Genomic DNA, 144179 nt, shown 5'->3' on the forward strand with positions numbered 1-144179 from the left:
TAACATCTGTCCTATACCTACCCCCCCCCCCTTAATTTAAAGCTATGCCCCCTTGTAATAGCTGACTCAATACGTGGAAAAAGATTCTCACTGTCGACCCTATCTAAACCCCTAATCATCTTGTACACCTCTATCAAGTCACCCCTAAACCTTCTCTTCTCCAATGAAAACAGCCCCAAGTGCCTCAGCCTTTCCTCAAACGATCTTCCTACCATACCAGGCAACATCCTGGTAAATCTCCTCTGCACCCGTTCCAGTGCCTCCACATCCTTCCTATAGTATGGCGACCAAAACTGCACACAATACTCCAGATGCGGCCGCACCAGAGTCTTATACAACTGCAACATGACCTCAGTACTCCGGAACTCAATTCCTCTACCAATAAAAGCCAGTACGCCATATGCCTTCTTCACCGCACTATTTACCTGGGTGGCAACTTTCAAAGATTTGTGTACATGGACACCAAGATCCCTCTGCTCATCCACACTACCAAGTATCCGACCGTTAGCCCAGTACCCCATCTTTTTATTATTCTTACCAAAGTGAATCACCTCACACTTAGCTACATTGAACTCCATTTGCCACCTTTCTGCCCAATTCTGCAGCTTATCAATATCCCGCTGTAACCTGCCACATCCTTCCTCACTGTCTATAACTCCTCCGACTTTCGTATCATCCGCAAACTTGCTCACCCAACCTTCTAACCCCTCCTCCAGGTCATTTATAAAAATGACAAACAGCAATGGTCCCAAAACAGATCCTTGCGGAACACCGCTAGTGACGGCACTCCAAGATGAACCTTTGCCATCAACTACTACCCTCTGTCTTCTTCCAGCCAGCCAACTCCTAATCCAAACCTCCAACTCACCCTCAATGCCATTCCTCCGTATTTTTTGCAGTAGTCTACCATGGGGAACCTTATCAAACCCCTTACTAAAATCCATATACACCACATCTACTGCTTTCCCCTCGTCCACCTCCTTAGTCACCTTCTCAAAGAATTCAATAAGGTTTGTGAGGCACGACCTGCCCTTCACAAAACCATGCTGACTATCCTTGATCACATTATTCCTATCCAGATGTTCATAAATCCTATCCCTTACAATTCTCTCTAAGATTTTGCCCACAACAGAAGTGAGACTCACCGGCCTATAGTTACTAGGGTTATCCCTACTCCCCTTCTTTAACAAGGGAACCACATTTGCTAGCCTCCAATCTTCTGGCACTACTCCTGTAGACAACGAGGACATAAAAATCAAGGCCAATGGCTCTGCAATCTCCTCCCTTGCTTCCCAGAGAATCCTAGGATAAATGCCATCAGGCCCAGGGGACTTATCTATTTTCACCCTTTCCAGGATTTCCAACACCTCTTCTCTACATACCTCAAAGCCATCCATTCTACTTAATTGTGACTCAGTACTCACATTGACAACAATGTCCTGTTCCTGATTGAATACTGACGAAAAGTATTCATTCAGTGTCTCCCCAATCTCTTCAGCCTCCACACGCAACTTCCCACTACTATCCTTGACTGGACCTATTCCTACCCTAGTCATTCTTTTATTCCTCACATACCTATAGAAAGCCTTAGGGTTTTCCCTAATCCTACCAACTAAGGACCTTTTATATCCTCTCCTTGCTGCTCTTAGCTCTCTCTTCAGGTCCTTCCTGGCTACCTTAGAACTCTCAATCGCCCCAATTGAACCTTCACGCCTCATCTTTACATCGGCCGCCCTCTTCCATTTAACAAGGGATTCCAATTCCTTATTAAACCACGGCTCCCTCACACGACCCTTTCCTCCCTGCCTGACGGGTACATACTTATCAAGGACACTCAATAGTTGCTCCTTGAACAAGCTCCACATATCAATTACACCCTTGCCTTGAAGCTTACTTTTCCAGGGCACACATCCTAAGTCATGCCTCACAGCATCATAATTTCCCTGTCCCCAGCTATAACTCTTGCCCTGTAGTGCACACTTATCCCTCTCCATCACTAGAGTAAAAGTCACCGAATTGTGGTCACTGTCCCCAAAGTGCTCACCTACCTCTAATTCTAACACCTGGCCTGGTTCATTGCCCAGAACCAAATCCAGTATGGCCTCACCTCTTGTTGGCCTATCTACATATTGTGTCAGGAAACCCTCCTGCACACATTGGACAAACACTGACTCATCTAACGAACTTGAGCTATAGCTTTCACTCTTCTCTTGAATCATCCTCGCAATCCTTTCTTCTACGTTTCTAGGACTATTAGGAGGCCTGTAAAAAACTCCTAACAGGGTGAGCTCACCTTTCCTATTCCTAACCTCAACCCAAACTACCTCAGATGGCGAGTCTTCATCCATCGTCCTTTCCACAGCTGTAATACTATCTTTGACAAACAATGCCAAACCACCCCCTCTTTTACCCCCACCTCTGACCCTACTAAAACATTTAAACCCTGGAACCTGCAACAGCCAATCCCATCCCTGTTCTACCCATGTCTCTGTAATAGCCACAACATCGAAATCCCAGGTACCAACCCAGGCTGCATGTTCACCTACCTTATTTCGTATACTTCTTGCATTGAAGTATACACACTTCAAACCACTTTCCTGTTTACAGGCACCCTCCTTTGAAATTGATACCATGTCCCTAACCTCCCTACACTCTAGGTCCTGCACCCTAAAGCTACAGTCTGGGTTCCCATGCCCCTGCAGAGTTAGTTTAAACCCTCCCAAGAGCACGAGCAAACCTCCCACCAAGGATACTGGTGCCCCTCAGGTTCAGGTGCAGACCATCCTGTTTATAGAGGTCGCACCTTCCCCAGAAAGAACCCCAGTTATCCAAATACCGGAATCCCTCCCTCCTGCACCTTCCCTGTAGCCACGCATTTAACTGTTCTCTCTCCCAATTCCTCGACTCTCTATCATGTGGCACGGGTAACAAACCAGAGACAACAACTCTGTTCGCTCTAACTCTGAGCTTCCAACCTCGCTCCCTGAAAGCCTGTCTAACAACCTCAGCGCTCCTCCTACCTATGTCATTGGTGCCAATGTGGACCACGACTTCGGGCTGCTCCCCCTCCCCCTTAAGGACCCGGAAATCACGATCAGAGACATCACGTACCCTTGCACCTGGGAGGCAACATACCAAACGTGAGTCTCTCTCGTTCCCACAAAACCGCCTATCTGTGCCCCGAACTATCGAGTCCCCAATTACTATTGCTCTGCTCTTCTCCACCCTTCCCTTCTGAGTAACGGGGACAGGCTCCGTGCCAGAGGCCTGAGCCCCGTTACTTACCCCCGGTAAGTCGTCCCCCCCACAAGTATCCAAAACGGTATACTTGTTCTTGAGGGGAACGGCCGCAGGGGGTCCCTGCACTGGCTGCTTCCTCCCAGTCCCCCTCACTGTCACCCATCTATCTGCCATCTTTGGAGTTACTACTTCCCTAAAGCTCCGATCTATGACTCCCTCTGCCTCCCGAATGATCCTAAGTTCATCCAACTACAGCTCCAGTTCCCTAACGCGGTCTTGGAGGAGCTGGAGATGGGTGCACTTCCTGCAAGTGTAATCAGCAGGGACGTCCATGGCATCCCTCACCTCAAACATGTTGCAAGAGGAACATTGCACTGCCTTCACTGCCATCCCTCTGAAAGTAATCTTTTATAAAAAAAAAAACAAACTGGGTCTAAAGAATAAAACAAGCAAAATGCAGCACTTACCTACTTACCACAACGGGTCTTTTATTTAGGTTAGAGGAGGAGGGCGGGTGGGAGACACTACCTCTGTAGTGCCTCGGGTTCTTCTCCTGCGCGCTTTTATAGGAAAGAAAACCTACCCGGCTGCCCCTCCGGTCTTCGTCACTTCCCCCTGCTGCTCCTGCTCTTTCTGTAAAGAGAGAAAAAAAACACCGCTGCCCGCTACCGGTAAGTAATTTTAAAACAAACTGTTTTACCTTAGCTGCTGCTCGCACTCAAAGTGATACCACTGCAAGGCTCAAGCACGACCACACTTGCATACCTAATTTCCATAGCATATGTTGTAAAGTATTTACGTGACAGATTTAGTTTTGATATATAACACACTAATGTTTGCTTCATCTTGCTATTTGTAAGATCCACCCAAACTTATTCTGTGGGAAGTGAGGGAAAGGGTCTGTGGCGTTATTAGCGATAGACTTGGACAAGACTTTCCGGGAGACTCACCTCAACGCTGAGATGATCTGAAGAATTGGTCAGCAATACAGGTCAAGATCAATATTCTTTCCTCCCACTTTGCCAGGATAAGTGTCACCATATTCTTCTGCTCCCTCGCACTCGCTGTATATCTGTTTTAACACATACCTCCGACAAGGCTCACACTCTATCTTCAAATAAGGCTCAAGCACGACGACACTCACTGTTGACTTCAGCACCTTTCTTCCCCCACTTTTTCGGTCACTGAAGCAATAGCGCCCCACACTAATACCACTGCATGGATACAACACTCTGGTCAGACTCCCTCCGGACATCTCACCCTTTCCCTCTTCCCCTATACCAGCATTGACAGCAGGGACACCCACCCCCACCCTCACTTCGTCCCTTCTCTCTCCCATTCCAGGAGAAACATCCTGGAATATGACATAAAGGACCAAGCCGTGTTTTAGAGTGCCCGATATCCGTTCCCTCACCCTCTACCCCGAGATGTGGGGAGGATCCTGGAAAGAGCCAGAGAGGACCAGGACACCTTGTGTGGAGATTCTGAAACATCGACGTCCCACCAACCAAGTAAGCAGGAATGTTCAGTAAAGAGCAATTCTCAATTTAAACTCGCTGGCATTTCCAATCTCATCTCTCTCACTTTTCAGGCTTAGTTAAAAGCATTAATGAAAGACTAAAAATAAAAATAATGTTTATTCTCTTCAGTAAAAATGTTAAAAAGAAATAAATAAACGATATAAGTTCATTCCGAAATATCTAAAACATGACTTTCATTCAAAATTATGGGCAATCCCTAGTAAATACTCGACATCATTCGTCTCACTAAATCTTCTTACGAGTGTTTGTATTCTAGCATCTGCTTCTTTAATTTCAACGGAATATCGTTCCCTGCTATCAAATGCTCAAAGCAAATGTCCCTTCCTCTCTGAACTTTTCGTAAACTGTCAATATATTTCCAAATAACTAATTGTTCCACATCAAGTTCGCATTGTCATCTCCTGTGGGCAGCTTCTGCATTCTTGTTTATTTTGTCCTCATTGTTTAAAGTTCTTTCAAATAAATTCCTCATTCCAAATGGTAAAAGCAGTGAACGCCAACCATTTCCTCGCGTAATCTTCTACCTGCATTGTTATCCTCGAACCAGTCCAGCAGCGGTTGCAATTATTCTGGAAGCGCATCAGACAAATGTTGAATAGCTGCATGAATTTTTTCAATCGGAATAAATGCAAGACCAATTATCATTTTAGCTCTGAAGTCAATGTTGTACTTACTCAAGTGTCTTTTTAAATATTTTTACTGAAGGGAAAAAAACATTATTTTTATTTTTATTGCTTTGATTAATGTTGTTATCGAAGCCTGAAAAGGAATAAATATGAGCTACGCTGAAATAGTTCTGCCCTAAATGTGTCTGCGGCAAAATGAGCTGCACCAAACAGGCCGCACCAAACACAATGAAATACTCAGTAAATTACAAAGCACAGGGGGACGACATATAACCATCCCAGGCTGTTATGCAGAAGCAGGGATGTCCTGGGTAGCTGACAGGAAATGCAGAGTAGAGATCATTTCTCATTTTGTGTTTGGAAAGCTGCAACGAGTGGAGTTCTTCAGGGACCTGTATGAGGTCATCAACAAGTTGCAATCTATTCTAATGAACAGGATGAAGGAGATGGAGCTCAGTTTGATCATGCACCAGGATAGTCATTCAATAAGATGTCAAATGGAGACAGAGCGTCTGCAATGGGATACAGACAGGGGACGGCAGAGCGTCTGCAATGGAATAATACAGGGGGGAGCGCAGAGCATTTGCAATGGGATACAGACAGTGGAGTGAATACTGTCTGCAGTGGGATACATACAGGGGAGAGCAGAGCGTCTGCAATGGTACAAACGGGGATGGCAGGGCATCTGCAATGGGATACAGACAGGGGGAGGACCTAGCGTCTGCAATGGGATAGGGACAGGAGGAGGGCAGAGTGTCTGCAATGGGATACAGACAGGGGAGGGCAGAGCGCCTGCAATGAGATACAGACAGGGAGAGGGCATAGGTTCTGCAATGGGATAGGGACAGGAGGAGGGCAGAGCGTCTTGAATGGGATACATACAGGGGGAGGGCAGAGCGTCTGCAATGAGATATAGACAGGGGGAGAACGGAGCGTCTGCAATGGGATACAGACAGGGGGCGGACAGAAGGTCTTCAATGGGACGCAGACTGGGAGAGGACAGATCATCTGCAATGGGATACAGACGAAGGATAGTAGAGCGTCTGCAATAGGATATGGACGCGGAAGGGCAGAGCATCTGCAATGGGATACAGAGAGTGGAGGGAAAACTGTCTGCAGTGGGATACAGATAGGGGAGGGCAAAGCGTCTGCAATGGGATACAGACAGGGGAGGGCAAGGCGAGGGCAATGCGTCTACAATGGGATACAGACAGGGGAAGGGCAGAGCCTGTGAAAGGGAGATAGACTGGGGAAGGGACGCACGCCTGCAATGGGATACAGGCAAGCGGAGGGAAGAGTGTCTGCAATGGGATACTGATGGGTGAGGGCCGAGCGTCTGCAGTGGGATTCAGATGGGGAGGGCAGAACGTCTGCAATAGGATACAGACAAGGGAGGGGAGAGCATCTACAATGGGATATAAACGGCTGAGGGACGTGCGTCTGCAATTGAATACAGACAGGGGAGGCGTAGCGTCTGCAGAGGGATACAGACGGGGAGGGCAGAGCATCTGCAATGGGATCCAGACAGAGGAAGAGCAGAGTGTCTGCAATGGGATATTGCGAGGGGAAGGCAAAGCATCTGCAATTGGATACAAACGGGGGGGCGGGGCAGAGCGTCTGCAGTGGGATACAGACGGGCAGGGCAGAGCGTCTGCAATGGGATACAGACAAGGGAGGGGAGAGCATCTACAATGTGATACAGACGGCTGAAGACAGTGCGTCTGTAATGGAGTACAGACGGGGGGAGGGCACAGCGTCTGCAATGGGATACGGACAGGAGGAGGGCAGAGCGTCTGCAATGGGATACAGACAGGGGGAGGGCAGAGCGTCTGCAATGTGATACAGACAGCGGAGGGCAGAGCCAGGGCAGTGCATCTACAATGGGTGACAGACAGGGGAGGGCAGAGCGTCTGCAATGTGATACAGATTGGGGAGGGCAGAGCGTCTGCAATGGGATACAGACAGAGGATGGCTGTGAGCAAAGCTTCAGCAGATAAAAAAGCAGGACGATATATATGGGATGGAAATTTTCTGTTTTGGGGAAAAGACGAAACAGTAAAATTTTATTTAAATGCAAGGAGAATGCAGAACTCAGTGTTACAGAGGGATTTGTGTGTCTTAGTACATGAATCACATCAAATTAACCTGAATATGTATCAAGTGATTTGGAAGGTAAATGTGATTCTGTTTCGTGCAAGGGATGTTGGGTATGATCTTAGCGATGTTTTCTGCATCAGTACAGGGCATTGCTGAGATTACATCTGTTGTATTATGTGTAGTTATAACTGTCTAAACTGAAAATAAAAAAAAAAACAAAATTGGTTTCGAAACGTTTCAAAGATGTTTCTCTTTACTCATTCTTGGGATGAAGGCATTACGTTATGAAAAATTAACAGTTCGGCCTGAGAATGAGGGATGTTTTATTGACCATATAAGATCTTGAGAAGAGTGGAGTTGGTGAATACCGGATGGATATTTCCTCTTGTGTGGGAGAATAAAACTGGGGAAATACTTTAAGAATAAGTCAGTTTCAAATGAAAGGTCAATGGACAGAAACATTGAACTGCGAATTCTCTTCCTACTTGCTGACAGACAGGCGGAGCTTTTCCAGCAATTACTGTATATGTTTAAGAATATTCATTTTAACACAGATATTGTGACGACATGGAACGCTTATTTTTACATTATGCAAGCACATATTAACACATCTTCAAAACAAGTATGACCATTTATTATTAATAAATTGATTCTACAATAACGCACTGACCTGGAGTCGAGAATGCGATGGAGTCATACAGTTCAGACAATGTTCAAGAAGAGCTCACAGAGTCCAGTGTGGGACTGATAACGTTACTGATTTAACTTACAGATGGAAAGTGTAGCCTATCTGTGAAGGAACAGTCTATTACTCCCTTTCTGTTACCCTATTGCTCATCACAGAAATGAGTGGGAGTGAAAAAAGCCCAGTCGTCTTTCCCACTAATGGAAGATTCCTGATGAGGATTCATTGGAATCTCCCCATTGCCTGAAGCAAAACAATTCAGCCAAATTCATATGTTCCATGAAGAAATCCCATTGCCAGAAGGCTATGCAAGCAGAATAACTACAGAAGTAATTATCTGACTCGATAGTGAGGGGAACAGACAGGAGATTCTGTGGTTGCAAATGGGAATCCGGAATGGTGTGTAGCCTTCCACATGCCAGGGTCCTGGATGTTTGAGAGCGGCGGCAGAACGTTCTCACCAGTGGTGGGGGTGGGTGTGGGGGGCGCGGCAGGAAGCAGCCAGAAGTCATTTTGCACATTGGTACAAAGAACAGAGTGACACAGGTAGAAATCATGATGACATTCGACATAGTGATTGTAGAGAGTTAGGGAAAAGGATAAAATAAAGGACCAAGACAGTGGTAATATTCAGTTTACTTCCACTGCTCCGTGCTAGTGAGGGTAAGAACAGGAGATTGTGGCAAATGAAGGGGTGGCTAAAGAATTGGTGCAGGGGGCAGAGATTTTTGGATCACTGGGATGTTTTGTGGGGCAAGGTGCCGTGTTCAGGAAGGACGGTTGTACCTGAACTGGAATGGGACCAATATCCTAGCAGGCAGATTTGCAACTGCTGCAAGGGGGTTTAAACTAGATAGGCTGGGGTTGGGGAGGGGTGGGATGCTCAACAGCAGGGAGGCAGGTGCGAGGCTAGAAGGAGATGCAGTAATTAGAAACAGTAAAATGAAGAGACAAGTCAGGCTAGACAACGACAGGGAGCAAAGAATGCCTGTTGGATTAAATTGCAACTATTTCAATGCAAGATGGCTGACAGGTAAGGTCGATGAACTCAGAGCATGGATCGGTGCGCGGGACTGGGATATTATAGCCATTACTGAAACATGGCTAAGGGAGGAACAGCACTGGAGCTTAATGCACCAGCGTAGAGGTGCTTTATGCGGGACAGAGATGGTGGAAAGAGGGGAACAGGAATTTCATTTTTGATTAAGGCGAATATCATAGCAGTAATCAGAGATAAACTAACTGATGGATCATCCTGTGAGGATTTGTCTGGGGAGCTAAGAAAGAAGAAGGGAATGGCGATAGTAGTTGGATTGTACTAGATGCCCCGAAATAATAAATGAGGAATTAGGGGAACAAAAATATGTAGACAGACTGGGGAGACTTGCAGGGCCAATAGGATTGCATTAGTAGGAGATTTTAATTTTCCTAACATGTCATAGAATTAAGGACGGAGATGGGGTGCATTTATTAAGTGTTTTCAGAATAGCTTCCTCAAACAGTAAGTAGAGGGTGCAACTCGGGACGGGATGAAACTTGACCTACTCTAAGATCTGGAGCAGGACAGGTGACTGAGGTGACAGTGAGAGAGCACTCTCGGACCAGTGACTATAGCTCTGTTAATTTTTAAATAGTTATGGAGAAGGGCAAAACTGCTCCACATGTTCAAGTTCAAACTTGGGGCAAGGTGAATTTTGTTGGAATTAGACAGGAGCTTGGAGGAGTTGGTTGGAGGCGTTTGTTTGGAGGCGAAGGGACCTCCTGCAAGTGGGAGGCCTTTAAATGTGGCATGTCTACAGTTCAAGGTCTATATGTTCCTGTGAGGGTAAAATGCAAGGTTGGTAGGAAGAGGGAACCTCCGATGTCAGGAGATATTGAAGCTTTGACCAGCAAAAAGGAGGTGTGACTCAGGTCCAGGCAGCTGGAATCGAGGAAATACCTGGAGGTATACAGGGGATACAGTACTTCACTAAAGGAGGAAATCAGGAGGGCGAGAGGGGTGCACAAGATTGTTTTGGCTGAGAAGATTAGGGTGAATTCAAAGAGTTTATTTAAGTATATTAAAGTAAAAAGAATAACTAAATAAGAATATGACCCCTCAAAGTCCAAAGTGGACATGCATGCCGAGAACCGTAGGAGATTTGCGAGATTCTCAATGAATATTTCTCGTCTGCCTTTACCGTGGAGAAAAACATGAAGATCAGGGAGGTTAACAAAGGTAGTAGCGTTATCTTGGGGTGAGTCAATATCACAGGAGGAGACGTGTTGGATGCATTAGAATGTATAAAGGTGAATAAATCTCCTGGTCCTAAACAGGTGCATCCAAGAACACTGCAAGAGACTACAGAAGAAACTACGGGGACCCTGGCTGATATTTTTGCATTATCGTTAGCTACTGTTTAAGTTCCAGAATATTAGAGATTAGCAAATGTTGTGCCATTATTCAAGAAGGGAATCAAAGAAAAATCTGGAATCTATAGACTAGGAAACCTAACATCTGTGGTCGGTAGGTTACTTGAGAAGTCTCTGAGGGATGTGATACACATGCATTTGGAAAGATAAGGTTTGTTTAGAAATTTATTTTTTGACAAGATTCAGTATGGAAACAGGCTATTTGGCTCAACAAGACCACACCTGTATTTACCCCTGACGAATGCACATAACACTATGGGTAAATTAGCATGGCCAATTCACCTGACCTATACATGTTTGAATTGTGGAAATAAAATGGTGCACCCAGAGGACACCCACACAAACACAGTGAGAATGTGCAAACTCCACACAGAGAGCCACCCGAAGCTGGAAACAAATCCGGATCCATGGCACTATGAGACAGCAGTACTAGCCACTGAACCACCATGCCACCCTTGCTTTTTTCAACACAGTTCAATGACACAGGGACAAAATCTATTCTGCCCTTCACCCATGATGCACGTTCCAATATCCATTGAAAATGTCATCTTTTTTTTATTAGTTTGTTATTATTCATATAGGACAAACAGGAAGACAGCTAACAATCCGCATCCATGAACATCAACTAGCCACGAAACGACATGACCAGCTATCCTTAGTAGCCACACACGCAGACAACAAGCAACATGAATTCGACTGGGACAACACTACTATCATAGGGCAAGCAAGACAGAGAACAGCCAGGGAATTCCTAGAGGCATGGCATTCATCCACAAACTCCATCAACAAACACATCGACCTGGACCCAATATACCAACCACTACAGCGGACAGCTGAAACTGACAACCGGAAGTGGCAGGGACAGACCACTATAAACACCGGAGGAAACATCAAAGAAGCGCTTCACAGGAGGCTCCCAAGCACTGATGATGTCGCCTAGCCAGGGGACGAAACGTTTGCAACAAAAACTTCCAGCTTGGCGAACAGAACCACAACAACGAGCACCCGAGCTACAAATCTTCACCCAAACTTTGAATTATTATTAATCGTTGTTTTTAGACTGTAAAGATTGCATGGCTTTGTGAGTGGGAGATCATGCCTCTCAAATTTGTTTGAATTCATTGACGAAATGACTAGGAATGTTGATAAGGGGAGGGCGGTAGATGTAGCCTGTATAGTTTTCATAAAGGCCTTTGACAAGGTTACCATTGATAGGCTGGTCTGGAAGGTTAGAATCGCATAGAATCCAGAGGGAGCTGGCAAATTGGACACACAATTGCCTTCATGGTCGTAAGCAATGGGTACTAGTGGAAGGATGCTCTCGGACTGGAGGCCTGTGACACCTGATGTGCCTCAGGGGTCGCTGCTGGGCCCATTGCTGTTTGTTATCTGTAAGAATGAAATTCTGGCGAATGTACAAGGCATGATTAGGAAACTTGAAGATGACACTAAAATAGGTGGTATCACGGACAGTGAGGAAGTATATCAGAAATTGCAGCAGGGCTTCGATCAAACTGGAGAAGTGGGACGAGGAATATTTTGGCAACGTTAGATCAAGGTAGGAAATTCATGGTGATTGGTAGGACTTTAAGGAGTGTAGTTGAGCAGAGGGACCATGGAGTTTAGGTCCACCGTTCTCTGAAAGTGGGGTCATATTTAGACATGGTAGTGAAGAAGATTTTTGCCACACTAGCAAGCATCGGTCAGGAAATGGAGGCAAGCAGTTGGGAAGTTATGTTGAAGTTATTCAGGAATATAGTGAGGCTGCACTTGTAGTGTTGTGTTCAGTTTTAGTCACATTGCGATCGGAAGGATATTTTTAATTTGGAATGTGTGCAGAGCGAATTTACAAAAATATTGCCAGAACTCAACAGTATGAATTATAGGGAGAGGTTGGACAAGGGAGGACTTTTTTCTTTAGAGAATAGAAGACTGAGAGGGATCTTATAGAAGTTTACATGGATAGGGAAAATGGATCCAGTTTTTGTTTCCTAGAGTTCGGGAATCGAGGAGGAGAGGGCATTAGTTTAAGGTGAGAGGGGAAAGAATAAAAGGGAAACTGGTGGAAACTGCTTGACACAGAGAGTAGTACACAAAGGGAATGAGCTGCCAACGGAAGTGGTTGAAGCATTTGTATTAACGATATTTAATGGGCATTTGGGCAAGTACATGGACAGGAAAGGACGAGAATGCTATGGGCCAAGTGCTGGGAAATGAGGTTAGTGTGGTTGGATATTTGGGTCAGCATGGACGAGTTTGGGCCAAAGGGCCTCTCTGCCTCACTCCATGCTGTAGGACTTGATGACTACAAATAGAACAGCATTTGGGTCAAACTCTCATTTTTCATTTGGTCATGAATTCGAATTATATTTGGACAATGTTCTTTCAAGTTAACTTTGCAGATATTTTGCTTTTCAGTTTGTTATCGACAATACGTGTGTGTGTCTCTGTGTGTGTGTGTGTGTGTGTTTGTGTGTGTGTGCATGTGTGTGTGTGTGTGTGTGCATTTCTTTGTATTTTTCAAAGGGAAATATCAATGTACGTATTTGCAATATCTTCTCGTCATTCCACTTTCCATCATAGTTTGAGCAACTTTGTTTTGTCATAAACGTGTTGGTTTAGTAGATAAAGAAACGTGCCTGACTTGTTCCTAATACTGACCCTGACACACCCAGAGAACTATATCATTTCGCCACATCACCAACCTAGTTGTATTTTTTTTGTGGCCACTGGAAGTTGGGGCTCGAAAAGGGAGCAATAAGCCATAAAAACACAGGGAATTATCGACTCAATCAGCCAACGTCAGTGTCGAGGATTTCGTTGGATGGGATTCTGAGGGATTGGATTTACAAATATCTAGAAAGACAAGGAGTGATTAGGGGTAGTCAATGTGGATTTGTGTGGTGGAAATCATGTCTAATTAATGCGATTGAGTATTAGGAAGAGGTGGCAAAGAAGATTGAAGAAGACACTGTGGTGTACATTGTTTACACAAACTTGAGCAAGGCATTTAATAAGGGTTCCCCATCGTAGACAGATTACTAAAATTAGGTTATATGTAATCTAGGAAAAGCTAACCAATTGGATACAGAATTGGATTGAAGGTAATCGAATGTTTTCCAGACTGAAAACCTGTGACCAGCGGTGTGCTGAAATAATCAGTACTGAGCTCACTGCTTTTCATCATGGCTATAAACAACTTTGATGTGAATATCGGATGCATGGTTAGTAAGTTTAGAGATAACATCACCAAATTGGTGCAGTGGACAGTGAAGAAGATTATCTCAGAATATAAAGGGATCCTTGACCATCAATAAACCAAGGACTGGCAGATGGAGTTTAATTATATATTTGTGAGGTTTTGCATTTTGGTAAGTTAAAGCGGGGTAGTGCCCTGGGGAATGTTGCTGAACAAAGAGAACTACGGGCGAAGATTCATAGTTCCTTGAAAGTGGAGGTTAGGTCGGTAGAGTGCTGAGGAACGTGGTTGGCATGCTTGCCTTAATCGGTCAGAACATTGAGTACAGGAGTTGGGATAGCGTGTTGCGCTTGTACAGGACGTATGTGAGGCCACTTTAAGAATACTGCATACATGTCAGTTGACTCTGCTAAAGGATGGATGTTGTTAAGCTTGAAAGGCTTCATAAAAGGTTTACGAGATTTTCTGGAACCTGAGGGTTTGAGCTACAGGGAGGTGATGCACAGGATGGGGCTTTTTTCCCTGGCCTGTCAGAGGCTGAATGGTGACATGATAGAGGTTTAGAAAAGTCCTGAGTGGCATGGATAGTCTGAATGGGCAAGATCTTTTTCCCAGAACTAGATGGCATAGGGTAAAGGTGACAGGGCAAAGACTTGGAAGGGACCTGAGGTGAAACTTTTTTATACAGAGGCTGGTGGGTGTACTGTCAGAGGAAGTGGTGAAAGTGGGTACAATTACACGTTTAAACTATATCTGGTACATCTGGTATCTGTAAAAGGTACATAAGTAGGAATGGGTCAGAGGGATGTGGCAAGTGGGCCGAGATCTGATTAAGATGCTTGATTGGCGTGGACAATTTGGACAAAAGGATCTGTTTCCACTCTATATGACTCTCTTATTCTCACAGCGATATGAGGAAAAATTCTAAAATGGCCATTCGAATGGGAATTCTCTTCGCCAAGTTTGTGGTGCTTCTCTGATTACAAGTATTCACAGCTGTGTCAGTTAAAGATTTGACAGAGAACTGAGTCACGGATAATGGGACACAGAGAGGAAGATGAGGCTGAGACCACAATCTGATCAGCCACAATCTTAATGCCTGGTAGAGAAGGCTCAAATTCTGTAATGACCCACTCCTGCTCCTCAGCCCCATGTTTCTGTGTTCCATTCAAACCCTCTATCCTGCGAGACAGGAGCAGTTGGAGTCCACTTACTGTTATAGCATGGTGCACAGAAACAGAGGAGACGATTTCGTCCCTCAAAACTGTCCCACACGGTTTGGGACATTTGGAAAATGTAATTGGAAGTCCCAGGTTGGGTATGAAAGAGGTCGCTCATCTCTTTTTACAGAGCTCCCCCTCTCTGTAACTTGTGCTTCATTTGTTGATCATGTTTGAGACCCAGATTCACTGTGAATATCAAATCTCATCCAGCAATGGCTCATAAAATCCGCTGGTCTCCCTGATTGCAACATTCCATAAAAGACCTTCCAGGAAAATAACACCTACTAACTTTCCAGTAACAGAATGGGAGAACATCAGGAACAGGGGCAGGTCATTCCCATCCCAAGCCTGCCTTGCCCTTCACTAAGATCAAGGCTGACCTGCTCCAAGTCTCACATCCTCCTCAATGTCCAAGTCTTCTTGTGCACTTCCATAGAACACAGAACAAAGAACAGGACTGATTTGGAGATGTTGGTGTTGGCCTGGGGTGTACAAAGTTAAAAACCACACAGTACCAGGTTATAGTCCAACAAGTTTAATTGGAAGCACACTAGCTTTCGGAGCGTCGGTCCTTTATCAGGTGGTAGTGAAGGGCTTAATCCTAACACAGAATTTATAGCAGAAATTTGCAGTGAGATGTAACTGAAATTATACAATGAAAAATTGATTGTCTGTTAAGCCTTTCATCTGTTAGAATACCATGATAGTTTCACTTCTTTCATATGTAAATCACAAAACCTTTTTTTTTTTAAATTGCATTCCCAGGTTAGCTGTTTACAATTGTGATAGCCAGACAATATGTTGAAGGTATTGGCCCCCATGTTCTCTGTCTATGCCATGCTGTTTAGCTTGATTCTAATCTAAAAAGCGAGATAACCGATTTTTACATGAATTAATGCAGTTTTTGAGCTCAGAGTTCTGCATGAATGCATGCAGTTAGGACCTTCAGCCCTCGACGTTGTGCCGTTCATCCTACTCTAAGATCACTTTCTATGCCTCTCATCATCTTGTACACCTCCAGTGAGAAAAGCCCTCGCTCCCTCATGGTTTCTCCATAAGACCTGCCCTCCAGTCCAGGCAGCATCCTGGTAAATCTCCTCTTTACCCTCTCTGAAGCTTCCTTGTCCTTCCTATAATGAGGGTCCAGAACCGAACACACTATTCCCTGTCCGGTCTGAGCAGGGCTCTATCGAGCTGCAGCATAACCTCGCAGCTCTTAAACTCAAACCCCTGCAACTGATAACCAACACACCATACGCCTTCTTAACAACCCGATCAACTTGGGTAGCAACTTTGAGGGATTTGTGGACACGGCCCCCAAGATCCCTCTGTTCCTCCACACTGCCAAGAATCCTGCCTTTAACCATGTATTCAGCATTCACATTCGAGCTTGCAAGGTGAATCACTTCAGTTTAAACTCCATCTGCCACTTCTCAGCCCAGCTCTGCGTCCTGTCAATGTCCCGTTGCAACCTACAATAGCCCTCCAGATTCTGTACCACTCCAACCACCTTTGTATCATCGGCAGACTTACTAGCCCACTCTTCAACACCCATATCCAAGTCATTTATAAAAGTAACAAAGAGCAGAGGTTCCAGGACTGATCCCTGCGGGACACCACTGGTCCTTCTCAGTGATCTAGCTTCCATAACTCTCTGCGTAAGAGAATTCCTGACAATTACTACCCTCTGTTTGAGGAAAGCCTTTTGTGCTTCTGCACCAAGACTTATTGATATGAACAAAAGAGGGAACACAGGGGTTCAGGTAAGAGAAACTGACCCTGAACTCAAGGCAGTATTTGACTGAGGATAACATCTAGGAGCCTGAACAAAATCACACTTTATGAGAATTACTTGTGACCGGTCCAGTGTTTGGAGTCATTCATGACACAAGGGAAGATGATTATTATCGGTGGGCATCAATCATTTCAGCCGTGGGTCACATCTGCAGGAGATCTTCAGCGTAGCTTCCTCAGCCCAGGCATCTCCAGTTTGTCATCATAGAATCTCTACAATGCGGAAGAATGCTATTCAGCCCATTGAGTCCTAACTGAAGAGATTGGATTCCCTACAGTGTGGAAACAGGCCCTTCGGCCCAACCAGTCCACACCGACTCTCCGAAGAGTAACCCATACAGACAAATTTCTCTCTGACTAATTCACCTAACATAATGGACACTTTAGCATGGCCAATTCACCTGACCTGCACATCACTCATGGCAACAATAAACCATCAGGATTTCTTATTTCATTGATAACCTTTGGTAAAGAAACCTAACATTTTTGCCCTGTCTGAACTAAGTATCACCTCAGATCCACAACAATGTGGTTGGCTCCATATTGCCTTGACAAATGGCCGCATGGTCAAGGGCAGTTAGGATGGACAACAAATGCTGCCCTTGCCAGTGATGCTGGCATCCCGCGAAACAACAACATTAAAGGTGAAATAACCAAGGAAATGTGGATGCTGGCGATCTGAAATAAAATTCTCTACTGTCTGAAAGAATGTTAGAGAATCTCAGCAGGTGTGGCAGTCTGTCGGAAGAAACACAAATAGCGTTTCGAATTCAGTGAGCCTATCAAAACTGAATGCAACTGAGAAATAATATTATATCAGGGATGGTTGGAAGGGTGAGCAGAAGGAAACCGGAGCACCCGGAGGAAACTCATGCAGACAAGTATCTAGTTGCCACGTTCCTTATAAAAGGTTCCAATTTTTTTTTTTCACAGCTGACATCAAGCTATTTAGTTTTCTGTTTTCCCTCTCCATCGTGTTTTTAATATTTAAGTTTACAATAGTTGTTTTCCAGTCTGCAGCGTCCTTTCCATAATCTAACTTGCTTTGAAGAATAATCAGTAATTCTTTCATTAGCTCTGTTCCCATCTCAATCACTCTGGGATGTAGCTCATCAGATGCAGAAACTTATGAAACTTCAACTCAATTAGATTTTCAATAACATAAGCTTCATTAATTCTGATTTACAGCAGTTTCCCATTTTTACCAGTCACTCTGTTCCCTAATATTTCTGGAAATTATTTTCTGTACCTTCCTCTGTGGAGATGGAACCAATGCATTCATCTCAGCAGACAGATGATTTCAGTCAGCTCGTGAATACAGTGGAGGATTGCACTTCAGAGATGGTGGATATATTACCCACTGCTGCCTGCAAAGTCCCAGAATTAATACAGTTTAATTCATCGTGAGTGTCAGCACAATCCTGTCCCCGGTGTGAGACTGCAGATTATAATGAAGGAGGGGATACAGCTCAGTGACCACCTCAATTTTGAGACAAGCTGGTTTTACACTTTACACCTGAATGGGTGCAGCTTAGACAAATATTCCTGGAAATCCCAGAGAGTATAGTACAGTGCCCTGCTCCTCCCTGTTTACACAGCTTCCCTTCTTTGGATTCTCAGCTCCATTTGTTTCCCATGGTACTAGACACACTGTAAATGCAGTATTCAGAGTGGGGCCCCAGATCCTCGGGGCTCCCTGAATGAACTCAGTAGCTGACATCGCAATCCTGAGAACACCATCCACAGAGCCTCCACTGACTTTCTGGATGACAGCAGCAAGTCATTTTCCCCACACCCATAGTGCATCCATTCAGTGTTGAAAATGCCTTGGTCTCCTCAGTTTCTCTTCCTGGCTGAGAAAGCTGTTACATCTCCATAAAGTCACACAGTAACAGTTTCTCTCTCCAAGAAGCAGTTGACAATGTAACATTATGTTTCTCTATATCTCAGCGACTACAACTATTGCTGATGGAGTTGATCACCACACTCAGAGACGAGAAATAGAAGAACATGACTCACAGTAAGCAGTGACATCCCATAATAAATAATTTATTCAGGAATATGTGAAAAGGGGAAATGTTAGAATAAATTCCCATTCCATTTTCCTTCTAGTCCATCAACAGCAATCCTTTTTCTTGCTTTTATTTTCTCTCCCTCTCTCTCTTTCTCTCTCTCTTGCTGCACATGATCCACTCACCACAAACCTCCCGCTCTCCCTTCCAACCGTCCCTGATATAATAATATTATTTCCCAGTTGCATTCAGTTTTGATAGGTTCACTGAACTCGAAACGTTCAGTCCCGACAGACTGCCATACCTGCTGAGATTCTCCAACATTCTTTCAGACGGTGGATCATTTTATTCGGATATCCAGCATCCACATTTCCTTGGTTATTTCACCTTAAATGTTGTTGTTTCCCTGGACGCCAGCATCACTGGCAAGGGCAGCATTTGTTGTCCATCCTAACTGCCCTTGACCATGCGGCCATTTGTCAAGGAAATATGGAGCCAACCACATTGTTGTGGGTCGGACGGGACTCTTCGTCCAAATAGGGCAAAAATGTTAGGTTTCTTTACCAAAGGTTATCTATAAAATAATAAAATAAATCCTGATGGTTTATGGTTGCTTTGAGTGTAATTAGGGTTCATTCTAATTTTTGTCACTGAAATTTAAATTTAGCCATCGACATTGGTAAGATTTCAAACAATTCTTTTAGAGTCATAACCTGTGCCTCTGAGTTACACGGTCAGTGACGTTATTACTCTTGATACAGAGTTCCTATTGTGAAGTAACGAGAGAGAAAGTTTGTGGTCAAACTATTTGTAACTGGAAGAGAAGTCAGATGAGAACTGGAGCCACATAATTTCTCGTTAATTAAGGGGTAGATGATGGCGAAGTCAGCAACAGAACTCAGGCAGAGTTGGAAACTGGCCATATTATGTCGGTGGGTGTCGGTATGTTTGATGACAGATAGAATACGGAGACATAAAACAGCTCACGGTAAAAAGGAGACTCAAGGTTCCGAACAGTCTTTTTCCTTCTCAGATGTTTACAAGTAAGTAGGTTTGGAAATACATGAAAAGGAAGTGATGTTTGTGACTGAAAGTTTATGTATTTGTTAAATGTAATTAACCAGAATAACAATAACATTCAGCATCATTTATAGAATTGACAGAGATAAGCTTACCAGGAACACCAACAATAGCGAGAATGGGATAGTACCCAGCTTGAATAATCATCATTCCGGCTCGTATCCGCCATTCTAACCATGCCCAATCCCGAGAAATCCAGTAAAGACCCCAAGATAAACTCCTGTCCATTGTTGTAACATTCCAGTCTAATGTTCTCAGATTCTGATCCATTGCTGGAATATTCCAGTCTAATGTTCTCAGATTCTGATCCATTGTTGGAACATTCTAACGTTCTCATATTCAGGTCTCTTTCTCTTTCTCTTTAGCTGCTGATCCCAGTTTTGGTGATGATGATGCTGCCTCTGATACATGGCATAACAAGTTGAAAGAAGCCCCTGATAATGGAAGAGGGAAACCCTCCAGTGACCCAGTTAGATCTACGGAGACTGGTATTAATCACAGTCACTGAACAAAAAGTTCCAATTAACCCCTTTCACGGGAACTCTGACATATCACAATAATACTTGGTGTGGGTGGGATTTTGACATTACTGATTATTGGGCTAATGGCATATCTCCATCTGTAAATGTAGAGGTGAAGGAGAGAGATAATGCTTTTCTTCAGAAGTTCGAAGATTCTACTGTGTTTTGGCAGGGGAGAAATTGCTGAGCTCCCTAGGCCATTTGTGTCTGATCACCAGGCCTGCTGCATCTTTTCCTTTTATTTATTTATGTTTAACTTTGACATTTATCTGTCGAGCATTAAAAGGCTGAGGTGGGTTGAGGCATTTTTCAGAGACACTTACAGTGCCATAGACGGTGTAGATACAGTCATTTCCTTGTGGTACTTGAAGCTGCGGACTGATCCTGTGGAGTAATGGTCAAACTCTCACAGAACCAGGATTCATAGTTTTTCCTTTTGCCAGTTATTGCTCGGGTTTCAGCAAGGTTGGAAGGCAGGAAAACTATCGCAGGTGCTACACACTCTCTCTGTGATTTCTCTCGGTACTGTCTTTTGATGTTCTTTCCTCCTGGATTGGAGAACTGCATGTCAGACAATCTGTTTCCTGAATTTGTTTATTGACATTTGTGTGCTTATTGTATGATACCATATTGAAATAGTTATTGTATAGTAGTTAAATAAACTATTGTTCTGCTAGGTTTTCCAACAGAATTACGTTATTGCAAGTTCCTCTTCCTTTTGTTGTCTTTTGTGTTTGAATAAATTGTGTTTTGCTTAATGTCGAATATTTTGACCAAGTAAATTCGATCTGAAACACAACTCCTCCTATTTACCAGCGGAATGGACTGAGATGGAAGAGTGATAATTATGTCAGGAATTATATCGGATACTCAGTCCACCTCACAGACCTAGCCCAGACACATATACGCCCAGATGAGATACCTGCTCAGCATGAAGCACTGCGTAGACCAGACTAGTGTACTGCTCAGCAATCCGTTTAGGATAGAACACAGTTTAAAGCTCACCAGTGCACTACTTATCTGTCCAACAGTGCACTATTTCAAGGAATGATGGATGAACAGGATATTGGTCTAAGTTAAGATGATGGAGAGGTTTGAATGAGGATTTGTCCTGCAGATTTGTAAATGGGAGTAGAGTCAGCAGAGTCTTCGCCTCATTGGGCTGAACCTAACAATAATTTGTCTCAGTGCCATTTTCATTGAGTGTGACAGAGGTAATGTCTGCACGAGGCAGAGCTAGTTTCCTAGTGCTATCTTATCGAACTCATCTCATTAACTACCCACCCCACTCCATGGTGTCACACTCATTCAATGCCAGCCCTATTCTCTCACCTATCATGGATAGAGGTTCTCGCCATCGTCCGTATGCCCATGGATATTCCGTGATCCCTGGCACTGCTGCCATCTTGAAAAGGCCAATGGATATACGGTTGAGCTTTCTTAGCTTGGAGCTGCCCTGCACAGTTTACCCGAGCATGGCAGATAAGGGGAAATTACGCCACATCTTGTCGACAGGGGCATGGAGATCCTGGTGAATGAGCTAGTACAGAGCAGAAGCATTCTCTTCCCAGAAGGGCCGCACCACCAGTCCCACCGAGCAAGGTCTGAGCTCACCATCCAGCTTACTGCAGTATCTGCGGTCTGAAGAAATTTCCAGCAATATAGGACAAGCATCAATAACCTTCCATGCTATCTGTCAGGATAATGGTCGCTGTATTCTCTCTGCTCCCTCACGCTCACCGTATATCTGTAATAGTATCTACCTACCAAATTAGGCTCCATCACTCTCACTGCTGCATGCAGCGCACCTTCTCTCACTGTCACCTGTGCAATACCCCCACATGGTGATGAAATGTTCTCAGGAGTGCTGTTTCCAGAATTCTCTGGATGATGTCATTTGTACAATGTTCCAGATAATTTTCAAAATAATTCCCAACTTTAGCAAAGTGTTCATATCCCAGTATGTTCGGCATCAGAGGAAGGAGCAGAGTTTTACTTTGTTTAAATCACTCAGGATGAAAGTGCATCAAGAGGCCATTAATCCTCTCAAATATGCTCCATTGTTCAGACAAAGGGAGCACCGAAACACTTGAAGACTCATTATGTTCTTGAAGATAGGTGCCATATTTGTGGGTCTCCAGTTTCGCTAGAACACTCCTGTCATCCAGAGAGTTATCGAATATTTCACACAGTGCCACCAAAACACTCTGTAACCACTTCTATTAAGACCAGCTATGAATTGCTGATGACCTGTTTACCCTTGGTCTTTTCTGTTTGAGGAAATCTTTGTTCGTTTTGTTAGAGACAGTGCAAGAACTTTCATCCGACTACAATTTTGTTTGTATTATTGTACGATTTTGCGCCTTCCCCTGTGAGGAACAATGTAAAATACTGTATTAAATTCTTTGCCTGTTCCCTGAAACCAAATCCCCAGTCAGATCCTCCAGGTGTCTCACATATACACTCCTGCCTTTCTTCCAAGGGTCACACACACATCATAAAAGTTTTTTATTCGATAGGAGAAAACTCTTGCGGTTAGTTATTTTTTTATATTTCTTGCCGGTTTTGGAATATTTTTCTTTGTATTTTGTTTTATACAATCTGCTTCTGGTTCCAAAAATAAACTTCCCAAATGTGGCCGACGCTAGTGTTCGCCAATCTGAATTCTTCAGTTTGTGAGTGATTAGTATCCTTCACAGCCTTTGTGCATCATGGGTGGTTCATCTTCACATCTTCACATCAGCTTCTTGTTGACTAGAGACCATCATTGCTGAGCGTTATTAAGCAGTATATGCTTAAATGTCTCCCCGACACATCTACTGACCTTCACCTGAGTCTAGTTTCACATTCTGTTTTAGACCAAATATAAGACATAAATCGGCAATTGAAATACCTGTCTCTTTTCAACCATTTGGGGGAACCTCCGTATGTGGATGCGCACATAATCAGCTGAGAGTGACTCCATACTCCCAGTTTCTCTGGACCTGTGATTTCTGTTTCATGATGCCACATTCCAGTGGGAAGCTTCCTACGTGACCACCTTTTCTCTCAAACAAGAAATCCTCTAACTCTGATGGACTGACCTTTCAGCTGTGACTGTCTCATCTCCCTCACTTCTGCCCTCACTCTGTCCCCTCCTTCCCAGAACAATGATATATCTCCCCTTGCCCTCACTTCTCACTGCACTAGAATCCACATTCACAGAATCATCCTCCGCCAATCCCACCACCTCCATCAGGACAACACCATCAAACACATCTTCCCCTCCAGTTCACTGTCAGTATTTCACAGGGACCATTCCCTCTGTGACAACCTCCACCACCCGAACACTTCCACACTGACCCCCATGGCCCATTCCCATGTAATTACAGAAGCTACAACACTTGCCCATTGACCTCATCCTTCTTCACAGTCCAAGTCCCCAATCACAACTTCCAAGTGAAGCAGCATTTCACTTGTACTCTTTCAATCCAGTCTCCTGTCTTTGCTGCTCACAATGCAGACTCGTTCACATTAGCAGACCAATCAGAAACTGCTTTGAGGAACATCTCCACTCTGTCTGTATGAATGACCCCAACCTTCTGATTGTTCGCCATTACAATAATCTACCTTGCTCTGAAGCTAATGAGAATTATTTGAAGAGGTAACAAGCCGTTTAGATAAAGGAGAGCCAATGGGAGTTAACTATGTGGACTTTCAGAAGGCATCTGATAATGTACCACACAGGAGGCTGCAGAGTTAGACAAAGGCCAGTGGTGTAATTGGCCAGGTATTAACATAGATAAAAAGTTGGCTGTCTGGCAGGAGGCACAGTGGAGATAAAATGGTCCTTCTCAACGTAGCAGCCGGTGACTAGTAGTGTTCCACAAGGGTCAGTGTTAGGTCCACAACATTTCACTTTAGAGGTTAATGATGTGGATGGCAGAACTGAGGGCATTCTGGCTACATTTGCAGATGATGCAAAGATAGTGGAGGACCGTGTATTATTCAGGAGGCAGGGAGCCTGCAGAAATATTTCGAAAGTTCAGGTGAGTGTGAAAAGGAGTGGCAGATGAAATACAATGTGGGAGAGTGTGAGGTCATGCATTTTGTTATGAAGAATGCAGGCATGGGATATTTGCTAAATGGGAAGAAAATTCAGAAATCTGAAGTGTAAAGGGACTTGTGATTCCAAGTCCAGGATTCGCTTAAGAGAAACTTGCAGGTTGAGTCAGTAGTTAAGAAGGCTAATATGAAGTTCTCATCCATCTCAAGAGTACTATAGTATAAAGGTAAGGATTCTGACGCTTTCTACGTCTCTGGCCAGACAACATCGCCAGCATTTTGTATTTTATACCTTAGGAAGGATGTATTAAACTTGGTGCTTTTCGAGAGAAGGTTCACCAGAAATGAAAAGCTTAACACATGAGGAACCTTTGCGGACTCTAGTTTATATTCGATGGAGAATAGAAGGATGGGGGGAGGGATCTGATTGAAACTCACAGAATACTGAATGGCATGGACAGAGAGGACATTGGGATGACGTTTGCATTGGTACGAGAGACAAGGACCTGAGGGCACAAGCTTAGAGCAGAGGGAAGACCCTTTCATACGGAGACAAGATGAAACTTCTTTAAGCAGAGAGTGGTGAAATTGCAATTCCTTACCACCGAAGGCTGTGGAAACCAGATCGTTTAAAATAGAGACGGATAAGTTCTTAATTGACAATGGGATCAAAGGTTACGGAGAGATAGCAGGGAAATGGGGTTGAAAATCTGTCAGTCATAATTGAATGGTGGAGCAGACTCGATGGACCGAATGTTTTCTTTTCTGCTCCTATAGTCTTGTGGCCTTATACAATTTCAGTCCTGGAAGGTGCGCTGTCTCAGTGGTTTGCAGTGCTGCTTCACAGCAACAAGGACATGAGTTCCATTACAGCCTCGGGTGACTGCCTGTGAGGGGATTGCACATTGTCTGCGTGGATTTCCTCTGGGTGCACCGGTTTCCCCCACAGTTCGAAGATGTGCAGGTTAGGCGAATTGGCCATGCTAAATTGCCCATACTGTTCACGAATGTGAGGTTAGGTGCAATAGTCATGGGCCAATGTATAATAATAGGGTAGAGAATGGTCCGCATGGACACGTTGGGCCGAAGGGCCTGTTTCCACACTGTAGGGATGTTAAGAAAGTACAGACTGCTGCAAATTTCCAATGAAGTTCAACCCAAGCTCGAGTAACACCTCACTTTACACTTTTGTACGTTCCAGCTTGTAGGGGTTAATATTCAATTCCATAAATTCACAGCTTGACCCCATTATGGCTGTTCGTCATTTATCATAAACTCTCCCTCCTGGCTCTCTACGATTGTGTCTTGCTTATCTCGCACTCAACAGAAAAAAAAATCCATGTCTAATATTTGCACATTAATTTGCACCCATTTTACATCTGTGTCTCTTTCACCACAATTTAAAGCCCGTTTGTCTTTTGCACTGGGCCTCCAAACACTCTTTCCCACCTCTACCAAGGTGGTAAAACACTCACTTTCCAACCATTTCTGAAGCAATTTTACACTGGACTTGAAAGTTTAACATTGTTTCGTTGTCTCTGCAGACGTTGCCAGAGCAACTGAGTTCGTTCAAAAGCGAAAGGTGGCAGAACTTATTTTCAATATAGCAAACACCATTGGATACGGGAAATACGAAACAAAAACAAAAATTGTTGCAGACACCAAGAGCTTTGAAGAACAGTCACAGGACCCGAAAGATTATCTCTGCTTTCACTTCACAGATGCTGCCAGACCTGTTTTGTGTTCTTGAACAAGTTTCAAACACGTGTGTCAAAAGTACTCAAACACCCGGTCCAACATGCAGTTCCATGCAGTGGGAAGTGAACAATAACGCAAAGTACACAAATTCATTTGTTTTAAAACTACATAAGGCTGAGTTCTGAATCATGGTGAGGGAGAGAAACACATTCACTTTCAACAGATGATGGCACTACTGGAAGGGAAATGATACAGATTCAGATGAAAATGTTAAATGCGTTTGAGGAACGCAAAATTGGAGGCATGACATCATGAAGGGACCCTAACAGGACGAGAATTTTAAAAAAGCGTTCCCACATCAGGAATCAAGATTGGTCATGGAGTAAAGGGGTGATGGGTGAATGGGTCCCGGTGTGAACCGAGGACTGGCAGCAGAATTGTATTGCAGATATTGCAGCTCAGACTGGGAATTCCTGTGATGCTGCAAACCATAGCAGCAGCAGTAGCAGCAGCAGAAGCAACAGAACCAGAATTATATTCTAACACAATCTGTAACATTTTTCCCGGGATAATCCCTCAGTCTAACATTACCATGAAGCTGATCTATGGTACAGTGATGCGTGTGGGAGAACATGCCAGGGTCAGAAACCTATGTACCTGAACCTGATGACAATGCATTAAAGCTACTGCACTTACTGCTTACATTAACAAACAACAGAAATAATATCTGATAGAGAGGGTGCAATGATCCCAAGACTATGACCACTTCTTTTCAAACCAACTAAGAATTGTTGCTGATCTGTCTACCTTTGTTCTTATCTGATTGTTAGAAACCTTGTTCCTTCTGTTCGAGACGGTTCATGAACTTCCCTCCTATTACAGTTGTGTTTGTATCATTGATATACTTACAGTGCCTTTCCCTGTGAGGTATGATGTAAAATACTGGTGTAAATTATCTGCCTGTTTCCTATAGCCAGTTCCTCAGTCACACTCTCCAAATGGACTCAGTATGCGTTCCTGACATCATTTCTACCTAAGGTCACACAGTCATCTTGAACATTGTTTATGTACACCGAAAAGTTTGTGATGCTTGTTTTTATATTTCTTGCTAATTTGCTTACATCATATCTTTTCCTCCCATACCTCACTTTCTCGATTCATACGGTCATATCACGCACAACCAGACCCTTTGGTACAACCTGACCATGCTGGCCAGCTTTTCCAAAGTAAACTAGTCCCATCTGATTGCATTTTGTCCATGTGTCTCTAAACGTTTCCTATTCCGATGTTTGTACAAACAACTTTTAAATGTTGTAGCTGTACTTGGATTTACCATTCTTCCTCTGACAGCTCTTTCCATACACACATCCCCTCTGATGAATACGTGTGAAAACGTAGCCGCTTCGTCCCATTTTAATCTTCCGCCTTTCACCTTAAAGCAATATCCTATATGTTTGGACTCCCCTATCCTGTGCAAAACACCTTGGCTATTCACCCTGTCCATGCCTCTCATTATTTTATAAACTTCTATAATGCCACCCCTCAACCTCCTACACTCCATCTGATAATAAATTCAAGAACAAGCATTTAAAGATAAGCACTGCAAAGTTGAAACAATATTCAAAATGACAGGTAAACAACACTCAGAGCAAAACTTCATAGTGTGATTTGTTTTTCTCCATGTTACAATACTAAGGCAGCATGAAACTCTTGCTAGTATCAATAGGAAGTCAAACACCTGAATTTATTTGTCGAAAGGGGGTGATGACCTCTCCAGTGAAAACGTATCTCTGATCAGATCTATGTAAGAAAGGGAATTCTTAGACCACACGGACAGCGTGCGTTTGCCTTTAGCAGGGTGAGATGAAGTCTGAGTATACCTTTTGAAATTTGGATCACAGTGTGAATTCAGTGCAAAGGGGGAGAGGTGTTTTCAATAAGGTTTACTCCAAGAAGGAAACTTTCCAGAATGAGATGTGAGTGGGAGGTGTAAAGCAGCATGAATGGTGAGGCCGAGCCACACTGACACCAGAGGCAAAATGGCAGCACAAAACACAGCTTGATGCCAGTGCAGGGAAAGTAGACTCAGTCAAAGGGCTTCAAGTGAAGTGGGGAGGCATCATAATGTAAGAGAATGTACTCAGTAATTTGAGAGAGAGAACCTGGAATCAGGAAGGGGAGAGGAGCTGCGAAGAGGATGGAGCAGCAATGGGATTTCTGGGGATAATTCAGTATTCTAGCCAACCTTTATCAACCATGGGTACTTCATCTTCTTATGGAGTCCTTCTTTTTGAAAGAAACAATAATTGCTGAGCATTATGGGATATCTGCTTGACTGTCTGCCTACATATAAGCACGGACCTTCCCCTCAGTCTATATCCACATCTCACTTCAAACCAGATGTGAGACAGAAATCCTCAATTTAAATATATGGTTCTTTTAAATAATTCAGGGGGATGTTCTGCATGTAGATAAACACATGATCAGCGTAAGCTTGTGCATTCTCCCAGTTTCTCCATCTCTGTTGTTTCTGTTTGACGATGCCACATTCCAATGAGCTTCCTCTGATGTGACCTCATTTTCCTTCAAACCAGAAATCCCCTAACTACGGTGGACAGAGCCTTCATGTGACTGCCATATCTCCCACGCTTCTGCCCTCACTCCATTCCCTCCTTGCCAGAACAATGATAGACCTCCCCTTGTCGTCGTTTCCTACTGCATTAGAATCCATATTCACTGACTCATCTTCCGCCACTTCCACCACCTCCAGCAGGACAGCAACATCAAACACATATTCCACTCGCGTCCACTGTCAGCATTTCACAGAGACCATTCCCTCTGTGATACCGTCCATCAACCCAAACACTTCCCCACTTCCCTATGACACCTTCCCATGCAATTACAGAAGCTACAACACTAGCCCATTCACCTCTTCCCTCCTCACTGTCCAAGGTCCCAATCACACCTCCCAAGTGAAGTAGTATTTTATTTTTACTCTTTCAATCCGGTCTCCTGTCATGATGCAGTCTCCTTTACATTGGGGAGACCAAACAGAGACTGCTTTGACGAACACTTTCACTCTGTCTGTAGGAATAACCCTGACCCTCTCATTGCTTCCCATTACAATAATCTGCCTTGTTCCCATCCTAGCATTTCGGTCCTGAGCTGCTGCAATGTTCCAATAAAGCAATACTCAAGCTCGAGTAACATCTCACATTACACTTTGATGTGTTACAGCCTGTAGTTGTTAATATACAATTCCAAATTTACAGGCTGACCCCATTATGGCTGTTCTCCAATTTTCATGCATTCTGCTTCCTGGCCTAACAATGATCTTGGCCTCCCATTGATCTCGTCTGTATCTTGTTTATTCTGCACTCAATAGAGGCAACCCATTTCTCCCATGTACTCTTTAATTTACACCAATTTTACATCTGTTCCTCTTTCACCACAATTAAAAGCCCATTCCTCTGTGCCATTGCACTTCCACATGCTCTGTTTCCCATCATCCCTCGTCCACTTTTGCCAAGGCAATAAGGAGCCCTTTTCAGTTCTGAACAAGGGCCACGCTGGACTTGAAACGCTATCTTTGTTTCGCTGTCTCCACAGCTGCCAGACCTGCTGAGTTTCTCCAGAAATTTCTGGTTTTGAAAATGTTAAAAGATGTGTGTCAAAGCTGCTCAAATGTCCTGACCCACATGGAGTGCCATATACTTGGAAGTGAAAAATAACACAAGGTGCACAAATACCTTGGTTCTGAAACTACATAAGACTGGAATCATTGACGCTTCAGAGTTCTTAATGAAAGCCTTGGAAAGAAACAGAGGGAAGCACATTCAATTTAAACACCCGAAAGTGGTACGACCGGAAGGGAAAACATTCAGATGAATGTTAGAATTAGAATCGTTGCAGTGTGGAAACAGGCCCTTCAGCCCAACAAGTCCACACCAATCCTCTGAAGAGTAAACTAACCAGACCCATTCTCCTATTTTATATTTACCCCTGGCTAATGAACCTAACCAAAATATCCCTGAACATTACAATTCACCTAAACTGCACATTTTTACTTTGTGGGAGGGAACCAAAGCACCCAGAAGAAACCCACAGGGAGAATGTGCAAGTTCCACATAGAGAGTCGCCAGAGGAAGGACTCGAACTTGGGTCCTTAGCACTGTGAGACAGCAGCACTAACCACTGAGCCATGGTGCTGCTTCAGGGAATATGTTTAGGAGTTTTGAAAAAAAATTACAAGAGGTGTGACACCATGGACAGACACTCAGAGGAATGAGAATATTAAAATGGAAGTGTTACTACATCAGAAACCAGAGTAGGTCAGGGGGTGATGGGTTAATGGGTCTCGGTGTGAACTGGGGACAGACAGAAGAAATGCATTGCAGAAATCGCAGCTGAAAACTGGGAATTCATGTGGTACTGTAGATCACAGCTGGACAGAAGGAGCATTGTATTGAATCACAATCTGTAACTGTTTGCCCAGTTTAGTCCCTCAGTTTATCATCCCCGTTTTTAAATAGATATTTTTATGAGAAACTTAACAGTTTTACAAGATTACAAAAATAAACAAAACTCTTAAGTACAAACATTGATATACAATGATATCTTAAATAAATAATAACCAAAATTCAACAAAAGAAAAATACCGAGAAAAAAAACTACTAATCTAACCTACAACTAACCCGAGTGTATAATTAAGTCTCTTACATTATTCAAATAAGAAAAAGGAAAAAAAAAGGATAACACAGAAATTGGGTCGCGAGATATATGCTCGGAATGTGTTAACATCAAATGTTACAAAACCTATATTCGTGCGGGATTCCTCTCCCAAGGGGCCCCGGACCAGCCAGGTTATTAATCTCAATTAAATAAAAGTCCTTGATAGGATAGCCGAAATGTCTGTATTTGTGTAAAACAAGAATGGCTGCCATATTTTATGAAATAATTCGGTCTTTCGGTGCACCATGTTTGTAAGGATGTCAAGGGCAATACGTTCCATAATTAATCTGTGCCAATATGAAATGTCCAGGGGGCCCTCAGCCACCCGGTTTACCAAAATATTTTTCCTTGCACAGAAAGAGAGAATAGAAAATAATCTCTTCCCGTGCATATCCAGGGAGGGTAAGTTTGAAAAGCCCAAAAGGAGAGATACAGGGTCCAGATTAATTTCCGTTCCTAAACTTTCTCTCAGGGTACTTGCTATTTTAGTCCAGTATCTACGGATCTTATGACAGCTCCATAGGCAATATACAAGAGTGCCCACCTCTATTTTACATTTGAGACACATTGGAGATGCTCCTGCCTTAAATTTTGCCAATCAATCCGGTGCTATATGGGCCCTATGAAGTATCTTCAGCTGGGTAGCCTGAGTTCTGTTGCAGATGGTGATTCATCTGGCGTTTTCCGAAATGTCATTCCATATTTCTATAGAGATCTCTAGTCCCAAATCCTGATCCGATGTCTTAAGCAGATTGTCCATATCTCCCGATACTTCATCATGTAGTAAATGATGAATAGTACTGACGGAAGATACCCCCATGTTTCGTAGGACACTCCATTCTCGATCTGAATTATAAAGACTATCTAATAACATAGTATTCTTCTGTATATAATCTCGAATTTTGAAGTATCAAAAGAGGTCTCCATTCGGTAATCCTAAATTCTGACACAGCTGTTCAAAAGACATCAGGACCCCATCCTTAAATAAGTCCCCTAGACATGAGATAACCCTACATCTCCAGAGTTTAAAAGTGGCATCTGTAAACCCCGGTTGAATTCCCCATGCTCCCACGATCGGAGCATCGGGGGATGTCTTATCTGAGTTGCCCTCATTTTGCCGGATTATATTCCAAGCTTTAATTGTGTTTAGTATTATAGGGTTTTTACAGTGATCTGTAATGATTTTCGTCTTGTCTGAAAATAAAAGGTTAATAAGTGGGCATTTTACTTGAGAAGCCTCGATGTCCAGCCATATTGATTGCGGGTCAGACAAGACCCAATCAGCTATGTAGCTTAATAGGGAACTTAACTGATATTTCCTAAAATCTGGGAAGACCAATCCTCCCCTTGCCTGTAGAAGCTATAGCTTCTTGAGCTTAATGAGGGGCCGTCTATGATTCCGGCAGCATCACCGGAAGCATTTTCAAAGGGTATAGGAGACCGGGCAGGACATTCATTTTAATTAGTGCTAATCTACCTAGCCAAGAAATTGGAAGGTCTCCCCGTCGCTGGAGGTCCCGCCTTATCCTTTCCAGTAAATGCACAAAGTTAGCCTTGTATAACTGGGGTAATAAAAATGCCTAAATATAAGAAACCCTCCAGGGACCAACGAAAGGGAAAGTGGGATCAGTCCACTAAGTGGGGTATCTTAGCTAGGCCTCCCATTGGTTTCACCTCCGATTTTGAGAAATTAATTTTATAGCCTGAGAATGCGCTAAATGTATTAATAACTTGGATTTGGCGAGGTACGGACATCAGAGGGTTACTGAGGAATAGAAGAACATCATCTGCATAAAGGGTAATTTTATGTTTACCTGTAGCAATCCTCGGGGCCGTTATATTAGGACCATCCCGTATAGATTCTGCTAGTGGTTCAATTATTAGCATAAATAACAATGGCAAGAGAGGACATCCCTGACGGCAGCCCCTATCCACACTTAAGCTATCCGAATCTAATCCATTGGGAACCACAACTGCTTTGGGATCACTATACAATGTTGAGACCCATTTGGTAAACACCTGTCCAACGCCAAACCTTTCCAATGTGTAAACCAAATAGGACCATTCAACCCTATCGAATGCCTTTTCCGCGTCTAATGAGACTACTACTCCTGGTATCTTTCCCTGATATCAGGCTTGAATCATATTCAAAACCCTTCTAATATTATTGGATGATCTACGGCCCTTAATAAACCATGTCTGATCCTCCTTTATGATATGTGGCAGTACCCTTTCTAGTCTCAATGCTAACGTCTTAGAAAGGATTTTAAAATCTACATTTAGCAAAGATATTGGTCTGCATGACGTACAATCTTGTGGATCCTTTCCTTTTTCAAGGATAAGAGAGTATTTGCCTCTTTCAACGAAGGTGGGAGACAGCCCTGACTATATGCACAGTTATACATTTCCAAAAGTGGACCCGCCAATATTCCTGTAAATTCTTTATAGAATTCAGCTTGAAAACCATCTGGGTCAGGTTCCTTACCGCTCTGAAGTTGCCTGATTGCGTCAAGTATTTCTTGGACTGTTAGGGGAGCATTTAAGACCGACACCTGTTCCGGAGTTAGGCCCGGAAAGGTCAAATTTTTAAAAAATGATTGCATCCTCCTAGTCCTGTCTTCACAATCCTGCGATTTGTATAAATCAGAATAAAATTTTCTAAAGATTGCATTAATCCTTTTATGATCATGAGTCAAAATACCCGTACTTTGCTTGATAGATGTAATAGTTTCAGGGGCCATTTTTTTTCTTTGCAAGAAATGCTAAGTATCTACCCGGTTTGTCGCCAAATTCATATAACCTTTGTTTTGCAAATAATATTTCTCTCTTAGCCATTTGGGTAAGCGTGGTGTTTAGAGCAGTCCTAAAGGCCGGAATCCTTTGCAATTTGATAATAGAAGGTCTATCAGCGTATGCTGTTTCAACTGCTTTTAAGCGAGTTTCGAGCAGATGCTGTTGTTCTCCCTTTAATTTTTTCTGTGTCGCTGAGTAGGAGATGATCAAAACTCATGCGTAAGCTTTGATGGTCTCCCACATCATTAATGGGTTGCTAGTCGCACCTAAGTTAATTTCTAAAAAAGTTTTAAATTCTTGAGAGAAGTACTTTACAAATTTACTATCTTTCATCAGGAAGGGGTCCATACGCCAATGCGGAGGGGATGTCCCGTTGTTCCTCGCCGTGATTTCCATATATACAGCAGCGTGGTCGGAAATTGCAATACTACCTATTTTACAGGATGATATGGAATTTTAAAAAAAAACGAGGGGACAAAAAACATATCAATTCTGGGATGACATTTATGTGAGTTGGAGTAAAAAGAAAAATCTCCGCCCTGTGGATGAAGACATCTCCATACATCTTCTAATCCTAATTCTTTGTTCAGATCCACCAATTCTCCAAATCTGGGAGATATTCCTGCAGAACTCTTGGGAATCCTATCTATTTCCGGATCCATTATACAATTAAAGTCTCCCCCTATAATTGTATGACGGGCACCAAGAGCCATCAATTTTGAAAAGGCTTCCTTTATAAATTTAATGGGGTATGCCGGGGGGCAGTACAAATTTAAAATCCCATATTCCTCTCCATTTATAAGGGCTTTAATCAAAATATATCGTCCAGATTCGTATTTTATCTGCTTTAGGATATTGAAAGGGAAATTCTTCCGACCAAGAATAACAGCTCCCCTGCTTTTTGAGCTAAAAGAAGAAAAAAAGGCCTGATCAAATCCACCCTGTTCTTTATCCAACAGGTGTGTCTCCTGTAGGAGAGCTATATCAACTCTTTCTTTCTTAGGATTTGATAATATTTTCTTCCTTTTGACTGGGGAATTACTTCGCTTGACATTCCAGGTGCACCACTTAACCAACTGATCAACCATAATCATCCGGGCAAATCCGAGACCCCTCGGGAGGGGAAACCCTATCCAGAACATCCCGAGCATAGAGAATACAAAGTTCACAGGAATAAAAGCTCTCTGCTACACTCACAACAATATAATAAAAACTATTTCTAAATAATAAAAAAAACGTATTTAAATGAAGATTTTCCCCCTTGTTCCCAGGGGGTGTCACTTCATCTCCAAAGGTCCATCGTATCCTCTCCCAATCAAGGCCCACCCTTGACCCAGGCGCTCCTCAATAGGATGAGGAGAATTCAGATATAACACAAAGCTAGAGTTAACAGTGAGTACTCTACCCCCTCCCCCCCACACACACAGACCAACACCTGAATATATTTGTTAATGTTAATAACATGTATAAACATATATAACTATAAAATTACAACCTCAACAAATAATAATTAAATAGAATAATACAAAATAACAAGGGAAAACAACCCCGCTCCTAGAGACAGAGGTAAAATAGAATAAGGTAAACATCTCCCCCCACCAACATTAACTAAACATATACACACACACATGCATACCCACATACATACATAGAATAATTAAAAAAAACATCCCGGGGGAGAAAAAATCGTTAAATAGAGAACAAATAAATAAATCCCTCTCCCCACCCCAAGATAATATTAAACAATAATGTAAGAAATAAGAAAAAAAATGGGTGGGATATAAACCGGAGTGGGGGAAAGGCAAACCAACATCCATTATCTCTTACAATTTATCTAAGAGAGTCCAAGAATTCCTTAGCCTTTTCTGGCGATCTGAAGTTATACACGGATCCTTCATGTTTAAAGCGTAGCGTAGCTGGGTAGTGTAAGGAGTACTGAATAGTTAAGTCTCTTAAACAGTTCTTCGCCTCATCGAATGCTTTCCACTTTCGGACCAGAGCTCAGGAAACGTCCTGGAATAACATGATCTTGGATCCTTTATAGATCATGGCTTGGGAATGTTTTCCAAGATTTCTAGAAGCTTCTAGGAGTATCTGCCTCTGCCTATAGCTCTGCGGCCGGAACAGGACCGGGCGTGGGCGCTGGTTCGAGCTGGGCTCACATATTGCGACCCGGTAGGCCCATTCTACCCTTACCTGGCCTGATCCAGCTTCCAGATTTAAAAGCTGTGGCAGCCACTGCTCCAGAAACGCTATAAGCTGGCCTTCCTCTTCCCGTTCGGAAAGACCCAGCAAACGAATATTTCTTCAATGTGATTCTCTAAGGTCCGGACTCGCTGTTCGAGAGTGCGGACCTGTTCCACGGCCGATTGCGCTGTATTTTCGGAGGTCGCGGCCTTTAGCTCCGCCCCTCCGACTCGGCGCTCGATTTCTTTAATGTCTAGCTCGTGCTTTTTCAGTGCGGCCGAGAGTGAGACCCATCGACTTCGGGATTCTTCAATGAAAGCGTCGATCTTCGCATCGAGTTTAGAGATGATTTCCACAAGGCTTGTCACCGTAGGTAAGTTCCCCCGGGGCGGCTGTGGACGCCTCTGCTGCAGCTGGAGAGGGTAGGGGAGGGGGTCCTGCTTGCTGAGAGCTGCGGGCTCCCTTCCCTTTGGTCATTTTTACTGAAGATTAGATTGTTTAAATTTAATATTAAGCAACTAATTAAATTAAACAGTTAATTTAAATGATTTGGTGAGTGTGGTGGGGGTGGGTGACCCACTTTACCCAAGTCTTGGGAGGAGCACTTTCGACTCAGACTTGCTGGGTCGCCGCCATCTTGGATCCCCGTGTTGTATTAATTCTGAAGTTCTCTGACCCACAGTAACAAGTTTTGGTGCCTGGAGAGACAAGCTGGTCCAGTGAAGGACACAGTGGACAATTAACCATTATCTCTTCCTATTTTCTGACATGCAGCGACATAGAAATATCTGTTCAAACAAACAGATTTCTCATATTAAAATCAGCACACTTCAGACAGCCAGGCCACTGTGTTCAGTGCCCTCTTTTTTTTGGTTGGTCTTAGCTGTCCTGGAATCAGTCTCCAATTCCCCCTCAGTCACTGGACCTGTGGACCTACTGCTGTGGTTCCATACACCCCTCCCCCACCGCCGCCACACGATAGTTTAAACCCTCGTTAAGGACACTAGCAAACCTGCCTGCCAGGAGATTGCTGCCTGTTCAAGTCCATCCCGTCCATCTTGTGTATATCCTACCAACCCGGGAATCCCAATGATCCACATATCGGAGATTGTTATCAGTTCATGTTCATCCCTTCCTTCTTGTGTGTATCCTACTGACCCGTGAATCCCAATAATCCACATGTATCGTACATTGCTGCCAGTTCAGGTTTATTCTGTCCTTTTTGTGTAATTCCTACCGCCTCGGGAATCCCAATGTTCCACATATCGGAAGTGCTGCCTCCCCGACCAGCATTTTAATCGTGCATTTAACTGTGCTACCTTACGATTCCTAACTTCACTCGCAAATGACATATTCTAATGTCTCCAAAATTCAAATATCCTTTCAGCACAACTCCAGCAAGGCCTTTTCTTTAAACTAGATAGACTTGATAATAAAAACTTAAGTGTGACGTCAGGAAAGTGAAACCACTGAATCAGTCCAATGACCACCGGATCTGATATCTATCCCCGCCACCAAACCTGTTTGACAAGGCATACATATGGACCATCTATTTGCAGATGGACGAGGATAAACAGAAGATTAGAAAATGTCAGAGCAGATGGATGTAATTCAGGCTGTTTACTCAGCTTTGCTATACAACTGGATTCTAGTTATTCTATTCTTTTCATTGGCAGAATGGTTACCCAGCATCCCCAGCGGGTCAGAAAGTTCCCAGTATCGTTGCGTCCATAGTCCTGTGAAGGGAGTATCCAGTGCCAGGCAATGGTGTAGGGGGAGTCCCAGGGGTGGCACAAGGAAAAGTTGCATGTCGTGATGATGGACTGAGGGAACTGAGAGAGATGGAATGGGCATCCTGGGACACTGCACTCAGACAAGTGGTCGGGCAAGATTCCTAAATACCAGAGGAACCCGCGAACCACGGCTGATTTTACAAAAACCTGTCACATTTGCTGCATTTCTCCATCGAACAAAAGCAAAAATACTGTAGATGGTAGAAATCTGAAGTAAACACAGAGACGTACTGTGGAGAGAGAAAAGAGTTAATGTTCCCAATCCAGACACAGGAAGAATGTACAAAGTCCACACAGACAGGGCCCAGAGATTGGAAATGAACCCAAGTCCCTCGCACTGTGAGGCAGCATTGCTGTGTCACCATGCTGCCCAATGATCGATAATTTGGGATAGTATAGTTAAAAAACATAGATACTGCTCTCCGTGATCGGGATTAAGAGTCCTGAAGGTTGTGTTGCCTACATGGTGCTTGGGTTTGGGATATATCATTTGGGTTGCAGAACTTGGAGCGGGAGGGGAATGATCTAGTGGTCAGGGTCCGTGTAGGTACCAATGGCTGGACAAACAAATGACAATGAGAAGAACGACGGGTAATACAGGACTGAACTATTATATCGGAATGCATTCAGTATATGGAATAAGGTAAATGAGCTTGTGACTCATCCATAGTGGGCATTATTTGACATCGCTGCAAGAGGATCAGGATTGGGAGCTGAATATTCAAGGATATTCATCCTGTCGAAAAGATAGGCAGTTGGGCAGAGAGATAGAGTTGTCTCAGTATTAGGAATGGAATTGAATCAATAATCAATAATGAGAAATGAAATAAGTTAGAATCTGTGTCGGTAGAATTGAGGAATCAAAAAGGTGAAAAAATGCAGTTGGTGTTATATACAGGGAGCTGGGGTGTAAGATACACCAGGATCTAGAAAGAACTGTAGGAAAGGCAAAGTTACAGTGGTCATGTGGGATTTTACTTTTCAGATGGACTGGGAATTCAGATTGATAGTGGTTGGCAAGAAAGGGAATTTGTGGAATGTTTACGAGATGGCTTTTTGGAGCAGCTTGTGCAGGCAGACTAGATGAGGGGAGCTTAACCTGACTGTGATCATAATATGATTGAATTTACTCTGCAATTTCAGATGGAGAAGTTCGAATCAGAAGTAATGGTATTACAGCTGAATAAAGGCAATTAGACAGACAAGAGTGAGGAGCTGTGTAGAATTGACTGGGAGACGGGCCCAGCAGGAAAGTCAGTACAACGGCAATGGCAAGAGATTTTTGGAGTAATTCAGGATACAGCAGAGATTTGTCCTAAGGAAAAAGAGGCTTGTATAGGGAGGACGGGAGAACCATAGCTGACTAGGGAAGTCAGGTATAGCATAAAAGCAAAAGAGAAATGATATAATGGGACAAAGCGCAATGAGAAACCTGAGGATTGGAAAGATTACAAAGACAAAACAGAGGGCAAACAAAATAAAATAAGGAGGGAAATTATTAAATATGGGGGTAAGCTAGCCAGTAATGTAAAGGAAGACTATAACAGTTTCTTTCGATATGAAAAGTGCAAAAGAGCGGCAAAAGTGAACATTGGACTGCTGGGAAAGGATACTGGAGAGATAGCAGTGGGGAACGAGAAAATGGCCAAGGAACTGAATAATTACTTTGCATCAACTTTCATGGTGGAAGACACAAGTAATACCTTAAACATTCAAGAGACTGAGGGGCCAGAGCTGAGTATGATGACCCCCACCATGGAGAACATGTTAGAAAAAAAATGTAATGGACCGAAGATGTTAAATAACCTTGATCAGATGGACTACATCTCAGTATTATACGGGAGATAGTTGAAGAGGGAGTGGAGGCAATCGTGGAGATCTTTCAGCAATCACTAGAGTACAGAACGATCCTAGAGCACTGGAAACCCACTAACGTGACACCCCTTTTTAACAAGGGAATAAGGAAAAAGACAAAAAATAAACCCATCATGAATAGTTTAACCTCTGTCGTGGGTAAGATCCTGAATCCATTGTGAAAGATGAGATTTCTGAATACGTGAAAGTGTTTGGTAAAATAGGGCAAAGTCGGCATGATTTAATCAAGGGAAGTTAATGCCTGACAAATCTATTGGAGTTCTTTGAAGAGGAAATGAGCAGGCTCGAACAAGCACAGCCAATGGATGTTATCCACCTGGAATTCAAGAAGGCCTTTTGACAAGGTTTCACACAGGAGATTACTGAGCCGGGGTGTTAGAGGCAAGGTGGTGGCATGGATAGAAGTTTGTCTGTCTGGCAGAAAGCAGAGAGTGGGGATAAAAGAGTACTTCTCAGGATGGCAGCCGGGGACAAGTGGTGATCCAGAATGGTCGGTGAGTGAATCATAGCTTTTTACTTGTTACATTAACAATCGAGATGAGGGAATTGAGGGCACTCTGGCTAGGTTTGCAGACGATACAAAGACAGGCAGATGGGCAGGTCGTATTGACGCAGCGGAGAGGCTGAACAAGGATTTGGACAGGTAAAGAGATAGTCAGATGCATTCCAAGTTGGAAAGTGTGAGGTCATGAACTTTGACACGAAGAATATAGGCATTGTCTATTTTCTAAATGGCGAGAAAATTCAGAAATCTGAAGTGCAAAGGGACTTGGGAGTTCTAGTGCAGCATTCTCTCAAGGTCAGCTTGCAGGTTGAGGCAGTAGTTAGGAGGGCAATTGCAATTATGATTGGGAGCATTTACTACGAGAAGAATTGAATATAAGAACTGACTGTATACGGCTCTGGTCAAACCACATTTGGACTATTGTGCTCATTTTTGAGCTCCATACCTCAGGAAGGATATACTGGTCCTGGAGCGTGTTCAGAATATTTTCACGAGAATGGTCATAGGAATGAAAAGCTTATTGCATGAGGAATATTTGAGTACTCTTGGTCTATACTTGATAAAGTTTGAAAGGATGAGAGGGAATGTATTTGTAATAGACAGAATACTGAACGACCTGGAGAGAGTGGATGTTGATAATATGTTTCCTTTGGATTAGAATCTGAGGTCACAGCCCTAGATGAAAGGGAACACTTTTTAGAACAGTGATAAGAGAAAGTTATTTAACCATAGAATGGTGAATTGCCACAGAAGGCTGTGGGGGAAGGTCATTGAGTATATTTGAGACGGAGATAGATAGTTTTTGATTATCCAGGGGATGAAGGGTTATGGGGAGAAGGTCGGAGAATGGGTTTGAGAAATCTATCAAAGATGACTGAATGACGGAGCAGACCCCATGGACTAACTGTCCTAATTTATGCTCCAATGTCTTATAGGCTTTTGGTCTAAATCTTAAGGAAGTACCTTGCATCTCCGAGAAGAGAGATTCATGTTCTTCATGAAGGTAAGAAGCTGTTGGGAATGGTTAACTGTTTTAGAATGAAGGTGTTGTGTCTGCTGTCAGGCTGGTGGATAATATGACATTCAGTGCAGGATCACACACCAACTGCACTGTATTAATGTGGGGAGAGTTTATTCAAAACTTGGAACTCTCCGTCTCTCTCAATAGGGAGTAGGGGTTGGGGTGGGTGGGCGTAACGTCTGCCCAGGCACTTAAACTATCCCAAATCATGCATCCTGAGTGAAATAGCAGTCATGAAATTTATCACCTTCCCATTGTCTGTTTCGAATATAAGGAGTGATTGTCCATCCCTCTCAGGGTTCAATGCACAGGAAACAATTCATTTACAATGCACTGCCACTGATGTAGAATTTAAAAACATCCTTATATCTGTAGGTCAGCATCACTAAAGCCAGGACGAGAGGTGCCCATGGAGATGGACATCACTCAGTCTTGGAAGAGACTCAATCAGAAAGAATACATCTAAAACAGTGAATGGCTATCTACCTGAATGGAAATGAGCCGGAAGAATATGGGATTCAGGCAGAGGAAAGGAGCTACCTTTCCTTTTGTTCTGCCTTCACGGGATGTGTGCAGCCATGGTCAGGCCAGCATGTTATGCCGATCTTGAACTGAGTGGCTATTTCAGCTGTTCCACAGGACAATAAATAGTAAAACAAATTGCCGTGGTTTGCAGTTAACCAGAGACTTGACCAGAGAAGGATGACAGACTGCCTTCTCTAATGGGCTTAAGGCAAGCCGATATTAACAGATTTTCATTCTGTGGTTCTAGAATACGAGCCAATGGCGTGACCACCATACACTGTCTGCCCATCTTTCAGATTTTGTGCAGAGAACAAGTTAAACATCTCAAGTGCAATTATTTTGTAATGGACACGTGGTTAGAAGGGACTTGAAACAGATGTATCTGGAATTAACAGAGGAACAAACGATGGTTTATTCAGGAATTGAAATGAGGATGAGGATGAGACTGGGATGTCGAAATGGTGGTACCGGACAGGTTTGGTATGTGGGGAGGATATGGAGATGTACACTTTGCAGGAGAAAACGAATCAAAGAGGTAGAGAACAGTGTGTTTTACCCTCGCGTGTTGGTGAATAATTTGTAAATAATAGTTTGCTAGTTATAATTTCTAAGGAATGAAAATTTGATTGGAGCTGAAAACGTCGGCTTGCATCTTTACACAATCTGCATATCATGACCATCGAATCAGTTCAGACCATTTCACTAAACAGACAGAGTGACTTACCAGGAACACCAACTATAGCAAGGATAGGATAGTAACCAGCTTGAATAACCATCAGTACATCTTCAATCCGCGATGCCAATGAAATCCAAGGCTGGGAAAGCCAGTAAAGACCAGAGGATAAACTCCTATCCATTGTTGGAACATTGCAGTCTAATGTTCCCAGATTCTGATCAAGTGTTGGAATATTCCAGCCTAATGTTCCCAGTTTCTGATCCATTGTTGGAATATTCCAGTCTAATGTTCCCAGATTTCCATTTCTCGTGCCCTTCTCTCTGAAGCTGCTGATCCCTCTTATTGCTGTTGGACATGCTCCCGCTCGCTATGGGATAAAACACTGAAAGCATTCCCTTATTGATAGCAGAGAGAAACTCTCTAGGGACGCATACGATCCATGGAGACTGACATAATTACAAACGCTGAACAAATAGCTCCAGTTACCCCCTTTGAATTCAAACCTACTTTATGAACATTCAAAATAACGTTGAACATTTATGCATTCTGGGTTTGATATGCGAGTGTGACTGAAGGAAGGGATGTTGAAGATGGCAGATTAATTGTGTGTAATCATTCAGTCAGCCTTGGATATGGAAGTAATGCCAAAAGTTTAACGGAACATAAACATGCTTCTCTGTCCATAAATACGGAAATGAATCCTGTAACTACTGACCAGTCATTGCAGTATCTGTAAAACATTGAGAAAACATCTATCATCCATGATATGATAGCAAAATATGCCAAAAAACTTGGGCTTCAACAAACAAACGGCATGGTAACGTTAACAGAGAATTGCACATGACAAACACAGTTCAGTTGTTATTGCAGGTTCAGAGAGGGCAACTGTGGGTCATGGTGTTGATGTTATCGATAGTAGTCATGATTTGGAGATTCCAGTGTTGGACTGGCGTGTACAAAGTTAAATATCACACAACACCAGGTTATAGTCCAACAGGTTTAATTGGAAGCTCACTAGCTTTCGGAGCGACGCCCCTTCATCAGGTGTTGTGTGATTTTTAACGATGTTATCGATGTTAAGGAACTGTCATGAAGTGTCATTGAATGGTCTTCAATTACATTGTGATTCTGATATTGGGGAAAAGTCACAAGACGGAGAAGACTGGAGGACATGGCTGATTAGGCTGGTTGGAGGGACAGTGATGTTCCCCAGTTATCAGAATTGGAATGTTACTCTTTGTAACTCCGATGAAGAACAGATTCAAGAACACATGTACAATGAGGAATTAGCAGACACAATATTAATGAAATGCGTTTATGCAATATCAAATACAGAAACAAAATGATTTTCTGCACCCACCAACATATGCAAAATACAAAGAGATAAGGTTGTTAAAATACACTCCTGATATTGAGCTATATAAATTGAAATGTGAATTACATAACTTGGAAAGTGGTATGCAAACTTTATTAATCATTATTTGACCCACAGCTAAGATCGTGATTTCACCTCTGTCAGTGAATCCTCTCACCGAGATTCTCTGGCCTAGTCTCTCATACAACATCGGTGTGGACAGGGAGGGGGTGTGGGGAAGTCATGGAGGTGGGGTGGTGGTTATCGTTTCCTGCTGCTCTTAGCACAGTCTATTTAAAAACAACTTGCCTTCTCCATGGAACCAATCTATTGACCTAATGGGTTCTGTTTAGCTGTCAGTAACCCAGCTCTGTGATATTGTGGGAAATAAATAATTTGGGATGACAGCCAGTATCAGCACAGTGCTCACAGTGTATGGTGTCCAGGCAAAGGGCTTGCCGTCCCGAGGAATTTCTAAATAAAGCTTCTAACTTCTGTCTCTCCATAGTTATCTACCGTAATGCAGTCTTCTGATCTATCTAACTTCACTCTCATCTAACACCTCTTCCTCTTGCACTCAGTCAGTCGCTCCCCCTTCGATCCTCTCTCAGGTTATTTCCCTTCACTTGCTTTCTCTCTGTTTATTTCTCTCTCACACAATCTCTCTTCAAACAATCTCTCTCTCTCCGATTGTGCAGTTGGAGAGCTTGTGACTCCACGATGGGCTGTATGGCCTCCATCCATGCCATAATAATTGAGGTTCTCTGACCCACAATAAATACTTCCTGGACAGACCTGCTGGCCCGGTGAAAGGTACAGTGCACAACTATCCGTTATCTTTTCCTGCTCTTCTCTGGTGTACAGCTGCCTTGAAATGTCTGTTCAAACAAAACAGACTGAATGAAATCCGAGTAGTTGAGAAGGCGTTCATGAGTGTGTATTTCAATCAGGATTTTGTGAAGAATGAGATTCCAGAATAACGTAAGCAATGAATGAAAAGCAGGGTAACACAAGAAATGGCAGTTGAGTACAACATGTGGTTCCAAGTAGGTCTCATTGTATTACCACAAAAGCGCAGCAGGTCAGGCAGGCATCCAAGGAACAGGAGAATCGACGTTTCGGGCATAAACCCTTCTTCAGGAATCGTCGATTCTCCTGTTCCTTGGATGCTGCCTGACCTGCTGCGCTTTTCCAGCAACACATTTTCAGCTCTGATCTCCAGCATCTGCAGTCCTCACTTTCTCCTCATTGTATTACCAATAGATTATCAATCCAGAAAATTCAGCTCCTGTTCTGTGGATCCAGGTTGATTCCCGCCACTGCAGATGGTGGAAATTCAATTCAATAATGTAAAAATATCCCTGCAATTAAGAATCTACTGATTGAAATCATTGTCGATTGTCAGACAAATCCATCTGGTTCACCAATATCCTGCAATGAAGGAATCTTCCATCCTCACCTGGTCTGGTTGACATGCAACTCTAGACCTAAAGCAATGTCATTGACTCCCAATCGCTCTCTGAAACGGTCTAATGAGTCATTCAGTTATACCAATCGCAACAAAGTTTGTAACAAATGAAACCGGATGGACCACCTGGCATCGAAATGGGCATCGGAAAAGTCAACATTAGAAACATCACTGTAGAACCTGCAAAGTCTTCCTTACTAACATCTGAGGTCTGGTGCCAACATTGGAACAACTGCCTTAAGCAACAGCCTGACATAGCCATACTCACGGAATCATACCTTACGGAAATAACATAAATTAAACATGGAAAAAAGGAGTCTCTTACTGATTTCCACGCAACGTCGTTCCTCAGCTGAATCAGTCCTCCACCATGTTAAACAACACTTGGAGAAAGCATTAACTGTGGCAAAGGGACAAAGTGTATTCTGGGTGGGGGATTTCAAAGCCGACTGTCAAGAGTGGTTTGGCAGCAGTACTACTGATCATGCTGGTCGGCTCCTCAGGACATAGCTACTAGATTGGGTCTGCAGAAGGTGATGAGGGAATGAACGTGAGGGTAAAAAAACACCTGACATCATCCTTACCAATCTACCAACAGATGTATCTGTCCATGACAGGATCGGTAAAAGTGACCACCACTCTCTCCTTGTGGAGACAAAGCCTATTCTCTCCATAAAGTCTATTGTCAGGCTGTTGTGTGACACTATCACCATGCTAAATGGCACAGGCTTTTAGGAGATCCAGCGACTCAAGATTGAGCGTCCATAAGATACTGTGGACCATCAATAGCAGCAGAACTATACTCCAGCACAATCTGTAATATCACGGCCCAGCATGTCAACCAATAACATCAAACCTCCTGGATCAATGGAGAATGCAGGAGGGCATGCTCGGAGCAGAACTGGAATATATAAAGATAAAATGTTCATCTGCTGAACCTTCCAAACAGAAATACTTGCGTGCCAGATAGCATAAACAGCAAGGGACAGACAGAGATTAGCGATCACAGAACCAATGCATCAGAATTAATCCGTTCCTAAATGGTGGCGGACGATTAAACAACTCACCAGAGTAGGAGGCTCCACAAATATCCCCAACCTCAGTGATTGAAGAGCCCAGCACATCAGTGCAAAATATAAGGCTGAATCTTTCGTTGCAAACTTCAGTCAGAAGTTTGGAGTGGATGATCCATTCCGGCCTCCTCCCGTTGTCCACATCATTACAGATACCAGTCTTCAGCAAATTCGATTAACTGATATCGAGAAACGGTTGTAGGCACTGGATATTGCAAAGGCTATGGGCCCTGATATCATGCCGGCAATAGCCCTGAAGACTTGTACTCCAGAACATCCCGCTCCCCTAGCCAACCTGTTCCAGTATGTTTACAAACCGACAATGGGGAAAAACTGCTCAGTGACGCCTAGTTTGGGTTTTGCCAGGGTCACTCAGCTCCTGACCTCGTCACAGCCTTGGTTCACACATAGAAAAAGGAACTGAATTCCAGCCCTTGACATCAAGGCTGCATTCTGCCAGATGTGACACCAGTGACCCCAAGCACAAACGGTATCGCGGGCCAACACTCCATTATTGGAGTCATACCTGACAGAGAGGAAGATGGTCATTGTTGCTGGAGGTCAGTCATCTCAGATCCAGAACATCTCTGCAGTAGTCCATTAGGATAATGCCATAGGTCCAAACATCTTCAGCTGCTTCATCAATGACCTTCCTTCCATCATAAGGTCAGAAGTGGGGATATTCGATGATGACTGCACAATGTTCAGCACCATTCACAAATGCTCAGATACGGAAGCAGTCCATGCCCAAAGAATCAATATCTGGACAATATCCAGGCTTGGGCTGGCAAGAGGCAAATAACATTTGCGCCACATAAATTTAGACAATGACTGTCATCAATAAGAAACAATATAACCACTTTGTATTCAGCAGCATCATCATCACTAAACACCCCCACTATCAATATCCTGGGCGTAGCATTGACCAGAAACTCAACTGGACTCGCCAAATGAATATAACAGCAGATCAGAGACTAGGAATACTGCACGAGAAACTCACCTCCTGACTACCCAAACCCTGTCCATCATCTACAAGGCACAAGTCAGGAATGAGATGGAATATCCTCACTTGCCTGAATGAGTGCACCCCCAACAACAGTAAAGAAGCTTGACACAATCCAGGGCAAAACAGCCCATTTGATTTTCACCACATCCACAAGCATTCACTCCCTTCACCATGGTCACTCAGGAGCAGCAGTGTGCACTATCTACAAGACACAATGGAGAAATTCCCCAAAGATCCTCAGACAGCCTCTTCCAATCTCACAAACACTTCCATCTGGAATGACAAGGGCAGTAGACTTTTGGGAACCTCACCACCTTTACATTCCCCTCCAAACCAGTCAACATCCTGATTTGGAAATATATCGCCTTTCCTTCACTGTTGCTGCGTGAAAACCCTGGAATTCCCTCTTTAATCAATAGTGGGTCACCGCACAGCAGGTATTTTGCAGCAGTTCGAGAAGGCAGCTCAGCACCAACTTCTCAAGGGCAACTGGGGACGGGCAAGAAATGCTGGGCACATCCAGCGATGCCCACATCCAATAAAATCTTTTTTTTTAAATTAGTTCCAAGTTCAGCTTCTCGATGGGACAGGTTGTCTGATTTGAACATGAACAGGAAAGCAGTGTTTCTAATATTAAATATTTTAGTCTTTTCTGTTATTAGATGTGTGTTCAGTATTCGATGGCATATTGTTGCTGAGTGCTGTGATAAATTGCACCTGCTTTGTTTAAATCAACAATACTGGCATAACAGGATCAATCCTTCGAAAGTACCAGACAGAAAATGACACTCATCGTAGAGAGGATGTACTCCCGCCAGATGAGACTCACTGATAGCAGCTCGTATTCAAAATATTGATGGAATACTGGTTGACACTGACTCTTCCCACCGTTCATATCACACGGGTTACCATTGTCCAGAACGTGAAGTCAAATCAACATCCAAATACAAGGGTTACAAGAGCAGGTCAGAGACTTACAAGTCTGCACTGAATAATAGATCCTGTGACCTAAACGGCATGATATATAGCAATAGATCTAGGCCATTCAGCCCATTCCTTCACTCTGATACTGTGCCATTTTGTCATTGTCTGTAAGAAAAGTGGAAATATCTTCTACATACTGACTGTATTAACTTTGCAGTAATCCATTAGTTTCAATCAGACCCCCCAAACCCCCACAATGCTTCTAAATTCCATGGAGTACACACTGCCGCTCATATAACAAGCCGCCATACCCAGGATGGATCACCTCCAACACCAGCAGATCTTTCTCCAGAAATAGTATCCAAAACAGCTCACAATTAGCCAAATGCCGTCTGTCCATAGCCCATTACATTCTCAGCAGTTTGTCTCCCGTCTTGCATTCTTGCTCTCTTGAAATGAATGCGAACATTACTTTTGCTTTCCTAACTGCCAACTGAACATGCACGATAACCATAGAGAGGACGAGTTGCTTCAAAATACTTTTGTGCTTCAGATTTAATGGATCCTATTAGAACATAGTGTCTCCTCTATTCCGCCTACCAAAGTGCATATTCTCACACGTCCCCATATTGTGTTCCATCAGCCATGTGTTTTCCCACAGTCCTAAACTGTTCAAGCCTTTCTGCAGCTTCCCCAATTCCTCAATATCCTCTGCAAACTTAGCAAAACTGCCCTTAAGTCCTTTGTTCAGTTTGTTCATATGTAATACACTTCCTGGCTTCCTTCGGACCGTCCACCATCTACAAGGCACAACAGTCAAGGTGTTTGACTCCATTCAGGTTGAAGCAGTGGCTTGACTTGAATTATACCTATAAAGTCTTCACTCCCTGCACCATTGACTCTCAGTAGAAGCACACCATACTCTCCTTTTGTTGTGAGTTTACTTCATTATGGCGCACAATCCCAGTCTATTGATGTCACTCCGTCTCAACATTAACTGAGTGGTGCTCACACCAACCATGTCACTGTGTATTGATAACGATGGAGGAAGGGAGGTCGGCGAGGGGATGTCTATGATGAATAACTGTGTGACTGCCAGTGTGAAACCCGTCCCGACAGCCTCGGATGTACCTGTGCCCGCTGGCACCGCTGCAGGCATGATCAGCCTTCCTCCAGGTCAAATCAAGGAAAGCGACGGGCCTGGACAGTGTTCCCGGCTGAGCTCTCAGATCCTGTGAGGACCAACTAGCAGAGGTATTCATATACAATTTCAGCCTTGCCCTCCCACAAGCTGAAGTCCCAACCTGCTTCAAGAAGACCAACATCAACCTTGTAAGTGAGAAAGCTCATGTTTTAATGACTTAATGATTACTGCCCAGTGGCTCTAACCTCAATAAACATGGAGTGATTTGAAAGGCTGGTTATGGCGCATATGAACTCCAATCTCCCAACCTGACTTGATCCCTTATAATATGCCGACTGATGTAACGGGTCCACAACAGATGCAGTATCCCGAGCACTGCACTCATCCCTGGGACATCTGGATAACAAAGATACCTACACCAGACGCCTGCTCATTGACGACAGCTCCACCTTAAACATCATTGTCCCCTCCAGACCGATCTCAAAATTCCGTGACCTTAGTCGTGACTCCACCCTCTGCAACTCGGTCTCCCGAATTAGTGAAGGTAGGTATCTGCACCTCCGTCACAATAACACTCAACACTGGAGCTCCTAGAGGATGTGTCCTCAGCCCCCTACTGTACTTCCTGTACACACACGGCTATGTCCCTCAGCCCCCTACTGTACTTCCTGTACTCACACAGCTGTACCCTCAGCCCCCTACTGTACTCCCTGTACACATACAGCTGTCCCCGCAGCCCCCTACTGTACTCCCTGTACACACATGACTGTGTCCTCAGCCCCCTACTGTACTCCCTGCACACATGGCTGTGTCCTCTGCTCCCTACTGTACTCCCTGTACACATATGGCTGTGTTTGCAGTCCCCTACTTTACTCCCTGTACACATACGGCTGTGCCCTCAGCCCCCTACTGTAATCCCTGTACACCAATGGCTGTGCCCTCATCCCCCTACTGTATTCCGTGTTCATCCATGGCTGTATCCTCACCCCCGACTGTACTCCCTGTGTACCAAGAGATGTGCCCTCAGCTCCCAACTGTACTCCCTGTACACACACAGCTGTGTCCCTCAGCTCCCTATTGTACTCCCTGTACATCCACGGCTGTGTCCAATGCCCGGTACTGTACTCCCTCTACACCACGGCTTTGTCTCAGCCCCCTGCTGTAATGCCTGTATACCAAAGGCTGTGTCCTCATCTCCCTACTGTACTCGCTGTACACACATGACTGTGTCTTCAGCCCCATACAGTACTCCCTGTACACACATGACTGTGTCCTCAGCCCCATACTGTACTCCCTGTACACACATGGTTGTGTTCTCTGCTCCCTACTGTACTCCCAGTACACATATGGCTGTGTCTGCAGTCCCCTACTGTACTCCCTGTACACACACGGCTGTACCCTGAGCCCCCTGCTGTAATCCCTGTACACCGATGGCTGTACCCTCATCCCCCTACTGTATTCCGTGTTCACCCATGGCTCTATCCTCACACCCGACTGTACTCCCTGTATACCAAGAGATGTGTCCTCAGCCTCCAACTGCACCCCCTGTACACACTGGGCTGTGTTCTCAGCCCCCTACTGTACTCCCTGTATATCCACGCCTGCGTCCAATGCCCGCTACTGTACTCCCTCTACACCACGGCTGTGTCCTCAGCCTCCTACTGTACTCCCTGCACATACACGGCTGTGCCCTAAGCCCTTACTGTACTCCCTGTACATCCATGGCTGTGTCCAATGTCCGCTACTGTACTCCCTCTACACCACGACTGTGTTCTCAGTCCCCTCCCTGTACACCGATGGTTGTGCCCTTATCTCCTACTGTATTCCCTGTTCACCCATGGCTGTACCCTCACCCCCGACTGTACTCCCTGTATACCAAGAGATGTGCCCTCAGCCCCCAACTGTATTCCCTGTACACACGCGGCTGTGTCCCTCAGCTCCCTACTCTACTACCTGCACACACACGGCTGTGTCCTCAGCCCCCTACTGTACTCCCTGTACATCCATGGCTGTGTCCAGTGCCCGCTACTGTACTCCCTCTACACCACGGCTGTGTCCTTAGTCCCCTACTGTACTCCCTGTACATCCACGGCCGTGCCCAATGCCTGCTACTGTATTCCCTCTACACCACGGCTGTGTCATCAGCCTCGTACTGTACTCCCTGTACACACATGACTGTGTCCTCTGCCCCCTACTGTAATCCCTGTACACACACGGCTTTGTCATCAGCCCCCTGCTGTACTCCCTGTACACACGCGGCTTTGTCATCAGCCCCCTGCTGTACTCCCTGTACACACACGACATTGTCATCAGCCTCCTACTGTACTCCCTGGACACACACGGCATTGTCATCTGCCACCTACTGTCCTCCGGTGCACTCGGCTGTGTCGTCAGCCACCTTCTGTACTCCGGTGCACCCGGCTGTGTCATCAGCCACCTAATGTACTCCTGTACACACCCGGCTGTGTCCTCAGCCACCTACTGTGCTCCCTTTACACACACGGCTGTGTCCCTCAGCCCCCTATTGTACTCCCTGTACACACCCGGCTGTGTCCTCAGCCACCTACTATACTCCGGTACACACACGGCTGTGTCCTCAGCCACTTACTGTACTCCCTGTACACACACGGCATTGTCATCAGCCCCCTACTGTATTCCCTGTACAAACAGAGCTGTGTTCCTCTGCCACTTACTGTACTCCAGTACACCCGGCTGTGTCGTCAGCCGCCTAATATACTCCTGTACACACCCGGCTGTGTCCTCAGCCACATTCTGTACTGCTGTACACACACGGCTGTGTCACTCAGCCCCCTATTGTACTCCCTGTACACACCTGGCTGTGTCCTCAGCCACCTACTATACTCCGATACACACACAGCTGTGTCCCTCAGCCCCCTACTGTACTCCCTGTACACACATGGCTGTGTCCTCAGCCACCTACTATACTCCGATACACACACAGCTGTGTCCCTCAGCCCCCTACTGTACTCCCTGTACACACACGGCTGTGTCCTCAGCCACCTACTGTACTCCGGTACACACGTGGCTCTGTTGCCAAATTCCAAACAATGCCAACTGCAAATTTGCTGATGACATCACCAAAGCAGGAGTGATATCAAACAACAATGAGTCTGAACACAGAAAGGAGTCAGTGGGTTTGGTGGCATGGTGAAATGATAATAACCTCCCTCGCAAATTCGGCAAAAGTAAAGAACTGGTCATTGAGCTGAGAATGAAAGGAGGGGAACAAGCCCCTATCTACATCAACGGTCGAGACAGTGCAGAGCGTCAAGTCCATCAGAGTGATGATAACTGGCAACCTACCCTGGACTTCTCACATAGGTGTGACAGACAAGATGGTTCAAAAACGTCTCTCCTTCCTCACTTGGCTCAGGATATTTTTCATGCGCTACTTCTACAGATGCACTATTGTGAACATACTGTCCGGGTGCGTAATGGCCTGGTACGGCAACGCTCTGCCCAGGACCATCAGAAACTACAGAAGATTGTGTTCACAGCCCAGACTATGACGGGCTCCAATCTCCCAACCAGTGACTCTATTTATACGGCTCGTTGCCGCAGAAAGGCTGCCAACATCTATCCAAAATTACTGAGTGAAAAGAGAGAGGAAATATCTGGGGCCTTAACAGATATCTTTGTCACATCCTTTAAGGTCCCAGAGGATTGGAAAGTTTCTAATCCCCTTGTTTAAGAAGGGTAGCGTGAATAATCCAATTAATAATAGACCGGAGAGCCTGAAGTCTGGAGTAGGGACGCTGTGAGAGAAGATACTGAGGGATAGGACCTATTGTCATTTGGATGAAAATGGTCTTATCAGTGATAGGCAACATGGTCAGTGCAGGGAAGGTCATGTCTTACCAACTTAATAGAATTATTTGAGGAAGTGACAAAGTTGAATGATGAGGGAGGGGCTGTAGATGTCATGTACATGGACTTCAGGGAGACGTTTGATAAGATTTCCCATGGTCGGGTTATTGAGAAAGTGAAGTCACATGGTGACCAGGATGTGCTAGTCACATGGATAAAGAATTGGCTTGTTAACAGGGGACAGAGCGTAGTAGGGGAAGGGAGTTTCTCAAAATGGAGAACTGTGATCAGTGGTGCTCCATTTAAGATGTTTCGGGAAAGATACACGAATGGGCCGGGAGCATAGCGATACAGACCTTTAGAAAATAGGAGACAGGTTCAGATAGAGGATTTGGATCTGTGCAGGCTTGGACCGCCGAATCGCCTGTTCCTGTACTGGAATGTTCGTCGTTCTAACATTGCCAAAGACCCATCATATGCCTATAAAGATCTCCCACAACCTCTTCCATCAGGCTAAATAAAAAAGACGCTTGAACACACAGAGCAGCAAGCTCATGAACAGCTTCTTCCTAGCTGTTATTAGATTGATGAATGGACTCCCTAATCTCAGATAATGCTGATTTTGTTCATATTGATCTCGCCCAGCGCAAGCCCTGTGCAGCGTAACCTATATGCCTCTTAGACATGTTTTACAGCCATCGTTCAGTATATCCATTCTTACCATGATCTTCCTGGACATCTTGGCACAGGACAAAAAAAATCCTCACCTCTCTACCCCCATCTCCCTCCAGTGCTCACGCCCAGGTCTCTCCGGTCCTCACCCCAGCTCCTCCCTTTATCCCCAGCTCCCATTGACCCTATCCCCAGCTCCCTGTGACCTTTGTCTCTATCGGTTTCTCTCACACTGTCTGTTGCCCTGTAATTTGCTTTTCCCTGTCTTCTGTTTCTTTCCCTGAACCTATTACCTTCCCTTCTCCCTGCGCATGTGACTGTTTTTTTTCCTTGTTTTGTTTCCTTTCTCTCTTTGACTGACTGTCCATCTGTTTCCCTCGCTGTGTTCTCTCTCTCCTTCCCTTTGATTCTATCTCTTTCTCCTTCGTTGTGATGGTGATGGCTTCTCTATTCGTTTGAATGAGGTGATGGCTCATTGGTTCGATGTTGGCAATACAATACACTCAACAAGGTTTTGGTATAGAGGATATAATTTAAAATTATCAGTTACATTTCAATTGTTGTCAAAACAGCAACCAGAACGTGGGTATCCATGTAACAGCCAATTGTTACATCTAACTATTTTGAAACCGCCCGTCTCCAAGTGCTCTGCATGCTGGCAACTCAAAGCATTCTATTCGGGTGCACAATGACCTCACATTGTAACTGTTCTGCCGAGGACCATAATAAACTACAGACGGTTGTGTACATAGCCCAGCCCATCACGGAAGACCACCTTCCGTCATTTATACTTGTCATTGTCGCAGGAAGGCTGGCAACATCAAAGATCTCTCCCAAACCAGTAATGATCTCCTACAACCTCTTCCAACAGGGAGGAGACGCAGAGGCTTGAAAACATGGGCCAGCATGCTCAGGAACACTCCTTCCCTACCATTATTAGACTGAGAAATTGACATCTCTCACTTTTCAAATAATATTAATCTTGCTAATGTTGATCTTACTTTGCCCACCTCCTGTGAGGCTGTAAGCTTACATGCCTCACTCTGTCCAAAGACACTGTGATCTCTGTTTTCTTGCTTAGGGTCATGTGCCTGCACTACAATAAAAACAAACCTTTCCATTGTACATTTGACTAAAATAAATGAAATCAAATCAGATCAAACACGTGGACTGCAGTGGCTCAAGGTCTTCTCAAGGGCAACTGGGAAAGTGAATAATGCTGCCCCAGTCAGAGATACCCATATCTAATTAATGAATATAAGAAGATGGTCACACTTAGGAAGGACAGACAGAGGAATAAAATCGCTTTAAACTTGATCTTAGATATATACAGGTTTCCTTCACTATTTGTAAGTAGAGTGTTCCTACGAAACTGTTCGCAAGCTGATATGGTGTAGAGTGCAGTAGCACTAATTTATATGGGAATATTTTCGGCTTTCTTCGTAAAAGTGAAAATCCTGTTCGGATTTCATTTGGTTAGCAAAACAATGTGCTAATGTAAGTCATTCGAAAAGGGAAGTGGCGAAAATTGAACTCATACCTGTATTTATTAGGGCATGATATTCACGAAGATGGGAACGGTGAAAAATAAATGAGATGAATCTCACATTTTATTTCCAGCCCAGCTGATCATCATTCTTTATGTTTGCTCTTTTTCTACTATATCTCTCTTTCTCTATTGATTCCTCCTCCCCTTCAAAGCAGACTTCCCTGTCAATGGTATTAATCACACTCCTTTCCAGCTGCTTTCAGTTCAGGAAAGTTCCCCAGAAGTTTCTGTTCATTTCTTTGCATTTCTTTCTGTAATTTCAGATTTTCAGCATCTTCCTTTACTTGATTTCACCTTCAATTTTTTTAATTCGTGGGATGTTGGCATCTCTGCCAAGGGCATCATTTGGTGACCATCACTAATCGCCCTGACTCTGAGGCCATTCCACAAGCCAATATAAAGTTAAAAACATTGTCATGGGTCTCAAGTCACAATTAACCCAGACCGGGTAATAACGTTAGATTTCTTTATCGAAGGTGATCAGTGAAAGAAGAAGGTTTTCAGACAAAATGTAGCTTTTATGTTTGTTTTTCGTGAAATTCACTTTTATTCCAATTCTTATCATTTTTATTTAAGTTCTGTCATCAGCTGTGGTGGACTTGAAACAAATCACTTGAAACAATCTCTTTCCTTTAATAAGCGTTGCTCCTGAATTACATCCAGCGACATTCCTACATTCATACATTGTCCTAATCATGAAGTAACGTCCGCGACAAGAACAATTTTGTGATTGAAATATTTGTATTTGGAAAAGTGGTCAGAAGAGAGCTTGAAACATTAAGTCTGAATTTTACCAACGTGCAGCCAATGGTTTATTCAGCAACAGCACTGACACAGAGATGGAGATTGGGGATATTAGGAGCTGGGAGTGCACAGGTTTAGTGACAGAGAGAACAGGAGATATAAATAAGTTCAGGGCAAAAAGGGATCTCGAGGTTGTGCACAGTTTTGTTCGCAGATGTTTGTGAGGGAGTGATCTGCAATTCATGGGTAATGATTGGAGACTGCAATTGAAACTGAAGACAATAATTTCTTTCTCTGATAAATATAGATATCAGAAATTGCAACGGAGTTCAAACTTGTTTATGGGATTAATGAATGGACAGAGGTAGAGAACACCAACAATAGCGAGAATAGGTGAGTAGCACACCCTCCACCCCGCCCAGAATAACCATCAGCACTGCTGATATCCGATATGGTAGAAATCCCCAAGAGGGGAAAATCTTGAAAAGACTCAAGGAAAACCTCCTCTCCGTTGTTGTAATGTTCCAGTCCATTATTCTCAGATTCAGAACTATGCAGCTGTTGATCTCTGTTACTGTTGGAGCTTATGCATCTGTTACTACAGTGGGATAGCGCACTGAATGAAGTCTTTTACTAATAGGAGAGAGAAACCCTCCAGTGACACAGTTGCATTGCATGGAGATTGACATCAATCACAGTCAGAGCAAACAGTCCCAACTTTCAATCCAGCACATTCAGTTCACAATATATCTGGACTGGACGACATGTTGACATTGCTGGCTATTGGTCACATTTCTCATCACCAATTGCTCTAGTAAAGTCAGTTGTGAGGGAGAATAAGAATATTTTCTTTTCGTAGGCTACTTGATTCTGCTCTGTTGTCCGTTTACTATGCTGTAACCATCTCTCCAAAAATCCCTCCCCCCCCAAAAAAAAAGAATCACAACCACGATGTTGTTACTGTGCTGATCTCTCCTCCATGGGAACAAACGCTAGCGAACAGACTGTCATTAGGCACAGTCGCTCTGAACATTGACAGGAAATGTGGACTTTTCTGAATGTTCCTCTCACTGCTCTAATAAGGTAACTTTGGAACTTGCATGGGGAATATGCTTCAGTAATTTATTTCTATAAATTGACAGACTCCTAAATGCAGTTTTATCTGTTTTAAACCGTATTTTTTATGCATTTTGGTTTCAGTCCAACACTAAAAGTGATAATTACAATGAACGTATTCATTTAGACTTATGAATTAATGAGTCAGGTTCGAATGAACATGCTATTGGCTGGGAGATAGGGCGGAATGGGAGCAGTGGCTGTGCAAACTGCATGGGGAATACAATGATGCTGTGGTTCTGTTCGCCGAGCTGGAAGTTTTTGTTGCAAAAGTTTCGTCCCCTGTCTAGGTGACATACTCAGTGCTTGGGAGCCTCCTGTGAAGCGCTTATGTGGTGTTTCCTCAGGCATTTATAGTGGCCTGTCCCTGCCGCTTCCGGTTGTCAGTTTCAACTGTGCGCTGTAGTGGCCGGTATACTGGGTCCAGGTCGATGTGTTTGTTGATGGAGTTTGTGGATGAGTGCCATGCTTCTAGGAATTCTCTGGCTGTTCTTTGTTTGGCTTGCCCTATTATGGTAGTGTTGTCCCAGTCGAATTCATGTTGCTTGTCGTCTGCGTGTGTGGCTACTAGGGATAGCTGGTCTAGGTCATGTCCTAGAAGCATGGCACTCATCCACAAACTCCATCAACAAACACATCGACCTGGACCCAATAGACCGGCCACTACAGCGGACAGGGGACGAAACGTTTGCAAAAAAAACTTCCAGCTCGGCGAACAGAACCACAACAACGAGCACCCGAGCTACAAATCTTCGCACAAACTTTGAACACTACTGGAACAGGGAATGGTCTACGTACACCATGAAGGAAAAGGTATAACTTAGGCCCACGTATGGGAGGAGCAGGCTGAAGCAATGGGTCTGTGTGGGCCGATCTGTTTGTGGATTTTCAGGAGGAGATAAAAGCGAACTCTGCTATCAGAGGACCATCATCTTCGGGACTGTTAGGTGGGGGTGAGTGGGTGCGGGGAGGGGGGCGGTGGGGGAGTGAGTGGGAATATACAGATGAAATGTGGTCAGATTCAGTAAATAATATAGCCTGATGTGCCATGGGGGTAGGGTTATGGATCAGCAGGTGATACGTGGAGGTATCTGAGAGCTGGCACTCAGCCTCTGAAATGTAGAGGTGAGTCCACCAGACGACAGCAGCACCACCATTATCAGCACAGGCTGAATAACATAGTCAGTGTTGGATCGAAGCATACAGCGTACAGTCTGTTCAGATGGTGATAGGTTGGATAGGGTGAGGGGGATACAGAGCATTTAAGACAACCGAACTCCCATGGAGCGTTCTCCATGAACATATTGAGTTCAAGTAAACGCCAGAGGAATGGATACAGGGGGAGGGAGAGTGTTGGAGCTGGGCGAAGGGTCTATGAGATGGGGAGTGGACTCTTGCCCAAAGAAATGGACACAGAGGAGAAGATGTTGGAAGAGGATTTCAACATGATTTCGTTTCTGAAATTCATTAAAGTGGGGCACAGAGGGATAAAGCTGAGAACTTTGCTGAGTACAGAACATTCAGCATTAGAGTGTGGATGGTTAGGAGGGATGGTGAATACACGACAGGCTTGGGGGAGGGGATGGACTCAGATTGCATGACATGGGTTGGGTGGCAGGTTCCAGAGGCTCACAGGCATCTCTAAGTTATTCCATCTTGTGGGCCTCGTATATCTGGCGAGCATGGCAAATGAGATGGAGAATGAAGTAGAATTGGGGAATGGTGCAGCCTTGAGCCAATGTGATGTGATGCTGTTGAACAGAGAAAATGTTGATCTCAGTGTCAACGACACTGCACGACAAGTCCTCAGAAAGTAAGTGATTGAAAATAATCGGAATCGTTACCTTACTGTAATGCTCTGATTTCATTGGGGTGACACTCAACCAGCAAGGTCTTACTTTTCTGAGACGTCAGATCAAACTGTGAAAACAGAAAGCATCTTGATGCTATTAATAAGACAAATCCATCCATGGTTTTGGAAGGCACTAGCAAGGGCATAGTTTATTTGTCATTCCCAATAGCTCTGAGTAAGGTGTCATTGTTCATTGAGGAAATTACCAGCACAGAAGTTCCTCTGATTTCCATTAACCACAGTTTGCTGAGGGTGAATGATGCTACATGAGTCAAATGCTACTTTGATGGCAAGGGACGTTACTCTGATCTCACCTCAACTGACATTGGAAAATCAGTTAAAATACTAAAGAGAAAAAAGGATAGAACACGGCTTATTGAACAATGCGGTCACTGTCCTCGCAACGTTTCAGGATAAACAGATGCATGGCCTTCTGATTCTGAGGAGAGGTGTTTCCTATTTGGGATGAGGCTGTTTGGTTAAGCGCTGTGACAGAGAGACAGAAAAAAACGTTCCACTCTGTATGGGGCAAAAAAACCCACCCAATTCACGGCGCATTGGACAATTGCAGACACGCAATATTAGATATTGGGCATTTATCATCTCAATCTCATCATTCACTGATGACCAATAGCAGCACAGAAGCCAGGAGTTCCCATCACCCCAGTTGGAAAGCAAAAATGGGTAAGGGATGGCCAGTAGAAGTGGGAGTAACTAGGGAATTGGTGTAACTTACAGTGGGAGTGGCAGAAGAAGGGTGCGAAGAGATATCATCAGTGGAAGAGTATGTGACAGCAGAAGGTGTAGTGCAAGGGAAGTAGGAGTGTAAAGAAAGAGTAGGAAGGGGAGGAAGAATGGCTGATAAAGTTTTAGTGACTGGGTAAAGCTTGTTTTTGGAAAAGTGAGGTTGGTGAAAACCACCACTGTTCAGGAAAATTGGGAACTGATTCCATTGAAAATTAAGATTTAATGCACTTCTTTTTCTATCACTTGATTCTTTATCAGATTGTATATTCACTCTGCAGTTTTGTATCTCCATCAAATGCAGGTGACGTGTTTTTTTTCTCCCCTGGTGTTGTGTCCTAACATTTTTGATTTTTTTTTTAACAGGATGCATTTGCTTCCAATTCAATGAAGGCATGAGAATATGATTTGATCTCCTGCAGTTAGTCCATAACATAAAATTTAATTGAATATTTATCATCATCACATTAACTGATTCAAGCAATGAATCTGTGTCTATCCTGCCGATGAAAGATTTCTTCAGTTCTGACTATTGTTACAAAGAACAGTACCACACAAAAGCCTAATGCTCCAGTGCAAGGTGCCACACCCTAGTTCATCCTAAATTAGTTACTAGCTTTATGAATAAGACATGCTGAGGGACAGAGTGTAAAAAGTGAATTTAACTTTGTGTCGAAAATGGAATTTGCAGCTCCCTCATAATAGGTGTTAACTACATCAGTCTGTAAATTCCCCAAAATTAGGACAACAATAGACTGGAATTCTTAATTATTCCTTTTTGAATAACATCTGAAGAACAGGAAGGAAATCAAGGTTTGTTTGTGATATTCATAACTGATGATGGTGAGAATGTGGAAAATGGATGGCAGTGGAATGATAACTAAAGTTGGGGATGACACAAAGATTTGCTGGGTACTTCACAGTGAGGAAGAAAGAGTTAGGCTACAGGACGATATAAACAGATGATTTCTGTGTCCAGATTAATGGCCGATGAAGTTTAACACTGATAAGTGTGAGATAATGCACATCTGAATTAACAAGTCAAGTGAGTACTCAAACTTTGGAGGGCGAGGGCTAAACCTGCTCCTTTTCTCTTTGCAACAGGGAAAGTTGAGGAGGGAACATGGTACAGGTATACAAGAGCATAAGGGGTATGGAGAGGATGAACAGACAGCAGCTGTTTCCTTTACTCGAAGGGTCAAAAACAAAGGGACACGTACTTAAAGTGAAAGACAGGGGATTCAGAGAGGATTTGTGGAGTCTGTATTGAACTGAGAGGGTGGCACAAACATTGAATACAAAGTTCCTATGTGTGGAAACAGGCCCTTCAGCCCAACAAATCCACACTGACCCTCCAAAGAGTAACCCACCCAAACACGTTCCTCCTAAATTTACCCCTGACTAATGCACCTAACCTACACATCCCTAAACACTTTGGGCAATTTAGCATGACCAATTCACTTAACCTGAACATCTTTGGATTGCGGGAGGAAACGGGAGTACCGAGAGGAAACACACGCGTTCACGGGGAGAATATTCAAAATCCATACAGGCAGCTACCCGAGGCTGGAATCAAACCTGAGTACCCAGCGCTCAAAGGCAGGAATGCTAAGCAATGAGACGCCGTTCTGCCGCTGGGGACATGTACCTGGAATGCATTACCTAGGCGTAGATTGAGCAGGTAATCTCACAAACTTTTTAAAAAGCCTTTGGATAAGCACTTGGTGGTGCAGGCTCGCACTTTCATTCAATTATTCTATGTGGTGGCAGTCACGAACACTCAGATATATTCTGAAGCAATAGCTCATGGCAGTTCCCAGTTTGTTCCATTGACTGGACTCAGTAAGTGAGCATCCAGTGAAGCGCTAGTGTTATCTCCCACTTTCTATTTAAATTTTTCATTTTCCTTGAGTTGATAATGTAATTTCCTGTGTCGATTATGCCATTGCCGGCCCTTTTTCTCAGAGGATGGTAGATGGAGTCAAAATTGATGTGTTTGTCGATGTAGTTCCGGTTGGAATGCCATGTTTCTAGGAATTCTTGTGCTTGTCTCTGTTTGGCCTGTCCTAGAATGGATATGCAGACCTAGTCAAAGTGGCGTACTTCCTCACCAGTACTTAAGAAATTAGGAGAAAGTGAGGATTACACATGCTGGGGATCAGAGCATAAAAATGTGTTGCTGGAAAAGCGCTTTTCTCGCGTAAGAAATTAGTGTTGGGAGGTGTTTGATGCGTTCATTAGCCAAGGGATTGAGTTTAAGAGCTACGAGGTTATGCTGAAACTCTATGGAGCCCTGGTGAGACCACACTTAGAATATTGTGATCAGTTCTGGTTGCCTCGTTATAGGAAAGATGTGGAAACTTTGGTGAGGGTGCTGAGGAGATTTATCAAGATACTGTCTGGACTGGAGGGCATGTCATACAAAGAAAATTTGAGGGAGCTAAGGTGTTTTCCTCATTGGAACGAAGAAGAATGGAAAGTGACTTGACAGGGATGTTCAAGATGATGAGAGGCACAGATAGAGTGGATAGCCAGAGACTTTCTCCCAGCATGGAAATGGCTCTAGAGGGGGTATGATTTTAAGTTAATTGGAGGAAGGTTTAGGGGAGATGTCAGAGGTAGGTTCTTTACACAGAGAATGGTGGGTATGTGCAATGAACAGCCATCTTGTAGTAAAGTCAGCTATATTAGGGATATTTAATTGGATAGGCACATAAATGATACTATAATGTAAGGTATGCAGGTTAGTCTGATCTTAGAGTAGGATAAAAGGTCGACAGAACATCAAGGGCCGAAGGGTCTGCACTGTGCTGCACTGTTCTATGTTTCCACTTTCACCCAGCTTGTGGATTCTCATCTAATTGTTGAATGTGTGAGGGAATGATGTTTGTGAGATCAGGAAGCTTTGGAGGGGTGCAAGGCCAAAACCTCAAGTTATGGTGTGCATTGTTACAGTCACCTGAAAGCCAGTATAATATGTGTGGTTACCTAAACCAGACAGAATCCGCCAAGTTCAGTTATTAATGTGATTGTTGGATTGCCGTTTGCTGCTGGTTACTTCACATACATTCTACTGTGTGACCCATGTATTTATCTCGGACCATTCACAGAGATGTACAATTTAATTTTGATACTGGAGAATGTGAAGGTGACATTTACTGGATATGGCTTTAGAGGTTTCTTTGTGAGATACGAAGCACTGCAATAGATTGTCAACTTGTTAACGTCTTCACCCATGTCTGATCCGGGGTGCAGATGTATGGAGTCTGGGAGGCAGGTCAGATTTCATCACCATAGGTAACTTGTATGGTGAGGGTCCGGCTCTCCATGTCAACAAGTCTTTGCTCTGGTCCAGGCTCTGACTGAAGATGAATTTTAACACTTGGTTGCTGGTCAGCCATTAGTATTTAACCTGGAAAACATTAGTACCTACACTGAGACCAGTGATAGTCTATTGGCAGTTTCTCCCACTGCCCAAAGTGGATTAGAAATTATTTGTATTGAAATAATGTTTGACTGACTACCCTGAACCAGGTTAGAAGCTCAATGCACAGATTTTGGAACAGTCCATTGAGTCTCTCTGTATCACAGGCAGCTGTGAGGTCCAATAACACTGTAAATAATTTCAGATCTATTTGAAGCAATTTCCAGCGTAGCTCATTGCAGGGTATTGAGTTTAATGACCAGAACAATAATCGGATGTTTGCTATATTTCATGAATTGGGCAAAATAAGACATGAATGATAATCATTCAACTGAACTATAATCTCTTAAATCAATTATGTAGATTCTATACTTTTGGAACTAAAATATCAACTCCTGTCAAGAGTTTGTAACGCAGAAATAAAGCATGTACATTTTATTTTATCGAAAAAAGAACGTAACTCTTGTCGTTATCAGAATTAGATATTCAATGTCAGGATTCAAAGCAATGCTTTGCCACTCCAATATTTTTAAAGTGGTTGGCTTCTGAATGATTACATGTTCAGAGTGAGCAAACGATTGAATATACAAATAGAATTAGCGTTCTTATACATTTATATATAAACAATCAGTTTAATTTCTCACTGAAATGTACAATATTCAACTATTAGCCAACAATTTAAAAATGGCAATAATTCAAAATGGACTGTGGATATTAAACTAAATAAATTATTTGTGTTATCAAATTTTAGTGAATAATAATTTGAAAGCTTCCAAATTTTAGAATGAATAATGTTTAATATGAAATGTGGAGAGTGAAAAAAAAAAGCATCGAACATAATATCGTGTCAGGAAAAAGTCAGACCTTTCCAAAGAGTTTTGTGGCAAAGCAATGATATATTTGTTTTAGTAATTAGAATACAACACGTAAAATATTCATGTTCTGAGTAATAAGTAGACTTCATAGTGAAGCTGACCTTGCAATACTTGCATTTTAAATACTTATGCTGCACCATATAATCAGTTATTTGCGAGCATTTACACAGTTAAATAATTGGATACTGACTTTTATTATTACTGACTTCTCAAAGCCCTCTGCTTCTTTCTTTCCAGCCGTACCGACCAGTACCCTTCCACTGACACCCTCCTTCGACTGACTGAACTGATCCTCACCCTGAACAACCTCTCTTTCCAATCCTCCCACTTCCTCCAAACGAAAGGAGTAGCCATGGGCACTCGCATGGGCCCCAACTATGCCTGCCTCTTCGTAGGATATGTGGAACAATCCATCTTCCGCAACTACACTGGCCCCAGCCCCCACCTTTTCCTCCGATACATCGATGACTGTATCGGCGCCGCCTCGTGCTCCCACGAGGAGGTTGAACAGTTCATCCACTTCACCAACACCTTCCACCCCGACCTCAAATTCACCTGGACAGTCTCAGATTCCTCCCTCCCCTTCCTCGACCTTTCTATTTCTATCTCAGGCGACCGAATCAACACGGACATCTACTACAAACCGACCGACTCCCACAGCTACCTGGACTACACCTCCTCCCATCCTGCCCCCTATAAAAACGCCATCCCATTCTCCCAATTCCTTCGACTCCGCCGCATTTGCTCCCAGGAGGACCAGTTCCAAAAACGCACAACCCAGATGGCCTCCTTCTTCAAGGACCGCAATTTCCCCCCCGAGGTGGTCGACGATGCCCTCCACCGCATCTCTTCCATTTCCCGCTCCTCCGCCCTTGAACCCCGCCCCTCCAACCGCCACCAGGACAGAAGCCCACTGGTCCTCACCTACCACCCCACCAATCTCCATGTACAGCGCATCATCCGCCGTCATTTCCGCTACCTCCAAACGTACCCCACCACCAAGGATATATTTCCCTCCCTCCCCTATCAGCATTCCGTAAAGACCACTCCCTCCGTGACTCCCTCGTCAGATCCACACCCCCCACCAACCCAACCTCCACTCCCGGCACCTTCCCCTGCAACCGCAGGAGGTGCAAGACTTGCGCCCACACCTCCCCCCTCACCTCCCTCCAAGGCCCCAAAGGAAACTTCCGTATCCGCCACAGATTCACCAGCACTTTCACACATATCATCTATTGCATCCTCTGCACCCGATGTGGCCTCCTCTATATTGGGGAGACAGGCCGGCTACTTGCGGAGCATTTCAGAGAACACCTCTGGGACACCCGGACCAACCAACCCAACCACCCTGTAGCTCAACATTTCAATTCCCCCTCCCACTCCACCATGGATATGCAGGTCTTTGGACTCCTCTATCGTCAGACCACAACAAAACGACGGTTGGAGGAAGAACGCCTCATCTTCCGCCTAGGAACCCTCCAATCACAAGGGATGAACTCGGATTTCACCAGTTTCCTCATTTCCCCTCCCCCCACCCTGTCTCAGTCAAATCCATCAAATTCAGCACCGCCTTTCTAACCTGCAATCTTCTTACCGACCTCTCTGCCCCCACCCCAGTCTGACCTATCACCCTCACATTGACCTCTTTCCACCTATCACATTTCCGACGCCCCTCCCCCAAGTCCCTCCTCTACCTTTTATCTTAGCCTGCTGGACAAACTTTCCTCATTCCTGAAGAAGGGCTTATGCCCGAAACGTCGATTCTCCTGTTCCCTGGATGCTGCCTGACCTGCTGCGCTTTTCCAGCAACACATTTTCAGCTCTGATCTCCAGCATCTGCAGACCTCACTTTCTCCTACTGACTTTTATTCACAGCTGGCACATGATAGAGTACAAAACTTTAAAGTACAGGAGGAGGCCATTGGTTATTATGTATGAATCAGGTCCAAAAATGTCCCCCCATTTGCCAGTCCTCTCTCTGTTGCCCATTGAGTTCATAATTTCCAAATATATATCCAGCTCTCTGAATCTTCATCCAGCCAGTCAACTTTCCCAGCCAGTCAATTCCAATTCGTAACAACTCTCTAAATAAAGTCTTTTACCTTATTTCACTCTTTTGCTGATAACCTTGAAATTAGAATTCCTTGAGGCTGTAATGCCAACTAATAGAGTATTCTTTTTATACTCTGCAACGTTTTTCATACTTCTGAGCACCGCAATTAATTCACATCTTTGTCTGTTCTGCTCCAGGAATAATAAACCTTGCAAGAACTGCAACAAACACTACAACGAAAAACAATCAGAAAACTCGTCACCAGGATATATGAACATCAACTAGCTACAAAACCATGTATTTTAGGGCAGCCGCACGCTCCTCTTGTGGGATGTGTTAGCTCAGGTAGATTTCCACCGGCCCTGATGGCTACACGTGTGGGCACTACACCCAGTCTCAGCTCCTGGGAGACTGTGTTAGGGAGCTACGCTGGGCAGTGCGGTGGCTCTTTGGTTAGTACTGCTGCCTCAGAGCACCAGGGACTCGGGTTCAAATCGTGCCTTGGGCAACTGCCTGTGTGGAGTTTGCACATTCTCCCCCTGATGGGATGGGTTTCCTCCCACAGTCCAAAGATGTGCATGTTAGGCGATTTGGTCATGCTAAATTGCCCTGAGTGTTGGGTGTAGGGGAGTGGGTCTGGGTGGGCTGCTCTTCGGTGGGTCGTTGTGGACTTGTTGGCCATAAGGGCCTGTTTACACACTGTAGGTAATCGAATTTAGGATGCACTCAAGGTCATCTGACAACTTCATAGATAAGTGCTTTAGTGCGGTGGGCACACCCAAGACCCGGCCCTAGTTCTGTTTCTTTCATGACTGTAATATTCCAGTCCAACGTTTATCGCTCTGAGTTCATTAGCCTTACCTGTCAGCCCTGTTGCATTTAAATAAACACGATTTAATCCAACAGGCGTTCCTTGTTCCTGTCATGTTCCAGGCGAGAGTAGTTGGGTGACCACCAGGAATGGCAAAGGGAGTAGGCAGGGAGTGCAGGAATCCCCTGTGGCCATTCCTCACGAAAACAAGTAGACTGTTTTGGAGTGTTGGGGGCTATGACCGTTCAGGGGAAAGCAGCAGTAGCCAGGTTGGTGGTACTACCACTGGCTCTGGGGCACAGCGGGAAAGGGTAAAGGTAAGCAGGACGGTAAAGATAGGAGGGTCGATTGTTAGAGGGACAGATCGGAGATTCCGTGGTCACAAACGGGAATCCAGGATGTTGGGTTACCTCCCAGGTGCTAGGGTCCAGGATTCTCCAAGTGGCTGCAGAGAATTCACAAGTGGGAGGGTAAGCAGCCAGAAATCATTATGCACGTTGGCACAAATGATACCCGTAGAAATAGGGATGAGGTCCTGCAGCGTGATTACAAGAGCTCGGAGAAACATTTAACAAAAAACCTTGACATCTCCTGATGACGGAGATTACCGTCCGAGACATGCACTGGAGGAGATACCGATACCTTGGCGGCCAGTTTTGCTAGTGTTACAAGGGTGGGTTTAAACTAGATTGGCAGGGGTGGTGTCCTCAAGAGGAGGGAGGCAGGTGCGAGGCTGGAAGGTGATACAGTAATCAGAAATAGTAAGGTTAGGCTGGAAAACGACAGAGAGAAAATACTGCCTTTTGGATTAAATTACATCAATTTCAATGCAAGAAGGCCTACAGGTAAGGCCGATGAACTCAGGGCTTGAATAGGTAGGTGGGACTGGTATATTATAGCCATTACACAAACATGGCTAAGTGATGGATAGGACTGACAGCTTAATGTGCCAGGGTATAGATGCTTTAGGCGAGACAGAGATGGTGGAAGGAGGGGAGGGGTATTGCATTTATGATGAAGGCGAGTACCACAGCAGTAATCAGAGATAAAATAAATGCTGGATCACCCAGTGAGGCTTTGTGGGTGGAGTTAAGAAATAGGAAGGCGTTGGTGAGGTGATTGGGGATGTAATAAAGGCCCCCAAATAGTCAACAGGAATGAGAGTAACAAATATTCAGGGAGAGAGGGGAGATCTGCAGGAGCAATAAGGTTATCATAATAGGGGATTTTCCATTTCCTAATACAGACTGGAACGGCCAGAGCGTTAAGGAATTTGATTAGATAGACTCTGTTAAATGCGTCAGGAAAGCTTCCTCAAGCAGCATATAGAGTGTCCTACTGAGGAAGGGGCAAAACTCGAAATTTTCTTAGGAAATAGGGCTGAGTTAATAGTGGGGGAACACTTTGGGACCAGTAACCATAGTTCGATTAATTTTCAAATAGTTATGGACAGGGACGAAACTGGTGCACAGGTTCATGTTCGAACTTGAGGCGTGGCTCAGGTACAGGCAGCTCGGATCAAGGGAATCCCTGGTGGTATATAAGAGATACTGGAGTTTACTGAAGAAGGAAATCAGTGCGGCGAAAAGTGAGTAACAAAGAGCCTTGGCTGAGAAGATTAGGATGAATCCAAAAAGGTACTTTAAATATATTAAAAGAAAAAGTAATAACTAGAGAGAAAATAGGACCCCTCGAAGATCAATGTGGACAAGTATGTGTGCAACTATAAGAGATGGGTGATGTCCTCAACGAATATTTCTACTCTATGTTTTCCGTGGAGAAAGTCACGTTGACTTGAGAACTTGAGGAAATTAGTGTTAATATCTTAGGGACGATTCATATCATAGTAGAGGAGATTTTGGACGTACCAGTATGTTTGAAAGTGGATAAATCTCATGGTCCTTACCCAATATGTCCAAGAATACCTCAACGGGCTCCAGAAGAATTTGCGGGGACTCTGGCTTTTAATGTTGATCATCATTAACCACAGGTGACGTCCCAGAAGGCTGGAGGATAGCAAATGGTGTGCCCCTATTCAAGAAGAACTGAACAAAAAAAAAGCTTTGGAACTACAGACCAGTAGGTTTAACATCCGTGGTCGGTAAGTTACTTGAGAAGGTTTTGAGGGATAAGATGTACATGTATTTAGAAAGACAGGATTTGATTAGGAATGATACGTGTGACTTTGTGCGAAGAGGTTGATGACTGACAATTTTCTTAAAGTTATTGGATGATGTGACCAGGAAGATTGACTTGGGTGGGGCAGTGGACGTCGAAACATGTGGTGTTGGAAAAGCACAGCAGGTCAGGCTGCATTCGAGGGGCAGGAGAATCTGTGTTTCGGACATAGGCCCTTCACCAGGAACGTCCAAAACATCGATTCTCCTGTTCCTCTGATGCTGCCTGACCTGCCGTGTTTTACCAGTACCACAGTTTTCGACACTGATCTCCAGCATCTGCAGTGCTCACTTTCTCCAAGAGTAGTAGGTTTAGTCAATATGGATTTCAGTTACACCAGAGCAGAATGAGGTTTTTCAGCCCCTGGATCCTGATATACAATTACAGGAGGAGGCCAATAAGCCCCTCGGGCCTATAAAACTGTAACCAGATCATGCAGCACCAGTATCCAGTTACACAGCAACAGGATCAGTCTATTCAGCTACTTGAAGTCAGTGACACAGGAAATGGAAGAGGTCACAAAGTGACTGGACTATGGGGCATACTGGAATGAAACCAGGTTACATAACCCCTCAGACCTGCCCTTCCATTCAGTAAGTCATGGCTGATCTGCACTCGGCCACAATTTCACTTTTATGCCCAATTCTTTGTAGCCCTCGACTCTCTAACGGGTCAAAATCCTTTGACAGCCACTCGCACCCCCAACATTTCAGTGATTTGGCCTCCCCTAACTCTCTGGACCCAACCGTCATTACCCTCTGAGAGAAGGAAACACTCCCCACTCATATACCTTGGCCTATTGACATGGATAAAAAATATGAACACAGCGTCAGAGTGATTGGCCCTGATATCATGGCAATAATTGATTGAGCAAGATGTCAAGGAGACTGAACAAAATTGAACTTGATGGGAATCAGTTGCAAACTCCACACTGGTTGGATCATCCAGAACACAATGGGGCTGGTGGACATCAATCCTCCCAGTCCCTGGACATCTCTGTGGGCAATCCTCAGGATAACTTCTTCGGCAAAAACATCTTCAGCTGCTTCATCAATGTATTTCCTTCTGTCATACAATCAGGGGTTGGGATGTTCTGTGAAGATTATACAATGTTCAAAACAATGAGTCACCTCCTAAGGTAGTAAAGTATCAAATCTGGAAAACATTTAATGTAAAGGTAACATGAATCAAAAGCACTGCGGGACACTAAACATTCTCACGATTAAACGAAAGAGGAACCCCTTCAGCATCTCTAGCTGGTTTCACAGTAATATAAGAAAGCCATTCAGCCCATCTGATCTGTTGGATAACAAGAAGTGCAATGCGTTCACTCACTCCTGCCTGTTACACAAGTAGACAATTTAAAATAAAAGCAGGAGTTGGAATCCAAAATACACACGCAGGAAGCTGGAAGAACAGAATAAGCAAGGCAGCATCAAGACTTTGATAAGTGTACACCTTGGATATAACCCTTCGTCAGGACTGTGGATGGGAGTAAGAAGGTCTATAGATAAAAGGGTGGGTGAGGAAGGAGAAGGCAGAATGCCGAGATGGGGATAAGTGAGCACAGATAAAAGGTATCAGCGGGTTGGTGATGGGAGTGCTGAATCCAGTTGGTAGCAGATAAAAGGTTGCTCACAGGAATGGAAGGCAGGGGAGGGCTTGGGAAGGGAGTGGGGGGTATTGGAAGGGAGGTTATTTGAAATTGGAGAATTCAATGTTGAGTCGCCAGGGTGTCGGTTGCACCTGTGACAGATGAGATCTTGTTCCTCCAAATTATGGTTTGGTTCATTGTGGTGATGAAGGAGGCCAAGGATGGCCATGTTGGTAAGGGATTGGGAAAGAGAATTGAAATAGGAACTGACTGAGAGGTCTTCCATTCCAACTAACGACCCTACCTTTCAGCTTCCAACCGAATTCATCCCTCCCATCGCCCAACTAGGTTGTACCCACCACTTGTGTCCACATATCCATTTCTCGCCATCTCCCTGATCTTCCCACCCCAACCACTCCCTTCCCTCTTTATCTGCAGCTCCTCCTCCTCCCCCCCCCCCCACCCCACCCCAGTTATGAATAACGGTTATAACTGAAATGTTGACATTCCCAGCTCATGATGCTGCCTGGCTTGCTGTTTTCTTCCAGCCTTCTGTTTGTCTCTTATAACTCAGGAAGATAGAGTCTAGTCAACACAACGTGCTGATAGGCAGGAACGACGGGTTGCCCACTGAAGTCCTTGAACCTCTGCCCTCGGGCCAGGAGGTAGACATTCAGTCCCTGGAGACACTGACACATGAAGAGAAGAGGCCATTCAGCCCCTCCAAACTTTTAGACTGAAATAATGGATGTCATTGTTGCTGCAACACGAAAAACCTATGAGGCATAGACTGCAAAGACAGACTGTTCCATGTCGTTCCGCCTGGTTCCATTGCTAATGGTACACACGTGTTATTTTAACATGGTTTGCTGACCATGAGGAGGGAAAGTGAATGGTTTGTGTCAAGTACCAAGGAGGCATCTTCCATCTCCGAGATGTTATGGACTAGGCTAGACTACTCAAAACATTTTTAAGCAGGAAGCCCAGAGCATACCTTTGCAATTTGTTTCGGTAAGTGTATAATGAAAATTACCTGGAGTAATTTAGTTGGGGTGACTACTAGATTTTAAAACAGACAAAAACGTTATTCATAAAATTACACAATGCAACACAAAGAACAGAATAAAGGATCCCAAAGGAATTAAACTGATTCAGCTCTACTTATTTATGCTGTTCAGAATATACACAACTGTCCCAATAAGCAAACTCCCAATAAAAAACCAGTATAAATGGAACACATACTTCCAGGTTGAAGTTGAAGGTCAGAAAAGAGAGAGAGTTTCCACACAGCTCTCAGTTGAACTTCCCAGTTCAAAAATCAACAGCAAACTGCTCAGCTCAGCTCAGCTAGTTCAGCTAAAATATCTCACCACTCTCTATTCATTATACCGGTCATTTATGAAGCATGACCACTTTGGCCTGAAGTCTCATGTATTTCCATATAAACAAAAGGCCTCTGAAAATCCTTTTCATCTCTGGTCCAAACCAGACTGATCTGAGCTTGGCACCGTTTTATTGTCCCTCTTAACAAAGAACAAGGGCTCCTTGAGCCAAGGAACAACTTTTCGACAAAAAAGGGACTAGCTTTGTGACATGCCTCCCCCCGCCCCACCCTTAAAAAAAGAACCATCAATGCTAAAAGACGGCTGCATTTTTAATCCTTCAAACCCAGTTAGTAGTCTCAAAACTGACAGATGCACTGTACTAACTGGAAACATTCAAACTTGCACAAACCCATGCAAATTCATGCCGCGGTACAACCACAACCGAACACCTCCGTATCTCATTCGAGTCTCAATAACTCATCAGCTTTCACGTTTTCACGACCTGCCACATGCGCAATGGTCAGATTGAATGGCTGCAACAACAAGCTCCATCTAAACAGTCTGGCATTTTTGTCCTTATTATTTTCCACAAATGTCAATGTGTTCTGATCAGTGTATGCGATTGTCTCAGATGTATTGCTGGTAATATAAACAGTTATGGTGTAATGCCAACACCAACTTTAAAGTCTCTTTCTCCACCGTTGAACATTTCTGTGGATGAACGTTCGACTTCCCAGAAAAATACCCGATAGGTCTTTCTATTCCCTCATCATCCTCCTGCAGGAACATCGGTCCAATACTCACATCACTGGCATCGATAGCCACTTTGAAAGGATTCGTGTAATCTAGTGTAGCTAATACTGGGGCCAGTATTAACACAGTCTTTAGGCTGTAAAATGCCTTTTGATAGTCCTCGGCCAACTGAGAGTTCTTGCCCTTGACAATTTGGTGAGTCGAACAGCCGCACTGTTTAAAGTTTGGCACAAACATTCGGTAAACTCCAGTCAATCCCAGGAACTGTCGTACTCTATATATCTTTTTGTCGACGGTGTGAAACATTCCCCAACTACTTTCGTTTTCGTATCTCATGGGGCAATTTGTCCATGTACAATACCGTGACCCAGGAACGTGACTCGGGCTTTCTCAAATTCACTTTTAGCTAGGTTTACCACATTGCCTGCCTTCTGAAGTCGATCACACAAGTCCCATAAATGCTCTAAATGTTCTTCTATGAGTGACTAAAAACCACCAGATCATTAACGTATATCACATAGTTGGGTAATCCGGCAATGACCTTACTATCAGCCTCTGAAATGTGACTGGATCGTTTTTCATACCAAATGTGCATTTGGCGTTATGAAAGCCTCGAAATTGCCTTTGCTCTCTCTGACAGAGGTCCTTGTCAGTAGCCTCTGAGCAAGTCCAACTTAGAAATGTAAGTAGCTTCTCCCACGTTTTCGACACAGTTCTCTAAACATGGAATTAGATATGCATCAGACTTTGTAACGGCGTTGATTTTGTGATAGTCCACACATGACCGTTGGGGCCCATCTGACTTTGGCACCATGACTATATGTGAGCTCCAGTCACTGTACCTCACTTCGATTATGCCATCTTGGACCATTCACTCTATCTCCTTCTGAACCTGTTCAAATTTTGGAGGGTCGTACCTGTAAAGATGTTGCTTAATCAGAACAGCATCTCCTGTATCTTTATCATGCACAATTATGTTTGTAATTCACAGTTTATTTCCGCATATCTCTCCATGAGATTGTAATAACTCTTTCAGGTCACTTTGCTTTTCTTGTGGAAGGTAATTCAATAATGTATCCTAATTTTTTTACAACTTTCTCGATCAATTTGATTTGAGGAATGTCCAATTCAGAATCCTCTGAACTTGGTTCTTCCTTCTGGGCTGTAATCATTAACACCTTCTCCTCTTGCTTTCCTTCCCGATCAAAATATCTTTTGAGCATATTCATATGACACACTCTGTGAGATTTCTTTCTGTCTGGAGTCCATACCAAGTAGTTCACCTCATTCAATTTGTTCCCAATTTGATATGGTGCACTGAAATTTGGTTTTAAAGGCTCACCAGTTACCGTAATTAACACCAAGACCTTATTCCCAATTGCAAAATTGCGAATTTGTGATTTCTGATCCACTTCCTGTTTCATTGTATGCTGTGATACTTTAAATGCTGTCTACCCAACTCCTCAGCTCTATTTAATCATTCCCTAAAATTTGACACATCGTCCAAATGGGTTGCCTCTGAATTCTGACTTATTAATATCTCCTTAATCAATATTAATTGTCCTTTTACTTCATGCCTGCAAATTAATTCAAATAGACTGAATTTGTTTCATTCATTCTGTGCGTCTCTGATCACAAATAGTTCAAAAGAAATTTCCTTTTCGCAATCATCTGGATAATCCTGACCTTAAACCTTCAACATGGTCTTCAGTTTTTGATGCCGTCTCTCTCATGCTCCCTGTGATTCCGAATTGCATGCATAGATTTGAATTGCTTTATTCCCAAGTTATCCATCACCTCGGTCTTATTACTGCCTGTTGATATGTTTGAGACGTCTGGCAAAATTCAACTACATCTTTGTGTAGTACAGGCCAGTGAAAATATCTTTGTACTTCAGCCTGTATTGTCCTCTCCCCGAAATGATCTCCAAGTGGTAGCTCATATGCCACTCGCAGCATCCTCCTTTCTATACCCAACAGGCAAAACAATTTGATGAATTTCTGCCACGTCTGATCTATTTCAATGTGTTGAGAAAGTGAAGACTGCAGATGCTGGAGATCAGAGGAGAAAATGTGTTGCTGGAAAAGCCCAACAGGACAGGCAGCATCCAAGGAGCAAGAGAATCGACGTTTCGACTCATTATTTCCAAAACAAAACATTGATAGCATTAAATATAACATGCTTTCCGTGACACGTGTCTTTAAAAACAAACAAAACTATGATGACCTTAGAGAGATTAGTATTTGGAAGAATTCAAAAATTCACTGTCTGAAGTAGTGCAAAGAGCAGAGAGTGTAAACAGTAAGGTTAGCAGCTGAAGTGGCTGCTGATTATGAACTGGTCCATAGACTTGCTTTGGCTTTCAGGTACAGTTCCAGTCTATAAGTGATAAAAATTAGAGCAAAGAGATATCCTCACGGGCAAAGAGAAAGGTAGATCTCAGTGAAGATCATAAGGATAATTTACCACGGTAAAAAAGAAAACCTTGACGGGGACAAAGTAGTTTAAAAAATCTCAGGAGTTTTCATTGTAATAAAGTGGGCTACACAAAATCACAGTGTTGGTGGGCTGGGAGAAAACCAGATGTAGGATAACCACACAAGCCTGGAAGTTTTGTTGGACTAGTAACAAAACGCACAAGGGAAGATAGACAACTACCTCAGAGTGTACATGGTGATCAGAGGACGTGCCAGATCTGCTTATAAAATCTACATGAAAGGGTAAAGTTTATTTACATAGACCAGAAGTAATTTTGAAAGGATGTTCCAATATTAATTGACATAGGATTGCTATTCACAGCAGAGAGCGGCGCGAGCTGGACGGAAGTGAAGTTGGAGCGCAGAGCTAGTCGGGAAGGTAAGTGATTGATATTTAAGAACTTACCTCGACGCCAACGGCGTTTTCACAGCAGAGAGCGGCGCGAGCTGGGCGGAAGTGAAGGTGAAGCGCAGAGCTAGTCGGGAAGCTAAGTGATTGATATTTAAGAACTTACCTCGACGCCAACGGCGTTTTCACAGCAGAGAGCGGCGCGAGCTGGGCGGAAGTGAAGGTGGAGCGCAGAGCTAGTCGGGAAGGTAAGTGATTGATATTTAAGAACTTACCTCGACGCCAACGGTTTTTTCACAGCAGAGCGCGGCGCGAGCGGGGCGGAAGTGAAGTTGGAGCGCAGAGCGAGTCGGGAAAGTAAGTGATTGATATTTGCGTGGGTGTCTTCTAGACCCCAGGCCCTACATAGTAGGGCCTCTCTTCCATCCTCCTCCTCTAACCTAACTTTAAAGTCCACAGGTAAGATACTCAGTGTTCTTGTTTTGGAGACGAAGTGTAGAGAATGGCACTGCAGGCAGTGGAATGTTCCTCCTGCAGGATGTTTGAGGCACAGGTGACAACCGATACTCCTGCCGACTTCATCTGCAGGAAATGCAGTCAGATCCTGCTCCTCACAGAACGAGTTCGGAAACTGGAACTGGAGTTGGATGAACTGAGGATTATTCGAGAGGCTGAGAGGGTGATAGATAGAAGCTACAGGAACATAGTTACGCCAGAGAACAGAGGTAGCTGGGTAACAGTTAGAATGGGGAAGGGGAGGAAGCAGGCAGTGCGGGGATCCCCTGTGGTCGTTCCCCTCAACAATTAGTATACCGCTTCGGATACTGTTGGGGGAACGGCCTAGCAGGGGTAAGCTGTAGTGAGCGGGTCTCTGGCACGAGGTCAGGCTCTGAGGCTCAGAAGGGAAAGGGGAGAGGAGGAGAGCGCTAGTTCTCGGAGACTCAACAGTTTGAGGGACGGACAGGCGGTTCTGTTGACGTGGGCGAGACTCTCGGATGGTTTGTTGCCTCTCGGGTGCCAGGGTCCGAGATGTCTCAGACCGTGTCTTCAGATTCCTTAAGGGAGAGGGTGTGCAGCCAGAAGTCGTAGTGCACGTTGGCACCAAGGACATAGGTAGGAAGAGGGGTGAGTTGGTCATTCAGGAGCTCAGGGATTTAGGCTGGAAGCTAAGAGCTAGGACGGACAGAGTCGTCATCTTTGGGTTGTTGCCGGTGCCACGTGACAGTGAGGCAAGGAATAGGGAGAGAGTGCAGATGAACATGTGGCTGCAAGGATGGTGTAGGAGGGAGGGCTTCAGGTATTTGGACAATTGGACTGCATTCTGGGGAAGGTGGGACCTGACCAAGCAGGACGGGTTGCACCTGAACCGGAAGGGCACCAATATACTGGGAGGTTGGTTTGCTAGCACTCTTCGTGGGGGGGGGGGGGGGGGGGGGGGTGAGGGGGATGGGATCCGGACTTGTAGTCCAGCAAGTAGGCTAGCTTTTTGTCAGGATGTCCAAGAATGTAGGGAGGCTGTGGAGAAGGTAACACTGACAGGGAGTACTTGCGGACACAGAGATGAGTTCAAGTGTGTATACTTCAATGCAAGGAGTATCAGAAATAAGGTGGGTGAACTTAAGGCGTGGATCGGTACCTGGGATAGAAGAGGGACAGGAATGGTTGTTGGTGGTTCCTGGTTACAGATGTTTCAGTAACATTAGGGAGGGTGGTAAAAAGGAGGGGGGTGGCGTTGCTAATTAGAAATGGTATAACGGCTGCAGAAAGGCAGTTCGAGGGGGATCTGCCTTTGGAGGTAGTATGGGCTGAAGTCAGAAATGGGAAAGGTGCAGTCACCTTATTGGGTGTTTACTATAGGCCCCCCCAATAGCAGCAGAGATGTGGAATAACAGATTGGGGAACAGATTTTGGAAAGGTGCAGAAGCCACAGGGTAGTAGTCATGGGTGATTTCAACTTCCCAAACATCGATTAGAGGTCTTTAGATCAAGTAGATTGGATGGGGCGGTGTTTGTGCAGTGTGTCCAGGAAGCTTTTCCAGCTCAGTATGTAGATTGTCCGACCAGAGGGGAGGCCATATTGGATTTGGTACTCGGTAACGAACAGGGACAAGTGATGGGCTTGTTAGTGGGTGAAAAGTTTGGTGATGGTGACCACAATTCTGTGACTTCCACCTTGGTTATGGAGAGAGATAGGTGCGTGCAACAGGGTAGGTTTTACAATTGAGGGAAGTGGAAATACGATGCTGTAAGACAGGATCTGAGGAGCATAATTTGGGAGCATAGGCTGTCAGGGAATGATGTCGTGGAAATGTAGAACTTTTTCAAGGAACAGATACGACGTGTCCTTGATATGTATGCACCTGTCAGGCAGGAAAGAGATGGTCGTGTGAGGGAACCTTGGTTGACGAGGGAGGTTGAATGTCTTGTAAAGAGGAAGAAGGAGGCTTACATAAGGTTGAGGAAACAAGGATCAGACAGAGCATTGGAGGGATACAGGATTGCCAAAGGGAGCTGAAGAAAGGGATTGGGAGAGCTAAGTGAGTGCATGAAAAATCTTTGACGGATAGGATCAAGGATAACCCCAAGGCATCTTATGCCTATGTGAGAAACATGAGAATGACGAGAACGAGGGTAGGTACGATCAAGGACAGTAGTGGGAGACTGTGTATTGGGTCGGAAGAGATAGGAGAGGTCTTGAATGAGCACTTTTCTTCAGTATTTCCAAACGAGAGCGACCGTATTGTTGAAGAGGAGAGTGTGAAACGGACTGGTAAGCTTGAGGAGATACTTGTTAGGAAGGAAGATGTGTTGGACATTTTGAATAACTTGAGGATAGACAAGTACCCCGGGCCTGACGGGATATATTCTAGGATTATGTGGGAAGCAAGAGAGGAAGTTGCAGAGACGTTGGCAATGATCTTTTCGTCTTCACTGTCAACAGGGGTGGTACCAGGGCACTGGAGAGTGGCGAATGTTGTGCCACTGTTCAAAAAAGGGAATAGGGATAACCCCGGGAATTACAGGCCAGTTAGTCTTACGTCGGTGGTAGGCAAAGTAATGGAAAGGATACTGAGGGATAGGATTTATGAGTATCTGGAAAGACACTGCTTGATTAGGGACAGCCAGCACGGATTTGTGAGGGGTAGGTCTTGCCTTACAAGTCTTATTGAATTCTTTGAGGAGGTGACCAAGCATGTGGATGAGGGTAGAGCAGTGGATGTAGTATACATGGATTTCAAAAGGCACTTGATAAGTTTCCCCATGATAGGCTTATGCGGAAAGTCAGGAGGCATGGGATAGAGGGAAATCTGGCCAGTTGGATAGAAAACTGGCTAACCGGTCGAAGTCAGAGAGTGGTGGTAGATGGTAAATTTTCAGCCTGGAGCCCAGTTACAAGTGGAGTTACGCAGGGATCAGTTCTGGGTCCTCTGCTGTTTGTAATCTTTATTAATGACTTGGAAGAGGGAGTCGAAGAGTGGGTCAGTAAATTTGCAGATGATACGAAGATTGGTGGAGTTGTGGATATGAGGAGGGCTGTTGTTGGCTGCAAAGAGACTGAGATATGATGCAGAGCTGGGCTGAGGAGTGGCAGATGGAGTTCAACCTTGCCAAGTGTGAGGTTGTCCATTTTGGAAGGAAAAATAAGAATGCGGAATACAGGGTTAACGGTAGGGTTCTTAGTAAGGTGGAGGAGCAGAGGGATCTTGGGGTCTATGTTCATAGATCTTTGAAAGTTGCCACTCAGGTGGATAGAGCTTGTAAGAAGGCCTATGGTGTATTAGCGTTCATTGGCAGAGGGATTGAATTAAAGAGTCATGAAGTGATGTTACAGCTGTACAGGACTTTGGTTAGTACTGTGTGCACTTCTGGTCGCCTCACTTTAGGAAAGATGTGGAAGCTTTGGAGAGGGTGCAGAGAAGATTTACCAGGATTTTGCCTGGAATGGAGGATAGGTTGAGTGTGCTAGGCCTTTTCTCATTGGAACGGAGAAGGATGAGGGGTGACTTGATACAGGTTTATAAGATGATCAGAGGAATAGATAGAGTAGACAGTCAGAAACTTTTTCCACGGGTACAACAGAGTGTTATAAGGGGATATAAATTTAAGGTGAAGGGTGGAAGCTATAGGGGAGTTGTCAGGGGTAGGTTCTTTACCCAGAGAGTGGCAGGGACATGGAATACGCTGCCTGTGGGAGTGGCAGAGTCAGAATTGACGAACTTTAAGTGGCAATTGGATAGGTACATGGATGGGTGCTTAAGCTAGGACAAATTTTCGGCACAACATCTTGGGCCGAAGGGCCTGTTCTGTGCTGTATTGTTCTAGTATCTTTTCAGTCTGCCATGCTGAGGGGTGACTGGCACTCTTGAGAGACTATTGCCAGAAAATGTGCTTGTAACAGGAATTAATGATGAGACAAAAAGTGCTCAGTTATGTAAAGTGAGGCTAAAGAGTGCCGAGAAGTGTAGATAATGTGTGGTAGGAATATTGGACAAATTCTCAGCTCCAGGAATAAATTTTGTCCTTGTAAATGATATAGCTGATTAATCGGCAGGCGTTTCACTCTAGTTGAAAAGCCAGTGGAAATGCAAGCAACTGAAGACCTGGAGAATGGTTATCCAGGAATTGTCCCTGACTGAATGATCACAAGATTACAGATGCACTGGTTGAAGCAGGATATAGGCGCAGATAAGGAAGCTAACGTAGAGTTATCCAAAAGTTGTTTTTGATCAGTTAAGTGGAACAGAGAAGGAGCAAGTAGGAAAACATGCAAGTATTTTTAGCTCTGCTCAGCGCATTGATTAGCAGCAGAAAGATAAGGAGTTACATCAGTTATATCAAAATGCATTTAGCAAGAAAGAGAATGATTGCATTCCTGTGTGTTATTGTTTAACAAATGATGCCTTAATGCGGAGATCAGCATACATTGAAGCAGAGGTGAAAATGTGTTGCTGGAAAAGCGCAGCCGGTCAGGCAGCATCCAAGGATCAGGAGAATCGACGTTTCGGGCATGAGCCCTTCTTCCGAAACGCTTGGTGACTGAAAGAGCCATTAATATTCTAACCTATTGAACTTCCAGTTCAAGACTCAACTGAAAACTGCTCAGCTCAGCTAAAAGAGCTGACCACTCCCCAATCATTATACAGGCCACTTCTAAAGCATAACTACTTTGGTCTGACGTTTCATCTGTTTACATATAAATAAAATGCCTCTGTAAATCCTTTTCGTGTCTGTACAAAACCAGACTGATCGGAGCCCGTCCCGTTTATTACCCTTCCGAAAACATCAAGGACAGAGTCTCCTTGAGCCAATGAACAGCTTTTAGCAAATAAAAGGATTGGTATGTGACAGAGAAGACAGGATAATGTCCTGTATGGAGGTCAGAAGCTGGTGGGAATGCCGAACTCTGTCAGAGTGTGGCTGCTGACAGGTTGTGAACAACATGACATTCAGTGCAGGGTAACACATCAGCTGCACATCGAGACTGTGAGAGTTCATCCAGAATCTGCAGCTCTCTCTCAACCAGCATTGGAGATCTACGGAACTCTGTAAATGATCATAGAGTCATAGAATCCTATAGCAAGGAGACATGCCCTTTAGCCCAAACTAGTTCATTCTGACCAAAATGTCCATCCATGCTAATCCCATTTCTCTGCACTTGGTTCATATCCTTCTAAATCTTTCCGATCTACGTATTTGTCCAAATGTGAAGACACGTGTCACGGAAAGCATGTTATATTTAATGCTATCAATGTTTTGTTTTGGAAATAATGTGTGGTGATTCATAATACTCAAGTATTAATGCAATCACTTTTTATTCTTTTCATAGTGTTACAGATTAAACACTCATTTCCTTCACTCTCTCCTCATGGTACCATCACCGCAGGGATTAGTCTGGTCAAACTCCATTACACTGTCTCTCTCTAGCAAGGAGATCATTCATTATAAAGGAGAGAAACTATTTCTCACGAACACTCTACAACTGCAGGACGGCGTCTTCACTCTTATACTTTAATCATTTTGCAATGAAGGACACTACTCATTTATTGTGCTGATTTCTTGCTGAGTCATAGAGGTGTACAGTATGGAAACAGACGCTTCGATCCAACCCGTCCATGCCGACCTGATATCCCAACCTAATCTAGTCCCACCTGCTAGCACCCGGCTGTTCCGTATGAATTCTCTTAGTGACTCATACCCATGGACATCCAGCTCCATTTAACAAACAGCACTTCCCATCGTCTCGCCTTCTAGTAAATACAAAATAAGAAGGATGGTATGTTTTGCCAAATAATTTATTTGCCTTACGAAGCAAAGTCACACGAACAACAACACAACTGTTGCCATTCTAGTTGATTGGTGATGCTGAGGAGGCGGTGGCCTAGCTGTTTTATCTCCGGAATATTAATCCAAGGAATCAGGTAATGACACAGACCCCGGATCTAAATCCCACCACGTCAAATATTAGAATTTGAATGCAATAAAATATCAGGAGTTAAGAATCAAATGAAACAATGAAACCATTGTCGATTGTCCTAGGGCACCCTTATGCCCTTCAGGGACGGACATCTACCATCTTCATCTCGTCGGACTTACATGTGACTCCAGACCCACAGCAATGTGGTTAATGTTCAGTTGCAGTTTGAAATGGCCAAGCCAGCCACTCAGTTATACCACTCACTTCAAAGCCTCAATGAAATGAAACGCATGGACCTCAGCACTGACTACTTACAGCCCACGGACTACAGTGGGTCAGGAAGGCAGCTCACCAACACCTTCTCAAGGACAATGGGGAAAGGGAATTAAATCCGGCCCAGCATCCCACTAATGAGTAAAGGAAGATGATCACACTCAGGGAAGTGAGAAAAATCAACATGAATCAATTTACACAGGGACTTTGATGTATACCTTACATAGTCATGACTTTCAGAAATACGGGAACAGGAGAAAAACAAATAAGATTAATCTCATTTTTAAATTGTCATCCCAGCTAATCATCAACAATCCCTTTGTTTGCTTCTTTCTCTCTATCTCTCTCTTTTTTCATCTATTCAACTCAGTCCTTCTCCCTTTCAGAACAGATGTCACAGTAACCAACATCAATCACACTATTTCCCAACTGTGTTCAGTTCTGAACTATAGTCATTAGAATCGAATTGCCAGTTCTGTTTTTCTCTCGTCCCGAGGCTGCCAAACCTGCTCAGTTTCTCTGGCATTTTTCGTTCTTTATTGTTTCTGAACTATTGCATCATTCTTTGTTGTATTTAATCTTTAATTTCGTTATTACTTGGAATGTCTGCATCGCTGACAGGGGCAGCATTGTTCACCTTACCAAATGCCCTTTACTGTGAGGTCATTCTTTCAGGCAGTGCAGAACCAAGCACATTGCTGTGGGTCTGATATCAGTCTTAAGGCAGACCAGGTAATAACGCTAGTTTTCTTTACCAAAGGACATCAGTGAAACAGATAAATGCATCGACAAAATGCTGGAGATGTTAAGGTTGTTATTCGTAAAACTTGCATTTATTTCCAATTCTTGTCATTTGAATTTACTTTCTGACATCATCTGTGGTAGGATGTGGAAGAGTGTCTTTCTGTGCAATAACCTGTGCCTCTGAATTGCATTTCTTCCGACATTACTGCTCTGACACAGTGTTCCTGTCATTAAGTTACTTTAGAGACAAGAGCAAGGTTGTGATCAAAATATTTGCAACTGAAAGTGTGCTTAGAGGAGAGATGGAACCATAACGTCTGAACTTTACCAAGGCATAAATAATAGTTTATTAAGTGTCAACATTAATTCCAAGATGGTGCCTGGGGATATAATCGAGCTGGTAGTGGATAGGTTTGGTGATGGACAGAATACTGAGCCATAAATGAATTCAGTGAAAAAAGGTACTTCGGCATTCTGAACAGTCTCGTTCGCAGATGCTTGTGAGGGCGGGGATGTGGGCAGTTCTGAAATTCGTGGGGAATGAATAGAATTTGCATTTGAAACTGAAGACAATAGTTTCGCCTTTGTCATATATAGATAACAGAAATAGCAAAGAAGTTTGCCATGGTTAAAGAGATTAATAAATGAATGGAGATGAAGAAACTTACCAGGAACACCAACAATAGCGAGGATAGGATAGTAACCCGTCTGGATAATCATCAGTGCACCTAATATCCGAAATGGTAATGTTGACCAAGACCAGGAAAAATAGAAAAGACCCGAGGATAAACTCCTGTCCATTGTTGCAGCTTTCCAGTCTAATTTTCTCAGATTCTGATAAATTAATGGATCATTCCAGTCTATTCTCAGATGTTTATCTCTCCTTTTCCTGACTCTGCAGCTGCTGATCCATGTGAACGTTGGAGGTGATGCATCTGCTGTTATAATGGCATAAAGCATTGCAAGAAGCCCCTTAATAACACGAGAGCGATACCATCCAGTGGTATCATAAGAATCCGGCATCAATTACAGTTACTGAACAAACAGATCTAGTTAACACCTTTCAGTATGGTACCTTCAGTTCACAAAAACAACTGGACTGGATTGAAAGTTGGCATCGCTGACTATTGGTAAAATCACCAATTTCTCTCATGAAGTTAGTTGTGAGAGAGAATAGTGGATGTTTTCTTATCGCAGGCTAGACGATTCTGCTCTGTTGTACGTTTGCAATACTGTAACCGCCTGAACTTCCCACTACCATCACCCTCAAAAAACACAATCTAGATGTTGTTACCTTGCCGATCTCTCCTCGACAAGAACAAGCACCAGCCAATACATTTACAGTGGATATATTTGCACTCCAATACACAGGAAATGTGGATTTGCCTGGGCATTCCTTTAATTGATCTAATGAGGCACTTTTGTATCTCCAACACTCAATGTGCTTCGGCACTTTTTTTATATAAACTCACAAGCACGTTAACACATTTTATTGACTTCATTGTTTGAATTTAGTCCAAAGCCAAATGTAGCATGTTGTCACAAAGTCGGTCCTTTTACAAGGTTATGTTATCCTTGATTTTTCCTTTTCAGAGAAGTTCTAAACGACCTAAGACTCCAATATGTCTGAATTTTGAAAGGTTCATTTGGGTTTTTTTTTGTTTCTACCTAATCAGGCAGATCGCTTTCAAGTCTTTAAATAAAAACTTGTATAATCAAGAGGACGTGTCCAACTCTCGAGCTGGGCTGATTGGTTCAGTTTGGGGGTTAGTTGAGTCATGGTGACTGTTGAAATTGGACGCTCTTCCCTTCATTCTGTCCTTCCGACCTCATAACCTAGAACATAGAACATAGAACATAGAAGAATACAGCGCAGTACAGGCCCTTGGGCCCTCGATGTTGCGCCGATCCAAGCCCACCTAAACTACACTAACCCACTATCCTCCATATACCTATCCAATGCCCTCTTAAATGCCCATAAAGAGGGAGAGTCCACCACTGTTACTGGCAGGGCATTCCATGAACTAACGACTCGCTGAGTGAAGAACCTACCCCTAACATCAGTCCTATATCTACCCCCCCTTAATTTAAAGCTATGCCCCCTTGTAATACCCGACTCAATACGCGGGAAAAGGTTCATACTGTCGACCCTATCTAACCCCCTAATCATCTTGTAGAAACCTGTAAGCTGTTTGTATCAGATTTACTGTTTGTGATAAAGCGTTTGTTTATTGGGATTGTTGCAAGTAGTTTGGGACAAATCCTAAACTCGGGATAGCCTCTCGGTTGGATATGATACGTTAGTTGGGTATTCTAGTTTCAGTTCATGTGCTTCATTCCATAATTTGGTGAATCAAGTCTGTCTGTTTAAAACTCAGCAGTCTGACCAGCTAATTCACTCTGTTAATACCCACTTTCCACTAACCTTCAACAAATACCAAAGTTACGTCTGATCTACCTGCTTAAAAATGTTTTAAGACGTAGAGCATGTTCCATAACAGTTTGGGGGGACTTTGCGGAAATAAGACAGCGAATGTCAGGTGTTAGTGTCTCTTTGTTCGTGTGTGGATTTGGTGTGTAAACAGAGCTTCAGATACCAATAACTCCTACAGTCACAAAGGATGTTTTGGACATGGGAGATCGACCTTGGGCGTTTCACAAAATGCACATAAGTCCAAGCTGCGGGAATTAGTAGACAAGTTAGAGTTGAACCTACCTCCTAATGTGAGGAAAGATGAGATGATTGCAGCAATAGTTCAGCATTCCAATTTGCTGGAAACTCCATTGGGGTCTGGAGAAATGACTAACCTTCAATCGCAAATAATAAGCTTGAGTCAGAAGCTGAAATGAAGCAGTTTGCGTTACGACTAAAATTAAAATAGATCCAGAGAGAACGAATTGGTTTTATCCAGGAAAGAGAAAAAAAAAAACGAATGGCCTTAGCTGGAGAGAAACAAAGAGAGAGAGGGTTTGAGCTTCAGAGATGGACACTGAATGTTACCCAGACTTTAACAGCATAAGTTTAACAAAACGCATTTCCCGTGAAAAAGAAAAAGCTCATTCAGTACCTCAATCTGGGTTCACAAGAATATGGGGAAGTCATTCAGCCCATCAAAACTACTGGGCAAGAAGACGGATATCCCAATCAGTCCCTCCTGCCTATTCCATAGGAAGACAAGGAGACCGCTCACTCCCATGCATCATTTACATGGAATCAGAAAGAGACCATTTCAAATCTGGAGTCTTTTACAAAGCAATAGGAAGTGGTCTTTCAGCTTCTTCGGTCACTGACACAGGAAGAGGAATTTGTCAGAGATGCTCCAATATCACAAACAAATGGTGCATTGGCTGCACAGATAGACTGTTCTAACTTGTTCCACATTGCTTCATTACTCATAGTGCATATGTGTTATTTTAACATGGTTTTCTGGCAGTGGAAATGAAGATATTTTTTTCCCATTCACCAACGTGTTGTCCATTCCAAGAAGTTAGACCCATGGTCTCTAGGGAGGTCAGAAGCTGGTGGGGAATGGCCAACTGCTTCAGAGTGAAGGTATTGCAGTTGCTGACAATGTAACATTCAGTGCAGGGTCACACAGCAACTGTACAGTAAAGTTCATTCAGAGTCTGTACTTATCTGTCAATGGACATGGGGCTCTGCATAGCCACGGAAACTACTGGGAAACAAGCATCCAAGGAGAAGGATGGAATCTTCACCCTATTCAGTTGCTTGGGACATAATGAGTGTCCAACTATAACCATCAAGTTTCAACTTCTTATTCCCTCACAGTGCTACATATTAAACACAAGTTTCTTCACTTTCTCTTCATGGTAACAGCTTGCCAGGGTTAAGTCTGGTGAAATCCCTTCGGACTGTATCGCTTATTATTCATAAAGCATTTCCAACCTGTACACACTACCCTACATAGTCTCTAAACAAAACACTACCATCGGGAAAGATACGTTTACTCTGGTACTTTAATCATTTTGCAAGAAGAGCCACATATCATTTACTTATTGCTGATTAAACATTCTGTCAGTGATTTGTGACCAAGCACATCCAGGTCTGTTTCAACAACAGGACATCCCAAACTCTCACTATTTAATGAACATAAATGTGAATGATGATATTTGTTGTTCCTATCTGAAACATTTTATTTCTTCTGATCCTTCTGCTACCCCAAGCCCTTCACTAAAGATAAAAATACAACTCCCTTCATACTCTCGATTATCCAAATTTTAAGACATTCGGTGTATTCCACCATTACCTACCCATGGGCTCTAACATTCTCTACTCACCTGTATTCAACCATGTCAATGTCTGCTGAAAATGCAAATACTCCACTCCCATTGATTCCCAATTGTCGATGTCACAATGCACAATCGCTACAAAATCCAGCAGGTTTATCAAATATCATTTCCCTTTCCTGAATCGAGATTGACTCTACCAAATTATGTCATTATTTTCCAAGTATCTAGTTGTCACATTCCTCACAAAAGGTTCCAATGTTTTTTTTCACAGCTGATACCAAGCTAACTACAATTTAGTTTTCTGTTTGACCTCTCCGCCGTGTTTTAAATACTTACGTTTACAATCTTTCATTAGCTCTACTGCCACCTCCTCACTATTCTGGGATGTAGCCCATCTGATGCAGCAGCATACCGACCTTCAATTCAATAGGATTTTCAAAGACACACTTTTTATTAATTCTAATTTCCTGCTGTTCCTCATTTTAACCTGTCATTCTTTCCCTAGTGTTTCTGGAAGTTTGTTTCTGTACCTTCCTCAGCGGGATGGATTCAATATATTGCACTCAGCAGACAGGTGACTTCTGTCAGCCAGTGAATACATCGGAGGACTGCACTTCAGTAATGATGGGTATGTTACTCACTCCTGCCTGGAAAGTTCCAGAATTAATCAAGTTTAATTCATGGTGAGCATCAGCACAGTCCTGTCACTGGTGTGTGAGGCTGCACAGTATACTGAAGGAAGGGACACAGCTCACTGACCACCTCAATTTTGAAACAAACTGGTTTCATACCTTACACCTGGTCCAGCTGAGACAAATATCCCGGGAAATCCCAGGGAAGACAGTGCACTGTACTGCTCCACCCATTTTTAGAGCTTCCCTTCCCTTCCCTTCTCATCTCCATTTGTTTAGCATGGACCCAAACACTCTGTAAATGCAGTGAAAAGAGTGGGGTTACCAGATCCAGCAGCTGAAAATACAAACCTGAGATAAGCATCCACAGAAACACCACTGATTTTCCAATGACAGGAACAAGGCAATTTCCCGCACGCATGGTGCACACGTTCAGCGTTGAAAACTATTTCCCCTCCCGAGTTTCTCCTCTCTTCCTGGCTGAGAAAGCCGTTGCATCCCCGTTTAGTCCCACAGTAACAGTTTCTCTCTCCAAAGAAGTAGTTGACAGTGTAAAATCACCTTTCCCTGTATCTCAGCAAGTATAAGGGCAGCACCAGTATTGCCAATGAATTTGATCATCGCACTCAGAGAAGAGAGATACAGGGAACCTAACTCATTATAAATGGGGACATATCTAAATGGACGTGATATTCAGGAATATGGGAAATGGGGAAATGCGAGAATAACTTGACATTTTGTTTTCTTTTCAGTTCATAATCCGCAATCCCTTTGATCACTTTTCATTTCTTTTCCTTTTTTTTCTGTCCATTTCTCTGTCCATTCTATGTAAACCTGGCTCCCACCTCTCTCTTCAACCTAACCACCCCTGATTCCAAGATAAATAATATTATTTCCTAGTTTGCTTTCAGTTGTGAAGCATGGTAACTGGACTCAAACCGTTATCTGCGTTTCTCCTGAGAGACGGCTGCCATACCTGCTTAGATTCTCCAACACTTTCAGACGCTGGAGAGTTTTATTTTCGATCTCTAGCACCCACCGTTCCTTGGTTTATTTCACCTTTAATGTTCCTTTCCAGGATGGCAGTATCATGGACAAAGGCAGCATTAGCTGTCCATAACTAATTGACCTTAACCACGCGTTCATTTGTCAAGACAAAATGGAGCCAAGAATTTTGTTGTGTGTCTGAAGTCACACTGAGTTCAGACTGGGCAATAATGTTAAGTTTCTTCACCAAAGTCAATCAGTCAAATACTAAAAATAAATCCTGACGGTTTCTTGTTTCCATAAGTGAAATTAGGTTTCATTACAAGTTTTGTCATTCGAATTTAAGCTCTGATATGGGCTGTGGTAGGATTTTAAACACAGCCTTGGAGTCACAGCCCGTGCCTCTGAATTGCCCGTCTAGTTACATTATCACACTGATACAGAGTCCTTATTCACTAATCCGTATTCCATCGTTCCTGCCAGAGTGAGTGGGCAGGGAAATCAGTTTAACTGCCAACAGTCAAAAAGATTTTGGGAAAAAAGAGAAAGAGAGATTGAGAGATAATTTCATGCAACAGCACAGATTTCAGAATGCTGAAATGAAGACATTTCGACAGCATCCTGCAACATGAGCCTGTATTCCCTGTAAAGATAGACGAAGGGTACATTGCTGTTCGTGAAGATGATGGAGAGTTTTGGCTGAGCATTTGTTCTGCAACTTTGCAACTGGGTGTGAGGTCAGCAGATTCTTCGACTCATTGGGATGAATCTAACAATAATTTGTCTCAGTGATATTTTTGAGGAGAAAGTGAGGTCTGCAGATGCTGGAGATCAGAGATGGAAATGTGTTGCTGGAAAAACGCAGCAGGTCAGGCAGCATCTAGGGAACAGGAGAATCGACGTTTCGGGCATTAGCCCTTCTTCAGGAATGAGGAAAGTTGGTCCAGCAGGCTAAGATAAAAGATAGGGAGGAGGGACTTGGGGGAGGGGCGTCGGAAATGTGATAGGTGGAAAGAGGTCAATGTGAGGGTGATAGGTCAGACTGGGGTGGGGGAGGAGAGGTCGGGAAGAAGATTGCAGGTTAGGAAGGCGGTGCTGAATTTGATGGATTTGACTGAGACAGGCTGGGGGGAGGGGAAATGAGGAAACTGGTGAAATCCGAGTTCATCCCTTGTGGTTGGAGGGTTCCGACCCGGAAGATGAGGCGTTCTTCCTCCAACCGTCGTTTTGCTGTGGTCTGACGATGGAGGAGTCCAAAGACCTGCATATCCTTGGTGGAGTGGGAGGGGGAATTGAAATGTTGAGCTACAGGGTGGTTGGGTTGGTTGGTCCGGGTGTCCCAGAGGTGTTCTCTGAAACGCTCCGCAAGTAGGCGGCCTGTTTCCCCAATATAGAGGAGGCCACATCGGGTGCAAAGGATGCAATAGATGATATGTGTGGAGGTACAGGTGAATCTGTGGCGGATGCGGAAGTTTCCTTTGGGGCCTTGGAGGGAGGTGAGGGGGGAGGTGTGGGCGCAAGTCTTGCACCTCCTGAGGTTGCAGGGGAAGGTGCCGGGAGTGGAGGTTGGGTTGGTGGGGGGTGTGGATCTGACGAGGGAGTCACGGAGGGAGTGGTCTTTACGGAATGCTGATAGGGGAGGGGAAGGAAATATATCCTTGGTGGTGGGGTCCGTTTGGAGGTGGCGGAAATGACGGTGGACGATGCGTTGTACATGGAGGTTAGTGGGGTGGTAGGTGAGGACCAGTGGGGTTCTGTCCTGGTGGCGGTTGGAGGGCGGAGGGGAAATTGCGGTCCTTGAAGAAGACCTCATAGTCCCACAACCCCGCACCTCCCGCTTCTACCTCCTGCCCAAAATCCACAAACCTGACTGCCCCGGCCGACCCATTGTCTCCGCCTGCTCCTGCCCCACCGAACTCATCTCCGCATACCTTGACACCGTCCTGTCCTCCTTAGTCCAAGAACTCCCCACCTACGTTCGGGACACCACCCATGCCCTCCACCTGCTCCATGATTTTCGCTTCCCCGGTCCCCAACGCCTTATTTTCACCATGGACATCCAGTCCCTGTACACCTCCATCCCCCATCACGAAGGACTCAAAGCCCTCCGCTTCTTTCTTTCCCGCCGTACCGACCAGTACCCTTCCACAGACACCCTCCTTCGACTGACTGAAATGGTCCAAACCCTGAACAACTTCTCTTTCCAATCCTCCCACTTCCTCCAAACGAAAGAGGTAGCCATGGGCACCCGCATGGGCCCCAGCTATGCCTGCCTCTTCGGAGGATATGTGGAATAATCCATCTTCTGCAACTACACTGGCCCCACCCCCCAACTTTTCCTCCGCTACATCGATGACTGTATCGGCGCCGCCTCGTGCTCCCACGAGGAGGTTGAACAGTTCATCCACTTCACCAACACCTTCCAACCCGACCTCAAATTCTCCTGACGATGCCCTCCACCGCATCTCTTCCACTTCCCGATCCTCCGCCCTTGAACCCCGCCCCTCCAACCGCCACCAGGACAGAATCCCACTGGTCCTCACCTACCACCCCACTAACCTCCATGTACAGCGCATCATCCGCCGCCATTTCCGTCACCTCCAAACGGACCCCACCACCAAGGATATATTTCCCTCCCCTCCCCTATCAGCATTCCGTAAAGACCACTCCCTCCGTGACTCCCTCGTCAGATCCACACCCCCCACCAACCCAACCTCCACTCCCGGCACCTTCCCCTGCAACCGCAGGAGGTGCAAGACTTGCGCCCACACCTCCCCCCTCACCTCCCTCCAAGGCCCCAAAGGAAACTTCCATATCCGCCACAGATTCACCTGTACCTCCACACATATCATCTATTGCATCCTTTGCACCCGATGTGGCCTCCTCTATATTGGAGAGACAGGCCGCCTACTTGCGGAGCGTTTCAGGGAACACCTCTGGGACACCCGGACCAACCAACCCAACCACCCTGTAGCTCAACATTTCAATTCCCCCTCCCACTCTACCAAGGATATGCAGGTCTTTGGACTCCTCCATCGTCAGACCACAGCGAAACGACGGTTGGAGGAAGAACGCCTCATCTTCCGGCAAGGAACCCTCCAACCACAAGGGATGAACTCAGATTTCACCAGTTTCCTCATTTCCCCTCCCCCCAGCCTGTCTCAGTCAAATCCATCAAATTCAGCACCGCCTTCCTAACCTGCAATCTTCTTCCCGACCTCTCCGCCCCCACCCCAGTCTGACCTATCACCCTCACCTTGACCTCTTTCCACCTATCACATTTCCGACGCCCCTCCCCCAAGTCCCTCCTCCCTATCTTTTATCTTAGCCTGCTGGACCAACTTTCCTCATTCCTGAAGAAGGGCTAATGCCCGAAACGTCGATTCTCCTGTTCCCAAATGCTGCCTGACCTGCTGCGCTTTTCCAGCAACACATTTCCATCTCTGATCTCCAGCATCTGCAGACCTTACTTTCTCCTCAAAGTGTTCCATTGCAGCCGAGATAGAGTCGCATTCTAGCTCCTTCATGCCGGTGCATGTTCCCAGAAGAAAACATTAAGGCAGAGATATCCTGTAGAAACCACACTGTGAGGCCGTGCCTCTGAATGTCTGGGCCTCTGACCTCACAATGAGAAATGACCCTCACTTAGCTCGAGTGGAGACTGGAAAATCTTCAATAGAATTTCAACCTTCAGCACAGACGGTTTAAAGAAGTAGGGGTGGGTGCAGAATCAGCAAAAAATGCTGACAGCAGTGATGCTTATAACTTCCAAGGTTCACACAGTCCCCCTCAGTCTGGATCAGAGCGACTTTAGGACACTCTTCTTTCCCCATTTGGAGTGAATTCATTTCCCCACAATCTGAATCACATTGAAGATTAAACAGAAACTAAAGAGGTGGAAACACTGTGTAAATAACAGGCAGAGTGGGTTTAGTGTTCAATAATAAATATAGAAACGTATTAAAACTGATCTGTATTGTATTTCTAATACTGAAGCACCTCATAAAAACTCACGTGATCCATTGCAGACGCTGCAGTTTGTCCACGGTGGAGCAATGAGGAGACAGAATTGTTGGTTAAGATGTTGAGTGAGATGGACAACTCCATCAGTGACTGGTTTGTACTGAGAGCGAGGGCAGGTTTCTCAGCACAAAGTACTGAGAAGGAAGCAGCACGTAGCCTGGGGGACACAGAGAAAGAACAAGAACCACAGTTTATTAATAACAGTATTTCTGACACAGATATAACTGTAAAATGAGGGATTTTCTGTTCCAGTGAGCTGAACTGAAGACAGGAAGCAGGTGGAATGTTCCCAGGCCCTGAATGACGTAGATGACAATGAGAAGCCTCGGAGTATCCCATCAGAACTCAAACAGTGCCTTCCACGACATCAAGAGCAATAAATTACAATTCCCAATTGAGTTTGTCTCTGCTTTTTCAGTCATGGGAATCGGGCATCTCTGGCTGGGCCAGCATTTGTTGCACATTCCTATTTGCCAAATTCACAAGGTGGGGATGAGTTTCTTGAACCGCTGCAGTCTAACTGTCCATTGTGGGTTAATCCACGCAGAGGCAAAAACACCACCAGTTCCGGGTTTAAACACTACGCGTGTGCAGTTCGCCTCCGCGCAGACTCAGTTCACCACGGCGCCTCGAGCCTGCGGACGACTCCAGGGCGGGAGTTAACACTCTACCCGGCCCCGATTGGACAATTAGACTGTCGATCACCGTGGTGCCGGCCAAAGGCAGGTGTGAGGAAAGATCAGGATGGCGCTGGAAACGCACATCAGCTTAGGCAGCATCCACGGAGCACGGAAAGCAACACTTCGGGCAAAATGCCTTCCTCGGGATTTCCATGCTCCTCGGAGGATGCTGCTGTGCGCTTCCAGCACCACCCACCTCCGCCGCTGAGGAAAGATCTCTCCACCTAAAACGTGAACTCCGCCAGATCCGCGGAGCTTTTCCATGAAGTTGTGATTGTGTGAGTTTTTGGGGCCTATTTCTGACCCCCCCGACATCAGTCCGTCCCTGCCTGGGTAACATCAGCTGTTTGGTGTTACCCCCCACCCCTCTCTATGTCTGAACATTAACAGTTTGTTGATCTTAACGCCGTCGGGGGAAAGATTTTGGTTTGAAACCAACCTCCTGAGTCCAGCGCAGCCGAAACTCCCGGAAAAGAGAAGACGAACCAACCGCCGTCCCGCGGCTCCCGGTTTGAAATGCTACACATGCGCAAGCCCCGCCCCTCCCTCGCGCAGTGTCGGTTAAACGGCGGCGCCTCGAGACACCTCAGGGCGGGACGTAGCTCAGCATCCGGCTCCGATTGGGTAAGGGTTCTGTCGATCCAATGGTGCTGACCAATAGGGATCGCGGTCCCGCTTGAGCACCGCTCCCAGGAGGTGGATCCCTGGAGAAACAGGGGCTTATGGGGATCGGGGAAGGAAAGTTGGGTTGAGAATTGTCAGATCAGCCATTGTCTAACTGAAAGGTGGAGCAGACTTTGGGAGTGAATCCCTTCCTTCTGCTATTCCATCTTATGGTGATCCCTGTTCCATTGGGACAAGAACCTTCCACACTCAGTCCCGTCAATGTGACCATTCACCTGTTTGGGTCTGACACCATTTCATGTGGTGGCTGGTGGATCAGAGTGTGAGGAGTCATTATAAATGTTGTTATCTGCAAAAATCACAAGGCTAAATCATGAAAGAGGAAGGGGGATGTCGGTTAAGCTTGTACAAACAGTTATAAGCATTCTGTTTCCCACTTCTGCTAAAACATAAAAAATACCACAATAAAGAGGTCATAAGGCTCAGTGTGGATAAAGAATGGGAGGAAATGTTGCTTTAGCAATGCAAGGAAGCAGATAGCAGTGGAAGAGGATACGCTAACAATGGACCAAAACAGGATGTGGTGAAATGGCCAAGCAAGACTTATACTTTGTTATGCACAAGGCCGGATAAGGCTAGAGATAAACAACAGTAATGGGCGCCGGGTTTAGAATAGTGGGAGGAGGAAAGAGAATTGAATTGTATATAAGTTGTGTACTCGTTAAGCTCAGTGTGCCTATATTATAGGCGCCACGCTATAATAAACGATCCTGCTGCTTTGGATCTTGTCTCAGACTGAGATTATTGAAGTGAGTGGGTTCTATTTCCTACAATTGGGGGCCTGTCCGGAATATTCTTCCATCGCCAGGGGGTGTGGCTGGCCCTGGACACTGGGACGACACGTCCCGTTCCCGATTGAGGAGCGGTCTCCTGTCCCGGTTTGGTCCGCTCACTTGGGCGACTGGTAAATATCCCACAAGAGAGACATCTGAATCAGACAGTCAACGGAGGTCGATAGAAAATGCAGAAAATGGGGCCAGACAACTCTGTGCACAGACCAAGGTCAGAAAACTGACTTTTAATTATTGCCTTGGTGGCCGGGGAAAGGGGTATTTAATCGCTGAGGGACTGGCGAGGGCCCTGAGAAATGGGGCGTGGGGGGGGGGGGGGGGGGGGGTAGGCAGAGTAATTCGAACTACGACGAAGTAAAGGAAGAAAAAGTCCCTTGTAACATTCCTCCAGAATGTCCGTTGGGGAGGATGTTGCGGAAATGGACAAGTAACACTTGTACAAGGGAAAAAGATAAAAAGAAAATGACGAAATATTGCTGTATAGTATGGACCAAAGAACCAGTCCTTCGTCCGGCTGTCTTCTGGCCAAAGTACGGTTCAGACGAGGATTGGGTCTGTCAGTATTTAGGTATGTATGGGAATGAAAAACAACCTTTTAGTCAAGAAGAGGCGGACTATGTGTCCTGTTGGAAGGGCAGTTTGGGAATGATGGTAGTAAAGACAAGGGATTCCACCTCTGCCCCACCCAGTCCCTGGGATCCTCTTGGCTGCTCCCCCCTCCCCCTGTACCGTAAAATCAGATTAGGTGAAAATGGGGGAGGAGGAGAGACAGACAGACAGGGAACGGTTGACCCACAAGAGGAGGAAGAACGGGCGGTGGACGGGGATGTTGTTGTCCCAGGCCCTCAATCCTCAACGAAAGAAAGGGAAGATAAAGTAGACTTAGAAGAGGCCTCCGGAGTATCTAAATCAAAGCCTCAGGGAGGAAAAAACAAAAACAAAAAAAGGGGAAGAACATAAAGAGTTATCCCCTTCGGGAGGCACCAATAGGGGACAAATAGATTGGCTTTGTAAGTGCCCCCCTCACCAGTGGGGAGGTCAGAACATTAAAAAAGGAGGTTAAGGTCCTGGTTGAGGATTCCGTAGGGTTGTCTGAACAAATTGATCAATTTTTGGGGCCCAGTCTGTGTACATGGACTGAGTTAATGTCTATTTTGAATATACTATTTACTGGGAAAGAAAGGGGACTTATACGAGAAGCAGCTGATAAAATATGGGACAGAGAACACCCGATTGGAGATGGGTATACTGGAGAGGGAGAGACGAAGTTTCCCCTCAGAAACCCCGAGTGGGAAAATCAAAACCCGGAGCATATAGAAGAAATAAAGGAATTGAAAGACTTGATTCTAAAAAGGAATAAGAGAGGCTGTTCGAAAGTCGCAGAATTTGACGAGAGCCTTTGACGTTAGACAGGAAAAAGATGAGACTCCCTCAGCTTTCTTGCAAAGATTAAGAGACTCAATGCGGAAATATTCTGGAATGAACCCTGAGGGCCCAGTGGTAAAGCATCTTTTGAAAGTACATTTTGTGACAAAGGCATGGCCAGACATACAGAGAAAGATACAGAAGATAGAAGGATGGAGCGAAAAACCAAAAGATGAATTATTAAGAGAGGCACAGAAAGTGTTTGCAAAGAGAGAGGATGAGAGACAAAAACAGAAGGCAAAAATGATGGTAGCTACGGTTGACGAGGTGGTTAAGAAAAGAATGGAACTAATATTGAGCAACCGGAGCGGCGGGTGGTAGCATGTAGGACAGAGAGGGAGAGGGAGAGGACAAGGGGGAGCATTTGATACAGGGTTCGGGTGACAGGGGCAGAGATGGAAGTCTCCACAGGCAGGTTGCTATTATTGCGGAAAGACAGGGCATTTTAAGCGGGAGTGTCCCGATCTACAAAGGGAAGAAAGGGCAATTCCGCTTATGGATTTTGATGAAGAATAGGGCAGTCAGGGGTTCCTGCCCCCGGGGACACACCAGGAGCCGTTGATAAACTTGAAGATAGGACCCTGTGGGGAAGAGGGAGTCTTCCTCGTAGATACGGGGGCAGCACGGTCATTGCTAAATTTTAAACCAAAGAAAGTAGGAATGTCAACACGGTCAATTACAGTTTTCGGGGTAAAAGGGGAAGGATTTGCTGTTCCAGTATTTGAACCTATGATGATAGAAGGTCCTGAGGATGCAGTCACAGGGGAACTGTTGTATATCCCTGATATAGGAAGTAACTTACTAGGGAGAGATTTAATTATCCTCTTAGGACTGGAGATTGGAATTCAGGAAAAATAATTAGTTGTACAAATGGCAATGTTGAGAGAGGATGTGGAGGAAGAGATAGACCCTATTGTATGGGCTAGAGAAGGGAATCGTGGAAAACTACAGGTCCCTCCCCTAGAAATAAGTTTAAAAAGGAAAGGGGACGTTGTCTGTGAGTGACAATATCCCATTTCCATAGAAGGTAAATGAGGACTGCAGCCAGTAATTGAGGGACTGATTAGAGATGAACTGTTGGAATCATGTATGTCTCCTTGTAATACCCCAATTCTACCAGTGCGGAAATCTGATGGAACTTATCGATTGGTGCAGGATTTGAGAACACTAAATCGAATAGTACAGATCAGGCACCCAGTGGTGCCAAATCCCTATACTAAGTAAAATCCCTCATGACCACAAATGGTTTAGTGTGATAGATTTAAAGGATGCCTTTTGGGCTTGTCCCTTGGCGGAGGAAAGTAGGAATTTGTTTGCCTTTGAATGGGAAGATCCCAACACAGGACAGAAACAGTAATACCAGTGGGCCGTGCTCCTCAAGGGTTTACGGTCTCCCTGAATTTATTTAGACAGATGTTAGAAGAAATATTGGAGAAATTTAGCAGCCCCAAGGGAACTACCCTGTTGCAGTAGAGGACCTCTTAGTAACAGGAAAAACAAGAGAAAAAGCAGTAGAAGCCACTAACAAATTATTGAATTTCCTGTGTCAGCAGGGACTGCGAGTATCTACAAACAAACTACAATATGTGGAGCGAGAGGTGAAATACTTGGGACATTTAGTTAGTGAGGGAAAGCGAAAGATAAGCCCGGAACGGATAGAGGGAATAGTGGGGATGCCGCTGCCCAGGACTAAACGTGAGTTATGTAAATGTTTGGGCCTCACGGGATATTGCAGATTGTGGATTGACTCTTATGCTCAAAAGACTAAGAAATTATATCTCAATCTATTAGATGTGGAACCAAAGTGTCTAAGTTAGGATGATGAGGAAAACGAACTAGTTGAGGAACTCAAAAGAGATCTGATCCATGTCCCCGTGTCAGCCTTACCTTCTCTAGATAAACCTTTCCACCTCTTTGCTACCGGAGATAAAAGAGCGGCTTTGAGAGTATTGACCCAGAGGTGGGGAGAATGAGACAGCCAGTAGCATATCTTTCGAAGCTATTGGATCCAGTATCCCGGGGGTGGCCTGAGTGTGTGCAGGCCGCGGCTTCCACTACACTGTTGGTGGAGGAAAGCAGAAAGCTTACATTTGGGGGAGCCCTAAAATAATAAGCACTCCACATCAAGTGAGAATGATCCTAAACCAAAAAGCTGGGCGATGGTTGGCAGACTCGCAGATTCTGAAATATGAGGCAATATTAATAGAGAAGGATGATCTAGTGTTGGTCATGGAGGAGAAAGTGAGGTCTGCAGACGCTGGAGATCAAAGCTGAAACTTTATTGCTGGAACAGCACAGCAGGTCAGGCAGCATCTAGGGAACAGAAGATTCGACGTTTCGGGCACATGCCCTTCTTCAGGAATGAGCAGAGAGTGTTCAGCAGGAGAAGATAAAAGGTAGGGAGGAGGGACTTGGAGGAGGGGCGTTGGAAATGTGATAGGTGGAAAGAGGTCAAGGTGAAGGTGATAGGTCGGAGTAGGGTGGAGGCGGAGAGGTCAAGAAGAAGACTGCAGGTCAGGAAGGCGGTGCCGGGCTGGAGGGATTCGGCTGAGACAAGGTGGGGGAGGGGGGATGAAGAAACTGGTGAAGTCCAAGTTCATCCCCTGTGGTTGGAGGTTTCCCAGTCGGAAGATAAGACGCTCCTCCTCCGACCGTCGCGTTGTTGTGGTTTGGCGGTGGATGAGTCCAATGACCTGCATATCCTCGGTGGAGTGGGAGGGGGAGTTGAAGTGCTGTGCTACAGGGTGATTGGGTTGGTTCGTCCGGGTGGCCCAGAGGTGCTCTCTGAATCGCTCCGCAAGTAGGCGGCCTGTCTCCCCAATATAGAGGAGGCCACACCGGCTGCAGCAGATGCAGTAGATAATGTGGGTGGAGGTGCAGGTGAATCTGTGGCGGATATGGAAGTTTCCTTTGGGGCCTTGGAGAGAAGTGAGGGGGGAGGTGTGGGCGCAAGTGTTGCACCTCCTGCGGTTGCAAGGGAAGGTGCCGGGAGTGGAGGTTGGGTTGGTGGGGGGTATGGATCTGACAAGGGAGTCGCGGAGGGAGTGGTCTCTACGGAAAGCTGATAGAGGAGGGGAGGGAAATATATCCTTGGTGGTGGGGTCCGTTTGGAGGTGGTGGAAGTGACGGCGGATGATGCGCTGTACATGGAGATTGGTGGGGTGGTAGGTGAGGACCAGTGGGGTTCTGTACTGGTGGCGGTTGGAGGGGCGGGGCTCAAGGGCGGAGGAGCGGGAAGTGGAGGAGATGCGGTGGAGGGCATCGTCGATCACGTCGGGGGGGAAATTGCGGTCCTTGAAGAAGCGGGCCATCTGTGTTGTGCATATTTTGAACTGGTCCTCCTGGGAGCAGATGCGGCGGAGACGAAGGAATTTGGAGAATGGGATGGCGTTTTTACAGGGGGCGGGGTGGGAGGAGGTGTAGTCCAGGTAGCTGTGGGAGTCGGTCGGTTTGTAGTAGATGTCCGTGTTGATTCGGTCGTCTGAGATAGAAACAGAAAGGTCTAGGAAGGGGAGGGAGGAGTCCGAGACTGTCCAGGTGAATTTGAGGTCGGGGTGGAAGGTGTTAGTGTAGTGGATGAACTGTTCAACCTCCTCGTGGGAGCACGAGGTAGCGCCGATACAGTCATCAATGTAGCGGAGGAAAAGATGGGGGGAGGGGCCAGTGTAGTTGCGGAAGATGGATTGTTCCACATACCCTACGAAGAGCCAGGCATAGCTGGGGCCCATGCGGGTGCCCATGGCTACTCCTTTTGTTTGGAGAAAGTGGGAGGATTGGAAAGAAAAGTTGTTCAGGGTGAGGACCAGTTCAGTCAGTCGAAGGAGGGTGTCGCTGGAAGGGTACTGGGTGGTACGGCGGGAAAGGAAGAAGCGGAGTGCTTTGAGTCCTTCGTGATGGGGGATGGAGGTGTACAGGGACTGGATGACCATGGTGAAGATGAGGCGTTGGGGACCGGGGAAGCGGAAATCCTGGAGGAGGTGGAGGGCGTGGGTGGTGTCACGGACGTAGGTGGGGAGTTCTTGGACTAATGGGGACAGGACGGAGTCAAGGTATGCGGAGACGAGTTCGGTGGGGCAGGAGCAGGCTGAGACGATGGGTCGTCCGGGGCAGTCAGGTTTGTGGATTTTGGGCAGGAGGTAGAAACGGGCGGTTCGGGATTGTGGTACTATGAGGTTGGAGGCGGTGGATGGGAGGTCCCTTGAGGTGATGAGGTTATGGATGGTCTGGGAGATGATGGTTTGGTGGTGGGGGGTGGGGTCATGGTCAAGGGGGCAGTAGGAGGAGGTATCTGCGAGCTGGCGTTTGGCCTCAGCGGTATAGAGGTCGGTGCGCCAAACTACTACTGCGCCTCCCTTGTCAGCTGGTTTGATGGTGAGGTTGGGGTTGGAGCGGAGGGAGTGGAGGGCTGTGCGTTCCGAGGGTGAGAGGTTGGAGTGGGTGGGAGGGGTGTGGGAGTTCAGGTAGCGGTTAATATCGCGGCGGCAGTTTGCAATAAAGAGGTCGAGGGCAGGTAGGAGGCCAGCACGGGGTGTCCAGGTGGACGGGGTGTGTTGGAGGTGGGAGAAGGGGTCGTCAGAGGGTGGGTGAGAGTCTTGATTGAAAAAGAAGGCACGGAGGCGAAGGCGGCGGAAGAATCGTTCAATGTCACTCCGTGTATTGAATTCATTGACCCGAGAACGTGTGGGAACGAAGTTGAGACCCCTCCTGAGGACTGATCTCTCATCCTCAGAGAGGGGCAGGTCCGGAGGGATGGTGAACACACGGCAGGGCGGGGAGCTAGGACCTGGTGTGGGACTGGAGCTGGATGTGGGGGCGGGGTTAGGCCTGGGGGGGGGACAGAGGTCGCCGGGGGTGCGGGGTTAGGCGCGGTGACGGGACTCGGCCGGGGGGCGGGGTTAGGCGCGGTGACGGAACTGGGCCGGGGGGCGGGGTTAAGCGCGGTGACGGAACTCGGCCGGGGGGCGGGGTTAGGCGCGGTGACGGAACTCGGCCGGGGGGCGGGGTTAGGCGCGGTGACGGAACTGGGCCGGGGGGCGGGGTTAGGCGCGGTGACGGAACTGGGCCGGGGGGCGGGGTTAGGCTCGGTGACGGAACTCGGCCGGGGGGCGGGGTTATGACGGAACTCGGCCGGGGGGCGGGGTTATGACGGAACTCGGCCGGGGGGCGGGGTTATGGTCATGGACAATTGTTTAAATCCAGCTGCCTTTCTTTGAAAAGGGAAAGGAGACTCTCCTCAGAATCCAGGGCATGACTGCCTTGACATTATAGAATACCAAACTAAGGTCTGCATGGACCTGAGAGATGTTCCGCTTCATGCAGGAACTCGACATTTTATAGATGGATCATCCCGGGTGACTGAAGGGAAACGACATAATGGGTATGCAATTGTAGACGGGACAAATGGTAGTGTGGTAGAGGCAGGAAGGTTGCCAAATGGGTGGTCAGCTCAGACCTGGAACTCTATGCATTGGAAAGAGCCCTTTGGGCATTAGAAAATAAAGAGGGAACAGTATACACTGACTCTAAATATGCATTTGGTGTTGGCATGTTCGGAAAGATACGGCAGGAAAGATGGCTTATCAATAGCCGAGGGAAGGAATTAGCACATGAGGAGTTGATTAAACGGGTCTTGGAGTCCCTATTACTCCCCTGAGAAATAGCGGTAGTGCATGTAAATGGCCATCAGAAAGGAAATTAACCAGAAGTTAGGGGAAATAGATACGCCGATGAAGTGGCTAGGGAAGCAGCCCCGAGCCTATAAGAAGTTGTGATCCATTCCCTAATACCTACTGTCCCATGTCCTCGGGAAGCTCCTGCATTTACTGAAAGAGAGGAAAAAGAATTGAAAGATTTAGGGGCTATAAAAACAGCAGAAGGTCATTGGATGTTACCTGATGGAAGGGAAATGTTAAACAAAATGATGATGCGAGAAATTATGGCTGTCCGACATCAAGGCAGCCATTGGGGAATACAAGCAATGTGTGATTTAGTTCTTAGGGAATATGGATGTAAAGGAATGCATACAATTGCTAAACAACTATGTGAGGGATGTATAATATGCAGAAAGATAAATAAGAAAATCTTCAGAAAACAGACCCCAGGAGGAAGAGACCCGGGATTGAGACCCTTCCAGAATATACAAGTAGATTATACTGAACTACCCAGAGTAGGAAGACGAAAATATATACTGGTCATAGTAGATCATCTATCTGGTTGGGTTGAAGCATACCCCCTAGCTACTGCCACTGCCAGCGGGGTGTCTAAAACAATATTAGAGTACATAATTCCCCGATATGAGCTAGTGAACAATATAGATTCCGAACAAGGAACTCATTTTACCTCTAAAGTGCTACAGGCGGTAATGAAAGCGTTGGGAATTTCCTGGGAGTTCCATACTCCATGGCACCCACCATCATGAGGAAGGGTTGAGAGAATGAACCAAACACTCAAATGACAGCTCTCTAAATTGATGGTAGAAACCAGACTCCCTTGGACCAAATGTTTACCTGTAGTTCTCTTGCAAGTACAAACAGTCCCAAGGAAAGATTTGGGAGTATTCCCCGATGAAATCTTATTTGGATTACCTTATATGGGAACGAATGGGAAATTGCCAATTCCCGAAATAAAAAACTTGTTCTTAAAGAAGTATATACTGGGCTTGTCCTCCTCTTTGTATTTCCTCAGGAAACTAGGTTTATTGGCGCAGACTCCACCCCTTGAATTCACCGTTCATCCCATCCGGCCGGGAGATTGGGTCTTAGTAAAATCATGGACAGAGACTAAATTGCAGCCGGACTGGGAAGGGCCGTACCAGGCTCTTTTGACTACGGAAACAGCAATAAGGATGGTGGGGAAAGGCTGGACTCACTACACTCGGATCAAAGAGCCAGTAGAGTTTCCAGTTGAGGAAAAAGTCTGGCCAGCCGAAAAAATGCAAGAACCGCTGAAACTCAGGCTAAAGAGACTTTGAGTAACTGATTATACAGTGGCGACGCGAGCGTGGGACTTTTTCTGTAGGATTGTATATTAAGTCTTTTTGTGCTTCAGCACATTTTTTTAGAATACTGGGAATGCTTAGAGTTATGATGCCAGCCCTCTTAGTATTGGGATTTTGTCAAATATCATTTTCATATGTGTTATTAACGGTCCCTGAGTCTGATAATCCACAAGTAATAGACCTGATTCATGTAGCTTAGTAAATTGTGGGGATGGAGGTAATCAGAGACAGTACCGCAGCTCAGAGATACATCTGAAGTCCTATGGGGATGGTACTTGGTATAATGGTCTCGTCACATGACACCGGGCCCTCTGCCGACCAGCTCTTGATTGTCCTGATAAAGAGTGTAACCCAAGAGACCTAACGATAAGGAGAACCACATGGCACGAAGCAATTCTGGGGGAGCACCTATCAGGTACAATTAAATGAAACATTTGAGATAGAAATGAAAGCAAACGGGAATGATTTCTCAGGCTGTTGTTTTCGAATTAGTGTAGGACAGGGAAAACGGGTAGAACTACTGGATAATAAGGTACAACCTTTCACCCCTCCCGATGACCCTAAAGTAGTAAAGATTACAGAGGTAAAGGACTTGAAACAGACCATCGAAATAGAAACTGGGTACAGGGATTCAAATGCTTGGGTTGAATGGGTAAAGTATACTGTAAAAAGTCTGAACAAGTGCAATTGCTATGCATGTGCCTCCGGTAGGCCAGTGGCCCATGTGGTTCCCTTTCCGCTCGGGTGGAAGCGAGAGAGGAAGGGCATGAAATGTATGATAGCCCTGTATCAGGATAAGACTGCATGGAATGATAGGAACTGTACCTCCCTATCTCTGATGTTCCCTCCCTTAGAGAAGAATGACTTAAAAGCACCCCCTACGTTTTCAGCCGCAGTTGGAAATCACACGTCGTGTGTGCATAGACGGGGTACAAATCAGTCTACAGACTTGGGGGAGCTGAAATTGTGTACGGAGATTAAGAATGTTACCGAAACGGACAAGGGAGGGAACTACTCAGCACTGAGAGTTCCCCGAGCGGATCTGTGGTGGTACTGTGGAGGAAAAATATTGAGACCCACGCTACCTCCGGATTGGAGAGGGATATATGCAATAGTACAATCGGCAATTCCATTTACCCTGGAATTTGAGAAGGAAAAGATAATAGACAAAAAGGGAAGGTGTAACAGATCACTGTTAGACACCTCTTTCGTTGGCAGGATTTATCTAGACTCTGTAAGAGTCCCTAGGGGATTACCTGATGAATTCAAGGCTCGCAACCAGATTGCAGCAGGCTTTGAGTCAGCTGTCTTCTGGTGGATAACGATTAATAAAAATTTAGTTTGGATAAATTGCATTTTCTATAATCAACAGTGATTTATAAATTATTCAAGAGGTTAAAGGAATATCAGAACATCTTGATGCGACAAGTAGGATGGCATAGGAAAACAGAATGGCACTTGATATGATTTTAGCGGAAAAAGGGTGTGTGTGTGTGTGTGTCATGTTAGGAGGAAGCTGTTGTACCTTTATTCCTAATAACACTGCGCCTGATGTTTCAAGTACTCGGGCCTGAAGGGGATTGACTACCTTAGCAGATTAGCTGGCTGAGAATTCAGGAGTAGACACGTCTCTCGCGGGATGGCTTGAATCATGGTTTGGAAAGTGGAAGGGGGTGGTGGTCTCCATCCTTACTTCCCTGATAGTAGTAGCCGGGGTACTGGTAGCCATTGGCTGTTGCATCATGCCCTGTATACGAGGGCTCACCCAGATTCTGACTGAGACAGCCTTAATGAAACAAATGCCCCTAAAGATCAATCGGAGAGAAGGGCTCTACCTGTTAAACAATGAAGGAATAAATGACCTCGGGAAGATTTCCAAAATAAATGCAGTTTTTGGTAAGATGCTCGTCAATTTGGAAGCGACATATAAGAAAAATGCAGAAGGTAACAAATGGTAATTAAAGAAAAAGGGGGAAATTGTGCGATATAGATAAAAGTAGTGTTACTTTTCCAATCATAATTACTTATGCAAGGTAAATGAACCGACATCAGTGTATAATTGTTTCAGCCAAGAGCTGAGTCAACAAGAATGAAAACTATGTGAAGGAAATAGATAATTGTTTTTGTATCAGTTAAAATGTGCATACAAGAATGAAATGTGCCTGCAACCAATGGTAGATATTACAGACAAATAGATAAGGTGCTACGAGGGGAGGGGGTTAAGCTAGATATGCCTGTACAATCAGTAGTTATAAGCATCTATTTCCGACTTCTGCAAAACCAAAAACAAACCACAATCAAGAACTCATGCAGTCATAAGGTTATAACAAGTAAGGGAAACAGATGGTAGTGAAGCAGGATATACCTAAAAATGGACCACAGCAGGATGTAGTCAAACGGCCTTATGAGGCCAGAATTAAGTATTTTGTCACAGACAAGGCCGGATAAGGCAAGAGATGAACAAGAGTAATGGGCGCTAGTCTTAGAGAAATGGGAGATGTAAACAGGGGAGGAGCAATTGGAGGATGGAATAGGAACGAATTACATAAATATTGTGTACTAGTTGAATTCAGTGTGTGTGTCCCTGCCTTGTGGACAGTGGACACAACACCCCTCTTGCAAGAGCGTAGTAAACGATACTACTGATTCAGATCTTGTCTCGGACTGAATTTATTGAAGTGAGTGAGCTTCGTTTCCCACAATTGTCAATCTTGTAAAATATCTAAATGTTACTGAAATCAATGCTCAAACAAAACACTGCAAATAAAGTCACACCAAGATCTTCATGACCATCTAATTACTGTTCAGTGGAATAATCACAGTAAATATCTTACTGTTCCTAAGATCAATCACCACTATCACAGTAAGGATCTGTTTGTCATTCCCTACAATTAATGCACCCGTTGTCCTCTGGTATTTCAGTTCAATAGTTTTATTCCATACTAGTTGTTCAAAGCATGGTTATTCTTTATTATGAATGGCCTAGGGTTATAATGGCAAGAGATATTGTTCGATCTGATTTGTTGCATTTTCTCAAACCGCTTTTCACTATAAACATTGCAAAAAAAGTGTTAATTTGATCTTGTTCAACTGCTGATGCTGCCTTTTTCAGTTCATGTTCATTAAACATATTTGGAGAAAGTGAGGAAAGCTGAAGTTGAAGATCAGAGCCAAGCGTGTTGCATTGGAAAAGGGCAGGGACATCCAAAGTGCAGGAATATCGACCTTTCGGGCATTAGGCCGTCATCAGAAAAGATTCCTGATGAAGGGCTTATGCCCAAAACGTCGATTCTGCTTCTTCTCGAATGCTGCCTGACCTGCTGTGCTTTTCCAGTGCCACACGCTTGACATTTGATATATTTGTGCGGGATTTTTTTTTTGCAGAGATGAGTTCGGTGGGGCAGGAGCAGGTTGCAGAGATGAGTTCGGTGGGGCAGGAGCAGGTTCAAAGATGAGTTCGGTGGGGCAGGAGCAGGTTGCAGAGATGAGTTCGGTGGGGCAGGAGCAGGTTGCAGAGATGAGTTCGGTGGGGCAGGAGCAGGTTGCAGAGATGAGTTCGGTGGGGCAGGAGCACCGAACTTTCTTGAAGAAGGGCTTATGCCCGAAACGTCGATTCCCTGTTCCCTGGATGCTGCCTGACCTGCTGCGCTTTTCCGGCAACACATTTCCGTCATTAGATATATTTGGCTGAATATTCAGATTTAATACTAAAAGTTGCCTCTGTCAATTTAATTTGTTGCACTTTCTATTCACTAAATTTCTCATGTTAATTGCTCTTCCTTTCCTTCTTAAATCTGATACAACTCTCAAAACACAGAACACATTAATATTCACATGAATTATAAACTTGCATTCTCGACAAGAAAACGAATGGAAGGCGATATTGAATTCTTGAACTGCCTACACATTTGAATGAAATAACAATTCCTTCCACAAAATGTTTGCACGTCTGTATCTTTCTTTCAATTCAATAATCCTGCAAATAGTTTATAATTGTCAGTTGATCTCTCTGAATGAGTACCTAATCAATGTCAATGTAAACAGCTGAAAAAGTAACAATAGATTGATAATTGGGTGTTAAAGATCTTATTTGAAGTCAACAAATGTTTGGAATTTACTAGCATTCCATTAGGAAACATTCCTGAATCATAATACAAGATGTGAGATATGTAAGTGATGTGCAAACCTTATTTTTAAATGAACACACTCCAATATTGTCAAAGCATTTCAACCTTACGGTCAAAATGAACAGGTGAATGGAAAAATAAAAACAAGTTTCTGACAATTCATAAATTGAACAACAATTACAAATTCATTTTGATCAAAGAACAGAGTAATATTTAGATGAATCACAACATTTAGTTACAAAGTAGGTAACCAGTTGACTGATGGAGTCAAACCAGATGACTGGAGGATGGCAAACGTTAATCCCTTATTCAAGAAAGGGAATCGAGATGAATCAGTCTTGCATCAGTTGTGGGAAAATTATTGGAGAGGATTCTGAGAGACAGGATTTATGATTATTTGGAAAAGCATTGATTGATTACAGATGGTCAGTATGGCTTTGTGAGCGGCAGGTTAAGCCTCACAAACCTTATTGAATTATTTGAGGATGTGACAAACACATTGGTGAGGACAGAGCAGTGGATGTGGCGTATATGGATTTTAGCTATGTGTTTGATAAGATTCCCCATGGTAGGCTTATTCAACAAGTAATGAGGCATTGGATACAGAGAAACCTGCCTGTTTAGACAATACATTGGCTGGCTCATAGAAGACAGGGTGAGATTAAATGGATAGTTTTCAGCTTGGAGCACGGTGATCAATGGTGTTCTGAAGGGATCAGTTCTGGGATCTCTGCTCTTTGTGATATATATAAATGACTTGGATGAGGAAGTTGAAGAGTGGGTTAGTAATTTTGCCGATGATACGAGGGTTGGTAGAGTTGTGGATAGTGTGGAGAGCTGTTGTAGGTTGCCAGAGGACATTGACAGTATGCAGAGCTGGGCTGAGAAGTTGCAGATGGTGTTCAACCTGGGAAAGTGAAGTTATCCATTTTGGAATTTCAAATTTGAATGCATATTATAGGATTAAATGCAGGATTCTTGACAGTGTGGAGGAACAGAGGGATCTTGAGGTCAATTTATAAGGCTGAGAGTATACAGATCTTTCAAATGAGCAAAAATCATATTTTTAAAAGTGTGTGTTGCATCAGAAATAATTGATTCTTTTGTAGGTCTGTTGATTGGAAATATAATGGATTTTTATATTATGTATTGATACTAGTGAAGATTGGATTAAGTTCAAATGTAAACTTCACTGTACTTGTTAGCAAGACTAAGCTAAAGCATAGCATAATTATTGTAATGCAAATGCCTTAATAATTACTGTTAGTATCCTGAAAAAGGATATATTGTACCATTTTTCAAACAGTCAATAAATTAAATTGTGAACCTCAGTATGCTTGTTATCCAGACCAATTATTATGTAATTATTGTAATTATAAGGACTTAATAACTAATGCTAAAACATAAACAAATAAATTGATTCAATATTTTCTAATCATGTTGCTCCGAGATTAATTGGATATTTTTAAGGTCGGTAAACTGACAGATAAAATAGAATAGCTCGCTTGAAAGGGTTGAAGGGGAAAATGAGACAGTGTTTATTGAACAGACTTGCTTTTGTTTAAAAATGCAGTTGATGCAAGAATTATATATTTTTTTCCATTGGTTTTCTTGTAGAGACTTTAAAAAAATTATCATGATTCAATTTTGAGTCATTTGTGTCAGAGACTGCAAGGCACGAATAACTTGCCTTGAAAATATTGTTTAGTCACAAATGAAACGACTGAGAGGTATTTAGACTTTGGACACTTGGTTGAACAACGATGTTTCGCAGCCAATAATAATGACTCTAAACTCCCAAGCCAAAAACTAAGATGTGGTGCGTGAGAGAGACAGAGAGAGAGAAGCAGAGAGAAAGAACAATGCAGCTAGTAGAAAGCTCGAGATCCGGGACTGTTTTGAATCTGATTTGCATTTTGAAAATTTAACATTATTTCTATTGAGGTGAAGTATTTTTCAGTGATTCCGAAAAAAAAAATCAACTCCTGTTCATTTTACAGATCATGACTGCCTTACTGTCACTTTCTAACTAATCTCTTTTATCCTTACATGACAGCTAACGTTTTTCGACTTCAAATCAGTTTCATACGGAGGAAGATGATATTACAGCCTTTTTATTGTTTCAGACTCGTTTGTTTCCACTTAATTTTAAGGCTGCTATGTTTCATTGATGCTTATTGATAAGGCCAGTTGTAGTCTAATTGAGGGAGCTCCCTCACTAATTGACAATTGAAGTTTTACTTTAACATCAGGTGGTGATAAATCATGTAACAAAATTAATATCCTATGGTTACTATCTATGTCTTTACATTTGGCCATTATTCGTGCAGTGGAGGTATTTTTTAAAATTTCATTTGAATAGATAAGAACTTTTAAAGCAGCTCCAGTTATTCTACGAAATATAGCACTGTAAATGAGCAATGAATGGTCAGGACCACTTAATAAATCTAATCTTGGATTTAAATTAAGGGACTAAATCCGGGAAAATATAGTGGATTTCAAAGTTGGGAACTGTATACATTTTTACATTTTAAATATTGAATACTGAAAATGTGAATTTCCAATTTATACTGATGACAGTAAGAAAATAAAATGTTGCTTGATATTCAGGTATGTATTGTAAACATAATGACCATTGATATAATATCACAGAGGAGATCTGCTCTCATGCAAGGTGTGGGATATAGGTAAATTAATGTTACTTCTGCAGTTCTGCAATTCTCCAATTATAATTTCTGATACAAAGTAAATGAACTCACACCAGTGTGTGGTTGTTTTAGCCAAGAGCTGAGTCAACAAGAATGGAAACTATGTGGAGGAAATATATAATTGTTTTTGTATTAGCTAAAATTTTATGCCAGCACGAAACGTGATTGAAAAACAAAGGTAGATATTATGGGCAAATAGATAAGATACCGTGAGGGGATGATGTTAGGCAAGATACGCCTGCATAAATAGTAGGTGTGAACATCAGTTTCCCACTTTTACAGAGACACAGGAACAAACCCTAATTAAAGAGGTCATAGGGATCAGAGTGGCTTCGGGAGAGGCCCAGATGGAAAGAGTAGATACTGATGAAGAAAGAATATGCCTAACAATGACCTGCAGTGGGATGGGGTCAAACGGCCTTGTGAGGCCAGACTAAAGCATTTTTCTTCACAGACAAGGCCGGAGAAGGCAAGAGATAAGCAGGAGTGGTGGGACCAGTCTTAGGGAAGTGGAGGATGAAAACGGGGGGGGGGGGGGGGGGAACAATGAAATAAGAAAAAGAATATGTAGGAACCAAATTATATAAATATCGAGAGTTTGTTAAATTTGGTATGTATGTCCTCTGCCTTATAGGCACTTGCAAGTGTAAAAATAAAGGACACTACTGATTCCGATTTTGTCTTGGACTGCAATTATTGAAGTGTGTGAGCATTGTTTCTCACACAATGCAAAAAGAACTAAACTCTGTTGATCCTCCAATGTCCACAAAAATAAGCGATAACATATTTTCCGGACGCTTCTTCAGCTGGATCACCACTCAGTAATGCGTAAAGTATGCTTGGTACCACGCCACTCAGTGTTCTCCTCACAATCCAAACTGAAGTTTATCCAAATCATTGGGTGCCCCTAAACAGATGAAAAAAGGACTCTGCCTGACTTCTGCAGGCACTGCTCTCACCCAGCATTGCACCCTTTGGACAATATGGGCAGCTAAACATATCGAGGAATGGGGTGTGAAATCAATCACAATTTCTTTTTTAGCAAGACTGCCCCATTGTCATGGAGTGAGCAGGCTCCATAATGTCACAGCCATGTGATACAATGACGAGGACAAGTGATCGAGACAAATCGCCTATTTAGTTATTCTCCTCTTGCAATGTTTGATTAGTAGAAAAATCAATACCTAACACTAACTTTTAAATTATGTCAATCAAGATTCCAAAAGGTACAGTTAGGAACAGGCTTTAAAGTTAGACAAACATAAATTGATAAATTAGTTAAATAAGTTAAAAATTAAAATAGAGGCAAGGAGATCAATTGCAGAAGGGAAGAGGATGATGTTATAAGAAGAAAGCAGCAGAGTACAATTTTTAAAATGTTTTACTCACTTGCTGGGTTCCCCGCCTGAATTACAGATAATGACTATTTTATTTATTTTTTTATAATAACATTTTAAAATATTTATAATAATGAATTGCATTAGCCCGAACCAAAAATTAATTGGCCGGGGCGCTTGTTTTTTTTTTCCGTATGTGATTGGGGCATATGGATACATTTAAAAAAAATAAGTGCATGAGAAAACAGTGCATGGCCACTAAATGTGAACAATGTGTAAACAAGGTTAATGCATCAATACGATAAAATAAAGAACATAGATTTTACTCGGAATTTCATCTCATTGTCTGGCGAACCAACTGTTTCTGCGGTTTGGGAGTTTGTTTATGAGTACCCACTGAGCCCCTAAAAACTCCTGATTGCCCCCAGCCTTAATTAAAACTCCCCACTTGCTACAAACCTTTATCTCTTTTGAAAATGAGGCAACCTGTCGACATAGCCGGTATCATAGGCTGAGGTAGCTTGCGTTATCCTAAACCGGGTCCTATCCCGTTAGTTAGAGTTATGCTAATGAAGCATGCCCATACCTGCAAGACCAAACCGTCCCAAATTCCTCAATATGTCCAAGGATGATGGGAATGTAAATGTAGTAAAATTCTGGGAGCAGTCTGAGTACGAATGGCTTTTGTGACAAGACTGACAATTGTGCCTATCTGTCTGATGGAAGTGACAAATAAGTGACAAACAATAATCAAGCAACTCAATTTCCTTTATTTAACGTGATGCTTTTGCAATGTTTTCTGCCTGGATTCACTTACAGGATCCAGAACAGTACAAACCCGTCCAGGAAATTCCAGTCGCAAATGAGGTGAGCAGTGGTTTTCTATTGAGATAGCCAGAACCAGACTGAACATGTTATACAAGTTACAAATAAAACAAAATATATCGAGCGATCTCTTGATCCCATATGCTGTATGCCAATCCTGATAGGGTTAATCGAAACCAATATAACCACTGGGGGTGGAAAATATCTCATGTGCCCCCTCCAACGAACACTGCTGACAATCTTTCCCGAGGGGATCCTGAAAATGGGTGCCAGCCGGGGCCCGGCATTTCACTTTTGAGAATGGCAGCAAGACATCAAAAACCCCAGGGGCAAATGCCTGGCCCTTGCTTAACTGCTGAAATGTAGACAATGGAGGGTACTGTGTCTTCAACAATGATAGATCTCATGGAATAAAGGGAGAACTAGACATTTGGATACAGAACTGCTCGAAGGTTGAAGACAGAGGGTGGTGGTGGAAGGTTGTTTTTCAGACTAGAGGCCTGTGACCAGTGGAGTGCCACAAGGATCGGTGCTGGGTCCTCTCCATTTTGACATTTACATAAATGATTTGGATACGAGCATGAGAGATACAGTAATTAAGTTTGCAGATGACACCAAAATTGGAGGAGTAGTGGACAGCGAGAGCGTTACCTGAGGTTACAATAGGATCTGGACCAGATGGGCGAATGGGCTGAGAAGTGGCAGATGGATTTCATTCAGATAAATGCGAGGTGCTGGAGTTTGGGAAAGCAAATATTAGCAGGACTTATACACTCAATGATAAGCTCCTAGGGAGTGTTGCTGAACAAACAGACCTTTGAGTGCGGTTTAATAGTTCCTTAAATGTGGAGTCGCAGGTGGATAGAATAGTGAAGAAGGCATTTGGTATGCTTTTCTTTATTGGTGAGAGTATTCAGTACACGAGTTGGGAAGTCATGTTGCGGCTCTACAGGACATTGATTAGGCCACTGTTGGAATAGTCCGTGCAATTCTGATCTCCTTCCCATCGGAAAGACGTTGTGAAACGTGAAAGGGTTCAGAAATGATTTACAAGGATGTTTCCAGGGCTGGAGGGTTTGTGCTATAGGGAGGGGTTGAACAGGCTGGGGTTGTTTTCCCTCGAGGGTCGGAGGCTGAGGGGTGACCTTATAGAGGTTTACTACATTATGAGAGGCATGGATAGGGTAAATAGAAAAAGTCTGTTCCCTGGGATCGGGGAGTCCAGAACTCGAGGGCATAGGTTTAGGGTGAGAGCGGAAAGATATAAAAGAGACCCAAGGCGCAACTTTTTCACGCAGAGCGTGATACGTGCATGGAATAATCTGCCAGAGGAAGTGGTGGAGGCTGGTACAATTGCAACATTTAAGAGGCATTTGAATGTGTATATGAATATGAAGAGTTTGGAGGAATATTGGCCGGGTGTTGGCAGGTGGGACTCGATTGGGTTGGGATATCTGGTCGGCGAGGACAGGTTGGACCGAAGAGTCTGTTTCCATGCTGTACATCTCTATGACCCTAAGACTCTATAATGTTAAGTCGGAGCTGATGGTTTGAAGCAACATGCTTCCATCCTGTCCAAAGGAAAATCTACTAATACACATTGACTGTTCACTGTGCTTTGAATACGATCCACAATTTTGGAGCCTTGTGGGAACATTGAAGATATTTAACCCCCAAGGGTGCGCATATTTGCAATGTTATTTTGTCCAATCAATGTGACAATTATCAAGATGTTCGGCTCATGCTGATGAAACTGATATTGTTTCCATTGTAGTGGGAAAGCATACGCAACTGCCAAGCAGACAGCCTTACATCCCAAACTTCCGATCCCATTGGCTCCCCAGCAAAACCTGGTTGGACACAATTAAGTACGGGTATGTCAGACCTGTAAAAGGTGCAGAAAACAAGGGGGAAGGGGACTGTCTGTTCAGTGCCAATTCACAATGTAGAAGTTGACTTCTCTATTGCTTACTGACTGTAATCATACAGGTTTGGTGTTTGGATTGTTTACCATTCTGTTTAGAAATTTGGAAGTAATTTGCAAAGTTCCATTTCTAAAGTAATTGCAGGCACTTTATATTACAATGTACTACTAAGTTAATTACCAAGTGAGTTGATTTCATACATAGACGTGAAACCTAAATGTTTTGCTTTGTGGATGGAACTTATAAGAATGCACACTGCTTGATTTGATTTAATTTTGGATTGGGCTGTTAGATCTAACAAGAAGTGTCTGGCTGAGCTATTAACTTTACTTAGGTATTTGATACTACACAATGATGGTTTATAATTTTAAGACTGTACCAATGTCTAAATTCGAGGCTTTGCTCAATATTCGAAAATGTCTTTGTGGTTTCAAAGCTTTGTGTCATGTTGCCATAATTTGGGGACAGCATTGCCTTCCAGCCAATATTCATCACCAACTTTTCTGCTCCAAATCATCATCTGATTTCTACACTTAATTCTAAATACTGTTAACTATAGCTGTAGATCAGGTCAGGTATTGTTTTAAAATAATGCAATATATTGCAGAACTAATCTAAATGTTAGGTGATGTTGATGGTTTTAATAGCACAACTTCGAAGAGTATTACATCCTAGCAAAGCTGGATTTATTTTAAAAATGTTTGCTTAATTCGCCTATGCCTGGGCTCCTCCATATAATGTAAGAAAATAATAGGTAGGAAGGGAATCTCTGGCGCAGAGTTTAAAATGAATTAGCCTTTTGCGAGTGTGAGCAATATATTTACTCAAGTGGGCTAATTGAATTTGAGAATTATTGAGTTCAAAATTTCTGTTCGTGTTTCTAGCCTGCAGAAGAGCTCAAAATATGGCCTCAGTAGGTTAATCCCCAGATGTTCAAACCAGAATATGGGTGACCACTACTCATTTAGTTTATGTTACTTTTTTGCTGCTGCATATTTTAATTGATTATGTGTATTTTGTATATACGTATATATACAGGGAGGAAATGGTTTATACTTTATTACAATGGGCACTCCGCCCTCTACAACCTTGCAAACGGGAAGATGATAAAGATGGAACTTGACCTGTTGTGTGGACTTGCCATTGCCAGCATTGGTGCACAAGAAGGGCCAGTTTACCTGTGCGATCCCAAACAAACAGCGACTGTGTGCCAACTATGCCAGGAAGATGTCCTTATGTACTGAGAGAAAGTGAGGACTGCAGGTGCTGGAGACAGACCCCACCACCAGGGATATATATCCCTCCCCACCCCTCACAGCGTTCCTCATTTCCCTTCCCCCACCTTATCTCAGTACCAACCCCCGGATTCAGCATCGCCCTCTTGACCTGCAATCTTCTGCCCGATCTCTCCGCCCCGACCCCCTCTCCGGCCTATCACCCTCACCCTCACCTACTTCCACCTATCGTATTCCCAGCGCCCCTCCCCCAAATCCCCTCCCCCTACCTTATATCTCAGCCCGCCTGGCACAACAGCCTCACTCCTGAAGAAGGGCTTATGCCCGATAAGTCGATTCTCCTGCTCTTTGGATGCTGCTTGGCCTGCTGTGTTTTTCCAGCATCACATTTTTCAACTTATGCACCAAGAGACTGAATGTTCCCAAGAATGACTATTGCAGTGGTCAACTTCATCAAAAAGATAGAACAGTTCATTTTCAGAACAAGTCGACATGGTCTTTATCCTGTAAAGGTGTTGTTTGCCAGTTTGATTTCATTTGTACTATGGTCATCCCTGGTACGCCCTGTCCCCTTTCAGATAGGTCACGTAGTATAAGAGAAAAAGAGGTGATGTTATCCTTCAATAACAATTTGTTTCCAGAAACTCACAATATATATTTGGAGAGGATGAAGTAGTTTGTTACGCCCTACATCAGCAAAAGACTCCCTCACCCTCTTTATCCTTTCAAGTCCTAACATGGAGTTTTAAAATAGTTTTAAAGTATGTGTAGGATTATGGACTTCCTCGAATAAATTCGCAAAATGCTATCCAAATTGCTACAATGATAATGGACGGGGGTGCTCTTATGTAAAATGCCCAAACGTATTCCATGTGCTGTGATTAAATGCATCAGCCATCACTGTTCAGCTGAATGACCTCGCATCTCATGCGTATGTCTTCAGGAGGAATTTGTCTCTAGTTCCACTGGTATGCAAACCCTTCGTGGGGTGGATAACTACACCCACCTTCATTATGATACCTCTAATCACTCTAATATTTTCACGGTAATTGGATGGGTAGAACCATTCTGGAATGTCGACCACGTCGCTTACCAAGAGACCTCATTCAGCGAAATAATTTCCAGCCTTTACGTTCGGGACCAAATTGTGTTATAACAGATTACCCAGTTACTCCAGGAAGTCAAAAAGATATGTCCACTTTTGATTGGGAACGTCCCTCCATTATCTGTACTAAACATGGAAATTATTTTTTTTCAGTTATACAAACCAGCTAACTACATTGTTCTGAGTCGAGCAAGTACTCCTTATGCTGTCGCTGTCGCAACACGATGTCCAACTTCCGTTCCCTGTCCAAATATCTGGCAACGAGACTTGAATTCCCCTGTTAAACCTTCAATATCTCCTGACATTTGCGCAGAATGGAAGAATCCACAGGTTCTATCAAAAAGTAAAACTCACTCAATGGCATATGGAGCTCTTAATGTTCTTTCCGTAGGAGGGTCTTCAGGAGTTATTCGTCAATTATTTAACTTATTGCATTTAACTCATTTATGGACTGACGAATTCGTGAAATGAGACAACTGCTGCCCTAATAGAAATTAATGACATGCTTTCAGAAGTGTGCCTATGTACCCAATAAAACCGCTATTCTCTCGATTACATATTCGCAAAAGAATGTGGAGTTTGCGCCATCATCAAAGGAAGGAGCATCACGGGGCCACTAATTTTATCGAAAATATTACTAGACATGTAGATGACATCTGCACTTTTATCAACCAAATGAACGAAAGTGCAGGATGGGGAGATTGTTTTTTTTTGGTTTATACTACAACTGGCTAATCAATACGGCTATGCACGCTGCTATTGTTTTACTTGGTCTTTTTGTTACGATTGCTATTGTTAAGTGTATTATAGCTAAAACATTACTTTCTTTTGACAACACTGGTTCCATCCAGATAATGCTTCTTCTCTGCTTAGATGATGATGATGAGCAAGTATCATTGCCTGCCCTTGTTTCTCCTTGCAGGAAGAGGAAGTATTGCCGTCTTTCCCTGACACTGAATTGGATTTATTTGATCTATGCTTTTATGGTGTGGTCATAGAATAATGACCAGAGAGTTAATGAGGATCCAATGTTTGAATTTAGGCTTTTTTCAGAAGCATCAATTAAATGTAGATTTTTATTAAGATCAAAATGTTTTTTCAGTTTTAAACAGCACAACAAAATAGTTGAAAGTCATGATTTTACTCGCTGAATTTGAACTAATGTTTTGCTAAGTTGGTTGTATTCAGAGACAAGAGAAAACAATGGAGTTATCATAATATGAATCATAAGACTGTGATTTGGTATTCGAACTAACTTTGAACTGCTATCAAGACAATACGATTCAGGTAATTGACATACCTTTCCCAGGTAATATTATTGGATTAGACTGTCATCAATCATGTCACCATATTAATGTTCATTGGACTTTTCTTGCAATTAAAACCCTTCCCCAGTAAATAGCATTGGACTAAACTGCTGTGAATCATGTCACCTTATTATATGTGATTGGCCTTCTCTGGTAATTAAGGCTATACTATCTCTTAAAAAGATATAAATAATGTGTAATTTTCGCATGCAATTTCGCCATTTTTTCACGGTACACGGGAGCTTTTAACCTCTGTCGTGCTGGACAAATCAGCGCCAGACTGCTTTAATTTATTAAACTGGTAACTTTGCTTTAAACAGACCGTACTCCTAGCGATATTTTTGACCAATCCCGAGACGAGAGGGTCTGCAAGGGTGTCTAGGTTTTTGCCTGTACTTGAATCAATACAATTCTGAATGCTTTTCTATCAAATGTTGTAACTGCACTCACATCCACCATTTCCTCAGGAAGTTCATTTCACACACGACACACTCACCGTGGAAAACACTTGCCCCGGTGTCTTTTTAAATCTTCCTCCTCTCACCTTAAATATATACAACGTAATTTTGAAATCCCTCCTCCAAGGTAAAAGGCACCTATTTTTTTTAATGATGTTAGAAATCTCTCTAAGTTTCCCATAACCTCCTTCATTCCAATGGCTAAATCCCAGCCTCTTTAGCCTCTTCTTCATACCCTAAACCTCGATTCCTAACAACATGCAGTGAAATACTTTCTTCTCTCTCTCTAAAATAATGATACCTTGACAATTACAGGACAGGGCACTACTACTGATGATGCCTCAGTGGGAGACACTAGATCAGATCCAGACGAAATTTCCGACCTTATATTTCCAAAGACCTACACCACTTCGTCTTTTGTAAAGATAACTATTCACACAAAATCATTATTTTTCCCAAGGTCTCCAGACTCCATTTTTTTCTCACAGTAATAACTTATGTGAGACAGTCATTTACTGCCTCTCCCACCTCCTGTGGTTCAACACAAAGATGACATCTCCCTCTTGAAAGGGGCCCTATTTGTTGTCTTGCTTTTAATATATTTTAAATATCTTTGGATTGTCCTAACCATTATTTGCCAAGGCTATCTCATATTCCCTCGTTGCCTGCATGGTCCCATTCTTCGGAATGCTCCTGCACACTTTGACCTGTTCACGAGGTTCATTCGAACCCAATTGTTTATATCTAATGATTCTCATTTATTCTTACATGACAAGCCTGTCATTGCTGTGATCAATCTTATTCTCTGAGAAACCCAAAAATGTCGGATCAAAACGTCTGCAAAGAACCTACGAAGGGCATCGCACAAAGTCATCCCTCTACCCTGTAACTCCGCATTGCCCATTGTTCAACCACCTAACTTAGCCATTCCTAGACGCTATGGATCATTTAGCATGGCTACTCCACATAGCAGGCACAGCTTTGGGCTGTGGGAGCAAACCCAAGTAGAAATGGGGAAAATGTGCAATCTCCCCACAGAGAGTCATCAGAGGCTGGAATTGAACGTAAGTGCCAGAGGGTGTGAGATAGCAGTGTTAATCACTGAGAAACCCATTGTAAACTTCCCCTGGATCACTTCAACACATTTTTAATTAGACACGTTGCCCAACATTACTCACAATAACCCAACTGTAGTTAAACGTTTATAGCACCAGTAGTACACCTCAACTTGTTGTTTTCTAGATCTCTTGAAATACAGGCAACATTGTGATTGCCTTCCTAACCAGCAACTGAACTTGCATGTTAACCTTAATAGAATACACAACTAGACCTGCCAAGACCCTTTGCACTCACATTTCTAAAGCATTTCCAGCTTCAAAAATATTTTGTATCTCTATTATTCCGACCAAACTGTATGAGCTCACACTTTCCCTCATAGTATTCCTCAGGCTACGTCTTTTTTCAGACTATCCAAGTCATTGTTCAGTCTTCCCACTTCCTCAGAACGACCAGTCCCTCCACCTATCATTGTACCATCTGCAAACCTAACAATAACACCTTCAATTCCTTTGAACAATCTTTCATGCATAACGTGAATAGTTGTGGTAGCAACACTGACCCCGGCTAAGCTCCACTAACCCCCGCCTTCTATCCTTAGGAAGACCCGTTTATCCAGCTCTCTCTCCTCTGCCAGTCACCCAAATCTTACTCCATGCCAGTACCTTACCCATAACACGATGGACTCTCATTTAGCAGTTTCCCATGTTACACCTTTCCAAATGCCTTCCATTAATTCAAAAACATGACATTCACTGGCTCGCCTTTGTCTAACTTGCTCATAATCACCTCAAACAATTCAAACACATTTGACTGATATTATGTCCCCTTAATGAAGTTGTGCTGACACTTCAAATACTCTGTGATCACATTCTCGCAATGATCTGCCAAACTCTATTGAAGAAAAGTTCATTTATTTTAATTTTATCTTATTAAAGCTTTGATTTCAGTCCTGTATATGATGAACAGCAAATTCTAAATTACTCAGCAGGTCAATCAGTGAATTAATTCCTTTCCTCACATGGAGCAAGTTAACGGCCTGTACCCAATGGGAGATCTCTGCTCTGCTCTCTCAGCAAGTCGAAAAGTGAGCTGACTGTTTATTTCCCACATGGGGGAGGTGAATGCTTTTTCTCCAGCGTCAACTTGCTGGTATACTGAGAGTTGTGACGACTGCCTGAGTCCAGTCCCACAATGAAATCATCTGAGAGTTCTCCCAGCATGCGAACATGTTGATGATAAAACAGTCCCCAGGATTCCCACAGTCTGAGAATTCACAAGACCTCTCCTCAGTGTGAACACGTTGATGACAATTCACTATCCAGGAACCTATGCAGCACTTCCGGCAGTCTGCGCAATATAAAAGTGAAATAATCAGCAGTGTGAACTTGCTGGATTCTCAGCCGGTTGGATGACCAAGTGAGCTACTTCCCCAACTAGAAACACTATCACACTCACTACCTAGCACAGTATTCTAACACCACCCTACCTCCTTCATACACTTCCCTGCACACTCCCTTGCCTACTTACACAAACCGTCACGCTCACCCATTTGCACATTCCCACACCATCACCATGAGTCCCAAACACAGTCCTCCAATGGCAGTCGCACTCCCGCACACACTCTCCGAACATCACGCTCACTCACCCACAAAGATCCCTATTGTGGCAGACATTTCCCAGCACACTCCCTAACCGTGACACCCAAGTCCATTGCTATGCTTGGTCCACCACACACTGCTTGACGGTTCTGCTTCCTTCCTGTTCGCTCCCCAACGTCATGCACACTGCACCTCACACTCCACGACAGACACCCTCGCTCCCCACCACCATGCACACATTTCTGGTCACTCTCCTGTCACCCTCACTCCGTCGCACTCTCAGTCACTCTCACACTCACTACCCTCACACACTCGCATCACCATTATCACTCCCCACATACTCACTCACCATCAAAGTCTCGCACACTCACAATCCCTCACCGCCACGTTAACTACACTTCAAATACCCATACCATCTTTCTCACTCTTCCGCACACTCTCCCAGCATAACAATTACTCTGCTGCACACTCAGCTACTGTCAATCTCACTCATCTGCACGCTCTCGCATATTCAAGTTCACAACCACGCTCACACCCAGGAAATCACACTAATGTGCCCACACACTTCCAAGCCGTCACGTTCGCTCCCCCGCACATTCACTCATCATCCTGCTCATTCCTCCGGGCAATCCCACACTTTACCAATTATTCCTATGCATACTCCCCACCATCACGTGCACTCCCGTTCTCAGCTCCACTATCAGGCCCACTCACCGTGCCCTCCCACATCACGAAGCTTACTCCACAGCACACTCCTCCAGACAATACATCGCTGTCACACTTATACCCACAGACTTTCCCTCATTGTGATAGTCACTCCCGCACACGTCCACACCGGCATACTCACTACCCTGCCCTCTTTCCCACCATCAATCTCATACCATCAAATTCACGCCCTCTTATACTTCCCCACAGCGACGCTCACTCCCTCACACACATGTCCGTTGTTGTGTTCACGTCCCCACGCTTGCTCGCAGAATCACACGCAGAGTGCCACCCTCGCCGAACATCCCTCTCACTCGCTGTCACATCGCCCCTCATACTCAGCTAGTATGACGATCATTCTATTGCACTCAACGCCAACCACTAGCCCACCATAACAATCACACCAGAACCCAAAGCCCACCATTTAGCTCACTCTCCGACACATGCCCACAACGCCATGCTCACTCCCTCACAGACTACCCTTGCATCGCGCGCACTTCCACACGCACTCCTATCCCATCCCACTCTCTCTCCGGCACACTACCCAACCATTGTGCTTACTCGACCTAACAATACTCTAGCATCACGTCACTACCCCTCACACACGGTATCCTGAATCTACCTTCGCCTCACACTCCACTCCTCACTGTCCACTCACGCCCTCGTACGTTCTCCACATGCATTCACCCCACACTCACTCCACCATCATACACAATCCCCATCACACTCCAACACTGTCCCGTGTACTCTGCCTCACACTTCATCAATGCCACTCTCATTCTTTCGCACACACACCGTGCACTCCACAATAAACTCCATCACCGTCATACCCATTCCCTCACATGCTGTCACACCGACACAATTGATCGCCCATATTCTCCCCAACTTCACACTCACTTCCCTTCACTCTCCCCATCCAATAATATCAATTGCTGCACAATCATCCACCGTCACGCTCACTCCCCCAGACACTGTCACACCATCACAATCACTTCTTCACGCATTCATATACAGTCAGGTATATTCCTCCAGAAACTCCCCCACCATCCATCTCGCTCCCACGCACACTCCCACACCTTCAGCCGCACTCGAACACACATTCGCAAAACAATCACGCATACTCCCTACACACTTTGGCAAAATCATCCGCCATTTTTGTACACTCTTCCACCTTCATGCTCAATCGCTGTATATTTGCCCACCATCATACAGATAGCCTGCACTCTCCCATCCTGTCGACCTCACTCGCTTGCACAATCCCTGACTGTTCCACTCATTCCAGCACACTCCCATACCGTCACCGTCACTGCTTCACAAACTACACCAGCGTCACTCACAATTCCCCGCACACTTACCCACCATAATGCTGAATCCCCCGCACATTCCCACCTTGCCACCATCGCCTCTTGGCTGACACCTAACTTCAATTTTACTCACCTGCACGCACGCCAACCGTCAGACTCATTACCCTGCACAGGCCCCCACTGTAAAATTCATTCCCCTGCACACTCCCAAACCATCACACTCACTCCCCGACTGTCACCCTCAGTCCCCCGCATAGACCCTCACCTTTATGTTCGCTCCTCCGTACTCTTCCTCACCATAACGGTCAATGTCTCAGTTACACAAAATCCCTCTTGTAAAATGCCTTGCATTTTCCCCACTGTCATTCTCGCTCCCCACTGTGTCCAACACTACCCCGCTCACTCCCCCAACATCATGCTCAGTCTACTGCACACTCCCCACCCTCCCACTAACTCTCATCACACTCCCCCACCGTCATGCATGCTCCCCTGCACACTACCCCTCCAACAACCTCACTCCAAAGCACACAACCTCACCCTAACTCTCACTCCCAGACACACTCTAGCACCGTCACCCTCAGTCCACTGCACATGCCGTCACCATCACGTTCATTCTCTGAACACCCCCACATCGTCATGTGCACTCTCGTGCACAGTGTCCCACCATTACAATTACTACCTAGCCCACTCCTGCACCGCCACTCTCACTCCCTTGCACAAACCTGCACCATCACTCACGCTCCCACATATCTCTCCACGGCTATGTTTTCTCCCCGACCCACTCCTCACCCTTACTCTGCACGTACACTCCAACGGTCGCACACATTGCTCCGCACACCACCCCACCATCAACTTTGCTCCAATGTATCCTCCCTCATCTCAACACTCACCACCCTGCACACTCCAACACCATTACACTCACTCGGCCACAGACATCCCCTCATCATCAGTCCCCCCCACGTCGCACACACTTCCACCGTCATGCACACTAATCTACCCTGTCCCCCACTGCCACTTTAACTTCTTTGCACAGTCAGGCACCAACATACTCTGCCATAGCAACCTGCACACTCCAACACCATCGCTTTTACTCTCCTGCACACTCTCCAACGTAATCCTTACTCCCTTGCACATTCCCCCAGCATCATGGTCACTCCCATCTGCACTCCCAGTCCATTCCACTCAGTCTCCCACGCACTTCTCCTAGATTCAAACGACCGTCCACTCTCCCAGTTTCACATTCAATGCCCTGCAAACTCTGCACAATGTCACGTTCACTCCATCTCACTTCACCACCATCACGCACAATTTGCCGCACACTTCCCCACTCTCCCCATCATTTCCGCACATTCTCCACCACACACTCCCTCAGGCACTCATCCCAGCTTCATATTCATAGTCCCTCACACTTCAATAAAATCCCATGTACTCGGCCGCACACTCCAGGACTGTCACATTGATTCCCTCCTACACGCACCTGCAACTCTACCACCGTAAACCTCACTCACTCATACACACCTTGCACACACCCCACAGACACCACCACACACATTCCCACCTTCATTCACTCTCTGGAACGAACTCTGCCAACGTCAAGTTCACTCCCCTGCCCACTCCTATGCCATCACGTCAACTCATTTGCACACTCCCACACTGTAAACCTCACTCCCCTGCCCAGTCCACAACCATCATGCGCACTCGCCCATTTACTTGCCACCAACATTCACAATGCTCCGTGAACATTCCGACAATCATGCTGACTCCCTGAACACTTCCCGACTGTCACACTCACTGCCACGTTTACTTCTCCACGATCACACCAACTCTCCCTTCACTTTCCACCAAATTCACACTCGCCAGCTTACCAGCCAGATTACACACGCTCTCCCCTATACACCCACACTATACAGTTCACTCACCACATAGGAGACAACTATCACACTCTCCCTCCAGGCCTCTCCCTCAGGCTTCTCCACACAAACCTGCAACCTCTCCAACTGTCATGCTCACTCTGCCACACAATCCTGCACGGGCATGCTCACTCCCCGCACAATCCACACCATCACTGCCAAGGGCCCAATCAGTTTACCAGCGTTACACTCACTCCCCATAGTCTCCCACAAAATTTCACTCAATGCCCAGCACACTGCCATACCGTCGAGCTTACTCACCTGCACGCAATCGCATACACTTCGCCACCATCCGGTTTACTCGCCTGCGTACTCCTGCAATGTAGCACTCTCTCGCCACAAACACATCTCACATGGTTACGCTCACTCTCACTCTCACTCCACCACTGACACAATCAGTGTGCTGTGCATTCTCCCACTGTCTCCTCCACTCCCTTACACCCTGCTCTGCGCATTGCCCCACCGTCATTATCACTGCCTCTCACACCCCCTCAAACGCCCGCATTGTCCCACACACACCCCCGCAGACTTCCCAACACCTAACCTCACTCAATTGTTTTCTCCTTCGCCAAAACACACACTGCACACTCTAATGGAGTCACACTCACACCTCCGCACATGCCCTCACCAATACGTCCACATCCTCCCATACATTTGCCCACTGTTATTCTTACTCCCACGCATTCTGTCCCAGGATCAGGCTCTCTGATCTGCACACTTCCGTCACGATCACTCTCAAAACACAATCACAACACAGCAAACTCCGGCAACCTCACGCTCACTCGCCCGCACACAACCCTGCTCAATCCCCCACAATCACGTTCACCGCACCGCACACACCACTGTCATCCTACTCCCTCTCCTGCATACTCCACAATTTTCAAACACACTCCCTCATACACAACGCAGCACAGTGTTCACTCCCACAAACAATCCAACACCATCCTAATCATGCTCCTACACTCTCTCCCACCATCACGCTCACTCACTCGCACACCCCATCATCATCACAAAGTGGCACTCACTCCATTGTCATGCTCAGTCCCCCTCACGATTCAGTACCATTTCACGGAGTCTGCCGCACATTCGACCAGCTTTACTCACATTCCCTCATACGCTCATCTACACATTCATTCCATCTCCGTCTCTCGCACGCAAGCTCATCAGTGCACTCCCTCACATACTCCCTCACCATTATGTTCTCCCTCCTACACACTCTCACATCAACGCACACTGTCATCCACAGACAATCCTACCTCACGCTAATTTCCCTGTTCATTCACTGCCCCACCATCACACTCACTTCATATCAATCGAGGCACTCTCATTCAACATCACGTTCACTCTTCTGCACACTCCCCCATCTTCACAATAATGCCACCTGAACATGCCCACAGCGTCATTGCCATCACATGCATACACCACACTGTTTCACTAAATACACCGCATATATCCATATCATCGTACACACTCCACCGCACATTACCCTGCCGTCAAAATCACTCCCCCGAACATACCCCCCACCGCCCATTTCACTTCCCTGCACACTCATCCAACATCACACACACTCATCCGAGCACAATCCCACTGTCAAGCTCACTTGCCTTGACACTCCCACGCCATTGCATTTACTTCCCTACGCTCTCCACAACCCATTCACACTCTGCTGCTTCCTCCCCCACCAATATGCTCACTGCACAAAAAGACTAAGACACCAGGTTCACGTTCCCACTCACTCACACATGATAGTGCACACTCCAAGCTCATTCACCGACGAGCTCATTGACTTCGCGCCCACTCCCCTATGATCCTGCTCGCTCCACCACACAGTTGCCCACCGTCACGCTCTCTCCTCTGCCCTCTCTGCCAGCATCCCGCTCACTGTCCTGCACACTCTTCCACCATCATGCTGTCTCTGTCACACATTCACACACCGTCATGCTCACGCTCCCAGACACCCGCCTACCATCAGTCTCAATGATACGCAACCCCTGCCTTTATGCCCCCACACCCTCCTTCAGATTTATGCTCATTCACTCTCATAATCGCCCACAATCGTGCACTCTAATCTGCATACAAAACGTGCAAATCAACCATCGTCACACCCACACTCCCACATCGACATGTTCAATCCACTGCACACTGCCCCACCATCACACTCACTCCCCACTTCATTCCCCACCGTCACGCTCACACCACCGCAAATTCCCTCGCCGTCATACCCCCGACCCCACAACTTCCACACTCTCACACCAAATCCACTGCACACCCCTCACCACGATGCACCACGATGAGAGGATTCGAAGAAGGGAGGTTTGGAAAGAGGGATATTGGGAGATAGAGAGTGCAAGATCGAGAGATAATATGAATAGAAACCGACAAAGCGAGTGAGTTGAATTCTGCCGAAGGCCTGATTGAACTGAGTGACCCAGAGGTGAAATCACAGATGGAGTGACTTAAATCCCTCACGTGAGATCGGCCCCGTTACCCTTACCTTTCCTGAGGTCCAGGACTTGGGGTTGAGTCAATCTCTCTCCAGCTTAGCTTCTTCAATACAAACAGGAATAAAAATATAGTTCACCCTGCTGCTTGGAGCGTTTTATTATACACGTTTATTGTTAAGAAATTGAAGTGATCATACAGATAGTGGGATGCTGCTTTGCTTACTGAGCCTTGAGTTGTGAGCTGTTGAAATGTGTCCCTATAACTCTATGCGGGATAAGATTTGACAAAACAGCATGATCCTCAATCGTTTACAACAGTAACAGGCTGTTTCATTGCTGAAACAATTAACTGAATAGAGAAAGCCCTTAATGTATTGATTATTGATTGAATGTAATAGATTTTTGAATTTGGGCAAACGGATATTTAAACACATTTTTCAGCTGCTTTCTGAACTTTTTCTGGGTTACAGCATAAATCACGGTGTTTGTGCAGCAACTGAGGAGCTGCAGTATAAAACCCAATTCCTTCACACAGGAATGTAGAAACATAGCCTTAAACCCAATATGATCCATCCGGTACCATATAGAATACACCATTAACGTTGACCATAACAGGATGAAATTGGCCGAGATCACAAACAGTAAAACGACAGATTTTTGTCGATTTCTCATTTCTGTGTCACACTGAGCGTTCGCATTATTGTGAGCCCGGAGTCTCCTGCGGGCTCTGCTGGTCACCAAAATGTGTCTGACGGTGAAAATATTGAGCAGCAAAATCAGAAGAAATGGGAGGGCAGGGGTTACAATGTGGTGGAGGAACTCGATTGCGATCCAGACTCGGGAGTAACGGATATCCTTTATTACATCACAAAACCAGGGGGCGTTCTCCAGCCAATACTTAGCTGTGAACATAAAATACCAGAAAATGTTCTTTAAACAACACAGCACAGTCACTGTTCCGAGGACAACAATCGCCGTTTTCTCACTGCAATATTTAGTTTTCAGCTTCTGGCAACAAATGGCTATGAATCGATCAAAGGTAAAACTGACGGTGAACCACACAGAACAGTCAATGGCTGCATAAAGCAGGACAGCGTGGATATTACACACGGGGATGTAATACATGAAATAAAACTGTTCATAATAAACAACAGGAATGTGTCTTAACACCAAGTCGAGAATAATGACCAGAAGATCTGCCACTGCCATGGCAACCAGGTAATAGCTGACACACGGAGACAATCCACAATCTTTAGAAAGCAGGACGTAGATCGTCACTATGTTAACTGTAAGGATGGAAAAAAAATATATATATCAGTCTTGACACAAAGTATGCGTTTGTTTAAGGACCCAGTGACATTTTCGAATGTGTCAATGCGCTCAGAAATGTATTAAAATAATTGGAGCTGAAATGACCAATTGGCAGGTCTGAATAAAGACAAAATTGTGTCATAAAACGCAAGCCACCTTCCCTCACCAAGCACACGGAGACACATCCATATTAACAGATGTTTTCTCGAACATTCCCACACACTCTATCACTCAAGAGTTTAAATACGGAGGGTGAAAACTTTGCCATCCTGAAGGTTTCTCACCCAGTTCCTAACAGACAACCGCAGATTGGAAGTTCCTGTCTTTTAGTATAAATTGTAATCGATCCTCTGTCATGTAGAAATGTAAATACAGGGAAAATGTATTAACCACTTTAAATGCCCGAACTGTACCTGCTTCTACTTGGAAAAGGATATCTCCCCTCGGGGTCTTATCTTTTGTTTGAATCACTGACGTCTGGTCGTTCATAAATACTGCCATTGAAAGAATATTCCTGGGAATGTTGGTTATAGGATGTTTTGGAAAATGTTCGTGAAAGAATTTTCCAGAGAATGTCAGTCATATAGTGCTCTGGCAAAATCATTTATAGATTCTTTCAGTAAATTTCAGTTGTAGAATGTTCTGGAGAATGTCGGTAATATAATGTTCTGGTGTGTGTCAGTTGTAGAGTGCTCCGGGGAATGTCGGGTACTGAATGTTCCTGACAATGTCAGAGATAGAATCTTCCAAAGAATGTCTGTTACAGGATGCTCAGTGGAATGTCAGTTGTAGAATTCTGGGGAATATCAGGTCCAGAAGGTAATAGTGTCATTAAGATCCACATCACAAAGGCCCTTCTGCAGATTAAGTTTCGTGAGACTCACTCAGTCTCACAGTGGGAATCTCCCCCAAAACCCAACTGGCACTTTGCTATAAAAGCAATATGGTGAAGACAATATCTCGATCCTTTGATGAAAAGTCCACTTATACAATCATGCAGATTCCATTCCTTATTCCAAGATCTCCCCACCTCATTTTAATTTTTGTATTACACTTCAAAATATGAAGTTCTAGATGTTCAGTTTCCAAAATCAGACATCCTGCAGTCAGATCTATCCAATGCCATTAAATCATATGAATTTCCCCTCACAGTATGCAGTGAATTCCTTGATCTATTTTAAGGATACAACACACATTTTGATAGAGCACCTTTCGATCAGTTTTTTTTTACCGAAAATTCCATGCGTCATTCTTGTCTTTATTCCTCATAATGACCAGTCAGGAAAAAGGCTGAAACTCTCATGCTCACAGAATCAGAACTGATGGGAAATGTTTCATGAAGCCCCATCACCTTTCCTGGGTAGATCCTGTCCCACTGATCGGACATACGCACCACTGGGTACACCGTGGTATGCATTCAGGATCTGAGTTCCCTTGGAATTGCCGAACATTGATCCCAGAAGTCAAGAAATCTCATGGTAGCATTTCTAGGAAATCTCCTGATGATGGACATCCACTGTCCTCCCACCTTTGTTGATCAATAAATCCCTGTCGATGTTGAAAATAGATGAAACGCTAAGGGTGGCAATGACATAGAGCGTACTCTGCGTCTGGGACTTCAATGTTGATCACCAAAAGTGTCTCCAAAAGCACAACATTGACTGATCAGAGCGAGGACAGAAACAGACAACAGCCAGATTGTGGGAAGTGATGGATGAACCAACAAGAGCGAAACCTTCTCACCAAACTACTTGCCACAGATGGATCTGCCCCATATAGTATCTATAGGAGCCGCCAGCACATGGTCCAGGCGCTGTGAATTTCTCAGCCTCATACTGAAGATACCACCCACTCTCCTGCGAAGTTGGACATACTTCCAAAGGACTGAGCAAATGGAAACTAAGCATCCATGAGCCACTGTGGGCTATGAGCAGTTGCAAAGTCAATGTCCTTGCCTCCATCATAAAGTCAGAAGTTGGCTGTTCATTGATGGTACCAAAACGTTCAGCAACACTCACATCTACACTGAAGCAGACCATGCAGCCCATCAAAAGTTTTAAACAACAACAGAATGAGGCCATTTAACCATTCGAGGCTGTTACTCAGCAATTGGAGCCCACCTCTTAATCCCTCATGTCTGTCACATCGGAAATGTAAAGAAATATTTAGACTTTCAAAGCTGATACATAGGTGGACTGGTTACAGAATCGGAAGACTGGATAAAATGGACAAATTCGTGTCTATGAGTTTTATAGACATTAACAACTACAGTGACACAGTGATCAGTGCCGGGTCCACAACTATTTGCAAACTTTCCCGATGGTTTTGATAAATGGAAGAAATGCATTCTAATTAAATACATCAGTGATGCTAATATAGTCAGGAAATGAAGTTGTCGACAAGACATGGAGAGTCTGTAATTCGATAAGCAATAGGGATTTGGCAGATGGGATATTTTATTGTGAACCTTTGAATATTTCAGGAAAAATGAAAGGCTGAATATTATATCAACGGAAAAAATTACTTGACTTCATAATACAGAGTCGACTGGAACGTTCACTCTGAACAGTTCAGACATCAGAAGTTTTGTTTCATCTGCCTGATGGTCACTTCCGTGATGTTCCCACTGGCATAATTGCTCTCAGTGCACACGGGATAATTTATGTGATTGGTTGGTGGTGGGGAAATGGGGGAAAATGTATACTGGACCGTTTATCAAGGCCTTTACCCGAGATGCCATTCTTCTTTTCGTTGGTGAGACCCTACGACGATGGGACATGGGTATTCACCAACATGAAGTACTGTATATGGTCACACTGTAACGCCAGTGGAGTGAGACCGAAGTTCCAATGACAAGAAAGAGAACATAAAATAAAGACAGTTCCGTATTAGTTGAAATGCGTTGTTATACCACATTCTCAATTCACCGCACAGAACCAATCGAAACACCATAAACCCAAGCGAGGTATCCTTTTAGCATGGAACACTGTGGAGACCATCCTCTGCTCTGTCTAATCAAACAACCTGCCCAGAGGCGAACATTGTATCGACCACACCACTGCAATCATCTATAAACCCGGATGAGATATCTGTTCAGAACGGGAGCAGTGCAGACCGCAGCACTAGAATATTTTTCCATACCTTTCTGAGTGAAGCTTTTTCTAACTGTTAATTTGTACTACTCAACATTATACTGAGAATGAATTGTAAACATTTAGCCGGTTTTATGCCCATCCTCTACACATTTCTGAACAGTATGAGCAACGTAGCATGACCAATTCACGGACACTGCACATCTTTGGATTTTGGGAGAAACTGGAGCACCTGGACGACACCCACGCAGACGTCGGGAGCATGCACATACACCACACGTACAATCGCCCGTGGGTCGAATCAAAACCGGTCCGCGGCGCTGTGAGATAGCACTGCTAAGAACTGAGGTTCCTTGCTGCCTGAACCTTGGACCTACCATGGTGCAATAAGTGAGGACATTAGAAACTTTTCACTGGACTCATCAGATTGCACAGATAACCAAACGAATTGAATTCAAATGTGAGACAGTCACTGTGTTTGATGCCTTTGCTAAACAGTGCTTCTGCTTGGCGTGGAGCAGCCATCAGAGGCTGGTGTAACATAACATTAATCAAAAGTGAGTGAGACAGACGGAGAGAAAAAGAGAGTGAAAAGGGACATTTTAATCCCTGCTTCAATGAATTCAGTCCCAAAACGACAGAATCTCGAATTTTCAGAGATACAGATGCAAACTGATACAATAAAGCACACACAAAAAGACGCAGGCAAACACAGAAAAAAACGCATACACACATAACAATAATTTAGACAAAGGCAAGTATTTGCACCCTCAAGCCAACAATCTCATTAAATATGACAATGGATCATCTGATGCAGACATCTACGTTATTTCCTCTTGGGAAATACGAAAGGGCAGATGACTGAGCTGTGAGAGGGAGAGAACTATAAGACGAGTGACCCTAAATCTATTAGTTTGAGAATACTTCTGGAAATGAATACGCCTGGTCGACAACCAAACGTAATGAATTAGGAAAAGGAAAAATTTTGACAGTATTAAGCAGGAACTTTCAAAAGATGATTGGGGGAAGCTGTTTCCCGGTAAATGGGTTGCTGATGAGTAACAGTGTTTCAAAAGTGAGACAACGAGCATTCAGGGACAACATGTTCCTCTTAGTGTGAAGGGCAATGCTCGCAGAAGTATTGCACAGTCCTTGACAGGGGATATTGCCGTTCTGGTCAAGAAAACAATGGAGGTGATATACGTCAGGACACGGCAGGTGGGATCAGGTGAATCACGTGAAGAGCATACGGTATGTAGGAGTACCCTCAAGCGGGAAATCAGGAGAGCAAAAAAGGGTGTGATGATGCTGCTCTTTTAACGAGGGAAATAGTCATTGTTTTTTTCAGCAGGTCATAAACGAAACACACTCCGATATCAGTGCTATTTTGATTGCAGGCAGCAGATACGGTTTCTTTGAGTTTGAAGGCATTCGAGCTTTTTCAAAAAAAACTTGCAAGTTGAAATTGGAGTGGCCAGTTCTCCCAGCCAAGCCCACTTTGGTTTGGTTTGGTTAATGGTGATTTGGAATATTAGAACATAATAAAACATGAGAAGTGGAGCAGGCGTGTGCTGTCAAGACCTTGATGCCTGCTCTTTCATTCAACAATATCATGGCTGACTTATTCATGGACTCAGGTCCACGTAGTCGCACTCTCGCTGTACCCCTTAATTATTTTATGTTTCATAAAAATGTCTACCTTAGCTTTAAAAACGTTGACTGAAGTAGCGTCAACTCGGCATCAAAAACACCCAGATAGCTGCGTGTTGGATGCTACAACTTTATTTCCCATTCAAGTAAGATTGCTTTGTTTCTCCTACCAAAATGAATGACCTTTGGTTTGTTAACATTGTACTCCATCTTCAGACCTCTGCACACTAACTCATTGCAACTATGTTCCTCTGCAAATTCTCATAGTCCTCCGCATACTTGGCTATGCCGTCCATCATAGTGACATTGGCAAACATTGACACTCTGCACATCGTACCCATTTCGAAATCATCTCTATAAATTGTGAATAATTGCGGTCTCAACACTGATCATTGAGCCACACCAGTCATCATGGTTTGCATCATTAAGTTGATATAATGTATTGTGCAGTTGGACAGTTAAGTTGTTTTGTATTCTGTTTTATTTTGCTTGTATTTCATTTGCTAATGTGGTCAATAAATTGTGTATTATTTAAAACTATATGGTTTGACCAGCTGCATCACTACTGCAATATGCACGTTAACCCTGCTTAAAAACAACTGAAAACGTGATGGTTGCGGCTCCGGTTTTGAAATGTTTTGAGAGGGCTTTGCCTTGTTCCTGAAAGATGGAGGCTCTTCGCGGGTTTTGTTCGATACTTGCGAATTGGGATGGCGTTGTTGGACTCGAAGGCATCGAGTCATAGCTCGATAGATCGGCATATTGACGAACATGAAATAATGCATATTAGATTGACTTCTGATTGATTCTACTAGTCAGCTTAACATCGAGCGCCTGTATTGCACTGTAATATTCTATGATCTGTGTTCAATGTTGCTTGTGGTGTATTTTGTTCGGGGTGATGAATTCAGATCGTTTAAACAGTGCTTGGTACAGCATTTTCTCTTTTAGTCACTAATAATTTACTGGAGGTGGAAGAAGTTACCTTGGGATTATTAAAAAAGGAAATTAAGTCCAAACGGCTGGTGTTAGCGAATAATTGGAATTGGAGCTGCCTCTTGCCGAGAGGAAAGGAGAGATAATTACAGCGATAACTTGGCATTTCAATTTACTGGAACCGCCATCTGAATCGTTAGAGACTGGTAAAATTCAGTTAAACATGTCTCTCCTTGAGCTTCAGGGAAAAGACATAAAAAAGCAGAGAGCAGAGAAAAAGCGGTAGAGACAGAGTAGAGAGATAAAGAGAAGTGTAGGGAAAGAGAGAGAGAAGAAAGGAAGAAAGAGCGGGTTTGAACTTCAGAAGGTGGCACGAAGAAAGGAGATCAAAAATTCACTTTCTGAATTAGTGAGGACTCACGTGGAAGTGCAGAGAGTTAAAACAGCAAGATTAGCAGCTGGAATAGTTGACGTTTATGAATTGCTTCATAAATCAAAGATTGGCTTTCAAAGTCAATTTCATTTCGTCAGCGATAGAAATTGAGGAAACGGGGAGGGAAAGGTAAATCTTGTTGAAGATCAAAAGGATAATAGACCACAGGGTAGAAAGAAAACCCTTGAACTGGCAGAAGTAGTTTAAGAGAAGCTCCAGCGTTTTCAACGCAAAAAAGGAGGCCATGTGAAATCACAGTGTCGGTGCGTTAGGAAAAGAACTGGGAAGACAGCTGTCGGAGTCAAGAAAAGGATAAGCCAATGAACTTGTTTGGAGTCGCAACAAATGCAATGAAGGCTAAAAAGATGCACCAGAATGCACAAGTTGTCAAAGGTTGTTTAAGGAGCAGGTGCCACATCTTGTTAAACCATTTACTGTGAAGGAAAAGTTTATTCGCATATGTCTGGAGCAGCAGTTGAAGAGGGTAGAATGTTAAGAGTTACAGTTTGTTCTCAATCTGTGATTTGAAAGATGAGGAGATATGTACTTCTGAACGACAATTTTCAGAAAAGTTCTGAGTAACGAGAATTCAAGGTGAGACAGGAAAACATAATTATGTAAAGTGAGGTTAAAATGTCGAGTGAAGAGTGGAAATTTCACAGAAGCGCAGAAACCACTAGAAAAGATGGCATCAGACATTAAAGACAATGTTGTGGTCTACTTGTTAAAGCTATCCAGATGATGGGAAAAAGTGATTTCAGTTTGTATGTTTTGTGATCAGCGAAACACTATGAATCAACGAAATTCAGTCCATTTTAATTACTTTATGGATATGAAGTGATAAGATCGCAAAAAATTGATTGAAGAGAAATTGGTAAGTCAGAGTTCACAGACCTTTTATTTGGACTGTGCGTAAAATCTTTGGTCATAACGCTATAGAGTGGGGAGATGTCTAGACAGCATTTGTGTGTATCACAGCATATAGTGGAATAGGAAGCAGACATGAAATCAAAAAGTGCAGTTTTGCAGGCGGGGAGAAGGTGTTCATGGCATTTCCAATGTTAGGTGAATCTTTACAATTAAGCGTTAGTGGAAATTATCAAGTCAAAAGCAAAATTCAGTGAGGTAAACCCCAGACAGAAAGGAATCATCACAAAGTGTCTCACGTAAATAAGTTGAAAAGGTGTTTTGACAAGTAAGGAAAGCAAAAGGAGACTATGTTATTGATTGCAACACAGCGGGGAAAGCCAAGTCCAGAAGATTCTAAATCGGACATACCTCAAATTAAATTGGATAACGAGGAAGCTGTGTAAACTGAGATAAATTATTCAGTTACCTTCCAGAGGAGAATCGAAATGACCTGAAAACGTTATTACTATCATATGGGGAGATATGTGAAAACAACATGGAAAGAACTAGCCGAATTATGTTTGATTGAGGAAGAGAGGACTGCAGATAGTGGAGACCAGAGTCGAAAAGTGTGATCCTGTAAATGCTCAGCCAATCAGGCAGCATCTGAGGAGCAGGGAAATCGACGTTTCTCGAAAATAACATCTCCAGAAGGGATGGTTAAATGAGAATAGGAAGAGTGTAGAAATGGCAAATGTATTAATGGCAAGCAGAATCTTGTTTTTGAATTCGGACCCTTCGAAATGTGTGGCACGGTGGCTGAGTGGTTAGCACAAAACCAGTAACCGGGAAACGAATCCAGCCTCGGGTGACTGTCTGTGTGGAGTTTTCACAATGTCTCTATGCCTACGTAGGTATGCTGCCGTTTCGTCCCACAGTCCAAGTGTATTGTCCACGCTAAATTGTCCCAGAGTGTTAGGCGCATACGTCAGAGGGAAATGGGTCTGGGTGGTTTACTCTTAGGAGGGTTAGTGAGGACTTACTGGGACGAAGGACCTGTTTCCACACTGTATGGAACCATTAAAACAAAAATAAGTCATCAATGTGTGGAAGCACTGCAGAATAACTTGCGCTTTCAGATTTATTGTCACATGTACTCACTCAAAGTCTGCAAGTTGCAACGCATCACACAACCGGAGATATGAAGTTACATCATTCTAACCCCGCTCACCTCATAGAACAGCATCGTTTCCCAAAGTTGTCCTTTCGATAAAAATGTAAAAATAAAGAAAAACGGTTCAAATACGAGTTCATACATGCCTTGTCATGCTGGGTTCTCACTGCTCACAATGGCTCGATGGACCTCGGTCCGCTGTCGTACAGCCTGTTCCCGCTCTATGGTGAAATCCTACACTAGAACTTGCTGTGAATAAAAACATGGAAGCTCGGCAACTCGGGGAAATAAATACATGGCGTGATGTTTTGAAATGAGGCCACATGATGGATGAGGAAATGTGGAGGTCTTTAATATGTTTATCGGAGATAAATATCCCGAAGTAGTACAACTTTCCCTCAGGTCATTGTGGGAAGCTAGGGAAACATTTTGGACCCCATAGGTGAGATACCTGCATCGTTCCTGGGAGTTCTGGGGAAGGGTCACTGGAACCAAAACGTTAACTATCACTTCTCTGCACAGATGCTACCAGACCTGCTGAAATATACTAGCAACATCTTTATTTTTGTTTCTGCTTTACAATGTCTGCAGTTCTTTTGGTTTTTTATTTGTCTCACTGACAGCCATGGTTGAGGTGCTGGAAGACTGGAACACAGTTAATATTGTGACATTATTTTTAATCATGCAGCAAGGAAAAGCGAGGGAACGAGAGAACAGTGAGTCTAGTGTCAGTGGTGGGCAACTGTTTGGAGGAAATTCTGAGAGACAGGACTTATCTGCATTCGGAAAGGCAAGAACTGATTGCGGATCGTCAACATAACTTGGTGTGTGAGGGAAACATCTCACAAATTGATTACACTTTTCCAAGTGGTGACAAAGCAGACAGATGAAGGTAAAGCAGCATACGTTGTCGACGTGCACATCAGTGAGGCCCAACATGGTTCTGCATGGTAAATATTTTAAAGGGAACAGTAGGAGACAGAGGTCGCTGGCAGTGGTTCGTTGTTACAACCGGAGGCCTGTGAGCAGCTGTGTGCCACAAGGATCGGTGATTGGTCCAGTGTTGTTCGTTATTTTAAGAATAGTTTGGATGACAATATAAGAAACAGGCATACTACGTTTGTAGACGACCCAAGATTGGCGATACAGTGGACAGTGAAAAGAGTTATCTCAGCGGACAATGATATCTTAATCAATTGGGCCAGTGCGCCAAACAATGGCAGATGGTATATTACACAGTTACATGCCGTTTGTTGCATTTTTATTTCAAAAACCATGGGAAGATTTGCACAGTTAACAATCGGGCTCTTGCGACTGTTGTGAAACAGACAGACCGGGGTGCAATTGCAGGGTTCCTTAAAATGGAGTCGCAAATTGACAAGGAAGTTCTCAAATTATTCGGCAAGTTACAATAATCAGTCCAAGCACTGAGAATAGGAGTTGGGACGTCAGTTATGACTATACAACGGAAAGTGCAATTCTTGTCGCCTTGCTATCCGAAGAATGTGATAAATGGGAAAGTGTCCAAAATATTTAAATTGATGTGATGAAGAATGGAGATTTGAGACACAATGATAGGATGGGTAGCGTCGGACCTTTTCTCGTTTGCATTGGAGAATGAGGGGTAACCTTCTGGAGGTTTATAAAATCATGTCAGGGATGATTTGGAGATGCCGGTGTTGGACTGGGGTGTACAAAGTTAAAAATCACACAACACCAGGTTATAGTCCAACAGGTTTAATTGGAAGCACACTAGCTTTCTGAGCGACGCTCCTTCATCAGGTTAGGAGAACTGGTCAGCATGGACGATTTGTGTTGAAGGGTCTGTTTATATATTGCACTACTTTCAGAGGCTATTACTTTGCAGGTCATCTTTCATCAACAATTCTTCATTACACTCAAGTCATTTCCAAGTCAAAAATCCTTTGTAAATGCTTTCAGCGATCTAGCTCTCCCAACTTGCTTTAATAGAGACTGGCTAATATTGATGAGGCCGTGCAGACTATATGATCTGCAGAAGCAGAATTGTATTCAATCACAATCTATAACCTTATGTATTGGGCGATCCCTCAGTCTACAATTACAATGAACCTGATTTTGGTTCAGTGACGAGTGAGGGTGAACAAGCTAGGGTGAGAACCATATGTACCTAAATCTGATGATTACCAGCCAAAGCTGCCGGACTTGACTCCTTGCATTCCAAACAGCCTAACTAGAATGTGGTAGAGAGGGAGAAATTATCCCAACAATAACAGATCAGATCTAAGCTTTGCAGTCCTGCAATATTCAGTCACAAATGGTGATAGAGAATTAAACAGCTTACTGGAAGGTTGTACGAATACCCCGTTCCCAAGTAAAGGAACAGCTGTGCATGTCTGAACATAAGACAATGATGTCATATCTGAGTCAACCTCAGCCAGACATGTTGAGTCTATGATCTACCTCATCGTCGTCATGATGACCACAGATTCGTTAATCACACAGGTGCGAGTCGTTAATCAATGCGATCCGCTGCACGTAACATGAAAAAACTGCTGAATACATTCGCTGGGATAAACGCCCTCACACTTCGTTCCAAGGGAACGAAGAGATGTGCTGCATCACAAACGGTGCCGCTGTGGAAGCTGTTTCATTCCAGCTCCAACTCTGACGTCTACCCAGCAATTTGGAAAATGACTTAACTATGTCCAGTCCCCAAGAAAAGGATAATTACAATCTGCCCAACTGCCATCCCCATCAGGCCCATCATGATAATCAAAGAGGTGGAATTTCTTTTTGACAGAGTTGTCAAGAAACACAGAAATAACATTCTCAGTGTGTTTTCTGATAGGTCCCGATGTGGAGAGGGAGCCGTTGTGGAAATGTCGCTGGATTACTAATCCCATAAAAGGCTAATGCTCTGGCAGTTGGCGGAAGTTAAAAACAATTGAAAAACTATTGAGATGTAAAATCTGCTGTCAGTAAGACTGACCTTGAAGCGAATATATTTTGCAAACACAGATTTGCTTCACCAATATACGTGCAGGAAGTAAAATTCCCATGATTTTCTGGTCTGGCCTAGAAGTTTCTCCAGACACACAGACATGTGATAAACTCTTCAATGCCATCTGAAAAGACCAAATAAGGCAGTCAATTGTGTCAACCTTCTCCGAGTTCTTCAAGAGATACCACCAGTCAGCAGCCCCGGTATTAGAAAAGTGAACCGTAAACACAGTCAGTCCTGCAGATGCCGGCTTGCTAACATCTCAGAGCTTGTGAAAACACTTATAGAGCGTTCTCACTGACTGCAAAGAAACTTCGAGACAGTAGTAGGATTTTCAAACTATTGGGCCTCCCCTATTCTTGTTATTGGCCGAATATCTCTTCAGTGAAATTTTCCCACACAACATGCGCACTTCATAATGTGATTATAAATATGAAATATATGTTACTAACTGCAGTGGTCCCTTGGATCTATCAGTTTTGCTCGACCTTTCAACATAATGATGGGTCATTCTGTTTTTCTCATGCTCTCTCCCCGCACCTTCAGAGTCAAGAAATCGTTTATTATATTGAGTGCCTTGACTTCCACATCCTTATGTGGTCGGAAATTCGCCAGGTTCAGCAGTTTCTGAATGTCAACATTTATTCTCATCTCGGTGCCGAATTGCCTGTCTGCATCTAATGCTGTGACCATTTCGAGTCAATGTTCAATCAGACGGTACTCTTATACAAATCAGATGACCGGTCTTTTTGAACAATATTCAAGCAGCTTACCTATGTAAGTGACCACACGATCAGTTGCGAAGGACAGACACAGACATTCAGTGGACTGGAACAGGCCAAATGTCAAAGACATGAGTCAAAGATGCTGAAACCTGGAGAACGTGAAGCACCACGTGGGGCACACTGAAAAGTGAACGTGAGCGCGAGGTGAACATTTTTTACTTCGTTCCTGAGCTTTGTAACGATGGAACCTGAACGACCAAGGAGAGAAACACGAAAAGGTAGGTTAAGATACAGATGGACAAATATTTGTGTTATAATTGGACTATTACTTAATGGAAACCAATATTTAGAATCTTGGGGTATGGCAGAGGAAGGTGAATTGCTCGGTGAGAGTGTGCTGGATCCAATCACAAGAATGAGAACAGAAATTAAATGTGCTTCATGATCAGCGAAATGGATAATTCTATCACGCACTCAATTCACTTCAAACAAATAGCCTAGATACCAAAAAAAGGAAGGATATCTGTTCAATTTTTAGCACTGTGCAGACCAGGTTAGACTGCTACAAAATACAGCCTGTCGAAATATGCAGCGAGCAAAACTGTGCATATGATAGAAGTGGATTGATTTTTGTAATGCGGAATGGACGGCGTGGTGAGCTGGATTGATGACAACACTGATTTTGTAGAATCACAGAGATTTTAATATCCTCCGCTACCTCTTCTGGAAGCTCATTCGATACACTGACCACAATCTGCGTGAAAACGTTGCCATGTGGGTCCCTTTTATATATTTACCCTCCCAAACCAAAACTGTGCCCTCTAGTTCTGGAATACCCCAAAACAGGAAAAACCTTTCAATTTATTCTATCCATGCCCTTCATGATTAATAAGCCTCTGTAAGATCAGTGTTCAGTCTCTGAAGCTCCAGCTAAAACAGCCATGCCCTAATCAGCCTTTCCCTGAAGCTGAAATCCTCCAAACCTGGCAAATTCCTTTTTAAGTCTTTACTGAATCATTTCAAATGTCAGAACATCCGTCTGATAGAAAAGGAATTACACGCAATGTTCCAAAGTGGCCTAACCAATGATCTGGACCGCAGCAACATGACCTCCCATCTCCGATACTCAACCGTCTGACAAATAACATAAAGCATACCAAATTCCTTCCTCACGACCCTATCTTTCTGCGACTCAACTTTCAGAAACTATGAACCTGTACTTCAACGTCTCTTTTATCATCAAGAATCGCCATGTGACATTACATTTAAGTGTATCAACCCTGGTCTGATTTTTTTTTTCAAATGAAGCACATCGCATTCAAGTAAATTAAACTCCATGTTCCAGTCCTCACACCATTGGCCCATCTGATCAATATCCCATTGAACCTTGAGGGAACCTTCTTCACTGCCCACTACACCTCCAATATTGTTGTCATCTGCAAACGTACTAACTATACCTCCTTCATTCACATGCAAATAATTAATATAAATTACGAAAAAAGGTGGAGAGAGCATCGAACTTTGTGGGACACTACTGTTTACAGATCTCTAGTCTGAAGAACAGTCCTATACCATCACACTCCGTCTTCTACCTTCGATCCAGTTTTCCAGCCAAATGGCTACAGCTCCCTGCTCTGCATGTAGGTTTGCTCACTGAGCTGGAAGGGTCGTTTGCAGACGTTTCATCACCATACTATGTAACGTCTTCAGCAAACTTCAGGATGAAGCACTGGTGCTGTAGCTCGCTTTCCCTAATCATGTGTCTGGGAATCCTTGGTTGGCGATGTCATTTGCTGTGTTGTCATCGTTTCCAAAGGTGGTGTCATTTCCTGTTCTTTCTCTCAGGGGATGCTAACTTGAATCCAAGTGAACTTGATTGTTGATAGAGTTCCAGCTGGAATGCCATGCTTCACGGAATTCTCGTAAGTAGCTCTGTTTGGCTTTCCCTCGGATGCATGTGTTGTCACAGTCGAAGTATTGTCCTTCCTCATCTGCATCCAAGTATAATAGTGTGAGTGGGCGATGCCGTATTGTTACTAGCCGATGTTCATGTGTATTTGTGGCTAGTTTTCTTCGTATTTGTCCAATGTAGTGTTTGCTACAGTTCGTCAAACATAAAAAATATAAGTTTTGCTTGATGCCTCTATTGGGTCTTTCGTGTTCATTAACTGCTGTGTTATGGTTTTGGTGGGTTTTAGGGCTTTTGTGATGCAAAGGGTCTGAGTAGCCCAAGAGTAATTTCCGAGATATCTTAGATGTAGTGGAGAATGGCTCGGATTTCTGCATGTGTTTGGTCTGACTGTTTGGGCTCATTGTTGAGAAACCAACGGTCTGTGATCATTGGGTACCGATTTTTTTTAATACACTGAAGAGGCGATTTACCTCTGCGCTTCGTAGTTCTTCTGTGCTGCAGTGTGTGATTGCCCGTTGAAATAATGTTGTAATGTAGCTTCGTTTGTGAATGTTGGGACGATTGCTTCAGTAGTTCAATATTTGTTTGTATGTGTTGTTTTCCTATTGATGCTGGTTTGAAGTTCCACATTGGCTGTTCGCTCTACTGCGACATCTAGGAATGTCAGTTTGTTTTTATTTTCCTCGTCTTTCATGAATTTTATGCTGCTAAGAGTATTATTGATGGTCTTGAAGGTTTCTGCTAATTTGCGACATTTAGTGATGACAAAGGTGTCATCCACGAAGCGGACCCAAAGTTTGGGCAGGATTGACGGCAGAACTATCTACTCGAGTCTCTGCATTAATTCCTCTGTTTGGATTCCTAAAATTGGAGATCCCATGGTTGTTCCGTCGGTTTGTCTGTAGGTTTTATTTTTGTTGAAGGTGAAGTGGGTGTTATGGAATAGATCCTCGAGCTTGAAAATATTGTCCTTGCTGATGAAGTTGGTGGAGTTTGGTGTATGTGTCTTTAATTCTTCTATTAGTGTCGTCAGCGTTACAATGTCCAGGTTGATGTTGATGGATGTGAACAGGGCTGTTCCGTCAAATGGCTTTGTCAAAGGGAAATCCATGCCGTCCAACAGAGGGCCATCCACGAACAGCTGTACTTCCTGCACGAATGCCTAAGGATACAGGTACTACCTCAATGTCTTAACCAGTATCTTTGTATCCATCTTAGTAGGTGGATTATAAACAGACCTTGAACACCCTACGTGACAAAAGAATGGCAGAGTAAAATTTCCACAGAATGCTTCAGAAAATGATTAATGAGGTCCACAACAGACTGTATAAATACAATCACGAAGTCTTGCGCAAACAAATCTTCACTCACTAAGGTAACGTGCCATGAATGGAGAGACAAAGTCGAACATGCTTTCGAAATTAGACAACGACAAGCACGAGAAAAGAAACGGAAAACTTGATCTGCAGAACAAAATAGACAAACGTACACAAAATAATAACACTGCAAACACAGAAGAATGGATTTTAAAAGCACTTATCTTACCATACATGAATAGGCACTGAAAAAACCAT

Source organism: Chiloscyllium plagiosum, unplaced genomic scaffold (assembly GCF_037043375.1).
Source record: "Chiloscyllium plagiosum isolate Xiang-an unplaced genomic scaffold, Cpla_swu_hap1 HiC_scaffold_46, whole genome shotgun sequence".
NCBI classification, from domain to species: Eukaryota; Metazoa; Chordata; class Chondrichthyes; order Orectolobiformes; family Hemiscylliidae; genus Chiloscyllium; species Chiloscyllium plagiosum.